The following is a 144,179-nucleotide window of genomic DNA, read 5'->3' on the forward strand; positions in this document are numbered from 1 at the left end:
TAGACTTTGAAAATTTTCCCATAGATGCTACAAAATGAACCAGTAAATTCTGAGCTGATGAATTATAAGCATCCTTCTATTCAAATGTAATCAACAGAAACCCAAAACTGTCAACTGCAACATTACAGTTTCATTGTAGCTGTAGTGCTGAATGCCAAACCTCAAATGGGGCCCACTTGAAGAAGTTCCCCAGCTGTCTTTCGTTTGCATAATACATTTGAAGTGTGATATTCTGCTCCATCCTAAGAAATTCCTCTCTTCAGGCTTCTGTAAACTAAAGGAGATCAACTTAAAGAACAGAACAGGTTAAAGAGCTTTATTGCATATATTGTTAGCCAGTTAAAAGTTCTATCCTTCAGATTTTTCCTTGGAAAACCTGTTAATAAAGACCTTCATCCAGTGGGCAAATGAGTCCCCAAGCTCAACGTTCAGGATTCCACAGAAGCCCTCCAGACTTTGTGATGTCTCAGGATCTTGCCACTATTCCTATTCCCAGCATGGCAAAGCAGACAAGTTTATAATCGCAAGGTGAGCATTAATTTACCCATAATGTCCAGAAGGTTTGAATGATAGGGTGCTGCAGACAGTGGCCATCTCAGCTGCTTCACACCCCCAGCCAGCCCCCTCCCATACTGCAGAAGCCAGTCCATACAGTAGGGGAAGGATATTGCACAGTGCTGCAGCTCTACTAGGTTTTGGCCGTTCTGTCTATATACACTGAGGTGGAACTGAGGATATGGCCTGGAAATACAGCAGTTATTTGTACACTGCAGTCTCTCAGACACATGTGGAGTAATTTAGTGACTGCCGACTTCTTCACCACTGCTGCCAACATGTAAGTGTGTGCTATGCAATATATTGTATTGGGAGAGAAATCGTCCAGGATTAGCATGGAATTACATTTGTGAGTTTTAAGAAAGATCAATTTATGGTCTTGAGCAGGTTACCTAAACCCATTCAATAATCAAACGGCTAACATCACAGGAAGAGAATAGTGCATTATTACTTTGAGTTACTTCATCCCTCCTCAGCCAGGGTGCACCGCTGTACCTCAGTTACCCCTCCTTCTTAGCCATGGTAATACTCACACACTGCACAATATATGATTAAATTAATAGTCCCCCGTATGGGGTCTAATTTATTAAACCGTGAAAGAGAACAAACAGTTGGCTTGGCCTACCCAAAGAACAGCCAGTTCCTTCCCTGGTTAGCAGGGCTTCGCAGATGAGTCCACATACCTTCCCAGTGCTCATCAGCCCCTCAGACTCTCACAGTTCTTTCTACTCACCTCCTTCCGCCCCAATGCTTTCCAGCAACTGACTTCCTACAGAGAGTGGGAGGGAGCCATCCCCTTCCTTTCAGCTGTCTCCACCCCCTCCTGAGTGCCTCTGCAATCAGTGCAGATTGCTGTGGCCCTTCCTGGAAAAGGTGGGTTAACAATTTCCCTGCTAGCCCAGAGACAGGGTCTACATGCTCTGTCACACATCTCCATCACAAAAAAGGACAAAGTAATATGAGGATCTCAATTCTGTGATTTAAACCACTTACAGTTAAACCCTGTTATCTCGACGGCCTAGGGGTTTGCCAAAAGCCATCGAGATAACCAATGATCGAGATAAACCCCTATCCACCCCCCCACCCCCTCCCTGCCCCCTTACCGCGCTGCCTGCACGTGGCTGGATCCGGCAAAGCGGAGCCGGGCGGACGGACGGACGGGCGGACGGGGAAGCGGAGCCGGCGGGCGGGCGGCAGGCGAAGCCGGGACCAGGTATGTGGGGCGGGGACGGGCAGGGACCAGGTATGCGGGCCGGGCGGGGGGGCGGGGACAGGCAGGGACCGGGTATGCGGGGCGGGGAAGCGGGGACCGGCGGGCGGGGAAGCGGAGCCGGCGGGCGGGCGGCAGGAGAAGCCGGGACCAGGTATGTGGGGCGGGGACGGGCGGGGACGGGCGGGGACCAGGTATGCGGGCCGGGCAGGCGGGGCGGGCGGGGACAGGCAGGGACCGGGTATGCGGGGGCGGGGAAGCGGGGACCGGCGGGCGGGGAAGCGGAGCCGGCGGGCGGGCGGCAGGAGAAGCCGGGACCAGGTATGTGGGGCGGGGACGGGCGGGGACCAGGTCTGCGGGCCGGGCGGGCGCGGGCGGGCGGGCCACAGGCAGGGACCGGGTATGCGGGGCGGGGAAGCGGGGACCGGCGGGCGGGAAGCGGAGCCGGCGGGCGGGCGGCAGGAGAAGCCGGGACCAGGTATGTGGGGCGGGGACGGGCGGGGACGGGCGGGGACCAGGTATGCGGGCCGGGCGGGCGGGCGGGGACAGGCAGGGACCGGGTATGCGGGGGCGGGGAAGCGGGGACCGGCGGGCGGGGAAGCGGAGCCGGCGGGCGGGCGGCAGGAGAAGCCGGGACCAGGTATGTGGGGCGGGGACGGGCGGGGACCAGGTATGCGGGCCGGGCGGGCGGGCGGGGACAGGCAGGGACCGGGTATGCGGGGGCGGGCGGGGAAGCGGAGCCGGGCGGGGAAGCGGAGCCGGGCGGACGGGCGGACGGCGAAGCGGGGAACCGCGGGGCTGGGGAGCCGGGGAGCCGGGGAGCGGGCGGCTGGGGACGCGGGAAGCGGGCGGCTGGGGAACCGCGCGGCTGGAGAGCTGGGGAGCCGGCGGCTGGGGACACGGTGGGTCGGGGACGGGCTCGAGATATTAGGGTTCGGCAAATCGACATAAGGGATGAGAAACTCATAAGCCAAAGAGGGAGTCTGGCGGTTCCACTTGTAAACCGTCGACTTAACAGGATTGGCAAGTTAACCGAGGTCGACATAAATGGGTTCGACTGTATATATAAGCTGTTATGCTGAGCCAGAATGCTGGGAAAAGAGATTCCTAATGTAATACAGAGCTGGGTTTCTTCCTTTCTTGTTAGCGCACAAGCAATATAACATTATGCAAAAGTTTAACAACAAATATCAGACGGGTAGCCGTGTTTGTTGCTTTTTACAGATCCAGACTAAGAGTCCTGTGGCACATTAAAGACTAACAGATGTATTGGAGCATAAGCTTTCGTGGGTGAATACATCTGACGTAGTGGGTATTCACCCACGAAAGCTTATGCTCCAATACATCTGTTAGTCCTTAAGGTGCCACAGGACTCTTTGTTGCTTTTAACAACAAATTCATTGATACAGTCGAACCCATTTATGTCGACCTCGGTTAACTTGCCAATCCTGTTAAGTCGACGGTTTACAAGTGGAACCGCCAGACTCCCTCTTTGGCTTATGAGTTTCTCATCCCTTATGTCGATTTGCCGAACCCTAATATCTCGAGCCCGTCCCCGACCCACCGTGTCCCCAGCCGCCGGCTCCCCGGCTCTCCAGCCGCGCGGTTCCCCAGCCGCCCGCTTCCCGCGTCCCCAGCCGCCCGCTCCCCGGCTCCCCGGCTCCCCAGCCCCGCGGTTCCCCGCTTCGCCGTCCGCCCGTCCGCCCGGCTCCGCTTCCCCGCCCGGCTCCGCTTCCCCGCCCGCCCCCGCATACCCGGTCCCTGCCTGTCCCCGCCCGCCCGCCCGGCCCGCATACCTGGTCCCCGCCCGTCCCCGCCCGTCCCCGCCCCACATACCTGGTCCCGGCTTCTCCTGCCGCCCGCCCGCCGGCTCCGCTTCCCCGCCCGCCGGTCCCCGCTTCCCCGCCCCCGCATACCCGGTCCCTGCCTGTCCCCGCCCGCCCGCCCGGCCCGCATACCTGGTCCCCGCCCGTCCCCGCCCGTCCCCGCCCCACATACCTGGTCCCGGCTTCTCCTGCCGCCCGCCCGCCGGCTCCGCTGCCCCGCCGGCCGTTCCCCGCTTCCGCGCCCCGCATACCCGGTCCCTGCCTGTCCCCGCCCGCCCGCCCGCCCGGCCCGCATACCTGGTCCCCGCCCGTCCCCGCCCGTCCCCGCCCCACATACCTGGTCCCGGCTTCTCCTGCCGCCCGCCCGCCGGCTCCGCTTCCCCGCCCGCCGGTCCCCGCTTCCCCGCCCCCGCATACCCGGTCCCTGCCTGTCCCCGCCCGCCCGCCCGGCCGGCCCGCATACCTGGTCCCCGCCCGTCCCCGCCCGTCCCCGCCCCACATACCTGGTCCCGGCTTCTCCTGCCGCCCGCCCGCCGGCTCCGCTTCCCCGCCCGCCGGTCCCCGCTTCCCCGCCCCGCATACCCGGTCCCTGCCTGTCCCCGCCCGCCCGCCCGGCCCGCATACCTGGTCCCTGCCCGTCCCCGCCCCACATACCTGGTCCCGGCTTCTCCTGCCGCCCGCCCGCCGGCTCCGCTTCCCCGCCCGCCGGTCCCCGCTTCCCCGCCCCCGCAGTACCGTTCCCGGCCCGTCCCCGCCCGCCCGCCCGGCCCGCATACCTGGTCCCCGCCCGTCCCCGCCCGTCCCCGCCCCACATACCTGGTCCCGGCTTCTCCTGCCGCCCGCCCGCCGGCTCCGCTTCCCCGCCCGCCGGTCCCCGCTTCCCCGCCCCGCATACCCGGTCCCTGCCTGTCCCCACCCGCCCGCCCGCCCGGCCCGCATACCTGGTCCCCGCCCGTCCCCGCCCCCCCCCGCCCCACATACCTGGTCCCGGCTTCTCCTGCCGCCCGCCCGCCGGCTCCGCTTCCCCGCCCGCCGGTCCCCGCTTCCCCGCCCCGCATACCCGGTCCCTGCCTGTCCCCGCCCGCCCGCCCGGCCGGCCCGCAGACCTGGTCCCCGCCCGTCCCCGCCCGTCCCCGCCCCACATACCTGGTCCCGGCTTCTCCTGCCGCCCGCCCGCCGGCTCCGCTTCCCCGCCCGCCGGTCCCCGCTTCCCCGCCCCGCATACCCGGTCCCTGCCTGTCCCGCCGCGCCCGCCCGGGCCCGCATACCTGGTCCCTGCCCGTCCCCGCCCCACATACCTGGTCCCGGCTTCGCCTGCCGCCCGCCCGCCGGCTCCGCTTCCCCGTCCGCCCGTCCGTCCGCCCGGCTCCGCTTTGCTGGATCCAGCCACGTGCAGGCAGCGCGGTAAGGGGGCAGGGAGGGGGTGGGGGGGTGGATAGGGGTTTATCTCGATCATTGGTTATCTCGATGGCTTTTGGCAAACCCCTAGGCCGTCGAGATAACAGGGTTTAACTGTATTTAGCAAACTACATTTAGTGCTTGAAAATGCCTTGGTTATTATCAAGCCACAGAGAGTATCGGCCAAGAAGTCAGGCAGCTGTGGTAGAGATATACCTTCCAAGACCTATCTGAACTATGAACGCCCCTCATTAATATTTTCTGAGCTACTAGTAATTCCTTTGATATTCAAAAAATACTCTAAAGGTGATATACTGTGATACTGAAACCAATGAGGCCATATGTTGATATTGATTAACTCTCCAGAATAAGTCAGAAACTGTAGATACATTTCTAAATCATCACTAAACCAACAGGCATTTCAGAACATTTGATAACTGGTGATGAACACACAGCAAAAACCTTTGATATATTCAGTGGAACAAGCTTTTAGAAGAATGTCCTCTCTGACCCAGCTTGGAAATGCAGCACACAGTGAAAAGTCAGTGAATTAACTAACCACTTTCTAGCTGTAGCTTTGCACAACTCAGTTGTCATTAGCACACACAAGCCTTGCACTTTACAGCTGTTTCACAAACCTTTTAACCTCTCTTGGAAGGTATGTCTTCACTGCAGAGTGAGCCCACGAGATTGGCACCTGGACCTGAGAATCTGGGTTAGCCTATCCCAGCTGTAAGTCCTATCTGATTTACTTTATCATTGTCACAAAGACTTCTGGGGGCAGATCCCATAGCTACAGTAAGCTGAGCCACTCCCCTTTGTATCTGTGTGGGAGAATTTGTCTGTCCTTCCGGCACATGGGGGAAACTGAGAAAGCACTGAAGGACAATCAGCACTGGCATGATTTAGCTTGCACCCTCCCTGCAAAGTTGGTGGGTGAAAATGAAAGTGGAACCCGGGCTCCAGCCTATACCCCAAGCAGGGCCAGCTAGCTAGGGTGACCAGATGTCCTGATTTTATAGGGACAGGCCCAATATTTGGGGCTTTTTCTTATATAGGCTCCTATTACCCCCCATCCCTGTCCCAATTTTTCACACTTGCTATCTGGTTGTCCTACAGCTAGCCCAGATTGAAAGCACCACTGAACTCAGGTGAGGGTATTTTGTGTGTGGACAGGACGGGGATTAGGGGCAATACCTAAGTAATAGCTGGGCTAACTCTGCAGCAAAGACATACCCTGAGATACCAGATGTTATAAGTGGAAATTCATCATGAGCAATCTCACTCAAAAAAAATGTATCTGTTAGAGCTGGGGTTTGCCATCTATTGCACCAAGCAATCTCTTATTAACAAAAATAACATCATTAAACACCTCCATCTTGTGTCCAGAGATCATTAGCCAATTCTGAAACATAAAGGTTATATGCCATATTTACCTGGTCTAACTGTACAATAATGCCGCACCTTGCTTGGGTACACATTGTTTAGTGTGTTTATAAAGCTTCTCTGAATGGAAGAATCTAGGACATTACCAGGGTCTGTCAACCTAGTTATGCTGGTCCCCACCTCAACACATTCAGGATTCTCTCGGTTAAATAAACATAACTGGCTCTTTCATCTGTTTTTAAAACACAAAGGACTATTAGAAGTATAGCACCATAGAAACACCTCTGTCAATTTTTAACTATTAGGAAAACACTATCATTGCTGGTCAAAAATTACTATCTCATAAAACTCCGTAAATTAGTGCAAAATAGTCTCATACAGAAGTATAGCACATACATTGTCACAATGCCACACTCAGATAACAGTTGTTTCCTATGAAGGTGATATATAAAATCTACTTGTCTCTCTCATCAACAGAAGTTGGTCCAATAACAGATATTACCTCATCTGCCCTGTCGATTCAAATCTATTTGACATTTTTTCAAAGCTCACATTTGAACAGCTGTATTCCTCTATAGACTTCAGATGCAGAACTCATTTGCAAAGGGAAAAAATAAAGTCTATTTCTTAGCTGCTTGCAGTCATATCACCCAGAATATTAATAAAAGTACAATATTCATGGCAAGACAATATATACATTATATGTACGTCTGTGGAGCAATATGGATTTTTTTTTTGGCAGACATAATCTGTTATACTCCAATGGACAGCGTCTGTCATTTGAGCTATGGAGACTAATTGGAAGAGTACTGAAGTGTCACTGCTTATATTTCTGACCTGATTTACCAGGATTCTTGCATTAAAATTTATCCTAAGATTTGAATATCTCATCTTACCAACTTACTTCAAATTGCCTAGGTATTTCTCTGCGTTTTGTGATATTTAGGTTCAATGTTATAGTGAAATTTAGGAAAATAATGAGACACTTGTCCTCTCATTAGTGCCACTGGAAGTTGATGGTGTAACTTAGTGTTGCAAATATGAAAAGAATCGATGGTCTGGCTTGGTAACTGTTGGAATGGGAAATGGTTTCAATTTGTTTTCCAAAGAATACATTAGCAGTATCAGATTGTGGATGTCCTATGCAGCTGTTTCCATAGAATCATGATACAGCTAATACACTGTCTATTAAATCTGTATAGGTAAAATGTTGGGAAACCAGTCAGATGAGACAAATCCCTGGGCACAGAAAATAGTAGTACCTCAGAGAGTAACACAGACTGAGCAGAGAAATCAAAAGCTTTATCTTCAGGTAGATACATGGAACTAAATAGTCTCTAGAACATATAGGCTTCGAAATAGTTCTCTGAGTGCTTCTGAAAAAGAGGAAAGTGATTCTAACAGTGAGACCTTAGAAATGGAGCAGTTTAACCAGGAACCCATGTCGGCAGAACTTGTAAATTTGTAATCAGTGATCACAGACATGTTTAGGCAGAAGTACCGTAATTTAATCTGTTTGCATTAGATACTCCAAACTGGTATATGGTCTGGTACTCAACTGATTTCAAAGCTGGAACCCGGGGAAAAAAAATGTAAACTACCATCAACAGCAGCAACAGTCTGGTCTGGTTTAAGATAGTTGGCATTCAAGATGCTAGCAACCCTCCCAAATGAGGACTCTGGCATCTGAACAGAGCCACCCTGACATTATACGCAGTTAATAAATATAGCTGGTTATAAAATTTAATTTTTTTTTAATGGATAACGGACACATTTTTCAGAATAATTTTCATCTTTTTTTTAATTTAACAACTTTAACAAAAACTAAGTATGGTTTTGATGGTCAATAAAGTTTTCTGTAGTAGCAGACAACAGAATCTGCAATAGCACTGACTAACAACAAAGTGCTGCTAGACAACCAACCCAAAGAATTATGCCAGGTTTTTCAGTAAATTGCATATGCCCGATTCAATCTTAGACCACGCTGAGATTAAAAAAGCACCTGGCCAGACTCAACACCTGTCTGATTGCTAGACTATATACATTCATTATAATAACAATGATCAAGAACCCTCAGAAAAATGTTCTGAAATATTTCAGTTGTCTAAAGGACACTTGTTTAAAAATATTTCCAACTTCATTTGCTGCAAATTCCTTACTGCTTTTGGAAAATGTCCATCATTTTGTTATAAAACATAAAAATATGGTAGGAACCAAGAAAAGTCCTACAGTGTGGACAAATCTAAAACAAAGAAGAAAACAGGAGTCAGGAAATAAACAGCAGGAAAACTATTAATTCTTCTGTGATTGTTTCATTTTCAGCGTTGGAATTTCTGGTATTCTGTCTTTTATTACAAACGCAAGTTTTTATGATCCACTCAAGACACATCAACATGAAATGGAGACTAAGGCACACAAATAACAATGAACTTATATGGTGAGATGGGCAATTCTTTAAGTATGGTCTATGGACCAACAGTGACCTATGGAAAGTTGGCAGGTCATATGTGGTGCTGGTACTCCTCATTTCCAGTTGCTAACGAATGTTGAATGAAGTTATACATCCATTATGGTGAAGGTTATAAATGCACACAGCCCCAGCATGCACCTAACTGATAATGAAGGGACTATTGTGAATGCTAGGAAAGAGTCGGATGCGATGCCGCAGCCTGGGAAGGAGTCATCGGGAAAAATGGAGTGGGAAAGTGTAACAGCAATGGTCTGTTACTGCTGGAAACTTGTGCAGCACATGACCTTCTGATCACCAATACGGTCTTCCGCCTCCCTACCCATAACAGGACTTCGTGGATGCATCCCCGTTCCAAGCACTGGCATCTGATCGACTATGTCATCATCAGGAGAAGGGACAGACAAGATGTCAGGGTTACAAAAGCTATGTGCGGCGCTGACTGCTGGACGGATCACAGGCTCATAGTATCTAAAATGAAGCTCCGTATCATGCCGAAGAGACGACCACAAGGCTGTAAGGCTCTCAAAAGGAACAACGTGTCGAAGCTGAAGAACAGCCGCATCACTGAAAATCTAGCAGAAGACCTAGAGAACGAGCTTGCTGATCTTCGTATTGAGAATGACGCTGAGAGAGACTGGGAGCGATTCCGCAACACTGTCCATACAGCTGCATCGAAGGTACTGGGGCCCTCCACACGCAGGCGGCAAGACTGGTTTGATGAAAATGATGCAGAAATCCAGGCCTTACTTGCTGAGAAGCACCGCCTGCATCGCGCATATCAGAACAATCCATCCTCAGTGGCAAAGAAGACTACCTTTATCAACGCTCGCAGAACAGTACAGAACCGACTGCGCAAAATGCGGGACTTGTGGCTGAGCGCCAAAGCAGATGAAATACAGGCATACACGGACAGGAACGACTATAAGCAGTTCTATGAAGCCCTCAACACGCTCTATGGTCCACAGGCTTCTGGGAGCTTTCCCCTCCTGAACTCTGATGGCACTGTGCTCCTTACAGAGAAGACGCAGATTCTCCAGAGATGGGCTGAACGTTTTGAAGCAGTTCTCAACTGCCCCTCAGTCATCAATGATGAGGCCATCGACAAGATGCCCCAGGTTGCAGTCAATGACTCCATGGATGCTTCACCAGAAGAGGACGAAGTGAAGAAAGCCATCAACCAGCTGTCAAGTGGCAAATCCCCAGGGTCAGATGCCATACCAGCAGAGGCGTACAAAGTCGGTGGACCAGTGCTGCTACGGAAACTCACTGAGCTGTTTCAGTCCTTCTGGAAGCAGGGATCCATTCCACAGGAATTTAGAGACGCGTCCATTGTGCACCTCTATAAGAGGAAGGGCAATCGTCAGGTATGCAACAATCACCGTGGAATCTCGCTGCTCTCTACAGCGGGGAAAGTTCTTGCATGGGTTTTGTTGAACCGACTGATCACTCACCTGGAGCAGGGCTTACTGCCAGAATCACAGTGCGGCTTCCGCAAGGGGTGTGGGACTATTGACATGATCTTCGCTGCGCATCAGCTACAGGAGAAATGTCAAGAGCAGAACCGTGAACTCTACACAACTTTTGTGGACCTCACGAAAGCGTTCGATTCTGTCAGTTGCCAGGGCCTGTGGCGGATCATGTCGAAATTCGGCTGTCCAGACCGATTCATACAAATGGTACGTCAATTTCATCACGGTATGATGGCTCGTGTCCTGGATAACGGTGAAACATCTGAGGCCTTCCCAGTCACCAACGGCGTCAAGCAAGGGTGTGTTTTAGCACCCACTTTGTTTAGCATGATATTCTCTGCCACTCTGACTGATGCCTTTCAACACTGCACTGAAGGAGTAGGCCTGAAGTACAGAACCGATGGGAAGCTATTCAATCTGAGGTGACTGCGTGCCATCACCAAGGTGAAGGAAACTGTACTTCGAGACTTTCTCTTTGCCGATGATTGTGCTCTGAATGCTAGTACAGAGCCAGAAATGCAAGCTAGTATGGACAAGTTTTCATCTGCATGCAACAGCTTCGGCCTCACCATTAACATCAAGAAGACTGAGGTCATGCACCAGCCAGCTCCCCACACTCTGTACTCAGAATCGTCCATCACTGTAAATGGACAAAGACTTCAGGCAGTGGACCACTTCACGTACCTGGGCAGTACCCTTTCTCGAGCAGTGTCAATTGATGAAGAAGTAAAGTGCAGAATTGCTAAAGCCAGCTCTGCATTTGGCCGATTGCGCTCCAACGTCTGGGAATGTCGAGGGATCAGCCTACCAACGAGGCTGAAGGTCTACTGAGCAGTGGTGCTTCCAACTCTGCTGTACGCCTGCGAGACATGGACTGTCTATCGGAGTCATGCACGAAGGCTCAATCACTTCCACACTTCCTGTCTGCGAAAGCTTCTAAAAATCAGATGGCAGGACAAAGTGCCCGATACTGAAGTCCTTATCAGAGCCAGTCTGCCGTCAGTTCACACACACCAGATGGGCTGGACATGTCGTGAGAATGTCAGACGAGCGCATTCTTAAACAGCTCTTCTACGGAGAACTCGCCCAGGGAAAGGGCTCCCATGGAGGACAAAAGAAGCGGTTCAAGGACACGCTGAAGACCTCTCTGAAGTCCTTTGAGATTAACACCGCCACATGGGAAACCCTCGCACTGAACCGACCAGCATGGCGCAGCCTCATTCACACAGGCAGTAATACCTCTGAGGCGAGGCGTACTGCTGAGGCTGAAAGAAAGCGTGAGCTGCGCAAGTCCAGAGCTGCCCGCACATCATCGACAGTGCCATCACATGTCTGCCCAACGTGTGACAGGACGTTCCATGCCCGAATCAGACTGATCAGTCATCTTCGGACGCACAGAGTCCGGTCATCGAAAGAATGAGTTGTTGAGGTCTTCATCGACAACGATGGACGAACATCATCATCACAAACGCAAGTTTTTATGATCCACTCAAGACACATCAACATGAAATGGAGACTAAGGCACACAAATAACAATGAACTTATACGGTGAGATGGGCAATTCTTTAAGTATGGTCTATGGATCAACAGTGACCTATGGAAAGTTGGCAGGTCATATGTGGTGCTGGTACTTCCTCATTTCCAGTTTCTAACAAATGTTGAATGAAGTTATACATCCATTATGGTGAAGGTTATAAATGCACACAGCCCCAGCATGCACCTAACTGATAATGAAGGGACTATTGTGAATGCTAGGAAACCAGAAGAACTTCAGCTGGAACCAACTGCTGTTCCTATAATGGTTTTCCTTTCAAAGGATCTCTCCTGGAGACATAAGGGGAAGAACCTCTGACTAGAACTTGCACCTGAGTTTGTACACCTGTTTGGAAATCCTTCATCTTGCCTAGGAGGCCACCTAGCTCATGTTGGGATAGACCTGAGAGACTGGCTAACGTAAGCTGGCCCAAAACTTGATAATTACTTTAACTTGGAGCTGAGCAAGCCCATTTGTAAGAGGTGCACTTGGTCTAGTAGAGCAATTGAAAAATGGCTCTTAAAGGGATAGTACCCATGAGGTATACAGCCACAACTGTGTACTTTCCTAACGTTACTTTTACAAGTAAGTAGCTGCTGCACTTTCCACATGGATATGTTATTCAACTACCATTGGGAAATGAGGTGGGTTCATGAGAAAATTTTCTTATTGACATGTGGTCCACAAAATAAAAAAGCGTGAGGACCTCTGGGCTAGAAAAATCCTATATGGGACCGGGTAATTAAGGTACTTAGATATTATTAAAAAATAAAATATAGCAGAGAATCATGCATGAAACAAGCATCCTAAACATATTGACTAAGTCTGCTACCACTGTGGTTTTAAAAACAGGTTCTGTTGCACAATAAAATCAGTATTCAACATATTCTCATCACAGGTAGCCACTGGTTTCAGAGCAGAATCCAAAGAATTTTAAACAAAATACAAGAAGCTCATGCAAACTAGCAAATAAAGCAATACAACAACTTTTTTTTATTTTGCCACCTGCTGGGACTTAGTGACACTACCTTCCACATTTTGCAAAAAAATAAAGAGTGTACAGCAAAGGAAAAATGTAATGCATTTTCCTTCCAATTTACCATCCTGGCTCACCCCCCATACCTGGTTAACGTAATGATTGCTTTCATATGGCAAAGCCATTTTCTGTAATAGCTTTGTTTGTAGCTATGGTTACAAGAAGTTTAACAACATTTTTGGAATATAAGTCTACCATGTTTCAGCAGTTCTTTATCCATCGAGGGCTGATCCCCCCGCTCATCACAGAGTAAGATTAATAGCAACATTAAATTTCTGGCTGATGTAAAGTGTGCTCCCACTTTTGCAGTTTGATTACATTCTGGAGTGCTTCAGTCCCAGTCTAGACATGCTATCAAAATTACTTGCTAGTGCTAGTGCACCATTATCTAGCCTTCAGGTTCGTCTTTCTTCTGCTGTTTGTCATATTGAGAGATAAAAGACCAAATGAGAAAGATTAATGTTTCTCTCATTTTGTCAATCAGAAAATAATTACATCAGGGGCGTTCTGTGAAAGACTCTGTTAAATCTTTGAGAAGGCAGGTTTTCTTTTGTTTGTGACATGCACCTCCTATATCCCTGATTTCCCTTCCCTCCTCTCCTCTACCCTCTCCTCCCCCCGCAACAAAAATCAGATGTAAAAGGAAAAGCTTACACCTGTACTTAGGGAGCAGAAAAATGGTCTCTCCAATTATTTTTTCCCACTAACCCTTTTTACCCCTGAATGATCATATTGGTCCTCTGCAAAACAATGGGGCCTTTCTTTAATACCTTTCATTAAAAATCAGTGATAAAAAACCCTCAGGCGCTATTCCACAATTGCAGTGCCACACACACAAGCACAGTTGCTGGCAATGGTAAAGCACATGCTTCAATACAATACCGAATGGATAGGTTTAAAATAACAAGTGAGTAACTTTTCCAGAAGCAAGTATAAGAAAAGAAATAAATGTACCATTAGAAAGTCTAAACGAGGCATCTGAAAGAGACACACTTTCTCCCATATAACTAGCTAGCTTGGCTGGCCACTTGAAAATCTCATATTACTACTAAGTAACCAACCATGTAATTCTAATTTGTTATCACAGAGCAGGTACTGTACATGCTTATTTAGGGCATCCACATGACAGGGTAATTTGTAGTTATGTAATTTCATGGTAATTATAGTTGGAATTACCATATACAAACTGGGCATTTCTGATGTAATTACCAACAACTGGCTACTACAGACTCGAACGCTATTGACACAATTAGAGGTACCCTTACAAAACAAAGTATCATATAAGGCTGTCTTTTTTTCCTTGCTCTCACTTCCCCTCCTTTTCAGCCAGGAAGCGGAAAATCTCAGGAAGCTGGAGGTTTAGGACAAAATTTTCAAATGTAGGTGGCTGACATTAAACGCCTAAATCTATACATAGGCACCTAAATTAAATGACTTCATTAGAGATGCTGACCTCCCCCCCAGCAGCCACTGCTATCGATGAGAACACAAGTTTGGAAAGGTTGGCCCTATGAGAGGATTTTGTTTAGTTTTGTTTTTACTTTAATTGATAGATTCCAGCAAAAGTTAAATGAGGAAGCTACAGTACCATCTTAGATTTTCCATTTAAATTCCACACACATTTACTTGGATAGTTAGGAACACCCTTAGAATCAGGCCCCATATTTAGTACAAATTAAAGAGATGCCAAAAGCAAAAGGCAGAGCACTTGACTGTTAGTTTCCACTGTTGAGGAAGATCATGATCAACATTTGAGAAGACCTAACTGCTGAGAAAACTTGCAACAGCCTGAGCACACCCCAGTCACACTGTTACATATGAAGTTGCAGCAAAATAAAGGCACAGGTGAAAGAAATATATAATTTTTATTTCTTTATTTGTTTTAGTTATTTTATTTTATTTTTTTTATTGCTTATTCAGGAAACCAGTGAACAGCAGGAGCTGGAGCAGAAATGTAGAGAGTTTACAATACTGAAGTTAATTGATATTTCTATTAGGAATAAAAAATATCTTTAGAAAGTTTTAAAAATAACTATTTAAATGAACTACCACATTTTCCTGATAAAAATTTAGATACTCTGGAAAGTAGAATAAAGAACAATAAGGTCTAAATGTATTTGCAATAGGCTTTTGGTTAGAAGTGATTACTTTTACTTTATACAGCGCAAATTTTGCTAGAAGATTGCTGAGAGCAACACCATAAAGCCAGAATATTTCCACCGTCTCCAAGCTGAGAGTTCTACCGTCTACTAACTCTTTTATTATCAGTTAATAGAAAATAAATGAGAGAGGGAAAATCAGAAAGGGGTCTAATTCTCCTTCTGATGTGGAGTCTGTCTCTCTCATTCATGTTACCAGGAGTTACAAAAATCCTCTGAGAGAAGTATACACTCCACAGTGAGTACAAAGTCTAACTGTAACTGGGGACAAGATGATGCAGGGCACCGATAATGGAATACAAACCCTTTCACCTCTGAGTGAGTCTATACAGATTCAGGTGTGCTTGAGTCCATAGTCACATCACGCCAAGGTTCAATCATGGCTCTGTACCCTGTGAGATTTTATGGCACCTAAAGATTACAGTAAATTGTTCCAAAAAACAGTGGTAATTGTACATTATTCACAGCTTCCCAAATAGCATCCCTTAAGACTAGTAAAAGAGACATGGTAACATTTGCTGATCCTAGTATAGGGTCATGAAACCCCCCATCCAATGCAATGGCATCCAAGGGACTGCACACCCACTACCTGGAGTGAAACTAAACACCAGGTCTTACATAGGCTGGCACAGAGGTGAGCGGGGAGTATAACAAGGATGTGAACTGTAGGCTCCTCCACTGGGGATGTGCACATCCTGCACCTGATATTGCAGCCCTAGGACTGGAACAGCTCCAGAACAGGCACAGCCACAGGACTGGATTTTCTTTCCATAACCCTGCACAAAACTGACTTGCTCAGGCTTTGATTAAGGGGAAGACAGACTTTATTATCCCTACTAAAGGGCAACAAACCGAAGCATCAAGAAGTCAAATGACTTGACAAAGGCCACAGAAGAAGTTACCAGCAAAGTCAGGAATAGAACTCAGGTCTCCTGACTCCCAGCCCCGTTACTCCATACCATGCTACTAACTAGACATTTCATTCTAATGTGATTTAAGAAACTACTGAATCCACAACTGCAATAAGTGAAAAGAAACCCGGACAGCATGTTTGTGCAGAGTACTGCAGGTGCGGGGCTATGAGAATATAGTGTGAGAAATTCTCATTCAGAGACTCTCGGATACCACCCCATCAACAGACTGACACAAATGGTGATCACAGCATCATGGGAAGAACTTACATTCTCCCAGTCAGATGACTGCTACTTCAGTATGCCTTTCTTGGATCCCCCATAGTTGCACAGAATCCTATGAGTCAACTAACATCCTTTCTTGGCGTATGCTTTGTTATAACATCACTGTTCAACGTCAGCTCAGCACCAAATTGGTAATGGACTCTATAATTCCTTCCCAGAGCCAGGACCTGCTGCCTGACCTTTCCTAAAGCCTCTCCCCTGTTATGGTTTCTATTCCTGCTTCCTGCAGGTACTGTCTGCATGGCTGGTGCAGAGATAAACTCAACCAGATTCTTCCCTTATCTTGCATCTCTCTTCTTGGTTTAGACTGGCTCCTTCTTAGAAGAAGTGCCACCTCTGCCTTGCTGTCACAAGATTCTTGGTCACCAGACCCAGCTGGCCACAGAATTCTGAATGGGGCTCTGGGACACACTCTTACACTCAGCATCTCTGAATTATGTATCTATATCCAGTGAGAGAATAGCCTTGTCTGTCTGTGAGGAAATGTCCAATTTCTTTTGCTCTGATGTCACAATTATAACTCTCCACCCATTCTGATGTCAAAATCCCATCTTCTGGCAACAAGGGTGTTGCTGGAGCAGCAGAAAGAGCAAAGGAGAATGACGGAAGATGAGAGGGAGATGAGCACTATATCCATCTAGGAGACAGGCCACACCTTTATTGACATGCCAATTTCACTGCTCAGTAACAAACAGGGCAATTCATAGGCACATGAGGAGTTCAAGTGGGAGAGGTGAGAAACATATACACTCATGGAACACTTCAGAAGTACACAGGAGAATCCCCGGGAGCCCTGGACTTGCTTGCCCCAGCTCTGGACTTTTGCTGTTGTCACACCCCTTTCATTTCTCTCTCTCTCTCTCTCTAACAGTTTCCAGAGTAGACACAAACCCGCATTTTCCTTCTTCTTCCCTCCCTCCCCCTTTTTTGTTCTTTGCTTTGAGCACCAACCCACTGGAAAAAGCATTGTACAGTGCCCCTGCTGCGCCTACAAGTCTCCTTTTCGGTTCAATTAATGAGCCATAAATAACCCGATGAAGGTGTCAACAAAGAGTGTAATTTATCATTACTTGTCAGAGGGGTGATTCTTGTGAGGAGAATGCTCATTCACAGCCTGGTGGAACATGTTAAGATTTATTCCTTGCTTGGTACCGCCTCTCTCCCCCCCGCTCGCCAAAATTTATCTTGTGCTGGAACCCTCACAGGTGTGCTGCTTTGACAAATATGCTGTGAAGTCTGGTATTCATCACAAGCAGGTCTTTGTTGGGAAGGAGGCAGCAAGAAATAAATTTGTTTTAGAAAGAAGGTACTTGTGATTCAGTGTGCTCAGGGGTATAGGGAAAGGCAGACAGGCTCATTATTTTTAACCTCCCTGTGTCTGCAAGAGGAGAAAATGAGGTAATGCAGTTGATGTGATATTACAGTCCCTGACTTCATTACTTACTGCATGGTTAAACAACCATCTAGGTAATTATTACTGATACACTCTTACTTAGCCCCCATTTTATGCACCTATTCTCACAGTTACATCCAAAGGGTTGGGCCAAATGAAGGCTACTACTGATTTTTATAGGAGGGATTCTTCTCTTGGACAAATCTCTTAATATAAATTAAATTCCAGCTGCTTTACAGAACAAACAAAATCTTAGTTTTTCATGACAAGGGCTTGTCTCCCTCTGTTCTGTCTGAAGTAGCTCAAGTTGTGGGCTGAGACACTGTCATTTGTGTCACCGCTTTGCAAATGATTCACATTTGTATGAGACAAGTGTCATGATAAAAGATTCTAAATGTTAGTGTCACAAAACCCCCAGTCATATTTTTACTGTTGATATCACAATAGCCTTTAAATTGGAAGAGTAACACAGAAGACGACAAAATAATACCATCTTCATCCCACAGGTTGCTAGAAATTGGCTTCAAACAAAAACTCGGGGTTCACAGCCATTCACCAGGTTGGCACTTTGTCACTGTGGCTGATATCCTGTGTTCCAGAATCTAAGCACTCTTATTTTAATAATAGTCTCTAGCCTTTATGGCTGCTGAGATAGTTTTCACTGAGTATATATTTTGAAAGTTAACACGATAATGTCATTCTGAGTCTGCAAAGAGCCTTAAACAATAGCACCAGTCATCTTAATGGAGAGCAGACAAAGTGTAAATACAATCTTGTTCTCTGCAGCTCAAAGCACACAAGGATGGAGAGTGATATCACAATGATCTGCACAGTCTTCTGTGATTGGTGTCTCAAGTGGCCAGGGCTTGGGAGACTTCCATTGCTTCCCCCATCCAAACTCAACCTCTTCCAAGACTAAGGTAAATAGAAAGGAGCATAAACACTGCAAAATTAAGAGTAAAAATGTAGTAAGAAAAGCCAAAAAGGAGTTTGAAGAATGGCTAGCCAAAAACTCTAAAGGTAATAACAAAATGTTTTTTAAGTACATCAGACGCAGGAAGCCTGCTAAACAACCAGTGGGGCCCCTGGATGATTGAGATACAAAAGGAGCGCTTAAAGACGATATAGTCATTGCGGAGAAACTAAATGGATTCTTTGCTTCAGTCTTCACAGCTGAGGATGTTAGGGAGATTCCCAAACCTGAGCCAGCTTTTGTAGGTGACAAATCTGAGGAACTGTCACAGACTGAAGTGTCACTAGAGGAGGTTTTGGAATTAATTGATAAACTTAACATTAACAAGTCACCTGGACCAGATGGCATTCACCCAAGAGTTCTGAAAGAACTCAAATGTGAAGTTGCGGAATTATTAACTCTGGTTTGTAACCTGTCCTTTAAATTGGCTTCTGTACCCAATGACTGGAAGATAGCTAATGTAACGCCAATATTTAAAAAGGGCTCTAGAGATGATCCCGGCAATTACAGACCGGTAAGTCTAACGTCAGTACTGGGCAAATTAGTTGAAACAACAGTAAAGGATAAAATTGTCAGACACATAGAACATAAATTGTTGGGCAAAAGTCAACATGGTTTCTGTAAAGGGAATTCATGTCTTACTAATCTATTAGAGTTCTTTGAAGGGGTCAACAAACATGTGGACAAGGGGTATCCAGTGGACATAGTGTACTTAGATTTCCAGAAAGCCTTTGACAAGGTCCCTCACCAAAGGCTCTTACGTAAATTAAGTTGTCATGGGATAAAAAGGAAGGTCCTTTCATGGACTGAGAACTGGTTAAAAGATGGAACAAAGGGTAGGAATAAATGGTAAATTCTCAGAATGGAGAGGTGCAACTAACTAGTGGTGTTCCCCAAGGGTCAGTCCTAGGACCAATCCTATTCAACTTATTCATAAATGATCTGGAGAAAGTGAGGTGGCAAAGTTTGCAGATGATACTAAACTGCTCAAGATAGTTAAGACCAAAGCAGACTGTGAAGAACTTCAAAAAGATCTCACAAAACTAAGTGATTGGGCAACAAAATGGCAAATGACATTTAATGTGGATAAATGTAAAGTAATGCACATTGGAAAAAATAACCCCAACTATACATACAATATGATGGGGGCTAATTTAGCTACAACAAATCGGGAAAAAGATCTTGGAGTCATCGTGGATAGTTCTCTGAAGACGTCCATGCAGTGTGCAGAGGCAGTCAAAAAAGCAAACAGGATGTTAGGAATCATTAAAAAGGAGATAGAGGATAAGACGGAGAATATATTATTGGCCTTATATAAATCGATGGTACGCCCACATATTGAATACTGCATACAGATGTGGTCTCCTCATCTCAAAAAAGATATACTGGCACTAAAAAAGTTTCAGAGAAAGGAAACTAAAATGATTAGGGGTTTGGAACGGGTCCCATATGAGGAGAGACTAAAGAGGCTAGGACTTTTCAGCTTGGAAAAGGGGAGACTAAGGGGGGGATATGATAGAGGAATATAAAACCATGAGTGACGTGGAGAAAGTAGATAAGACAAAGTTATTTACTTATTCCCATAATACAAGAACTAGGGGCCACCAAATGAAATTAATGGTCAGCAGGTTTAAAACAAATAAAAGGAAGTTCTTCTTCACACAGCACACAATCAACTTGTGGAACTCCTTGCCTGAGGAGGTTGTGAAGGCTAGGACTATAATACCATTTAAAAGGGAACTGGATAAATTCATAGCGGTTAGGTCCATTAATGGCTATTAGTCAGGATGGGTAAGGAATGGTGTCCCTAGCCTCTGTTTGTCAGAGGGTGGAGATGGATGGCAGGAGAGAGATCACTTGATCATTACCTGTTAGGTTCACTCCCTCTGGGGCACCTGGCATTGGCTGCTGTTGGTAGATGGACCTTTGGTCTGACCCAGTATGGCCGTTCTTATGTTCTTATAATTCATATTAGGCCACTGCAATTATCTTTGGACTCTTAAGGTAACACCATAAAATAATTAATCGAATAAAAGTTAGTTTTCATAAGCTAAACCATGCATACCATAAAACCCAGTCAGGGGGTCAAATTCTGCTTTTAGTTACACTGGTGTAAAAATGTGAAATGATTCCATTGCCAATAGTAGAATGACTCCAGAATTTCACCAGTGCAGTTGAGATTAAACCATGGTCCATTATCAATTCATATTTCCCCAAATAATAGGAAAATTATAACAGTATTTTAGAGAAAGGCCTGAACCAAAACCACACATCCAAACACCTGTAGATCTTTGTGTCAGTAAATGGGAGGGGAAGCCCATCCTTGACTTGGATTTGAATTTTGCGACTGGGTCTTCTGGCTATAAAGGACTGAACCAATAGCGAAGATTCAATACTTCCAAACACTATGAGGTTTGAAATTCAGATCTGGATCCAAATTTTAAGGCTTGGGCCAAGTTCTATTCATATAAGGACTGGCACAACGCTGCTGGTTTTAAAGTAAGTTGGAGACCAATTACTAGCAAATGGGCCAATCAAGTTCAGCTGAAATGCACTGATAGTTTCATGCGTATGATGCAAAAACCAAAGCAAAACTCTGATTCCTAGAACATTACAACAAAGGACTTGACTCTGACATGAAAGGATCATATGGTAAAAAAGGACAAAGATTTTTCTATCTATTCATTGCTTCAAAGATCTATTTTGAGCCACATGAGTTTTTGCTAAGGAGAGAGAAATCTATTAAGACATGCTCAACAGTATTCAGATTCCATGATGTTCTCCTATCAACATAGCTAAATATTTGATCTCTAGGGACTACATTGTTAAGGATGGAACAAAGAGGGTTAAATTCAGTTTTACTGAATAAATTACATTACTAGTTGTTAAAACGGAAAGGTAAGTAAATTAAAAATTATGGAATTTCTATGTGCACAGAATGCTGTCACTTCACAACTGGTGAACTGGGTGATTATTCTGCTAGGATTGTCTTACAGCAGTAAGACATAAGAAAGCTCTGACAAGATCAGCACAGCTCCTACTAACGTGGACAGATGTAAGCGGTTTTGGTTCTCCTGGGGGGGAACCCTCGTGCCAGTCTCCAGCGTGCATGGTGACTAAATGCTCCATGAGTTGGCAGACACAGAAATAGATGATGTTGAGCAGTATTACTCAAGGTTTTCAGGTTGGTGACCTTTTCTTTGAAGTCAAAAATTTTCACGACCCCCTTAAGTTCCTTTAAACTCAATGTAAGTTCATCTCTCAAGGCTCAGTGTAATAATGGTGAGAATCTGAAATTTTTAACTGTAACTTGAAGCTTTTGAAAGGGGGGTCAGAGTGAAACCTGTAGACTGAAATCCTCTATCCACAGAACAGGTATAGTTTCAGTAATGAACATCTGCTCTCTCAAGTTATGAGAATACACCAGTTTCCATGAACATTGGTCTCTTCTGAAACTACCAGGGCAGGGTTCCTATTGTGGTGGGGTTTTGTCATGTGGGTATATCGCTGGTGAGTCTTGCCCACATGCTCAGGGTTTAGCTGATCGCCACATTTGGGGTTGGGAAGGAATTTTCCTCCAGGGCAGATTGGCAGAAGCCCTAGGGGGTTTTCACCTTCCTCTGCAGCATGAGGCACGGGTCACTTGCTGGAAGGTTCTCTGCACCTTGAAGTCTTTAAACCCTGATTTGAGGACTTCAATGGCTCAGACACAGGTTTGATACAGGAGTGGGTGGGTGAGATTCTGTGGCCTGCATTGTGCAAGAGGTCAGACTAGATGATCATAATGGTCCCTTCTGACCTTGGAGTCTGTGATTCTATGATTTGCTAAAAAAGAAGACTAAAAAATTGAGATGTATAAGTATAAGATAAGTATAAGAAGGGTATGAAATTCATTTGCATGTGTTTCAAGAAGTTGACAGAATGGAACGGAATGAATGGAAAAGGTGTGTGGTGAGTGGGCAAGTGAGATTTTCTTCGCTTTGGATTGTAACAGTTTCAAAGCCTCACAAATCCCTGATTTGCCTGTTGTGACCCCTGTGAGGGCTGCAACCCACTCATTGAGAAACACCGAAACAGAGGATGCAAAAGTTAGAGCTGTTACTGGGCAGAAATAGTATTTGCAGTCTAATCTTTAGAAAGACAGTCTACTTTTGTGAGTCGTTAGCTAGTATCCCTTTATAGCCATGAATTTCTTTGGTATACATTTTTTTAAAACCCAGTTTACACCTATATGAATGGTGCTCTCCTAAGAAAAGCAAGGACTACTTATCCAATAGCATGCAGAGAGGAAGAGGGGCTCTTGGCATATATAAAACAATGAGTTCTAAGGCTCAGCTCTCAAAAATATCCATATGCTGCATATCTAAGAACCCATCCATCCCTGGAATAAAGGGACATCAGATGCACACCTCTCCTTACACACCAAATCAAAATCAGCAGATCTATCAACCTTGAAAATGTCCCTATAAGAAGATATAAGGTTAGGACTAGGACTAGATTAACCCACTCATAACTACAGGCTCTAAAATGAGCTCTTGCACTCTCTACCCCTCATAAGTCTTTATAGTCCTCTTTATTTATTTATCTAGTTTACAAAAACACACACGAAGAACCTCTCCTCATCAAAATTGTTGCTTTGCCCTAGACACCACAGACCTAATATTTAGTACGGTCTGAATAAGGACTTGTGTCTTTTAGGTCATTTACAGCTGAGCTGATGCCAGTGCAATGGTTTTCAGATAAAGTAAGAACAAGCACGCTCTGCGTGCTTCATGCAGACTATAAAAACACATACACAAAGAAAGTCACAGACAGCTTATGGTTTTACACTTTCAGGCAATGTTCATGTCACTTTTCTTCTGAAGTTAAGGAAGGCACATTTGAAACTTGCAACTGACAGCCTCCCTGCTAAAGAAATACCTAATTAGCATAACAGCAACACACTAAACACATTAACTGCTGTAGGTCATAATGGCCTCTCGTTGGCACAGATCCAATCAAAGATTTTTGTTTTGCTTTGTTCTAAAAGGCTGCATTGATCTGTTATAACAAGTCTCCGCTTGTTAACTAGCATCCTACAGGCAGCTACTGCAAAAGCTGCTCCATGCTGAAAATACCTTTCCTAACAGACGTCTACAATGTTTGGATGCAGCCTGTGAAACTTACATAATGGTGCCATTTAAGGATCAGCTAGTGGAGAAAGTTTCTAGAGAGAGATTGATCTGCTGTTACATAGCCAAGAGCTTGCCCTCTTCCAGTGGTTCGGTGAAGAAAAAGAACTCAGTGAGAGGGGAAAAGTGAGTGGACATAGACAGAGAATCTATGTAGTTAGCAGCAGTTTGTTATAACTGAATGAGGAATACTGGTATCTTGAATGATACAGAAACAAAATCATTTTATTTCTATATGGTAGTACAGCAAGTGAGAAAGGTAAGCAGATCATTCCCTGGATGTACAGAAATCCCATTAATACTAATGGCAACTACATACACATACACACACTGCGACAACAAAGAGCAGTAAATAACCCCACAAGAATTTCATTTTTCACAAATATTCCACTACAGGAACCTGATCCACTACAATAGAAGCAATTAATTATAAGTATTCTTTTATACCATCATTAACATAAGAATAAATCTTATTGAACATATATAGTTCATGTTAAAGGGATTATGTAAGATCTATATAGTATAAGAGTGATATTTACCATAGCTAGTAACACTGTTGTGTCCATCTAGTAATAAGGTTAACGATAAAGTCAACATACTCACTATATTTTAATATAACTTTAGTTGCAGTAATTATTTGATGGTTTCATATTATTGTTCATAGAGTTTCTAAGTATATCATGCTCAGTCCCTTCCATTGCATGTGAAATTCTGGCTAAACTGCTTCTTCTTCAACGCTTAGCCAAATAGTCAGCCATAGCGATCATTCACCATTTGGTCCAGTCCTGTGTGGCTGCAATGGCTTAATGGCTCAACATCGGAACAGGCTTGATGAACCCATGTAATAGAGGGTCTGCCTCTTGGCCACCTCCACCTCTCGGTTGGTGGAATTTTATCCCAGATGTTACAAGCTACCCGGAGAACAATGTTCACTGGAATGCCTTGTGGCATTCTCACGACATGTCTGAAAAGCATGATGCCTTCTGCAGACAATAGCCCCAGTAGTCTGCAGACGGGAGTGACTGTAAATATCTGGATTACAATTAAGTCATTCCACTGTATGCCCAATATACGATGCTGGCATTTTGTGTGGAAAGCCTCCAGCTTTGCCAAGTTTAAGTGACATAATGTCCCCGTTTCACAACTGTACAACAGAACAGAGAGGATACACCTCGAATAGATCCTGAAATTGGTTATCATGCTGAGATTATGTTAATTCCATATTCGCTGAAAACAAACCATGGCAGATGCTGCAATACCAGTCTGATGGAGACCCTCTGTGTGAGAGCTGGAGAAACTGGTGAGTATAGAACCCAAATAGCAAAAGCTGGAAACTGCTTCGACAGTTTCATTATTCAAAGAGATTGGAGTCACAGGTGGACTTGGTACTATGTTTTGCAGCTTTTTCTTTGACCACGAAACATGGAGGCCAACCTTAGCCAACTTCTCCTCCATTTTCTGGAGTGCCTCATGAAACTTGTTGGGGCTCAATACTAGAATAACAATGTCATCAGCATAATCAAGGTCTGAGAGTGAGAGAGAACTGATCTTAATGCCAATGGATCTGACGGAATGCTGCATTATGAAATCCATTGCCTGACAAAAGAGTGCAGGGGCCAAGACACAGTCTAACACTAAATACAGATTTAAAAGGTGCTGACATCCAAGTCCCCAGATATACATGGACAGTGGTTCCATTATGCAGCTCGCTAATCAAGTCCACCTGAGTGGCTGGAAAACCTACGCCCTGTAAGTTCTATAGCGCAACTCAAACAACTGAATCAAATGCAGCCTTGAGATCGACATACATCGTGTGCAGAGGCATCTTGAACTCATGGTGTATCTCCGACAACAAATGGAGGGCCAAAATGGCGTCTAATGTGAACCTGTAAAGCCTGACTGTTGGGGGCAACATTTCTAATGTAAAAGGGACTCCAAATGTGCTAGACACAGAACATGCACAAACACTTTCCCTGGCATGGACAACAAGCTCTTACATTCACTGTACGGTCCCTTATAAAGTGAGATCAGAATACCGTCCTTCAAGGCAACTGGCAAGGTTCCAGTTCTCCATACCAGACAAAAGATGGCCAGAAGTGATTCCACTACAGGGTCAACAGCACATTTTAGCAGTTCTGGGGGGATGTCATCAGTGCTGACCGTGCATTCATTTTTCAGTTTGCACTTCATCCAACATTAGTGCATCCATACAATGGATTTGAAACCACAGTGGCTGCCAAATCATCTAGCTCTGAAGAAGCAGCAGCTGAAGGGTGGTTCTACCCAGAGTGAGAGGATGTTGTCATTCAATTTACATGGACAGCCGTGGCCGTCATTCTGGATGCCATTCGTAATGACTATCTCTTGCCTGCTGAAGTTGTAGATCACATGGAATGCCAGTTTTAAGTCTCCCCGACTAAGCCAAATTCATCATCATCCACCATTTGGTTATAATATGCCTCAGGATTTCGAGTGCCAGGGTGTTGAACTTTTGTTTCAGCTGATTATGAGAGCACTTATCACCTTGCTGGCAGGCTGTGGCCTTCAATTTAATGGTCTGGAAGGCCTCCTCTGCTAGCCATGGTTGGCGTGCTGGGTGCCAATAGCCGATCATCTGCTCAGCAGATTGGTGAAGAGAGACTAGGCAACCTCATCATCAACTGGCAGGTCAGCTAGAGCCAAGAATCTATAGCTGACGTTGATATAAAACCTGCTGGCTAAACCCGGCACACAGAGAAGTGCATCAGTGTCAAACTTCTTCGTCATCGCAGAGGGCTTACTTATTCGTCAGAGTGTCAACGCCACCCCTAGGTGGTGATCTTTGTTCGTGGCACATTGTGCACCACAGTTTATAGGAGATGAAGAAACACCTGTCACATGTGATGATATGGTCCAACTCCTTTGGAGTGACACCGTCATGAGAGATCCATGACATCCGGTGTATGAGTTACCGCTTGAACCATGACCTGAGAATGGAAAGATTCTGAGATGGGAAGAATGTGAGCAACCAGCAAGAATTTTCGTTGGATATACCTGAATGTAACGGCCAATAAGCTGTTCAAGCCCAATTCACAGGGAGCCAGTAACTACATTTAGGTCACCCAGGAGCACGAGATCATCATGTGGAGGGGCGATGCTTACTAGAGATTCCAATTGATCGTAGAAATGATCTTTGACTGGATCAACAAATTCCTCTGCTGGCACATAGGCTACTATGACAGTGAGGTGACCAAGCCGATGTTTAAGATGTGCAATAAGTAATCAAGAAGACACGGGCATCCAGATTGTCAAGGAGGACTTGGCCCCGCCTCACAATAATAACACTACCCTATGTAAGTTGTTTGGGCCACTGGAATACAGAAGTAATGAATCTTCCACCTCATGGCATCAGTGATCTTCCACCTCATGGAGTCAGTCTTGCAACTGATATGCCAAGATAGTCCATCTCGCATGAGACAGCAACCTGATGACAATACCTGTGAAGAGTTGCAACATTCCAAGTTGCAATGTTGATGGATTGGTGGAGATCCCAGCTACGACTGTATACACTGTCATGGTTTACTGCAGACATGCCTGCAGACATCAGAGGACACATGGTGCCAGGGGGGCTTTTGCACAAGCCTATCACATTTGTGCCAAGGAAAGACGGCAACAGCAGGGCATCTACAGCTAAGAGTAGAGCAGGTGATTTAATCCTGGTGCTGAGTGTTAAGTTATTCGTGTTGATCAAAAGCAAGAGCGAACGATTGTCCCAAAGAATACCTCCGCCCACTGGGATGAGATGGAGGCGCAGTATCACAAACCTTTTCCTGGCCCACCCCATTGTGTCTTTCTCAGCTACTTCCTTCACCTCAGGTAGCTAGGTGCAGCTGCTGTACTGTATCTTTGCCTCCTGTGTTAGCCATCTTTTACAGAGTTCTCTTTGGACCTGTCCACCTCGCATAATGACCAAGACAATATTTTGGACCAGCCTTCATGCTGATGGCATAGCTCCAATAAGCAATCCCCTACTTCGGATGTTACACCCCTCCACCACGATGGGGTACAGGTCAGGGGGGCTAATCTTCTGCACACATTAAATATTATGAGTCAGGCTCATTTGTGCCAGAGCTCTGGTTGGCACGGAGTAGTGCATATCAGAGAGCTGGTTCCATCCACCTGACTCTGGGTTGAGCCTAGCCCTGGCAATACTTATAGATAGTTCCATGCTGTGGAAGATGTAGGGCAGATGGCACAGGACTTGGCAATGACAGTTACTGGAGCAGAGAGTTCCACTCCAATAAAGGAGCTACAGCACATTTTTTTGCTCCACATGAGCAGCACAAAGGGGCTATCACTCAACAGGGGTCTGTCTCTCTCTCTCTACACACACACCCCATGCATGTATTTATAGCATCACATGTATACAGTGCATACACTTCATATCTCATCAGTGTTCTAAGGGGTAAAATCTTGTACAGCTAGGACCTTTTCCCTCAAAACATGGTATCTCTCGTCTCAAGAAGAGTTAATGGGAGTGCATGCTTAACAGACCCAGGGCTCAGTTATCAAAGTGCTTTGCCCAGCTGTGGAACTGGGAGGTAAAAGTAGTTCTAAAACACTTCTTTTACCTCTCCTGTTCCTGGATCTGGCTGGAGACCAAATTAACCCTGGATAGAAGTCAGAGCCGCCAAAGGACTGCTCTAACATAAGTCTCCATGGAGGACTGCTGAAGTACAATGTACTCCCTATCCTCTACTCCCAGAATCATAGAAAGGCAGGGCTGGAAGGGGCCTCAAGAGGTCATCTATGCCATCTCCCCAAACTTGAGACAGGAGCAAGCAAACCTAGGTCATCCCTGACAGGTGTCTGTCTAATCTGTTCTTAAAAACCTTCACTGATGGGGATTTCACCACCACCGCCCTCCCCCCTAATCTAATCTAAATCTCTGTTACTGCAGATTAAGCTGATTACTTCGTGTTCTTATTTCAGTAGACATGGAGTAAAATTGATCATTGTCCTCTTTATAACAGCCCTTAACATATTTTAAGACTTACTGAGCTCTGCCTGCAGTCTTCTTTTCCCTCAAGACTAAACATACCCAATTTCTATAACCTTTCCTCAAAGGTCAGGTTTTCTAAACCTTTTATCATTTCTGTTGCTCTCTTCTGGATTCTCTCCAACTTTTCCACATCTTTCCTTAAGTGTGGTGCCCAGAACTGGACACAATACTCCATCTGAGGCCTCACCAGTGCTAAGTAGAGCAGAACATTTACCTTCTGTGTTTTACATACAACATTCCTGTTAATACACTCCAGAATTCTAATTAGTCTTTTTGACTTCTGCATAACATTGTTGGCTCATATTCAATTTGTGATCCACTATAGCCCAAAATCCTTTTCTGCAGTTAACCTAGCCAGTTATTCCCAGTTTCATACTTATGCATTTGAGTTTTCCTTCCTAAACGTGGTACTTTGTAGTTGTCTTTATTGAATTTCATCTTCTTGATTTCAGACCAATTCTGCAATTTGTCAAGGTCATTTTGAATTTTAATGCTGTTCTCCAAAGCACTTGTGATCCCTCCCAGTTTGGTGTCATCTGCAAATTTCCACTCCATTGTCCAAGTCATTAATAATTATGTTGAATAGCACTGAACTTAAAAGAGAACCCTGGGGGTTCTCACTAGGTATATTCTTCCAGTTTGACCCATTGATATATGTTCTTTGTGTGTGGTCTTTCAACCAGTTATGCAACCCCTGCATAATAATTTCATCTAGACCACATATCCCAAGTTTGCTTCTGAGAATATCACATAGGACTGTGTCAGTAGCGTACTAATATCAAGCTATATCACATCACTACCTCCCCTCTATCCACTAAACCAGTAACACTCTCAAACCCTGCCTCCCCTAAGTCCAACCCTCCTTTACATGGTGGAATGGTGGAAATGGGTCAAGTAGGGGATTGCCCTGTAGAGGGTGAAGTATGGTGGCAAGCTTTGCTCTCCAGGCTCCAACGGTATCCATGAAGGCCTAGAGAGATTCAGTCCAAAACACTCTGGCTAATGAGGCTCTGACTGTGTGCATCAGACTTGTTAGCCTGGGTATTTGGGCAACTGGTCTAAAAGATGGTTACTTTGAAAATAAATCAGCTGACAGCAAGTCCTTCAGTTGTCTCGATTCACTTGGCCACTGGAAATGGTCTTGTTGACCAAGACAACGTGTGAGCTGATGCACAACTGCTCATCCACTTTAAACAAAATTCTTGCACAGCTTTCAACATTCTAACAAGTCCTGAAGTGATGGGGGGATGGCAAAAGTGACAGGCGATGGACTTTTCTGGAAGTCTCAGTTGTGAACCTGCACGCTGACAGGTCAAGATTTTGGTTGCTCTGCATTGACCTGGGGTGCACTGTAGTCCAGCAGCATCTTGGTCAATGGAGTCACACAAAGTCCCACTTGTACAAACGATTGTCAAAGTTGTCCTCAAAATCGAGGCAACCAGCAATATCGCAACCCTGTCAAAGAAGGCAATTAGTGCCCCCACCCCAACCTGCCATGACTCCTGTACATGTAGGATGCTGGTGCAGAGCTAGCTAAGTCACTTTTATGCCAGCAGAGAACTTCTGCATTCCCATTTCAGGTGGTACAAAGGCTGGGCCTTTGCTGGGCCAAGGAGCTGTCCCTCAGGCTCCACAAATTCAGAATCTGGTTCTTAGTGGACTCCTCTAACATCTGTACATTGTCTATCTGTATTAGAAAGGCTAAATAGTATTTTCTATCAGCTGCCTTTTTGTCGACCACAGGCTGTCTCTTAGAACACATTTGCTTAACAAAATCTATTAACCTAGAATGACTTTAAATGCAGGAAAGATATCCTAGGCACAGATGAACATACACTTTAAGTTTCTGAAAGGAACTTCAAAACAAATTTGGTTAGCATAAGCAGATTTGGATCAGTTTTGTAATGGTTGCGTTGGACAAGAGAATTTCTGTTAGCAAGAGTTTGGAACAAGCAATCACATTTGGAAGAAAATGTGTGTATATAGCTAATTGTGCAAAGGCTAAGACTACCTCCTACACACATCACCATCATCTTCATTTTGAACTCACTGCATTTGAACTGATCTGCTGACACTAACACAGCAGGGACAAATGCATTTACTTGTAAAACAAAGCAGGGCCTGTTCGGAGGTGGATACAACAATCAATCCAGTTGCCGCAGAGGCAGTAAGTGTTCATTTACCATTAGGTGACCTGTAGCAATAATATATTATGTCTTTTGCCAGCAGGAGCCTAGCCAGCTGCAGTACACCGTGACTTTGTCAGCAATCAGTCACAAACGTCCTTTACAACCTTTTGTTCACTGCTCATTAAGGTGAATTATAACAGTGGGATGGAAGATTTTTCCAGTGAGCCTCCTTTAGCTCTAAGAGTTAACACACTCCATGTTGCTCCAAGTCAGCTGTTTCTGTTAAACTCAGAGATTGCCCCATGTATTTCACCTCCTGTACTTCCAGTCTCAATACAACTTAGTGCACACTTTTGTCTGAGCAGGAAGGAAACTCTCTCAGCTCTGTTTAAAATAAACATTAGTGCCTGCATTGTGTATAGCCCTGTCATCATGTCCACAAAGGCCTCTAGAGAATAATAGATGGTATTATAGTACACTGAGTGGGCCTGCACATTAGCTTTGTGAAAGCGCTTTGTACTTGTGTATTCTAGTTGCACTGAGAATAGGAGTCATTCTGGAAGTCACTAAATTGACACTGTGAGATGAGGTATTTTCAGCAAACTCACATTCTTCTTTACAGTTTTTGTGAGCCCAATTTCCTGTGCACTATGTTGACAGCACCACCTGATATTATTCATACATATTTATAATAAATAATCTAACAACTTCATCTCCATTTGGTTACCAATAGAATTACAATATTGGAATGTGCTACATGCTCTTATAGTCATGTTCACTTTTCACTGTAACAATAACCCTATCAATATCTGGCAACATGGAACTCTAAATAAATACATGCACAAAGCAGGCAGGAAACAATGGTTTGTTCTATGTCTCCTGACAACTCTTGCTAGAGAATTAAGCATGGGAATGAATGCAGTCTTCTAGTTCCTACCTATTATAAATTACAGCTATATACATGGACAGAGCTGTTGCTCCCTGCAACACAAACACTGTTCCTCCATGACAGCCAAGATCCAGAAAACATCAGGACAGCTGGAGCTTACACAAAGTTGATGTAACTAAGGGTATGTCTACACTGGCAAGTTTCTATGCCACAAGTTATACCACGTTTATTAAAACGCTGGACTTAAACCACTGTTGTGTGTCCACACAGTGCTCCTTGTAATGCTGGAGCACATCCACATTAGCTGCTCTTGCAATGGCAAAAAGAGCAGTGTGGTGTGGTAGCTATCCCACTGTGCAGCTGGCTACAGGGTGCTTTGGGAAGGATTTGCAATGCCTCATGGGGCAGGCACAGCATTACGTGATGCAGGTTTCCCAGTCCCATTGTTCCATGGGCATCCTACTACATTGCCAGCTGCTTTTCAACTGAAGTGGGGGAGAGAGACAGTTTGTTTTGGGGGACAGGGAGTGTGTCAGCACACTGTCTTGTAAGTTCAGTCAGCAGCAAGAAGCAACCAGTCCTGAGGCAGGGGGAAACCCCGACATCAGCACCGGCCTTCCACCCTGGGTGCTCGTGCGCTCTCTCTCTCTCTCTCTCTCTCTCTCTCACACACACACACACACCCCTCTGTGTTCAACAGCACGAGCATTCCACATTAATGGTTTGTTTTGTGTCCCAGGGTAGATCAGCACACCACATAAGGGCTGTCAGAAACTGCTTTGAAAGGGGAGGGGCGCATGCCTCCCGGGCAGCTGAGTTCAAAACAATGAGCAGAGCTGTCACTTGAGGCATTATGGGACCGCTCCGGAGGCCAATTACAGCGCAGAAAGCAATAGAGCGCTGGAGCCTCTGTGCAAATAGCCTTATGACTCGTCAAGGTGGTTTTTTTGCAGCGCTGCAATTGAGGAGTTTCTGCACACAATGTGGCCTGGCAGTGTGTACATGTCTCCAGTTCGAGCGCAAAAAGCTGCTTTACTGCGCAGAAACTTGCCAGTGTAGACAAGCCCTAAGATACCTAGAAAGCAATGACAAGCAGGCCCTGTAAAAACAAAATGATGATTATTCTAAAGACTCTCACAGAGCTCTGACAAAGTACTAAAATGGTGATGTTGAACTAAAAATAGTTTGAGCAATTTATAGCCAATTCTCACCATTACTCCATCTTTCACTGCATTTCAAAATAAATTAATAAAGATTTCACTCTTTGAAACTGATTTTAACATTTAAACTGATTTCCTTAAAAGCCCTGTCTACATAAGCAAATTTTACTCTATCTCACCCACACACTTTTGAAATGGATTAGATTGAAATCAACAGTGTCCCTTTAAGAACCATATACAGGTCTGTCGCATCTTAGGCACATTTAACATCCGCAATTTCAGCTTTACGCGGTCGGCAAAAACAAGAAAAAAAAACAAAAAAAGAGAGAAAAATAACAGTTTAAATACTGTTTCTGTATTTACACCCGCCATTACACTCAATGTAATTTTGACTATATGCGATTTTCACTTTACACGCTGACTGTGGAACGTAACCCCAGTGTAAGATGAGACAGACCTGTACCGTTACAGCACAATTTTACTATTACTATAGTGGAGACACCTTTAGAAATATGATTGAAATTCTTTAAAAGTTACTGCTTTTTCAGATCAGAAGTCTGAGTACATAAGTTACTTTAGTCCAAAGCAATCAAACCTCTTTACTCCAATGCCCCCATATTTCAATTTAAAAAAAAACAACAAGAGGACCAAAAATGTCACTATGACTAAAGAGCAGAGTAAAACAGGCTGTGAGAGGCAAAAAGGTATCTTTTAAAAATTGGAAGTGAAATCCTAGTGAGGAAATAGAGAAGAGCATAAAAGTAAAAGTATAATAAGGCAGTCCAAGAAAGAATTTGAAGAGCAACTAGCTAAGGACAGAAAAACTAACAGCAATTTTTTTCAAGTACATCAGAAGCAGGAAACCTGCCAAAGAAGTCAGTGGTGGCACTAGATGATCGAGGTGCTCAAGGAGCGCTCAAGGAAGACCAGATCAATGCAGAGAAACTAAGTGAATTCTTTGCATTGGTTTTCACAGCAGAGAATACGGGAAAGTTCCCCAGACCCAAGCCATTCTTTTCAGGTGATAAATCTGTCCCAGATTGAGGTGTCAACAGAGGTGGTTTTGGAATTAACAGTAATATGTCACCAGGACCCAGATGGTATTCACTGTCTGATGGCATTTGAGTTCTGAAAGGAGGTATAATCCCTTATTTAAGAGGAAACGTACATGAGTTACAAGCCAATCCTGCAAATACTTTCATAGGTGCTTAACTTTACATGTTGGAATAGTATCCAGTGGGACTACTCATATACGTGAAGCTAAGCACAAAGACACCTGCAGAATCAGGGCTACAGTTCCTAGCCAATCTGCATGGATTGTAAAGACAACGTGTCTCCAAGAAAGGAGACAGAGACGTTAGCATCATATACAGTGGTGGTTTTCTATTGGGTTTGGCTCAAGAAACACTCACTCACCTTACAATACCTCACATTAAAGTAAACAATGTATTGTGGTTGCCGCAGAAGACATTAGGAACAGGCTGGTTGTCCTCCCTCTAAGTCACTGCAGCCAGAGGCAATACTTAGTAGGAAAGAAACAGGCTTGGTAACTATTTCAGGGATCAAAACAAACAAACCTGTCAACCACAGACAATCCAAACTAAAACAAAGAGAGCTGCTGCTGTATTTTGGAAACAAATTAGTAATTAACATTATGGTCTTCCAACCATAATCAAGGCCAATTGTTAGCTAACTATATTTTCTCATCTTATTATAGAAAATATCTATTAGGGGGAGGGATAGCTCAGTGGTTTGAGCACTGGCCTGCTAAACCCAGGGTTGTAAGTTCAATCCTTGAGGAGGCCACTTAGGGATCTGGGGCAAAAATCAGTACTTGGTCCTGCTAGTGAAGGCAGGGGGCTGGACTTGATGACCTTTTGAGGTCCCTTCCAGTTCTAGGAGATAGGTATATCTCCAATTATTATTATTAATCTCAAGCTTCATCTGCTATAATGCTTAATCGTTAGCTGCTTCTTCCTTTCTCTATCTTGCAGTGTTGGTAGCTCTGCAAATTTCAACTCCAGTGGATCTCACCACAAAGACTAGCTTCCTACTAAAATAATTGTTAAAAGTAACAATAGCAAAAAAGTAATTTCCATACTTCTGCAAACCATGTAAATATACAGCAGACAGGACATCTCTCTAGGAGATATGAAATTTATTTTTCAGCTGAGAAGCATTACCACCACAAGTGGGTCATACAATTCACTTCTCTCAAGCAAGATAAATTCCATAGCCCATACTCCAGCTCATCATTTATTCTGTTATGATCATGGGCAAGTGGGGGTGGGGTAGGAAATGTATTTTTACTGCTTCAGTTTGAGGTCAGCTCCATTTAATAGCTGAATGCAGCACACTACTTTGCTGATGTCACAAAGCTCTCAGAAAGCTGATGTGCTACATGTTGAGAACCGCCGTGAGAAAGCGTCCCAGGATTTCATGACTATAAAGTAGCCTGTAATGATTGTTGTTTATACGCAGAATTCTACTCCGCTCCATCTGTGGTAAAAATAAACCAGAATTCAGCTAATTCTTAAAAGCATGGAGAACGGAAATGCAATACTGAGCACTGCTTTTATTATCTCCTCCCTCCACCAAATTAATTTATATTATGCATATAAGAATAGACTATACTGTGATTATGAGGGGGCTCTGAGTTCGGTGCCCTTTGGCTTAATGAAGTTTTAAGTTACCATCACATGCCTCATAATGACACAGAAGAAGATTGTAAATTAGCGGTGGATTTGTTACAATGTTTCCCTACTTCACAAGGGTGTTGCAAAGACTAAAGCTATGTCTACACTACTGTGGTAAGTCAACTTACATTACGCAACTCCAGCTACGTGAATAACGTAGCTAGAGTTGATGTACCTTAGGTTGAGTTACCGCAGGGTCTACACCACGGGGGTCGACAGGAGAGTTTCTCCCATCGACTTACCTTACTATTCTCGTCTGGGGTAGAGTACAGGGGTCAACTGGAGAGCGATCTGCAGTCGATTTGGTGGGTCTTCACTAGACCCGCTAAATCGACCGCTGGTGGATCGATCTCAGAGTGTTGATCCCAGCTGTAGTGTAGACATAGCCTAAGTATGGTGCTTGTGAGGTGCTTTACAGATGGAAAGTACAATAGCAGGTAACATTTTCAAAGGTTTGTCCCATTTAAGATCCTAAGTTACTCAGGAGCCTAAGGCCTGGTCTACATCTAAACACAGATCAACCTAGCTACATTGCTTAGGACTGTGAAAAATGTTGTGCCCTGTGCAATTTAGTTATGATGACCTAATCCCCAATGTAGATAAAAATAGGTAGACAGAAGAATGCTGTCAGCCTAGCTACTGCATCTCAGAGAAATGGATTATCTAAATCAACAGCAATACCTCAGCTGTGCTGCTGTACCCATTGTAGTGTAGACATATCCTAAGTCCCAGTGAAAAGCAGTGAAACTGAGGGCATATCTACCCAAAGTGAACTTAAACAAAAGTTGGGTAGGAGGATGCTGCCATCTTGAATAAATTATCATTAAAACAATAAACAGGTTTTAATTTATTATGACTTTAAAAACTAATCAAAATGATTGCACTGAAAAAAGGATTGACTATAACAGGTGGAAAAAGAGATCTGGGTGAAACTATTAAGTTGCTGTTAGATCTCCAAGATATTTCCAAGGATTCTTCAGCTTGGTCTAGTCCTTTTTATTTATTCCAGCAAAAACATAAGCTTTCAGACATTCTGTCCCAAATGTACAAAGATTCAGATTAAAACAGAAAGAGATCAGAACAAAGGTTGACAAAGCTTTTAAGGAAAGCAACTGAATTTTGAAAACGGAGATTTAATCAATAAGAACATGGTAATTACTGGCACTGCACAACAGTTTAGAAGCAAGATTTTTTTTGCCCCCATCTGACTTTTTTCTCCCCCTCTTAAAAGAAAATTATTTCACCCGCTGTAAGTGGGAAATAAAAGTAAACAACACATTTCACTCGCTGTTTATTTCCAGAATTAAAATATTCCCAAATGTAATTATTCCTACTATTGCTGTGACAAACTGTGGCCCAGAGATCCGCCTACAGAAGGGAGGGTTTTAGCCGTCTTCATAGCAACATCTCCCCCCTGCTAAGAGTTCCATAGGGCTCTCTGTAGGGCTGGCAGACAAAGGAAGGGAGGGCTGAATGGGCTGTGGGGGAAACTGTGCCCACAGCAAGTGACTGGATGCACACTGTGTCCCTCCTCGCGTGCTGTGGAAACTCCCTGGTAAGATAATACAGGGTGGCATTATCTTTTCCTGAGAGCCCCCTCGGTGATGGCAATTGTTAGCCAAGGGGATCCTGCTAGTGAGGCTCCGTTAGGGCTGCACTGTCAGGAAGGTGAAGAACCACCAGGGGCCAGAGCCAGCATGAAGGTACAGGGCCTGTGTGCAGAGGGCTCTGGCCACCAGGGGAACACAGTCCATCTGTAGGGTCTGGAGTAGGGCTCTCCATAACAACTCTCAGAGCCAAACCCCACCTCCTTGTCAGATTGACCAGCGATCAGATCTGAGATCTCATTGAGTTTGCCTCCCCTTCCTAAGGAGTTAGCCATTGAAGGGCATAATACAGTCTAACCTTTAGGTTTGGGGGCTTGTTTTGTTTTTTGAGAAGATAATGTTTTTTTAAAAACACAGAAGTGAATGAATTATCATGAATTATCATCATTATCTAAGAATTTTTATGGGGAAGTTCTATGTTATAAAGCAGGTCTCAGAATAGATGACACAATGGTCCCTTCTGGCCTTGGAATCTATGACTCTATCATATATCGCAGCAGACACTGCAGGCCATGTGCTCGAGATCTACACCCACAATTTGGAATAGCTGTAGAAGCCAAAGCTCACCTTCATGTCATTTTCCGCTAGTAAGTTAGGCAACTTAATGGAAATGGAAAAAATGAAAGGGAAAATCTGGCCATCTGCCTATCATCTTGAGTGAAAGCCAATTGCAAAATAAAAATGTCAGTGCAAACGGCATACTATAGTATCACATTTTTTGCACACCTATATTATGGCTTATCCGTACGCTGATGATTTACTGCTTTACTAACTCAGTATGAACACAGAACCAAATTAACATATCACTGTACACTGATTATTCTGTTGCATTAAACTCCAGGGATTATTCATTTTATAATTATTAGGGATGGGGGACATCATTTTGTCCAATATTAAAATCAAATACCCGAGGGGACCTTAAAACCCCACTCCAGGAGTATTGTTTGCATTGTACTTTGGAGAAAGTAGGAGGAGGAAAGAAAAATACATTGGGACACAAGATGAGAAATGGAATGTAGAAGAAGCAGAGAAGAAAGAATGAATAAAAGAAGATAAGATGGAGAGAGAAAACATTCTAATACAAATAAAATGCAAAATACATACTATGTAGGAGCTATTGAATTGTGCCAACCATTTTTTGGGGAGAAGGGGGAGAGAATTTGTGCGTGTCCTTGTTCATCTATTGCTAGCACAAGCTTCCCTAGCACAAGCTTCCCTTCAAGTAGAAAAGTGTGATAATGTTTTTAATTGAACTGTCCTTGGGTAAAGGAGCAACTTTTGGGCAACTCCACAAAGTTTGTCCATTCTCAAGTTTTTTTCTTCCCTAGTTGTTATATGCTGCCAGCAAAATCTCTCTTTTGCTTTCAGTACATTTATTAACGGTTACTTTCTAAACACTGTTGTTTAAAAAAAAGAGTTTCTAAATGAAAAGTTTCAGCCCTGAAACAAAATTTTCATGAGTCAATTATAAACCCCCTTTATAAATGAAGCACTGGCTATATCAGCAAGAATAGCACCACAAATAGGAAAGAGAATATTAACGAAGTAGACAGTATGTTATTTAAGGTCTGATTCAGTGCAGGACGGGAATGGTGAGAAATTATATCTTTTACTAGTGGGAAATGTCCTTGAAAATGTGCATAGGCTGAAGGAAAGTGAAAAGAAAAAGTATAACTCAAATATTTTAATCCTTCAGTATACTCTGCCTACGTGGCAAGGAGAGCTGTGCAGCTCACGCTAACGTAAGCAATTACTAATTTGAGGGCATAACAAACTATAAATTACATAAACAGCAGGAAAACTCAAGACACCTTTTATGCTTTTTGTCCGGAACATAAAATCATTAATTGATGCTTTTTCCATTCATACACGTACCTATAGGTCTGTTTATAAAGACAATCAATTATGTTCAGATATAAGTTGCTGCAGTTTTTACCACAACTGTGCTTGAAGTCTGTTACTTATAGGTTTTTTATATTTATTTATTTTGTAATAAAATCTGCCAGTGTCACTGTTCAAGTGATTAAAATCCCAGTACACCCACCACAAACGCAAAAGTCTGGCACTTCCTTCATTGGCTGGAGAAAGAGCTGGCAAAGCTAAAGCTTAAACCAACCTTTTAAGATTTTTCTGATTCCATCCGCTCATTTTTCTCTCTCTCTCTCTCTCTCTCTCTCTCTCTCTCTCTAAATCTTGGAGTAAAAGAAGATTAGTGCAGATGAATGAAAATATTCTTCCACTTCAGCATTTGCTGTCACTACGGAGCACTAAGCAGGTTCTCATATGGTTTCACTGGAAAGATGGAAAGTCCTGCACTTCTCTTAAATATAATCACCTTGCCACAAAGGGAGGGGAAAAAAACACCTCTGGCTGCTTATTTTGGCCTAGGGTCCTTATGATTTATCCAGCATGAGGAACTGTAAACACAGTAACCTCTCAAATTGATGCTTTGCCTTGTATTAAAGTTCAGCTGGCTTCTGCTGCAGCACACTACACCAATCAGTTTCTGGCTCATCGCACCTAGCAAGTAAATTGACCCAGACTGAGGAAAGCCAAAAATATGCAGACAAAGTAATCCGCCTAGCTGAGCACTCAGGCACACAGCTGGATTAATGGCCGGGAGTGGGTGACACTAGCAGCAGGGAAGCCAGGTATCAGTTTGTCCTCTTAGCTCTATCAGCAGATGTCACTATCTGTAAGAGTGGAACAATACTGGATGGGAAACAGAGAGGAGACAAAATAAAAACCAGAGTTAGCCATCTCTTTAAGGCCACCTTTAGGATCTGATTCACTATTTTGTTACTCCAGTTTCATGCCTATGTAACTCCAGAGAGTTATGGCAATATAGAACTGGAGTAATTCCATAGTGAATCAGGCCCTTTCGAACCCAGTTCTGCACAAATGTAACTCTCTGAAGTTAAACAGGACTTCACATATACCAGCACTGAATTTAGTCCATACAGTCCCAGTTTTGGATGTGGGTGCCTAAACTGAGCAAGGCATTGTGGTCTAATGGCTAGAGCACTGGACTAGGATTCAGGAGACCTGAATCCAATTCCTGGCTCTGCCACTAGATTGCAGGGTGGCCGCATCACCTCTCTGTGCCTCGGCTTTTCCATTTGGAAAACAGGGATAACAATACTGACCTCCTTTGCAAAGCACTTGGAGATCTGCTAATGAAAATTATTATTAAACATTACACACAAGTCCTATATTTAGGCACTCAAATTAGCATTTACATGGGTAAAAGCCTATTTAACATAGAATCATAGAATCTCAGGGTTGGAAGGGACCTCAGGAGGTCATCTAGTCCAACCCCCTGCTCAAAGCAGGACCAAACCCAACTAAATTATCCCAGCCAGGGCTTTGTCAAGCCTGACCTTAAAAACCTCTAAGGTAACCCATTCCAGTTCTTCACCACCCTACTAGTGAAAAAGTTTTTCCTAATGTCCAACCTAAACCTCCCCCTCTGCAACTTGAGACCATTATTCCTTGTTCTGTCATCTTCTACCACTGAGAACAGTCTAGATCCATCCTCTTTGGAACCCCCTTTCAGGTAGTTGAAAGCAGCTATCAAATCCCCCCTCATTCTTCTCTTCTGCAGACTAAACAATCCCAGTTCCCTCAGCCTCTCCTCATAAGTCATGTGCTCCAGCCCCCTAATCATTTTTGTTGCCCTCCGCTGGACTCTCTCCAATTTATCCACATCCTTCTTGTAGTGTGGGGCCCAAAACTGGACACAGTACTCCAAATGAGGCCTCACCAGTGCTGAGTAGAGGGGAATGATCACATCCCTTGATCTGCTGGAAATGCCCCTACTTATACAACCCAAAATGCCATTAGCCTTCTTGGCAACAAGGGCACACTGTTGACTCATATTCAGCTTTTCGTCCACCGTAACCCCTAGGTCCTTTTCTGCAGAACTGCTGCCCAGCCATTCAGTCCCTAGTCTGTAACAGTGCATGGGATTCTTCCGTCCTAAGTGCAGGACTCTGCACTTGTCCTTGTTGAACCTCATCATATTTCTTTTGGCCCAATCCTCTAATTTGTCTAGGTCCCTCTGTATCCTAGCCCTACCCTCCAGCGTATCAACCACTCCTCCCAGTTTAGTGTCATCTGCAAACTTGCTAAGGGTGCAGTCCACACCATCCTCCAGATTGTTAATGAAGATATTGAATAAAACCGGCCCCAGCACTGACCCTTGGCTAACTGCAAGTTGTGCAGGTCCTGTGCAGAGCAGAATTTAGTCCAGCACTTTTTCCATTACTGCAAAACAGCACAAGAGCAAATACATATGAAATGAGAGCTCATGCAAACATCACATTGAGCCTCACAGGGTTGACTTCAGAGAAGCCTCTATTGCAAGCTGCTTGTCAATGTGTTCGCTTTTCTAATAAATAGTCAAATTACAACAGGGCTCAGCCATAAGCGATCATGTATCATTATATAATATAATAAACAGAGAAGAACATGCATCTTAAGAACTGGATGTATCTGAGTTAAATGCCATAAAATCACCCTGCTTGTTTCCTGAAGGAAAAATAAAAATAACTAGCCAGGTTTTCATAGAGCACCAATCACTAGAGACTTTAGCAGCTGATCAGTCAAGCATGCCAAGCTGTATCCAGGCTATTTCCACTTTAAGGAGACTTCCTTTGAAAAATAACCATTTAGATTAAGAAATGTTTTCCTAATTTTTTAATAAGTTTTATATGTGCCATGTTTCATATCCCTCCACGTGGAAAGCCAAGACTTCCTTAATTCCCATGAGTCTAGCTGATTACGAAGTAGAATGAGAGGGAGAGAGAAATTGTAACAAACCCATTGTAGAAACCTCTAACTCTGATCTAAAATAGCTTTCCCATTCATAATCATGTCATTTTATTTCTAATATTCCAATATGCCCACCAATGTGACATTGTGCTGGATCCTTTGCCTCAACTGAATAGAGGCATTTAACACCCCTTTGGAGGCATTCAGCACACTGCAGAATTAGGCCTTCAATATGATAACAAAATAACCTGTAGAATCTCATGACTTTCCTTTATTGGCAACAGAGCTAGTTAAACCAGTGGCTTTTTCTGGCATCTGTCTCCTCCCCTGGCATCATGTCATGACGAGTCAGGTTTAGTTTTAGTTTAGACTACATGCGTCTGACGAAGTGGGTATTCACCCACAAAAGCTCATGCTCCAATACGTCTGTTAGTCTATAAGGTGCCACAGGACTCTGTCGCTTTTTACAGGTTGAGTTTTGTTAAACTGTATGGCTTTTACACATAGAACAAGAACCAAAACTTGTTCCAGGTTCCCCTGCCCTTTCTATTCACAGGACAAAGCTGCATCAGTAAAGTCATCCTGGACAGCAATCTGAAATAATATTAAACTGAAATGAACTTGAGGTTCTCAATTCAGCAGGAAACTGTGGTCAGACACCTCAAAAATCACCCTCAAGCTACAGAATGTCAGGAGATTGATCCGTTACTGTATAATACTATCTGTACTGACAGGTCAGGGCTGAAGTTCACCATCACTCCAAACTATAGAGAAGAGTCACATACCGCTATGAATAACACTATTCCAGGGGAAATTCTGCACCACTGTGGTGCAGCAGAAAAATGCCTCCCTCCCTCCACCTCCCTGCAGATTTTCTTTGCTTTCTTGCAGAAAATGGTTTCTGCGGGGAAGCAAAGAAGTTGCACCAGTGCTCACTCACTCCTCCCCAGCAGCTAGACCGGGGTGGCCAACCTGAGCCTGAGGAGGAGTCAGAATTTACCAATGTGCATTGCCAAAGAGCCATAGTAACACATCATCAGCCCCCTGTCCGCTCCCCACTGCCCCCAGTGTCTCCCACCCGCCAGCAGCATCGCCAATCAGCACCTAACCCTCCATCCCTGCACCACGCGCCTGCCGTGATCAGCTTTTTGTGGTGTGCAGGAGGCTCGGGGAGGGGCAAGGGTGCAGCAGACTCAGGGGAAGGGGTGGGGGCCTTGGGGGAAGGAGTGGAGTGGGGCCGGGGCCTAAGGCAGAGCCAGGGGTTGAGCATTGAGCACCCGCCAGCACACTGGAAAGTTGGCACGTATACAAGGAGCTGCATATTAACCTCTGAAGAGCTGCATGTGGCTCCAGAGCCACAGCTTGGCCACCCCTGAGGTAGACACATCTGTTCGGGCATCCCGGGAGAGGTAAATCACTGGGGAGAGGTGAGTCTGGGGGTGCCCGGGCCACCCAGGGACAGTGCAAGGAGGAGGAGGAGAATGGAGACGGAGTTCCCCCTTCTCCTCCCCTGCACAGAGCAGCCAGGGCTGGGTCAGATCAACCTCCAGAAACTTGCCTTGACTGCAGGAAGCTCTGCACCGAGGGGGGAGGGACTTGGCCGGGGGTGGGGGTGGGAGTTCTGGGTGCAGGGGGTTCTCGATGCACGAGGGTTGGGCAGACGGGGGGAAGCAACTGCCTGTACAGTGACCCTTCCCCCCACCTGTGCACCCGGCACTGCCACCCACTGAGCCTCCCCGCCATCAGGAGCCTCCCGCACCAAGAATCCACCAAACTCCCCGAACCTTCACAGCACCAAGCCTCACCCCCTGCATCAGGAGCTCCCCCACACCCAGAAAACCCCACTGAGCCCCCCCGCACCCAACCCCTCCTCCCCCAAGCCTCACCCCTTGCATCAGGAGCCCCCCAAACCCACACCCTGCTGAGCCTCACCCCTGTATCGAGAGCCCCCCACAGCCAGACCGCCATCCCACTGAGCTTCAACCAGCTGCACCCTGAACCCCCACCCCACCAAGCTCCACTCCCCCATGGAGCCTTAATCACCTTCACCTGGACTCCCCTGCAGAGTCCCATTCCCCCTGCATCCAGATTCCCCGTCACACACAGATCCCCCACAGAGTTGCCCACACCCAGATTGCACCACACAGAATCCTGGTACTCTTGAGGGAATTCTGCACCAAAAAATTTAAAAAATGTAAAATTCTGTAAAATTCTTCATATTTTGCCCAAATAACACAAACACAATAACAATATAATCATACCATTTTCAATTATTTTGGTAATTTATTTCAAAATATTTGTCAACAAATAATTTCCTCATGAGTAATAACACTGACGGGGAAAGTTTCAAAGCAGTGCTCGGGGAGGTGTGCAAAGATCCCTTTAACAAATAGCAGGGATTATCTATATAGCTTCCACAGTTCTCTTTGAAAAGGTGCTGAGTCTCTCAGCCTTCAGCCTTGAGGACTAGGCTCCATTGATACTTATCTCTCAACTTCTGCTAAAAATTTTCACTTAAAAACTTGTTTAAAAAATAAAGAATGAACTCTAACAGACTGGGAGGCATGGCCTCACTTTAACATTATTCTACTTACAATTGAGGCTCTTCCTGTGATCCCTGAAGCCAGAATAAGGAGGGAGTATATGTATATGGAATGGAATTTTATAAGAGTAGACTCTCTCTTCATTAACAGAAGGAAGGTATCCTTAATAGTTTGGATTCTGATATAAACTGCAAGCTCAGCTGTATTTGTTGGGATTGTTTGGATTTCTCCACATTCTACATAGACAATATCCACTAATTTTATCAATTAGGATCCAGCTATGGCAAATTAACTCTTCAATCACCAAATTACATATGCCAACAATCTCTCCCAAAACTGCTAACTCTAAAATAAACGTTTCTATGTGTTTCACAGCAGAGTCACTGGATCATTTTTGTTATAATTGTTTAGCTCCCGATGTCCATTTTTCTAACCCCTAACTTCAAAAATCCAGTAGTAGATTCAAAGAAGCAAACTGCTCAACAAATCTACTCCAGTTAGTTACATTCAAGTTTGAAAACTGACAGAGCATTTACCATTAGATGAGAGATATTAATCCACAAGGTGATAACATCTGTGTCAATTTTAGGAGGTCCTGTTGGATACATGTTCATCTCCAAACACTTTATACAGAACTCCAAATTACATCATGTGTCAAAAATTTTCCAGGCAATGATGAGAGATTAAAAAAAATCCCAAATTTTGTATTCAGAAGTCCCACAAAAACCTTTTGGTGCTGGCATTTATTCAGTTAGCAGATTGACTGCTGAATCATAAAAGCAACAGGGCTGAGACATATTGTACTTAAAGGGATTAATCAATCAGCATACAGAGACTTCTACCTTGTTTTTGTTACACCTCTGATTTTGGTCATTTGGACATGCCCCATCTGACTTAGGTGGACTGTGAAGCATAACTAGATTCAGTGAGCTGTGAAGGTTGTAGTTTGTGCTATAGCCGAGTCCTGTTGAAGCTCAGTTATAATCTCTCATGAGGATGTCATATCTTTCAACTATGATTTTCAGAGGCTTTTGAGAGACAAACGCCAGTACTTGGCATTTTTAAGGTCAGCATGGGTCATACCAAAAGGAGAGACTATATATTTCCTATGTTCATAAAGCAAAAAAGGTGCCAGTTTCTGGTATGAGACTGTAACTTATGAAATATATTTGGTAAATAGCCTGATTAAGCATTACAAAAATCTAGCTAAATGAGAGACCAGAAATGTCAATATTGACATTTGAGATTTTATCTATTTTGCAAAACTTTCCAAATATGCAAAATGCTAAACCAGAATTTCCAAAACTGATACTCTTATTATTTTTCTTTTAAATAAAATATTTTAAATTTTAAAATATTTCTTTTAAATATGTTCGTCTGATACTCTTAGACCAACATATTAAGATAGATTAATTACAATGCAATTTCTATGGCCGCATATCATATTCACCTTTAAAACGCATGAGTTCATCATGATGAATATCATTACAGTTACTAAGGACTTTTATACACTAATTAGACATTACAGAGCTAACATTTATATAAGTGTATATATATATATACTGTGCACATATGTATACATTATAGAAAAAAGAGAGTCCTAGATTATTAGCAGCAGGAAGTTTTACCTCTTGATGACTGCTTGCTTAGGGTTTTGGAAAAATAACACTGGCTGCACTAAGTTTATTAACTTAGTATTTTTCTAAATTCCCAAGAAATCCTAAACCATTGTTGCTGTCAGTTGTACAACTGCCATATTCTACCCAGATGTATTCTGCTACAGTGTAAGTGGTAGGTTAAGTGAGATTTGTTTTGTTCTTAAGAAATACAGATGAGCCCAACTTGCAAATTTTGGATCCAGATTTCAAACCTCTTAATTTCCAATGAATTGCGCCTCTGGGGTTTTTAGAATGAATAGTGATGATAGAAATGGAAAGTTTTTCTTTGTTTGAAGTTTTAAACATTTTTAGTGCATGGTGTCTCAGTTGACTAAAGAGTTGAAATCCTTTTTATTTATCTGTCTAAATGTGTAAATTAGAGTTAAGGCTAGACTTTTTTGGTTGGAAATTTCAAATATATTGCTTCCAAAAAGTTGTTATTTTTATGAAAGTGTGTCACTTACTGTATTATAAAATATTTCTCTGTCTTCAGTCTGCTTCTATTTTTGGAAGTAAAATCCACCTCTTTAAACCTGAAAGGTTGTCAGCTACATATCCAAACATTTCAAAAGATGTTTTTGGTTTGAAAGTGCGCAATAACCCTTCACTGCTTCCTAGGGTTAAAATAAACGGTTGGTAAATCAGTCACAGAAATGTATGTGGAGAGCAGAGCAGGGAAAATTCAAACACTCTTTCACAAAGACTTTCTGGCAAGCGCAGCTAAGCCATTAAAAGTTCCTTCTCAGCTATTATTCCAATTGAGATTCTGACCACAGAAAGGCGGGATTATATAGTCTGTTGTTGCATATTATTTGGCAGCACCTATTTCTGGAAATGACGGGAAAGACAGAAATATTCACTACTCTCACCCAATATCAGAAATATTTATTTCCCACATATTTCAGGAAGACAATCCATGAGCTAGAATGTTGACTTGAACCACTGAACTACAGTATGGCTCTACTCTGCAGATCCATTTTCAAAGTCAGCTGAAAGAGAGAAAGTTACCTGATAAATGTGACAGCCTCAAAGAGACTTCAAGATCACCCGTCTAATGCTACATTTACTGGCACATGGTTTCATACTGTTTTATGTATTTATACTTTTATTCAATAATACTAGTTCATAAACACATACTATTCATACTATTTAATAAAGATACTATAATAACAATACTATTAATCAATTTTAGTATTTATAGGACTTGACATCTTCAATGGCTCTGCAAATATAAATAAATCCTAACAAACACTCTCTGAGGTAAGTAAGGAGTTCTTATACATTCAACCATTTATTCATTCTATGAGGTAAACTTTATGTTTCCCATTGTCTATATTATACAGCAGCTTCCTTGGTTACCTTGGTATTGTAGAAGTCTCTATATTTTCATTGAGCTGTTGCTTTAAAACCATACAGCGTTCATCCTGTGTTATGACTGGCTAGTAAGTCAATCTTTAATAGCCAATAAATGAGCAATTTTCCACTCCTGCAGTGTGCTAGCAACAAGTTAGGAAAACAAAACGGAAAATACAACATAAACTAGACTGTCAAATATGTTTTTAAGAGCTAGAATCATTTCTTCAACACTAGATCACTACTGGGTAACAAATGGTGATTTAGAAAACTAACAGTGTTCAGTTACACCTTGGTTATTAACCAGAAAAATGGCTTATTTACAAATATTATTTTCTAGAGAAATTAACTGCTTCACTGCAAGAGGTCTGAATATTTTTTTTAAACTTCTGTGTTTTCATCACTGATCTTCTGTATGTTTGCAGTCAGTTCAAATTTTAGGTTTAAAAAAAATGCAGCAGGAACACCTCATTAACTGCTTAACCACTTGAAACCAAAATCATAAAAATTTCCCATTACTCAATAGCAAAACTTAATGGAAAATTGTTGACTAGCCACCAATGCTTCCAACAATACTGAGCTGTACTTCACAGCTCATAATTCTCTTGGGCTGAGACATCATTTTCCCAGCATTCTTTTTTTTCCCCTCCACTAACAATTTTACATCTGTAAGTCCCTTTAAAAAAAAAAGTGAAATATTCTGTTAAAATAACTGTCAAAGAAAATATTATGTGAATTGTGATTCCTCAGTAATCTACTGGCACAAGATATTTTTAATAGTTTTTCATACCTATTAACATTGATGGCACATGTTTTATTTGTGCTTCATAAAAGAAATCTGTATCACGTGTCTATTGCTTATTGGTAAAATGTCCAGAAAAAGCTCTATTTGCAGATACAATTGCTGTGACTAACTAAATAAAATAGCCATTAGGAGCCTAAATGAAAGGTGCGGGGGGGCTTTTTAGGTCATGAACGTGACATTTGCACCATAGCTATTTCTGCATGAGCAGGATAGGGTAAGATATGAATTGCGGTGATGGAGAGAATAAAGAAAACAAAAAACAGAACTCTCTACAATTGCTCTTGTTTATAGCTTGATTCCCTTACATTATCAATACATCTCCAAGTTGTTGGTACCAATATTTACAGTGCTTTCCACAGGAGGGAACTCTTATTATCAGCCCTTCTCATTGTAACACTATTTTTTAAAGATCATTCAGTGTGATGTTAAAATGAGGGCTTGATTGTAGATGAGAGTGACACTTGAGCTACATTACCAGCAACAAATAATATGTGCATGATAAAACCTGCTTTGCAAACACTCACAGGCCTATGAACTACTTTTCTTCTACAAATGATTAGTTGTCCTAGCAATTTTTACAACTGAAGAGTTGTTTATCTAGACAAACATGGTCGGCACTACCATTTTGTCTGTTGTACCACTAGATAACCAGTTAACAGTGGGTCAGGGGTTTCAGTGCTTTAAAGAAAAGGAGTTTCTTTTCAAAAGATTACCACATTAATCTGAGAACATGTTTAGAAAGTAGGTGGGATCCTACAAAGCCCTCTCCTTTACCCTCTAAGCCAAAAGGGGTACTTCTCCTTTCTGGAGTGGTTGATACAAGTTTGGAAAAACTTTAATAGCTTCTTTTCATATGATCAGAATTTGAACAGAACCTGTGTGGGTTTGGAATTTTCTTCCCTGGATACAAATATGTGAGTCACTGAATTTGTTCCTTGCAACGTCCATTAACTTTCCCCTGTCTTTTCATAAGAATGGCCATACTGGATCAGACCAAAGATCCATCTAGCTCAGTATCCTGTCTTCCGAGAGTGACCAATGCCAGGTGTCCCAGAGGGAATGAACGGAACAGGTAATCATCAAGTGATCCATTCCCTGTCACTCATTCCCACCTTCTGGCAAACAGAAGCTAGGGACACCTTCCCTGCCCATCCTGGCTAATAGCCATTGGGGGACCTATCCTCCATGAATTAATCTAGTTCTTTTTTGAACCCTGTTATAGTCTTGGCATTCACAACATCCTCTGGCAAAGAGTTCCACAGGTTGACTGTGCATTGTGTGAAGAAATACTTCCTTTTGTTTGTTTTAAACCTGCTGCCTATTCATTTCATTTGGTGACCCCTAGTTCTTGTGTTATGAAGTTCTTGGAAGAACACTTCCTTATTTACTTTCTCCACACCAGTCATGATTTTATAGACCTCTATCATATCCCCCCTTAGTCCTCTCTTTTCAAAGCTGCAAAGTCCCAGTCTTATTAATCTCTCCTCAGACAAAAGTTCCATATACCGCTAATAATTTTTGTTGCCCTTTTCTGAACCTTTTCCAATTCCAATATATCTTTTTTGAGATGGGGCAACCACGTCTGCATGCAGTATTCAAGATGTGGGCGTGCCATGCATTTATATAGAGGCAATATGATATTTTCTGTCTTATTATCTATTCCTTTCTTAATGACTCCCGACGTTCTGTTCACTTTTTTGACTGCGGCTGCATTGAGTAGATGTTTTTAGAGAACTATCCACAATGACGCCAACATCTCTTTCTTGAGTGGTAACAGCTAATTTAGACCCCATCGTTTTATATGTATAGTTGGGATTATGTTTTCCAATGTGCACTACTTTGCATTTATCAACATTGAACTTCATCTGCCATTTTGTTGCCCAGTCACCCAGTTTTGAGAGATCCTTTTGTAGTTCTTCACAGTCTGCTGGGCACTTAACTATCTTGAGTAGTTTTGTATCGTCTGCAAATTTTGACACCTCACTGTTCACCCCTTTTTCCAGGTCATTTATGAATATGTTAAATAGAACTGGTCCCAGTACAGACCCCTGGGGAACACCACTATTTACCTCGCTCCATTCTGAAAACTGACCATTTATTCCTACCCTTTGTTTCCTATCTTTTAACGAGTTACCAATCCATGAGAGGATATTCCCTCTTATCCCATGACAGCTTACTTTGCTTAAGAGCCTTTGGTGAGGGACCTTGTGAAAGGCTTTCTGAAAATCTAATTACACTATATCCATTGGATACCCCTTGTCCACACGCTTGTTGACCCTCTCAAAGAATTTTAGCAGATTGGTGAGGCATAATTTCCCTTTGCAAACACCATGTTGACTCTTCCCCAACAAATAATGTTCATCTATGTGTCTGACAATTTTGTTCTTTACTATAGTTTCAACAAGTTTGCCCAATATTGAAGTCAGGCTTACCAGCCTGTAATTGCTGGGATCTCCTCTAGAGCCCTTTTTAAAAATTGGTATCACTTTCATCCAACAAGAACATCTCCAGTAGCACATGGGTCCTTAACTCCTTGCTGGGACATTGACTCATTAGTGATTCAGAGGAAAGAATGCCATCTACTATAATAAGCAGCACCACTACTTGCTTCTTCCAGGTGATGTAAGATAGCAGAACAAGGTGGTACAGCTGGTATATATACAAAGGTATATATACAAAGGTTTTGTGAGATACATTTATTGATACTACAAATACAGATATACTCAAGAAGGCAGATTTTATTTTTATGATCTGCACTACCTTGCTTCAGAATTTGTGTGCTGAAGAAAAAAAAAATCTGCTCCCATGCTTAAAATATCCAAAACAGCATCAATGAAACCAACTTAAAACGTCAATGGATATTTCAACACCATCTGAGATTTGACCTTGTACCCATGGGTGAAAGCATTCAACAATCCAAGCAGAGGTGGGTTAGGTCACTATATTAGATAAATAAGCGATTAAGAATAACTCCTCTCCTAATTGTAGGAAGAGTGTAACACTTTACATCTTCAAATCACCGTATATGCAAACAAACTAATTAATCCTTACATTAACCAGAAAAATCGTTGCACTCCTCTGGCCAGCTGTAGATGAAAATAACTCTTCCTGGTTACTGCTGCTGTTAACACCAGCTGGAGAACCAAAAAATACCTGAGCATGCCAACTCTGAATTTGCAGGCACACACCTTTCAAAGGGGTAGATAAAATTCTCACCATATCTTCTCATTGCTTCCCTCAGTGTGTCAGCATAATCCCCATTTTAGCCACAGGTTTCTTTAGCCATCTAACCAATAGCTCTCATTTGTGCCCCAATCTGAACCAGACACTGGAAAAGGCATTAAGCAGCAGTAGATGGATTGGATAAAAGAGAGATATACAGCTGGGTGGTATCAATGTACTGAAAGCTTTGTGACCTGTAATGTCTCACCACTAGCAATCCCAACAGCCCACATTTACATTGGACGGGAGGGAAAACGAGACAGAGTTGTGTGGCATCACACACCACTCGAAGACACGCAGAGGCCGAGTGGCCCAGTAGATAGAGCACTGGACTGGGACTTAGGAGACCTGAATTCTATTCCCAGCTCTGCCACGGGCCTGCTGAGTAACCCAGGCAACTCACTTCCCCTCTATGTCTTCCCATCTCGAAAATGGAGGACAGTAATGCTGGCCTCCTTTGTCCAGTGCTTTGAGATCTACTGATGAAAAGTCATAGCTAGATATTTTATTAATTATTATTATTGCTCCAAATGATTTTCCAAGAAAGAATGTCAACCACTCAAGAGCATCGCCATGCACTCACACTAAAGCTCATGCATAAGTCAACTGCACCTGCCAACTACTAGCAATGTATAGATAAAAACACAGCACAGCTAGCAGCTGGTGCAGCTTCAGTATTCTTTGACTCACCACAAATTATCTCATTCCCACCTGGCTGTAGTTCCAGGTGATCCCAGCACTTGCTTCGCAGCTTTTCTGTTGCTGCAGTATTGTTATTCCTGGAACAACTTCTTCTGGTAGTGGCCTTTAGAGGAGCGATTTCAGGAGAAGGGGGAAGAATGGCACTCCAGAAAACTTTAGGTAATACAGACTTCAAAAAGTTCCCAACAGGCAGCAATGCACCAGCTATCTTGGGGTCTTTTCTGCCATATATGGGTATGGTATTGAAATCATGCAGTACCTTATAACACCATTGTGCTGGGTGTTTATCCCACAAAAGGCCTGAGTGGGTAAAAAGAGATCATCAATGCTGTGACAGGTTGCACCTGGAAGAGAGTCAGACCTGAAAAGCTGATTGATGATGAAACCCAGCGGGGCAGGGGCAGACTCAGGTGGCATACAACCAGGAAGTGGACCTCAGGAAGGAACTGTGCAGTCACTCCCTAAAGAAGAGAAGAGTTTGCAAGAGAGAAGGAGGTCGTCAAGGGAGAGAGTAAGCAGAGGAGGCTGCAGTGGTAATACAGAGGGGGGCCAGAGATAGGGAAGGGATATGAGAAGCAGGCCAGGGAAACAGCAATGGCATCTGGGATTGCGTAGTCCACTGTTGCTAGATATAAGGTCCCTGGGGTGGATGGAACCTGGAGTAATGGCCGGGCCCAGGGTCCTCTACCAGTCACTGAGGAAGTGGCACAGTCTGGGCAGTAGATCAGAAGACTGCCTGAGAAAATGAGTCCAAAGAGATACTGATACCCTAGAAGGGGAAAACTATAGTGACCTGGCCAAAGGGCCAAGCCACGAAGAGGGAACACCCTGAGTTATACTGAGGGAGTAACCTGATTCCACAGAGAAGGAGCAAGACCATGGGTAACTGACCGAAGTAGGGGTGTCAGACTGGTCGAGAACTAATCCCCCAACGTGGCCACGGGTCGATGAGTAGTAAACCCTATGACAACCACCTTGGCGGGGGGAGTGAAACCTTTTCAGTGCTGTAAAGGCATTATGGTATCAAGGTTGTGTTATCTGAGAGCAAAGGGCCAATGGCTTATCTTCACCAAGGGCTATAGTAAGAGACATACAATCAGGTTGGAGTATCTGTCTGCAAGGAAATATACTGAAAACATTCCCAGAGTTCCAAATAACAAAGGACAAGTTGATATAAACAAAGTTTAAAAAAAAAATCAAGAGGAGATGGGTGCAGAGAGGAGAAATGAATAAGAATAACAACTTGTAAAACTTCTTCTGGTTCTGTACTTCCCTCTTTGTAGAGGCACAGCTGAGCCAATGCAGCTGGCTCCTTGACAAATGTGAAAAAATAAGCCAATTTGAGCTGGTTGTTAGCAGTCAGAGCACAGTGTCTCAGATAAATGAGTGTCTGCCTCAGGTATGGCAGCAGATCTTCCTGAACCGTTCCTGAGAGAGTTGCCAGCACTGCAGCAACCCTCAGCCATCAAAAGCAGTATGAGAGCTCTCTTCGATCTCCCATCCCCAACTTTGGTAAAAAGTGACCTTGAAAGAGGCTTTTCTTCCCAAGATCCTCCCCTCTTTCTCCTATTCCATCCTTTCCCCTGCCTGATAGCTATACGTTTTCTAGTAACAATCAGATATTCCCTTCAGCACATTGCTCAAGGTGATCTGCGCGGGATATCACTCGTTTAACTACGTGAGCCTATCTATACCTCTGAGCAGTATTTTGACGCTGCTATGTACTCTTGCCAAGAGTCCCACTTTGGTTTTCAGGATCTCCATCTACTGGCCTGTCCTCAGCTGCTGCCTCTTTGCCATGGGAAGAGACTGAGCAGCATTTTCATGGCCGCTCTCCTACCCAGATGAATTTTTAATGCTCCACCTGCTGAGGTTGCTCCATTCCTTATGTTGTTTCCTCATATGTGACAGAAAGAGGTATCTGGAGACAGAAAGTGGCAACCATCAGAAACCTTACTCACTAGCCATAAACAGCTTCTTGAGGCTCTCATGGGTAAAGCAGGAGAGGAGGAGCATGGGGTGACCCTACTCAAAGGTAGAGGGAGACCCCATAAGGCGAAGGGAAAAGGGGTCCTAGGTTTAGAGGGGAATAAAAGTAGAAAACTTAGTAAACAGATGGGTCAAAGAAGAGAAAAGATGATATGACCCACAAAGGCTATAGGGAATGTGCAGACCTGCCACTTCCTCTCTAAAAGATACAGGAGAGGGATGTGGGTTTGCCAGTGACTTCTGTCATACCAGATGGGGGTATGTGGGAGGGTCACGGGGGCTGACAGGTGATCTCTACATATCAGTAAGCATCCATGCTTTAAGATCCTTCTTGAAACTGCTTCCCAGCACCAAACATTTAAAGGTTCTCCTGTGGCTTTATATAGAGAACTTTAATAATGTCTCATCATTGTAATAAATATCACATTTCGATGCAACATCACAGTATGCTTTATATGGCAAGAATGGAGGATTTGGTTGGGTTGTTGGCTGGTTTGAGGCTAGTGAAAAAGTAGAACTTTCAAGGCAACTTGAAAACCACATTAATTTCGAGTCCATAATTAAGATATTTATATAAGCAATAACTTAAAATTCACCAGCCTCTCTCTCTATATATAGCCTGCCAGTGACCCCCATACTGATTGCTTATTAAGAGAATTGTCCTAAAAAAACAGTTTCATTGATGTTAAGACCGACAGGCCCAATCTGTGCTGGGCTCTATCTAGATGAACATATAGGAAGAGTTCATCCAAGAGTCAAAAACTTGAACCAGTTCAACTGAAACGGTTTTAAAAACTGACTTAGTTGAACCAGTGCAAATGCCTGGGTGGACAGCTCTTATATCAGTTTAAAACTGGTTATATTGGTTTAGCTTGTGAATTTATTAATGCAAGTGCAACCAATATTAACCAAGTACAAGCCACTACAGGCTGCAGCCATCTAGAGACAGCCAAAGGCTTGAAAAGACCCCCAGTTTAAAATGAGATTTCTGAAGGTTTTTCTTTTCTAAATATACAGTTGCTGCTTTTCCATTTGCTGGTAGCTTCCAAGACAACTTCTGCAAATCTCCTGCTTCTGGGGCAGGATTTGGCTTGTGGCCATGGATTTCATACTTGGCTTCATGAGCAAAATCTAAACAGGTCTAGAATGCTAAGAAAGTTTGGAGCAGCTGAGTGCAGATGGACTTTTTTCTTTTTTGTAAGAAATAATAAAAAAAAAATCCTAACATTTTAAACCACTTAGAGGCTGGAAAAGCAACTTCCTGCAAAATGTTTAATGTTTCAAGCAGTTTACCAGCTGGAATAGCAAGCTTTCTGGTGTTAACGATTAACAGTTTGAGCCACTCAACAGATGGAAAATTACAGAATATATTTAACATGTTGAGGTTCTTCACTGGGTAGAAAAATAACTTATAAAATACATTAGTCATCTGGAACCATTCAGAGGTGGAAGGAAGATTTTTTTTTTAATAAGACCTAAAAAAATGGTATTGATATTATGAAACTAATGTGTAGCTAATGTTAAATAAATTCTCATCTAACAGACTAAGGGGAATATTAGAAGTTAGTCACTGAGCAGTTTCATTTCACAGGGGGTTGTGCCAGCATCTTTGGTTTTGATCCACATGGGGACATGCCCTGCAAGTTTCCCTTTGTCAAGCCCATATCTCAAAGTTAATTGTAGACTAAACCACAAGAGTTTTCAACCGGTCAAAGCGAGAAATTTAATGAGTTAGTTGGTGGTGAGACAGAATCAAAGCCCCAGAGCTAAATACTCACAAACTTCAGGGAAATCTACATCCACAAATGGCCTCTATCATTTTGAATTCACAACAAAACGCAAAACACAGTGAGTTTCAATTAGAACTCAAAGCCATACTTTCCCCAGTTCTGCACAAGACTAAAGGCTAAGAATCTCTGAAAGACATAAACAGGAATGCCATCATGTGACGGAACACACCCCTGGCACGTCTGGAGTGGAGGGGCAGGGCCCCAGGGTGTTTCTGGGTTGGGTTGCCAACTTTCTACTCACACAAAACTGAACACCCTTGCCCCGCCCCTCCTCTGAGGCCCTGTCCTCCGCTCACTCCATCCCCCACCCTCTGTCACTCACTCATTTTCACCGAGCTGGAGCAGGGGGTTGGGGTGCAGGAGAGGGTGAAGGCTCCAGCTGGGGGTGCAGCCTCTGGGGTCAGGCCAGAAATGAGAAGTGCAGGGTGTGGGAGGGGGCTCCGGGCTGAGGCTGGGTTGGGATGCAGGAGGTGGTGAGGGCTCCAACTGGGGGTGTGGGATTTGGGGTGGGGCCAGGGATGAGGGGTTTGAGGTGCAGGAGGGTGCTCCAGGATGTAGGGTGCAGCTGAGAGGTTTGGAGTATGAGTTGGGGTTCCAGGCTGAGGCAGGGGTTTGGAGTGTGGGAGGAGGTACGTGCTCTGGACTGGGGATGTGGGTTCCAGGGTGGGACCAGAAATTAGGAGTTCAGGCTGCAGGAGGGGGTTCTGGGCTGGGGCGAGGGGTTCAGAGTGTAGGAGGGGGCTCCAAGCTGGGGTAGGGGGTTGAGGTGTGGGAGGGGGTGAGGGCTCCGGCTGGGGGTGTTGGCTCTGGTGCGGGGCTGGGGATGAGGGATTTGGGGTAAAGGAGGGGGCTCCGGGCTGGGGCAGGGGGTTGGGGTGCAGAGGGCTGAGGGCTCCAACTGGGGGTTCAGACTCTGGGGTTGCACCAGGGATGAGGGGCTTGGGGATGCTCCCAGAAGTAGCGGCATGTTCCTCTTCTGGCTCCCATACAGAGGCATGGTCAGGCAGCTCTGCGCGCTGCTCCGTCCTCAAGTGCCACCTCTGTAGCTCCCATTGGCCATGGTTCCCAGCCAATGGGAGCTGTGGGGGAAGCACCTCTGGATGGGGCAGTGAACAGAGCCCCCTGTCTGTCCCTAGGTGATCTCCCACCTCTGTGCAGCCAGTGGCCTGTACTCCCCACTGCCACGCTGAAGCCTCCACATTTATTTATTGACAAATAAAACTTGCAGAATTTTAAAATATTGTATGCAGAATTTTTAATTTTTGGTGCAGAATTCCCTCAGGTGTATAAAATATGTGTGGCAACGTTGTATGTGAAATTATAAGATTCCCCTGTATGGTGTAATTAACACATGTTCCAAACCTCACAGCAACTGTCCAGGCAAAGTCAGGTGTGACCCAAACAAAGGAAGGAATATGTGCTTGCCTTAATTTGCATTTAAGCAGTACACAGAGTCATCAAGCAGGAAGGGAAAACAAAGGAAGTTCAAAAAGGTGGAAAAACCCAGCAGGGAATATCCTTCCATACAGACTCTGTCTCCTGGATCTCAACTGGAAATGTTTTTCAAGAGGGGGACTGAAACTATAAAAAGGAGGGATAAATACCCCAACGCACCCCCTCTCACCCTGCTGCCCATCACATTCACTGCAGCTGAAGAGACAAAGGAAGCAGCCATTGGACTCTGTGGGAGGGGTCCAGACCTAAGGAGTTTGGTCAGTAAGGCTGCTGAAAGCATGTGGTGAGAACACTTTGCTTTGAATCTTACATAGTTTAAGTTAGGCCCTAGGAAGCAGTTTATCTTTATTTTTCTTGTAACTAGTTCTGACTTTTATGCCTCATTACTAAGGCTAAGATTTTGTCAAGGATATTTTTAGTAAAAGTCAGGGCAATAAAGAAAAATTCACGGAAGTCCGTGACCTGTCCCTGACTTTTACTAAAAATAGCCATAATAAAATGAAGAGCCTGGACAGCTACGAGTGGGCTGGTAGCTCCAGGGTCCCCCTCCGCTGGCAGCTCCGAACTCCAAGGGTTCCTCCTGCCTCCATGGAGACCGGGAGCTCCAGGGGTCCCTGGGCTGCCCAGGATGGTGGGGAGTGACGGGTGTCCCCCCTGCTGCCCATGGTGGCCATGGGCCGCAGGAGGGGGGAACTTGCAGCTCCCAGCCAGGGCTGGCTGAAGTCATGGAGGTCTTTGGAAGTCACGAAATACGTGACCTCCGTGACTAAATCGCAGCCTTACTTATTACATGTACTCACTTAAAATCTCTCTCTTTGTAGTTAATAAACTTTTTTAATTGTTTTATCTAATTCAGAGTGTTCAAGTTGAAGTGTCTGGGTAACAAGCTGTGTGCATATTATTCCCTTAAAGGAATAACACTCAATATATTTGTGTTGTCCAGCAGAGGACTGGACAGTACAGAATATATGTTTCTGGGGGGGGGAATTGGGACTGGAAGGATGTTGGGGTCACCCTGTGGTAATCTTAAAGGCTCGTAAGAGCCAAGGTGCGGCTGGCTGGCTGCAGTGCACACACAGACAAAGTTGGAAGTGACTTTTAAATGCTGGTGGCTGTTTGTGAGCAGTCCAGGTTGGAACCTACAGCAGCAAGGCATGATAAAGGGCACTCTGTAGGGGTGACACAGCTACTCATTGGTCTGGACTGTACCCTGGTATGTCACCCATGAAAATACTCCAGAACATAATGGGCTAAAACACAGGAGGACATGAACTGAAGCCAAGGAAGAATCCAGCCTAACACATCTGTAGCGACATACATCTGATGCAAACAACATGGTCATCAATAGAGATTGATCCTACGATGATCAACACCAAAAACTCAGGGCTCTATCACTTTAACTCAAGGAAAATTCCTTTAATGTGAGAAAGTAGCAAGGTAGTCTTTGGGGTTAGCCACTTAAAGGAGACACGATCATACAAACTAGCCCACTGTTTTATTCGGGCAGTAAGGGAGGTTATGGATAATGAATGGGTGTTAAGGAGTCATAGAAGTAACACAAGGTGCAACTAGAAAAACATTCCAGAAAGCTTATGCTCCAATACATCTGTTAGCCTATAAGGTGCCACAGGACTCTGTCGCTTTTTACAGATCCAGACTAACATGGCTACCCCTCTGATTTTTAAAAAAGTTAGACAAGATTTTTTGGGGGTACGAAGGGAACTGGCAAAGGGGAGAGGGGGAGTTTACAGGATACATATGTTGAACAGATAGGTGTGGACATTGCTAGATAGGGCCATGGCCTAATCCCATCCCAAAACATTACTGTGTTTCCATGAACATTTTGACATTGCTAAATACGGCACATAGCCTAATCTCTTCCCAAAGCAGTTCTGTGTTAACATGAACAAATGGCAAATGAGTTCAATATGCAGACGACCTGAGCCACAACCACTTAGTCACCACACTCTTTGCAAAGCAGCAAGAGAGAAATCAATACACGTTACGCAAGCTACCGAATGCCTTGAGGATTTGCATGTGCGCGCACGCACAAAGCAAGAAATCCATATGGGAAGTAATTTCTTACTGATAAAACTGTTGGCTTTTGAGTCACAGCCACCTCACTTTATAACCATTTCTGTCTCCAAATGAAAATACTATGAAGCAAGTTACATATGTTAGACAGACACATAGTCTGAACCATTAAAGCCACAAACCAACAGTTAGGAGACAAGTTATAGGGGGAAATAATGCAATCTCAGTGGTATTGCAGCCACATGGCAAGCTTTATTTTGTTTAATTCAACAATCAACTCATTATATTATTAACTCAATTCAATAGAAACAGCAGGGGGAATCCTGCTAATTTACTCTTGAGCATTGTAGGGGTCTCTGAATGTGTGAAAACAATGAAATACAGGAGGAATTAGAGGGTTGGTATCATAAGGGGGAGGAAAGTTTCCATTTCCATATAATGCTTACCCTGAATTAACAATTGGTAAGCCTGCTGCTTATGTGAAATATGGGTAAGTCCTATATAGAAGTTGCCATTAGAAAGTCAACATTTGAAAACACTTATCACGTATAAGTATCTCTAACACCATGGTTTCTCCTGTTCTAAGGGTAGGAAGTAACTGCAGTCTTACATATCATTGTATAGTTAATAACGGCTCATGAATGCTGACTGTCCAACGGTGAGCACTGTATACTCCTTATTAGGTGGTAGAGGTTTTTATTAATGACAAAGTCTTCTGACTTCAACCCAGGAAGCTGATATGGTACCAGTAAGTCCTGTAGATACGCCAGCACCTGTGACTTCCCTAACTTTCAGACTGGAAGAGCACAATAGGCTGTTGGCTCTATTATTGAATACAGACATCTTCAACATAGGCAAAAAAATGTGAACGTGAATGGTCAAAACACCACAGAGAACATCTGTATACTTTAGTGCTAGTTTGAGCATTCAAATATCAGATGTTTATGTTCCACTTACGTAACAAATTTGATAACTGAACTTTGTTTTGCTTTCTAATGCTCATACTCTAGCTACATTTTGCATAAGAACATAGAAAAATCAAAGTGCATAAGAGAAAAATGTTCCCAACATTTGTAGGAGTTTTATTTATAATTCTAATAATAATTGAAAAAAACAGCTGGACAAAGATGACATAGATCCCCAAAGCAAGACCATGAAGATGCTTTTCAACTCTGGAAACTGCATTAAATCTGGAGTGCCTGGGAGAAACTCTGATAACTGGCATGCCTGCAACAAAATGGTCTGTCTCTCAAAATGAGAATGAACACAAAATCAGTTGACTGAACTCAAAGTGCCAGATTTCAAAATAAAAAAAATCAAGCAACAGTTGACATCAGTACACTGATCCACTCTAAGTTGCAGCTTTGTGCATGGTCCCAATTGTTTAACAGAGGAGAAAATTCAAGTTAGCTGTGGTAATAGCCATTAGCAAAGGGAAGAAACACAAAGCGCTCTAATTGTTGCATCTTGAGTTTACCATTAATCTTTTTATCAGTGTCGTAATTGCACTAGACATTTGTATGATAGCTGTGCATGTTCATCCTACACCATTAGACTGTGCTTCTCCACAGGCCTGTGGGGTTGGGAAAGAAGCTCAGCAAAACAAACCCTGACCATTCTCAGAAGGGATTAGTTTCCTTCTGTGCATCACTGTGCATAATCATTCCAATTAACTTCAAACAATATAAAATGGTGAACTTACATAGCAACCTTTATTCTTGTTGATCTTAAAGGCCTTGCAAACATCAACTAATTAAGCTTCAACACTAGCACAGGGAGAGGCAGGTATTACTCACACATTTTTACAAATGCAGAAACTGCAAGGTTGTGGCAAATTCAGGCCACTTAGCTACCTGGAGAGGGGTAACAATTAGCCCGGAAGGCTTAGCCAGCAAAATAAGGTTCAGCTGGGGCAGGGGTTAGGAAGAAACTAATCAGGTTCAGCTGGCCCCAGTTGCGAGAGACCTTTTTAAACCCTCCCTGACAAGGAAGCGGGGGGGGGGGGGGAAGGAGGATGAGAGAAGCAGGGCAGCTGCCAGCAAGGAGGGACAGCTGAACCCTGAGACTCGCTGCAGGACGAAGGGCACCCTCCCCAGGGGGCTGGCTGAGAAGGAATCAGCCCGGCCTTGTGAGATTGAGAAGGGTTTTTTTTCCTTGTGCCCTAGCCTGTGCCTCTGAGGCTGGGAAGGACTGAGCTAACAAACAGAGGGACAGGTGTTTTGCCACACGTGGTGTCAGGAGTGGGATCGCCTAGTGGGTGAGGCTCCATGGCAAGCTGTAACTGGGCAGGGTGAAGACCACAAAAAAAAAAATAAAAAAAAAATAAAAAAAAAAAAATTTTTTTCCCCCCCCTAAAATGGAGGATGTGCTGAAGGCACTGATACAGGCCACTGCGGCCCAACAAGAGGCTACCAGAGTGCAGGTGGCTGCCCAGCGGGAGTCCGTACGGGCACAACAGGAGACCAACCAGCTGTTGATGAGCCAGGCAGCCCAAGATCGAGCAAACCTGACCGAGGTAGTGAATCAGTTGAAGGCCCTGACCACAATGACGCAGGGGGCCCAGGGGACCCGACCGCTACGGGCAAGCAACTACTTGCAGAAGATGATACCAGAGGACGATGTAGAGGCATATCTCCTTGCGTTCGAGAGGACGGCCCGGCGGGAGGCCTGGCCACAGGACCAGTGGGCCGGTCTGCTGGCTCCATTTCTATGCGGGGAGGCCCAGAAAGCCTACTTTGACATGCCCGCGGAAGCAGCCATGGATTACTCTCGGCTGAAGGCGGAGATCCTGGCGAGGGCAGGCCTGACGCCTGCCATAAGGGCCCAGCGCTTCCACGAGTGGAAGTACCGGGAGGACAAACCCCCGAGGTCCCAGCTATTCGATCTGATACACCTTGCTCGGAAGTGGCTCCGCCCCGAGGCCCATGGGCCGGAGAAGGTATTAGAACTCCTGGTATTGGACAGATACATGAGAGGGTTGCCGCCGGACATACGGGGGTGGGTCTGCCAAAACGACCCCTCCTCTTATGATGATCTGGTTGCTCTCGTGGAGAGACACTTGGCAGCCCAAGAACTATCTCAGACCCCCGGGGGAGGGAGGCGCCAATATCAGAGGCCAGCAACTACGCCGAGGCCCCCGTTCGCCCTAGCCCCGGGCCGGAAAATGGAGGGGAGGCAGGAGGTGAAGGAACCACCGGCAGTCCCGGAAAGACTGGAGGACTGGGGAAGAAGGGCTCCGGGAATGCGTCCCAGCAGCCCGAAAAATAGGGGGCTGCCCAAGGGGGGGTACCGATGTTATGCCTGTGGTGAACTAGGGCACATTGCTGCCCAATGCCCTAACCTTGGGGAGCCTATGCAGTGCGAACTAGGGGAAATAGGGGGACCGTGCGGGCTAATCAGTCTGGTCGGGGACACGATGGTCCCTCATAGATACACTCAGCCCGTTAAGCTGAACGGGATAGGGACCACAGCATTAATAGACTCAGGCAGTGCGATTACGCTGGTCTCTGGGAAGCTGGTCAGGCCGGGCCAACTATCCCAGGCCAGGCGCTCGGGAATATCCTGTGTACATGGGGATGTCGGCTACTACCCGACCGTCCCTGTACGCATTGAGGTGCTCGGAAGCCCCACCGAGGTGACGGTAGGAGTCGTTCCGAAACTCCCTTACCCTGTCCTTATCGGACGAGACTTCCCGGGATTTGATGGCCTACTCCCCGGGAAAGAGGAGGAAGGGTGGGAGAACCCTGGGGCCCCAGGGGCGGCCCAGTTGGGGGACCCTCTCCCCGCTTTCCACGAGTTTGGCCAGGACGTGTTCTCCCCACCGGGGAAGCCCAGGAAACCTCGGAGGGAACGGAGGGCCGACAAAAGGAGGGGGACGAGGATCCTGACCCGGTACCTGACGCCTACATTGGCGGGGGAAAGAAGGGGCGCAGCTGACAGCGGGGCCAGGCCAGCCGACTCCAGCCCATTTGTTGGGCCGGGTTCCCCGAAGGCTATCTCTGAAGGGGAGGGGGAGGAGGACCCCCCCGAAATGGGGCCCATAAGGGCCGCACGTGGGACTTTTGGTCAGGATCAGGCCAATGATCCCCTATACCACAACATTTTTAAAGAAGTAGTCGAGGTGAATGGGGTCCCGGTGGAAGGAAGAGCTAAGGGACCAGGACCGTATTACATGATTAAAAAGGATTTGCTGTATAGAGTAGTCCGGGTCCAAGAGCGAGTCATCGAACAACTCTTGGTCCCCCGGAAGCATCAAAGGGAGGTAATGGACCTGGCCCACAGTCATCTGTTCGGGGCCCATCTAGGGATGGATAAGACCCTCGACCGGGTTCTACAGAGGTTTTTTTGGCCTGGCATTTATGCAGCCGTCCGGCAGTATTGTTCCTCCTGTCCGGAGTGCCAACTACATGGGCCCCGACCATACTTACGGGCCCCTCTGGTCCCTCTACCAATTATTGAGATCCCGTTCGAGCGTATAGCTATGGACATAGTGGGGCCGTTAGAAAAGTCAGCCCGGGGCCATCGGTACATCCTAGTAGTATTGGATTATGCCACCCGATACCCCGAGGCCATCCCCCTGCGGAATACCATGTCCAAGTCCATAGCCAAAGAATTAGTCCAGATATTCTCCAGAGTAGGGATACCTAGGGAGATCCTGACAGACCAAGGGACCCCCTTTGTTTCCAAGCTGATGAAGGACTTGTGTGACCTGCTCCACATACGGACCCTCCGAACGTCGGTCTACCACCCCCAGACCGATGGCCTCGTTGAACGCTTTAACAAGACGTTGAAAAACATGTTGCGGAAGGTGATCAGCTGCGATGGAAAAGACTGGGACACCCTGCTACCATACGTGCTGTTTGCCGTCCGGGAAGTTCCTCAGGCCTCCACGGGATTCTCCCCCTTCGAGCTGTTATATGGTCGGCACCCCAGGGGCATACTGGACCTGGCTAAAGAAGACTGGGAAGAGCAGCCAAACCCGGGGAGAAACATTGTGGAACATGTGCTACAAATGAGAGACCGAATCGCCAGGGTCACCCCCCTAGTACGCGAACACATGGAGAAGGCCCAAGGGGCACAACGGACCTACTACAACCGTCAAGCAAAGGCCCGGAAGTTCCAGGTGGGGGACCGGGTGATGGTGCTCATACCCACGGCAGAGAGCAAGCTCCTGGCCAGATGGCAGGGACCTTATGAGGTAATTGAGGCAGTAGGGGAAGTTAACTACAAGGTCCGGCAGCCAGGTCGCCGGAAGCTGGAGCAGATCTATCACATAAACCTGCTGAAACCCTGGCAGGATAGAGAAACCCTGGTAACGGTGTTGGGGGCGCCACCCCCTAAAGACGATCAGCCCAACCAGGTGGGAATATCCCTGGAGCTGACCCCAGAACAACGATCCGAGGCGGTCAGCCTGGTCAAACGCAACCAAGACGTGTTCTCGGAGAAGCCCGGTAGAACTACGGAAGTTCACCATCACATCTTCACAGAGCCCGGGGTGAAGGTGCACGTCAACAAGCCATACCGGATCCCGGAGGCCAAAAGAGAGGAAATTCGGAAAGAGGTCAGGAAGATGCTGGCCCTAGGGGTTATTGAAGAGTCTCATAGCCAGTGGTCCAGTCCCGTGGTTCTGGTGCCAAAGCCAGACGGCAGTATGAGGTTCTGCAACGACTTCCGCAAGCTGAACGAGGTATCCCGATTTGACGCCTACCCCTTACCCAGGATCGACGAACTGATCGACAGACTGGGAAAGGCCCGGTTCATGTCTACCCTGGACCTTACCAAGGGCTATTGGCAGATCCCCCTGGCGAAGACCGACAAGGAGAAGACGGCCTTTGCAACCCCGGAAGGACTATATCAATACACCGTTCTTCCCTTTGGATTACATGGGGCCCCCGCTACCTTCCAGCGGCTAATGGATAAGCTGTTACGGACCCATAGGGAGTACGCTGCTGCCTATCTTGATGATGTCATCATATATAGCCCCGACTGGGAGACGCATCTCGGAAAGGTAGAGGCAGTCCTAGATACCCTGAGAAAGGCCGGACTGACCACGAATCCCTCCAAGTGTTCGATCGGGTTAGCTGAAGCCAAATACCTGGGGTATGTAGTGGGGAGGGGCGTGGGGAGGCCCCAACTCAACAAGCTAGACGCCATACTGAAGTGGCCCCGGCCACTGCGGAAAAAGCAGGTCCGAGCATTCCTGGGACTCGTGGGGTACTATAGGCGGTTCATTCCCCACTTTCCCACCAGGGCATGCCCCTTAACGGACCTGACCAGGGCTCGGGGCCCGGACATAGTGAAATGGTCTGCTGCGGCCGAAGCCACTTTTGTGGATCTACGAACGGCCCTCTGCACAGACCCTGTCCTAGTAGCCCCAGACTGGGGGCAGGAGTTCGTCCTACAGACGGACGCCTCGGAAGTAGGCCTGGGGGCGGTGCTTTCCCAAATGGTCGGAGATGACGAACACCCCGTCCTCTACCTCAGTAGAAAGCTCCTGCCTAGAGAACGGAAGTACGCCATCGTGGAGAAGGAATGTCTGGCGGTAAAATGGGCCGTAGAAAGCCTCCGCTATTATTTACTGGGACGGAGATTTGCCCTAGTCACGGACCATGCCCGTTGCCATGGATGCACCAGAACAAAGACAAGAACGCGCGAGTGACGAGATGGTTCCTGTCGCTTCAGCCCTTCCACTTCACGGTTCGGCACCGGTCCGGGACTCAACATGGCAATGCGGATGGCCTGTCAAGGGTACATAGTTTTCCGACCCAAGTGGCCCAACCCCGTAGTGTTGAGCGGGGGGGGGGGGGATATGTGGCAAATTCAGGCCACTTAGCTACCTGGAGAGGGGTAACAATTAGCCCGGAAGGCTTAGCCAGCAAAATAAGGTTCAGCTGGGGCAGGGGTTAGGAAGAAACTAATCAGGTTCAGCTGGCCCCAGTTGCGAGAGACCTTTTTAAACCCTCCCTGACAAGGAAGCGGGGTTGGGGGGAGGGGAAGGAGGATGAGAGAAGCAGGGCAGCTGCCAGCAAGGAGGGACAGCTGAACCCTGAGACTCGCTGCAGGACGAAGGGCACCCTCCCCAGGGGGCTGGCTGAGAAGGAATCAGCCCGGCCTTGTGAGATTGAGAAGGGTTTTTTTTCCTTGTGCCCTAGCCTGTGCCTCTGAGGCTGGGAAGGACTGAGCTAACAAACAGAGGGACAGGTGTTTTGCCACAAAGGTATCAAATGCAGAGAGAGGTTCAGGACTTTCTCATGGTCACACAGCAAACCTGTGACAGAGCTGTTATTAAAAACCAGGAATCCTGACTCTAACTGCTAGATGGCACTCCCTTGGCAGCAAACAATGCCTATCTTGTCTTCTATTTGCTGGAAAAGACATTTCTTAAATAAATGCCTCCAAGGCAACAGTACAGAACTAAGGATATTTCTCAACATTAAGAAGACAGCCCTCATCTTCACAGGCAGCTGATGTATGAAGTCATTCCCTCAGACTGGCTGTACAAGAAGTGCTCCCATTGCTGGGCTTATGCCAAGAGAGCCAGGGAAAACATCAACCATTCTTTTGAAGAACCTGGCCCTAGCTCCCAAGGGTTGACTGAAAATTGCAGCAGCACATAATGGCGTCCAGCAGCCAGTCAGAGGTCTCTCCTTTATGGCCGGTAGTGGTGCTGTCTCTTCCTGATCAACGAAGGCTGCTCCTCAAACCTTAGTCTCCATAGTTTCTGCAGGCTGCTCCTTAGGCCTGGGCCCCAGTCTCCACCTTGGGAGAAGTGATTAGAGTGAAGTGGCGTTGCTACTTAGGTCTGGTCTATACTGGGGGGATCAATCTAAGTTATGCAACTTCAGCTACGTAAATAACGTAGCTGAAGTCGATGTACTTAGATCTACTCACCGCAGTGTCTTCATTGCGGTGAATCGACTGCTGACGTGCCCCCGTCGACTCCGCCTGTGCCTCTCACTCTGGTGGAGTACCAGAGTCGACAGGAGAACGTTCAGCGGTCGATTTATTGCATCTTCATTAGACGCGATAAATCGAACCCCGCTGGATCGATCGCTGCGCGTCAATCCTAAGGGTAATATAGACAAGCCCTCAGTGTGTGCACATGAGGTAGGGTGAGTGCATGTGTGCATAAGGGTGGCATGGAGCTTCAGGTGAGAAGTGAGAGCAGACCGATGGGGTAAGTGCTGGGGAGAGGGGAGGAATGGACAGACAAGATGATCCAATGGTTGGGGCACTAGTCTAGGACTTGAGAGAACTGACTTCAATTCCCTGCTGCACCACAGACTTCCAGTGTGACCCTGGGCAAATCACTTTGCCTCTCTGTGCCTTAGTTCCTCATCTGTAAAATGGGATAGTAGCTCTTCCCTATCTCACAGTGGTGTTGTGATGATAGCTACATGAAAGACTGAGGCACTCCAATATTATGGTGAGGGGGAGTCCTACAAGCCCCTTTGCTATATAGAAGGGTGGATTCAGAAGGGGCAAAGAAAAGGGGAAAAGGATAAGAAAGAAGGAATAAGCAAAGGGAAAATGATAACATAAAAACCATAAAGAAGGAGGCGACAAGGGTGTTCATAGGAAGAAACAAGGTAGCACATGGAAACAACAAGGAGTAAACATTGATGTGTTTTTGCACATTTTTTAATAGTGATAAAAATAGAACATGAGAAATATTATGTCCCTGTAAATTAATGGTATTCCCACACCTTGAACAGTGAGTTCAGTCCAGGCCTAAAAATACAGTCGAAAGAAAACAGATTCTAGGCAGGCAACTAACATGGTTATAGCCACAGGAATCCTTCCATATGATTGCAAAGACTGGGATTCTTTTGTTTATAGAGCAGATGAACAAGAGGGTACAAAACAGAGGTATATGAAACAATGAATGGTAAATCATGTGGTCCCGTTTTCCCCTCTCACAAAGGGAAAGAAAAAGGAACATTCGATGGGAGAGAAAGAGAACAGATTTAAAACTGGGGGAAGGAAATATATTTTTACATAACACATAATTAACATGTGGAACTCATTACCATAAGGTATCATTGAGGGCTAGAGCATTAAGAAGACTCACAAATAGGAGATATTGACATGGATAATAAGAACATCCTCTCTTACTTGAGACAGAATACAATGGATAAGGGGCATGTATAACCCCTCATGCTTAAGGGAATAAACCAGTCACTAAATGCCAGAGTTTGGCAAGTAACTTCCTATGGTCAATTATTCCATAATTATCAACTACAGGGTTTTGGGGTGTTTTTTTTGTTTTGTTTTGTTTGCATCTTTCTCTAAAGCATTTACTATTGGCTGCACCAGAGACTGATCACTGGACTAGATGGACTACTGGCCCAGTTTGGTGTGGTAATTTCTATGTTCCAATAATATAAAGAAGGGCACAATGGTTGGTTAACGAGAAAAATAGATGCATTTTCCTGCTTTTGACAAGAATGGGGTTACTGTGCGCCTTCTGGATGTTTATGTTTCTGCAACTTCTACTCCCACCCAATATTTTCACCAGATACCCTTGGCCTTATTTATTTCAGCTGTACTCCTGTTGGTTAAAGGTTAGTAGGAAGTCCTTTCTAAGAGAACCTAAAAGATATAAGATACAAGATATGAGATATCATATCTTCCTATGTTACAGAACTCCAGTAAAATACTTATCTTGCAGGACCTCTGCTCACAGGTATCACAAGGCATGGCGGAAGAGAGTTTTCTACTTTAAAAACCTTCTTGGTCAGGCACTTTGCAGCACAGAAGAATTCCATTTTTTCTATTTTTGACATTTTCTTCCATGATTTAAATTACTTGTTATGCTCCTGCTCTCTTATTGACAGTACTTCTTGACAGGAGAAAGATTAATTTACCTTTAAAATATGGAAGATATAAAAACACCCACTAACAATGAGAAATAATGTATCAAGAAGAATTTCCACTCTTTTGGGGCATACATGATTTTTTTTATTTTGTTTTTTTAGAGTAAGCCTGTGACCTTTTCTCTTCCTCAAGGACATTTATGCTTCAACCAGGTCTGGGGTCCCAACAAATGTGTTAATGACCATGACAGCTGGTAGTGAAAGGTGCAACATGCAAGTGAAAGGTGCAAGGATTCACCAGAGGCCTTAAAAGCCAACTCCCAAGTATGCTCTTCTATCAGCTATTGTTTAAGAATCCTGATGCCCCGAAAGCCCCCGCAAAAACAAAGTAAATTAGCTGTCTTGCCATAAACTTTGTGCCACTGAGCTTGGACAACATGACACAAAAATCCCTCACCTTCTAGAAAATGAGAAAAAGTAGATTAGATCCAGGATAATGGCTCTCATGGTTGAGTGAGGTTGAGGTCTTTACCTAATCTCAGTGAGACTAACAGAATGCAAAACTCATGAGCAGAAGTAGATATTTAAAATAACTCTGTCCTCTGTACACACCTTTGGCTTAGCTGCACTGATTTCTCTGGCCTTCTACAAGGGCCGAATTTGGCCCCTAACCATCCTCATTATATAGAAGAAAACCCATTGAAGAGAATCATTGTTCACTGTTTACCTGTTAATCAAGAAAAGCAAAATTCCTTTATAGCCATGTCCTTTCCCCCATGGTTTTCAGGTAGGGTGACCAAATGTCCTGATTTTAGAGGGACAGTCCCGATTTTTGAGTCTTTTTCTTATATAGGCTCCTATTACCCCCCACCCCCGTCCCGATTTTTCACATTTGTTGACTGGTCACCCTATTTTCAGGCAGACTATCAAAAGACAGCCAATAACCCTGTTGCCAGTTTGGGTTTCAGGTTTGCTTGGCTACACATGCTGAAAAACCTGGACAGCAAAGGCTAGATCAGGCTGTGATGAAAAGTCCACGTTTCCTAGTTGATACTTTGCATCCCCTGGAGAAAGTAACAGAAATAAAGCCATGCAGGTTAACAAACCGATTCACTGCAGGAAACTGCTAATTAGTCTCCAAATGAAATTTAACAGTTATCTCCATTTTAACTAACTAAAGTGTACAGCAAAATGCAAGGTATTTTGAGACTCTTCCTCAAAGATCAATAAATGTAATAAACCTACAGATCTATCTCATTTCCTAAATTCGGCTTTAGAAGTCATTTCCTCTTGCTGTTAAATTTTAGAACAATTCACTTTTCAAATTTAATTTTAAAAAACCCCTAAGGACATCACAATTTAGAGCACTAAGTGGCTAAAAAAACCTCAGTAAAACACATTTAATTGTCTTATAAAATACACTGCTTAACTTATAATGTACAGGCTGGAAAGTCAGGGCCGGCTCCATGGTTTTTGCTACCCCAAGCAGCAAAAAAAAAAATAAAAAAAAATATTGTGGATACTGGTCCACAACTGAGGACTTGTCTACGCTTACTGGGGGATCGACGAGCAGTTAGCGATGCATCGGCGGTCGATTTAGCGGATCTAGTGAAGACACGCTAAATTGACTGCAGATTGCTCTCCCGTCAACTCCTGTACTCCACTGAATCGAGAAGAGTAGGGGGAATCAACGAGAGAACGTCTTCTGTCGACATCATGTACTGTGGACCTCACGGTAAGTAGATCTAAGCTAAGTCACTTTGAGTTACGCTATTCACGTAACTCAAATTGCATAGTTTGGATCAAATTTCCCCTGTAGTGTAGACAAGGCCTAAGCTCCTAGGCGCTACTGCAGTATAAACAGTAAATAATAATAAGGAATTACAGGCCCATTATTGTAGCATTTGGGGACAGATGGAGAAGAGCTCTCTCCTTTCTCTCTTCCCCACTAACTGTCATGAGCAGCCGCACAATCCCTATTGCGGATCTGTTCCTTTTAAAGGGCTGTTTCTTCTGCATGTGCCAGAGCATTGAGGAATCAATTTCTTTGGCTTTCCAGGTCATACATGGTCAAGAAGGCTGCTGCAATTTTGAGCTGAAAGAGCTCCTAGTGAAAGACAGTGTGTGCATGAGTATGTATTTTATGTTATTTACAGAACAGGAGATGTAATTAGTCACCAAGGCCGTGATTCAGCAAAGTACCCATCCACATGCTTAACTCCATCCCTATTCAATCAAGTACTTAAATATGTTCTTAAAGTTAAGCTTGTGCTGAAGTACTTTCCTGAATCAGAACCCCAGAAGTAAACAGTGTGAGATTAAGAAAAGGTCACCAAGAACATATTTAATAAAGCATCAACATCAAAACAAATTCTAATCATCAATTACAAACAGCATTCTGAGGGCTGGTCTACACTGGGGGAGGGATTGATCTAAGATACGCAACTTCAGCTACGTGAATAGCGTAGCTGAAGTCAATGTATCTTAGATCGATTTACCTCTCATCCTCACGGCGTGGGATCAACATCCACGGCTCCCCCTGTAGACTCCACTACCGCCGTTCGCACTAGTGGAGTTCCGGAGTCAACAGGAGCGTGTTCGGGGATCAATATATCGCGTCTAGATGAGACGCGATATATTGATCCCCGAGAAATCGATCGCTACCCGCCAATACGGCAGGTAGTCTAGACGTACCCTGAGATGGATTCAGGGCTCTCTGTTGTTTTCCAATAACATCTATTTATTATAAGGGTTTTATTAATCTGAAAGATTCTCGTTAGTAAAACATTAATTTTTATGCTCCATTTTCTGCATTATTCTCAAGCTTTAGTTTCTTGGTACTTAAGACAAGTGCAGAATCCAGAAGCTACCATCCAGCTTGTTAAACCCCACGTAATAGGATATAAGCAGCAGAGTAATTACATCATCAAGAGAACTAGTGCATCTATCTGTAAATATTAAAGCAGAAATTTTACCTGGTCAAAGAAACTCTCCAAATTGGGGACACTTAAGAGTTCATGAATTTCAAAACTGAGCTTATACTTCAGCAAGTACAGAAATACACAACTCATTTCAGACATTATTTTTAAACAATTCACACAACTTAAAAATGCACTTGAACAGAAAGACAAAGTGGGTGAAGTAATATGTTATCTTGAAAGCGTGTCTCTCTCACCAACAGAAGCTAGACCAATAAAGTATATTACCTCACCCACCTTTCCTGTCTTCAACGGAAAAGTTGTTACGGTATAAAATGACTTCTGTCTAGCAAAAGACTCCTGGATTCAATGTCAATCTCTGTCGCATACTACTTGGACATGTGCACTCCTGACAACAGTCACTTAACTGCTGCGTTACTCAGTTTACGTAACTGCACAATGCATATAATAGCAATAGTCACCTACCACAGAGGGATCTTTGACAAAATTTATGTTTTGGAAAAAGCTTCTTGATATTCTTGGATGAAAAGTGGCTATATAAAAATATGTTTACTATTATGAACCAGGAAGCCAACTGCTTACCCACAATGAAGTGATTTTTACAACAGCAAAATCAAAGCTCTTTTCAATCAGACTGATCCCTTGGCAGAAAGGAAATATTCTGTATTGAAACAAACTCAGAACCTGAGTTCAACTGCACGGCTGTGTACTAGTTTAGCCTTCACAGGCTAAAATGTCAGTTGTAGAGTTCATGTAATTGTTCTATGGTCTTCAGAGAGGTAGAGTGGTCTAGAGGAAAGAGCATTAGAGTAGGAGTCAAGGTCCTGTGTTCTAATCCTCCCCCTACCATTGACTTGCCCTGAGCAACTCTCTAGGTCTCTGTATCTCTTCTCCATCTGTAAAGTGGGGATAATCTTTATTTACCTTCATATTTTTCATAGGACATTTAACATTAGTATTTCAATAACACTGACAATCCAATGTACTTTGAAAATACAAAGGTTATTATTATTAATTATAATAATAATAATAATTATTATTATTATTAAAGTCGCACCATTCTGTGCATATAAATCAGCCAAAGTCTTGTCTGCACTAGAAAGTTTTGCTACTTTCACTACAGAGAGGCAAACCCCACGCCCTACTAGGGTGATCACTGTTATAAAAATGCTTATAACAGTATAGTTTATTCCAATTCAGGACATGTAATACATGATACTGGTATAAGGCACCTTTATAGCAGTGTAACTACATCCACATTAAGGCTTATACCAGTATAACTATACCAGCAAAAAAAATTACAACCTCCAACTCTCAGTTTTACCTGTATCACTTTCAAGTATAGACCAGGCCTAAATGTGCTAATGGAACTACATTTGGCAGGTATTTTCTCCCACTACTGGAACTGTGTCCTCGTTGGAACTGTCTCCCACTAATGGATCAGGAACAGATGGCTGCTTTAGGCTTCAGTCCAACAAGGCACTTTAACATGTGCCTAACTTTAAATATATGAGTGGTCTTAATGATGTCATGGCACAGGCCTTAAATTATTAGGCATTTCAGGCTACCTTGTCACCCAGCTGGGACAAGGTGGGATTATCTGTTACCATCTTGAAGATGCATCTTCAAGAGCACCCTGCCTTATACGACTTGAACCTGCTCCCATTTAAGTGAATGGAATCAGTTCCGTTAACTTTAATGGCACAGGATGAAGTCCATATCCATCACACTGCAGACCTCCAAGTAAACCTCAGACCCTGTCTGTTTGTGACAGCTGTATATGGAACAAATATATAGAAAAAAGGAAATATCAAAGCAGGTAAATGGAGAACGGCTCTATTATCCATTAGCAGATCAGAGGGAAATTGTATACGTTTTATTCATTAGTCTTAATTTTTCCTATTACTTAACAGCAGAGACATAAATTAATATTTCACTCTATTGGTCTATGTAACTCATCTGGAGTATGAAAGTCACTTTCTAGTTCCAGTCAGTGATAGAATTAGATCTGAAGTCTGTCTAAAAAGAATCTGCCTCTGTGTGATCTTGACTAGCCTAATCACTAGCTGAGTCCAAGCTGTTTTCATGCCTTTTTTTATGAGAGTCTGAGAAAGTTGACATCATCCTAATCATAAAATAAAAAATGTTGATCCCTTAAGCAAAAAAGCAGACATGGTTTTGCTGGGTAAAATACGGGCACTTCTGCCCCAGTGCTATTTAAATAGACTATTCAAGATGTAAATCTTCATCTCTTGGATTGCAGGGCTTTGCATAAACCCAGAAATACAATGATTATTTGTCCTGTTAGGTAATTTGTTCTGTTTATTTTTCTGACTTCTTGATATTTGTACAATTTTCTCTTGATTTTAGGTAGATAAAAAACAGTACAACCAAAGATATATTCTGTACTTAAATTTTCCCATTTCTGTCAATTAGCAGCTCCATATTATGGAAAAAAGTACTGTAATAAAACTATGGTTTTTTTGTATGTACAAAAGATAAACAAAATCACACCCACAAAGAGCAAACACCATGCAAAACCCTCACACAGGCATGTTTCTTGTAGAAGTTTAGATCTTACAACCAAACCAAAATGCTGAACCAAAGCCTGAACAAAGAATTCCTCTGGAGTTTAAATCCAGATGGAATTTCGTGACTGACACCTATACCTGGAGCAGAATGAACACCTTCACATTTGGGGAAAGTTTTGATCTGGCTCCAAACTTTTTGGCTTGTGCCCATCTCCACTCAGTTTGGTGTGGAAGTATAAGCCTTTAAGCTGTTCTTACTGCTTTGTTAGATTAACAACAATGGTTGTCATGAAATATTCTAACGAATTTACAGCACTAAAACCCGCCAAATGTCTGAAGACAGAACACCACATGCATTGTGAGTGACATATATTTTCTATGCTTATTCACAATATTGGCTGTCAATGGTACTCAGTTAAAATGATTATTGCACACAGCATGGCTAACTTTTTAATGTAAATTGCATGCAAATATATGCAATGCTATCTTTAATGCAGAAAGTATTAAGATGTAGAGGGCCTAATTAGGTCCTACATCAAAAACTATATATAAAACTTGACTCCAAAGTCTCAGCAAAACAAATTAAAGCTAGAAATCCCAGTATACATTTTTAAGAAGAAAAAAAAATCTAATTCTTTCCCCTCTGATTTCTGCCAAACTGAGGAATGCATAGTACTAAAAATGAATACCTTATTTAATTATTTTTCCTGCAAAACATAGTACCTTCCTTTATATTAAGACCAGAATATGAATAACTGCAAAGCTGTTTTATTCTCTTCAGTCCCTTTAGGTTTTAAATGATGAGAGATTGCCACATCATAATATGTGGCAATATCTGAAAGCTGGAAATAGGGACAGATCATTTAACTTCAGTGAAATGTGCTGGACCAGGTGAGGTTTGGACTGGGTGGAAAAGTAGAGCAAGAAATATAAGGCTTGGCCTTTCTCAGTAAGGGCCTGGTGAGGTCACTGCGAGTTTGGCCACTGAGTTCAGAAAGCGGGGCTGGATTGTAAAAGAGACGGGGATCCTCACTTGTGAGGTGCTAAGCACCTCCTCCAAGGTGCTGAGTGCCGTCAATTCTCACTAATCTCAATGAGAAGTAAGGATGCTCAGCAGTTTGCGCAGGAGGGGCGGGGGGGGGAATAAGCACTTATCACAGCTGGGTTCTTTGTATGTGCTAAGTATACTTCAGCGGGAGCTTTACCAGAATCCATGCTGATTAGTAACAGGTTGTTATAACCAGACAGGGGCTGTTTACACATTAGTAGCATTAGTATATGTGTTTGCATCCCTGATCATATCCACAGTTCTTGTTCTCCTTCCTTCTCTTTTATTCAGAGGGTTCACAATTAGTGAGCACAATTAATTTGCTTGAAACCTTTATATTCATGGTAATTGGTGAGCCAAAGATTACGCAAATATTGAAGTGGGACGGATATTTCCTCTGGAGGAAAGAGGACTGAAGCGCCCAGTCCCCAGTGCTTTAGAGCCTGCAGGAGGAAAAATGAAGGCCCCACCAGTTATGCTCAAGGGAGGGGTATGAATCCACCCCATCTGCACCACATCTTTGGAGGAAAGTGAGATGGAGCTCATGGAATTGGTGCTCACACTCTTTGCCATCCCAGTGATGCCTGGATGATGCTGAGCCTTGGGCATTTCTAACTAAACGCTCCTCCCCATTCCCCCTCCCCACACACGTATCTGAAGCTGTCTTCTAGATGGGCTGGCCTGGAGGCCTTTCCCTTTCCGGACAGCAGCTGACTTCAAATACCACCTTTCCTACATTATGGCACACGTCTGGGATAATCTGGGTATTCAACTGGTATTTGTGCTCTTCTGAAAATTAACACTCAGTTCCCATTGTCTTTGGTGACTGCCCAATTTCTCTGACCACACTGTACAATTTAAAAATTATTTTAAATTTCTTGTTCCCTCTTCATTTTAGCCTATAGTTCCCATATATCTATTTTGCTACTACTATGAGAAAAAAAAATGGAGTCACCATATAAGCCCAGACCAAGCCAGTCCTAACATCCTGCATACGCTGTGCAGGATATTTAAAAAAATGCCTTTCATTTCTCTGGCTGGTTAGCAGCTCCACAGAGGCAAACACAGAGTTTACATCTCCAAGAAATGGTGGAAGAGACTTGCTCAGCATGAGTGAACATCCATCTTTCAAAAACAGAGTGCATGAAAAAAATTATTGACCACATTTCAGATGCTTCTTTTATCTTTAAAAACCTTAGAAATATATAATGGACAATGTGTTTCACTAGCTATCAGGTCAAAGGCGGCACATTCATCCATCATGTGTACCACTGCTCTGGACAAAAGAATGCCTGTGAAGTGGACCACTATAATGCCAAGGGACTGCTAGAGATGAAATTATAAAGCACTGATAACTTCCGTTTATTAGGCTGGAGAATTAATATAGGAAATACGTGAGTTCAGTACAGGCAGAAAAGAGATCTTCAGAAAACCAGCACCTTTCACTAAACACATCATAGAAACATTGGTTCTCAGTTGCCTTTGTGCACATAATTTGCCATTCCTGCATTCTTTAAGGCACCAAAGCAATGTTCATAGCCTTGTATTTGAGTTAACCAGGCCCAGAGGATAAAACTTTCAAATTAAACACATTCCTACAGGATTTTGGGCTCATTGTGTATGCACCAAGGAAACATAACATCCTAAAAATAATACATGTACAGAAAGAATCAAATTTTCCAGACACATTAAAGTGGAATATGAATTATGACAGAACTCATGGGAATAGACATCTGATTACATGCAAAATGGAGCTTTTGTAAATAACATCATTCTTTGTAAGCTACCACAATTATTATCAGCCATTTAATTTTTCTCCCCAGCAACACATCCATCATTGTTAAAATTGTCCAGTTTTGCTTCTCCCTCCTGAATCATGAGGCTCCAGATTTTATAAAGTTAAAGGAAGCGGCTACGTAAATTACAAATCCAACAGCTAGAGTTCAAAAGGTTTTAAGTCTCCAAATATATGCAGCCTTCTACGTTTGCTGTATCCTACCAGAAAACTGCAATAATTAGAATTTCAATAGTATTATATATTGTATTTTTTTAGACTTTATGCAAGATTTAATTGATGTCAACACTGAATGCTTGTATGTGAGGATCTGAAGAATGAAGAAATTAACTATCCCAAAAGATTCAATCTTCCTATCCTTACACAAAAAATAATATGGTATTATTCAGGAATAACTCAGAAAACTTCAGTAACTCTACCATAAGTTCTAATATTTAGGAATATTAAAGTAAAATCTCAAGTATTTTTTTTTGGGGGGGGGTTGCCTTTTAGATATAGCTGTATAAGGTCCCTAAACTTCAAATAGCTAACTATGACAGAATATTTAAGGGCTTTGTACATTAAGCCCAACCATAAATTCAAAATCCTTGACTGGCATTAGCTATTTAGCCCTAAGCTAATTAGATATGTTATTTCAGTAAAACCACAGTCTTTCAGTTGGCCCTCAGCTTAATTTTACTGATTAAAAAAAATTAATAGAAGTCATTTTGCTTTGCTACCGTTCCATTCCTACAAGCTAGCTGAACTGGTGAAGAGAAACTATGATCTGAACCAAATGAACTGTGCAGTTCAGAAAGGGCCATTCTCCCCTTCCCCCCCACACCTTTATTTATTATTTTAGCTTATCACTGAACTTCTGGGCTTGGGCCTGGAAAGGAGGTGGAATTTGGGATGATCTTGTGGTATACATACTGGACTCAAGGAGACAGGAATTCTGTTCCCTGCTCTGCTACAGATTCCTCTTTGAATTAGGGCAAGTTACTTATGCCAACATTTTTTTTTAATTTAGGTGTTTTAAAGTAAGTTTTAAGTGACAGAACAAGGAGTAATGGTCTCAAGTTGCAGTGGGGGAGGTTTAGGTTGGATATTAGGAAAAATGTTTTCACTAGGAGGGTGGTGAAGCACTGGAATGAGTTACCTAGGGAGGTGATGGAATCTCCTTTCTTAGAGGTTTTTAAGGTCAGGCTTGACCAAGCCCTGACTGGGATGATTTAGTTGGGGATTGGTACTGCTTTGAGCAGGGGGTTGGACTAGATGACCTCCTGAGGTCTCTTCCAACCGTGATATTCTATGATTCTAAGTTAGGCACCTAAATAAATGGTTTGATTTTCAGAGGGGTTGAGCATGCACCCTATATGTGAACACACAGTGAAGTCATCATGAGCGCTGGGTGCCCACACCACTGAAAATCAAGCCACCTAACTTGGCACCTAAATTTGAAAATATATCGTCAGTCTCCTTCTTAGTTTCCAACTAAAAGAATGGGAACAAATTATAATTTCCCACTTTACAGGCATGTTAAGAATATTCGATTCATGTATATGAAATGGTCATATACTAAAGTGAGATTATAAATAATGTTACAAAATACTGTGAGAAAGCCTGTTCAAATCAGATTTAGCTACCATTTTGCAGACCAAAGTGTTCCGGACAATTGTCGAAAGGTTTGGGAGGCTGTGTCTAAACCAAATTCAAGCTCAACCTTCCATAAAAAGGAAGGTTAGAAACAGAGTGAGAAAGGCCAAGATTATCAATCTCAAGAGCTGGTGCTTTGAACAGAGTCCTCATAACAGACCATGCTTACTGCATCGGAGACTCAGCTAAAACGATGTTCTATCAAGGCTGGAGTTGGTGTAATTGGGCCCAATCTTGCTCAAAATGAAATTATCAAGAGTTTTGCCAATGACTTCAATCCATGCAGCATCAAGCTCAGACTCTCATCCCATTGCTGACATTAGGAGCATGAGTGCCATTCTGCATTTCAATGTTATTAATTAGTTCACTGATGATCAAAAGCTCAAAGGAAAGAAGAGGGCATTATGAAGATTTTATGAAAGTACCTTTTTTTTTTATTCAAATGAATCCATGGGGATGGACCCCATAATCAAGAACACATGAAGACAGTTAAAAGAAATACTAGAATTTATGCTAAATCCTGCATAGTCTATGCCCACTATAGTTTTTCATGCGTGACAAAAGTCTCTAATTTCAATTAATGACCAACATTTTTGTATTTCTCCCAAGCACTATAAATATTCTTTCCAGCTGTTTTTAACTTTGGTATCAGATTTGATTTAGCTGTTTGTCAAGGTTTCCTCCCCACTCTGAACTTTAGAGCATAAATGTGGGGACCTGCATGGACCCTTCTAAGCTTAATTTCCAGCTTAGACCTGATAGCGCTGCCACCAACCAAAAATATAGTGTTTTGGTACACTTTCCATTCCCCCCAAACCTTCCCTGGGGAACCCAAGACCCAAATCCCTTAGATCTTAGCACAAGGAGAAATTAACCATTCCCCTCTCCTCTTCCCCCGACTTTCCCCTCCCTGGGTTGCCTTGAGAGGCTTTACACAGATCCAAACTCCTTGGATCTTAAAACAAAGGGGAATTAACCATCCCCGTTCCTTTTTCCCCCCACCAACTCCTGATGAGTCCAGACCCAACTCCTTGGATCTTAAAACAAAGAAAATCAATCAGGTTCTTAAAAAGAAAGCTTTTAATTAAAGAAAGAAAAAGTAAAATTTATCTTTGTAAAATCAGGATGGAAAAATGTATTACAGGGCACTTAAATTTATATAGCCAGAGGAAACTCCCTCTAGCCTCAGGTTCAAAGTTACAGCAAACAGAGGTAAAAATCCTTCCAGCAAAAGAAACATTTACAGGTTGAGAAAACAAACAGAAGACTAACACGCCTTCCTGACTAGGTACTTACAAATTTGAAACATGAGACTGATTCAGAAAGATTTGGAGAGCCTGGATGGACGTCTGGTCCCTCTCATGTCCCAAGAGCGAACAACCCCCAAACAAAGAACACAAACAAAGACTTCCCTCCAACAAGATTTGAAAGCATCTTGTCCCTTCATTGGTCCTCTGGTCAGGTGTCAGCCAGGTTTACTGAGCTTCTTAACCCTTTACAGGTAAAAGAGACATTAACCCTTAACTATCTGTTTATGACACTGTTGTAGAAAGAAGCATTTCTCCACAAACAGAGAGTTGCAGAAGGAAAATTATTTTCTAGCTGATCACATGGAAAGCCTTTACCTTAAGCAATGTCCTTTTTGTGCCGTGGGAAAAGGACACCACTTCAGGTAAGATACATGCTGTCAGGCTTAGCACACTCCATATCCAGGAAGAACAGTTTAGTTAATAGGGAGGTTAACAAAACAAACATTTGTAACAGTACAAAATTCAGAAGAGAATCCGTACAGTGCCTCGCACATCATCTATAACCAATTGTGCCAACTCTTTACAGATAATTAAACAAACTAGCCAAAAATGTCATAAAAAATCTAAAGCAAACACTGTGGCATCAGATGCCACACCCAAAGCTCCAAATACACAGAGGGAAGCTTCTAGCTTGGCAATTCTGACTGTGCAGAACAGGCTAATAAGAGCATTTAATATGCCTTGCACCTTGCAAACCTTGGAATAACAATAAATATTGCATTCCCCAAAGGACCCCATGCCCTTGAAGTCAAGACCATACACCATTTATAAAATCACTACCTAGTACAGCATTGTCTACAACAGGCACTCAGCCATGCCCTCCTGAACAAACGGAAGGAACATAAACCTCTATTACAGCTGTTGCCTAACATATTAAATCCTGTTCTACACACAGCTGCATTTGGGTGATTGTTATATAAATAGTCTTCCCATTTCCTTGACACCAGGATTTGGAGATAGGTTTTAATGAAAGAAAACAGTGGTAGGAGTCTCCTCGAGTCTTGTAGTAAACAAATAAATAATCTAAGAATAATACCTAGCTCTTATCTAGCTCTTTTCATTAGCAGATCTCAAAGTGCTTCAAAGAGGAGATAAGTGAATCATCTCCATTTTATAATTGGGAAAACTGAGGCACGGAGAAGCAAAATGACTTGCCCAGCAGGGGGCAGAAAAAAGCTCTCCTGAGTCCCATTCCATGGGGCTATCCACTAGAACACATTGCCTATTTCCCCATAAAAAAATCATTACTCAAACAAATATCCAAGTACAGTATTCATGAAGACTTCAACACATTAACCGAGCCTTGCAGTAAAGCCATTGAGACCTGAACTTAGTTAAAGCCTGAAATACAAGGCAGTGAACTCCTCCAATCCCCATTAAGGTCCTTATCTGGAGATACTCAGTGTTTTGCAGAACTGGGCCTTTAAATAGCTAGTCACACGTACAGCAAACTGATTGACTGATACACTCCAGAAGATGCGTGGAGCTGCCCACACTAGTACAAAGCCAGAAATAATTGTTAACTGATTTTTAAACCAGTTTTAATCTGGATTGTTATGTATAGATCATAATGTGTCTTTTCTATAGAAAAACCTTCTATAATACAATATATTGCAATACTGTACATTTAGAACACCAAGTGCTATATGTTTCATTTCCCCTTTAAATGCATTGCTTTGACTTTTTATGGGATCATGCATGGTTTTAAACACCATGTAGCGTTTCATCAGCAAAACCAGCATTAACAGCTTATACTTTTAGTCAAAAAGATTTAACAGAATATATATTCACTGTCTTCCTGGCTTTTAGTGGAAAACAATACTAGGGAGAGATGTGAAATGTGCACTCTAATAAGTAATATTGTTAATGGTCACTTTTTAAACCAGAGGGGCAACTGCTATCACACTCCAGTCAATACCTGTGATCTGCTTACACGTACATACTATAGATAGATAGGATAGAGATCGTATGTGTACCATAAGTTTGTATTTATACACATGCACATACACATAACCCACAGTGAAGGAAATGTTGAGTACATTCAATTTTTCTTAGTAAAACAGATTTTTAAAATTTCTCATGCCTTGGCTGAGTAACCGGATCATCAACAAAGTGGAACAGCTCGAAGTCCAACTTCAGATTACTGCAATGTAATTTAGGACAGAATTTAGCCCCATGTATACAGAAGTCTGCATATCCGCCCTGTAATCAGAACATAGAGTGGTTACTAAAGCTGTGCCAAAGAAACATAGTTCAGATCTAAATCCAAAATTCCCTAACCCCCAAGAGTGCTCAGATCTAGGGTTTGGTTTGGGTCCATCTCTGTTTTTTTAATCACATGGATTTGCAAATATTCTGTAATGAAGTCAACTGTTGATAAGAACTTCAGATGGCAGAGTGCCCTGTAAAGAATGGTGCTGAACAACAAGTTAGTAAGGAAAAAATAAAGTAGTTAAGCCATCGCTTATAAATTTGTTTCTGGAGATTTCACTTCCAGGCAAAGTATAAAAGATAAACCCAGAAAGTAATATCCAGATCTGAAGTCAGCTTGGGACAGTTGAAAATACTGTTTTCACAACAGCTAATTTTTCCCCACTTCCATCTGTCATAGAGAATGTGCATGCATACTTTACTGCATTTATTTCTCATTTAATGACCATTGTTCTGGTCTGTCAAAGTAGCTACAAGCTTCCAAATCTGTTGGCAAATATTCTGACAATGTCGTATGTCTCTTTTTTTGAGAGAGAGAAAGAATAAAAAGGATTTTCACTTTTCGAATACCTTCACTGGAGTTCTTAATTAAAATGCTACAAAGAACCAAATGGCAGATTGAATGTAAGTTTCCTGGCAAAATATAGCATGTTTCAGATAGCTTGCTAGCTGTTTATCCATTGCCAACACAGGTACTTACAGACATTATAAAGAATACAACATGCATACCAAATAGAAGCTGTTTTTAGACAGAGATATTGCTATATACAAGGAGCAGAGTGATACAAGCAAAATGTTGAGATGGGCTGTTAAATTTTTTTTTAATAAATTAGCTAGGCCCAAGCAACAAAATTAATTTTGCAGTTAAAACCTCTAACAACTGGTGGTGTTTGGAGCTGGGATTTTAGTTTGGCCCAGCAGGACAAGGAACTCCTATAAAATCTGAATCTGGGTTAAGATTCTAAACCCCAGCTCTAACTCCAAATTTCCAAACATTGAACCCCATTGTTTTGGATTGGGACCATCTCTTTAGGAGTAGAACTAAACAACCACCAAACCAAGTCTTCAGCTCCAGTGTGCAGCACCACTGACACCAACTGGGCTACACTGACTTCCACCACATAAGGATCTAGACTCCAGAAAGTCAATACAAAAAGCCAAGAGCACTAATTTAGTTGGGAAAGGAAGTTTCTGGACTCTCCCACTCAACATCTTATTTTATCTTTTAGTGACGGAAACGTGAATCATCAACTGAAATTTATGTGGCCTTTGGTGATAGAAATTATGGCCAAAAATGTTACAAGAACTTGATGACTCAGCAAGTTTTCATGGCTCACGTGCTCTGTTTCAACTGCTCTGTTGCTCCTTCACCAATTCACAACTTCATATCGTCCTGTGTATATCCCTTGCACTTGGGACTAACCTTTCAATAAATGTATCCTAACTCCTCTTTGAAAACACTCCTGAAGTCACACCTGTAGCATTCCAGCTGCAAGAGCCTACTTTGCACACACTGTTCTCTATTGCTTTATTCTGTACAGCACCTACTCACACCTTTAGATTGTAGGCTTCTAAGGCAGAGGCTACGTTTTTGCAACTTTACACAATGCCATGGCCATCCATAGAGAGCTGATATATAATGATATATATGGAAGATAGTGATAATTATCAGTACTTGCTGCAATAAATTCCTTGCAATTAAAAGCATTTAGCATTATATTTAAGTATATTTCCCCTTCTGATCTCCTACAAAGCAGGAAAGCACACAGGTTTTTAAACAGAAAAGTTAACCTTGCATTTTGATACTCAAATATAGCTTGGATCACATTCTGGACAAAGAACCAGGTCAGATCTTTCTTTATGTAGACTATTTGTCTATCTGTCATCAACGTACAACTTGTACTCCCACAACCTCTTTTATAACTGTCATAGGGTACAGAAATGCCTACTTAAAGGAAAGAAATATGCTAACACACTATCAGTTATATGGCTCCGAGATTTGAGCAAGCCAGATGCCTTTACAGAAAGACTAACTTTTTAAAGAAAAAATTTAAAGAAAAAACACTGAGATAATGTGATGTGTTCTGTCAAAAAGATGATCAGCTTCAGGAATGGATTTTAATTCCTTGGTCTCTGAGGCTGAACTTATTGATATAACACTAAGTCTGCAGGGACCATGGATGAGGTACTGGAGATTTAATAAAAAGCTATTTTTTTTAATTCAGATGACAACTGCTCAGAGGAAACATGCTCATCCCTTTTTATTTTCCTTTTTTATTTTAGGTGAGCAGAGTTAACTTGTGGGGAACAGGCACTCAAAGATCTTTACTGTATTGAAATTATATATCAAAATCTCTATTGGCTTGTAAATTAACTTATTGCTTTATTCCTTTTTCAGGGGAAAATGGCAGTTATTAATTGAAGTGAAGATTGCCTAGATACTAGAATACTGCATTTGTAGTGTGGGTGTCTTCTTATAAAAATGCACTCAAGAACTTTGGGCCTCATTTTAGTCTTCTGTGAGATGGGTATAATAATCTTCTGCACCTTACAGGAACTGTTGTGAGGAATAATCAACTAATAATTGTCAAGCACTTTGAAATCCTTGGTAGAAAGTTAAATAGATAAAGGTTCAAATATATTACCGTAACTTGATCATTTTATATTAACATACAAATATCCCTTAACGACAAATTAGACACGTTGACTTCTAGCCAGGTCACTTACACTCATGGAAAAGTCCAAGAGAATTAATTAAAAAATAATTAATAATAATATATGGAAATATACCTCTCTCATAGAACTGGAAGGGACCCTGAAAGGACATTGAGTCCAGCCCCCTGCCTTCACTAGCAGGTTCAAGTACTGATTTTGCCTGAGATCCCTAGGTGGTCCTCTCGAGGACTGAACTCACAACCCCCTGGGTTTAGCAGGCCAAAGCTCAAACCACTGAGCTATCCCCTGCCCCATTAAATTGATTAAAAATGATAATCTATATTGTTTTAAACATCCTATTGAACTTAACATATGACAGAACCATAGAAGATTAAAAACATATAGAAGATGAAATCCTTTGTATTAAACCCTATCGGCTTTTTGACTAAATATTAAGTTAGCTTATTAAATTTCCATATGCCCTCTTCATTTCAACACTATTAAATTCTACTCAAACTTTTTAGTCACGAATCAAACTTTGTGAAACTCTACATTTTAAATTAAATGCTTGGCACTAAAGAATAAAGCAGAATGAACTTAAAAATAATAAGTATCTTTTGTCTCACCTAACCAATTTTTAATAACATCTCCAGACCAGCACAGGAAGTAGGTATCGATCACAGTGCACAATCCAGCAACAGTCACCTGCTACAGCAGGTTGCCATCTCCATGGTAACGCTATGATAGAACCCATCTGAATTCAATTTCAAGAGTAACGAGAACAGATAATTTTGCACTCAATCAATCACTGTCAGCAGCTGTTATCAGCCAATCAGTCATTATGTCAGTCAGTCACACTTTCAACAAACTTATTCCATGGAATGGTCAGGTCAGAAGAGAATATTTTGACATCTAGAAACAAGATCTACTCGACTTCTCTTGCAGGTCTAAGATTTAAAGGTGCAGCATTCACATTGTCGGCAGTGTAAACGAGTGAAGATAAAGAATCTGGAGTGAGGAGCCACAACAGCAGTTATTAACACCTAAGAATGAATAGCACTCATAGTTCCTGACACTGCAACTTATTACAATCTAAAGACTTTAGAAACTATGCACATGCAGAAATATAACATATAATATCATAGCTTTTAAGGTTCAGGAAACCTTGCTAAATTCCACTAGCCCACTCTTAGGGAGAGTCATTTTTGGCCAGTGAGCAAAGAATTTTTGGGTTTTCTTTCCTCCCCATCCCCATTATAAAAGGGACAGGTGAATTGACTGTGGCAGCACATATGACTTCTTGTCTGCTCTCTGTTCCTTCTTACTTTCTTCCACCGATATGGTTGTTGCCAATCTCCTCCACGTTTGACACTTTTGCCCCTTGCTCCCACCACAAGGTCCACTCTGCCAACCCTCTGCCCTGTCTAACCCTGAAATCTGTTTCCTTCACTCATGCTCTGCCACTGTGGAACATTTTCAGCAGAAATCCCATGACCAGGCTGACTTCCTTCACTATAAATTTGTGTTCTCTTCTTTCAGGTCTGCCATCTTCCTAACTAGAGAACTCTACTTCTCTAACTTAACTGAATCCTGTGCCCATAATCCCTCCACCTTTTTGCCACCCTTGATTCCCTGAAACCCTCCCCTCCTTCTGCCTCCACTTCTCTTTCTGCACAGAAATTTGTTCATTTCTTCCAAGAGAAAATTGACAAAATATGAAATGACCTTCCCCTTGCCTCACCTTCTCTTCTCCCCCATCACAGACTACAGTTGTTTATTCTCTGTTCTTCTAACCCCTTAATTTGCCCTAGTGACTCCATCCCATCCCATCCCCTTTGTGCCAAATCTCATTCTTTCCCTTACTCTTCTCCTTACCATCCCATTCTCTCTTCTCGGCTCTTTCACCTCACTATACAAGCATGCTTTAGTCCTTCCCATTTTAAAAAACCACCTCTGCCTCTCAAACTACCACCCCTTTTCCCTTCTCCCTGACATTTCTATGGCCATTCAACACTGTTTAAACTCATACTCTGGAATTCCTCTCTTTCAATTTCCTCCTAGACCCCATCCACCCCTTGCACGCCACTGAAATCACTCTCACCAATGTCTCTAATAACCTCTTCCTGGCCAAAAGCTCAGAACCAGTAGTCCATCCTCATCCCCCTTGGCCAGTCAGCTGCCTACGACTCTGTCGACCATGTTCCTCCACTTGACATTTTGTCTTCCTCTGGCTTCCATGCCTCATCCACAAACACAAGTGCAACTACCATCTCTATGCTGATGACTCATATACCTACCTGTGTACTCCAAACCTGTCTCCTTCTGATCAAGGTAAAATTCCAGCTTCTGTCTCTGATATCTCCCAGTGGATGTCTAGCTGCCAGTTCCAGCTCAACATAGTTTTTCATCTTAGTCCCTCTCTGCTACCTTCTTTCTTGACCACTATGACCACCACTACCATCCCTGCTTGCCACTGAGACCTGTAACCTGGGTCTCATCTTCAACTCAGACCTCCCTCCAGGTCCTCACACATGTAGCCTATGTTTAAATCTTGCAGATTTTTTCTGCGTATCTTTTCTTAAGATATGTTCTTTCCTATCCATCTATACTGCTTGGCCTCTCTGGACTCAATATCGGAAGTTTAAAGTACATAACCTCAAATTGTATTTTCTAGGAAGGCGTTATCCTTAAATACCTTCTTATTCTTCCTCACTTGGCATGATACCCTTATTTTAACCTAAATTATCCTAATTCTATATTAATACATTCTTTCTGAGCTCAACCAGGAACCCAGATTCAAATGCCCCCAAACATTGGGAATGTTTAGATCTGGATCCAAATTCTGCAGCATGGGCTCATCTCTAAACAACAATCCTGATGAGCTAGCAGAGATTTATAAAGTATGTGGAGTCGTTTACTTTTTATGGTGAGTTTTTCTGGCTCTGTTTCACTCCCAGTGCTTGCAAGAAACCTACCTAAAAGCACAAACTTGAACGCTGTCTATCCAAAGGCACTGGTTAGTGTGAGCAGAGATTTAGCCATCAACAGAACGACTGAAGAAGTTCTTCAGTGTTAGAAAGTGTGATTTTCAAATATGCAAGATGTGAATGTTAGCTGTAGATTTGCAGCTTTAAGTGCCAACCCAAAACTGCACAAGTCTCAAAGCACATTACAAGGCTGGATAAAGCATTATTATCCTCATATTATAAACAAGGTAGCGGATACACAAAGCTAGTGGCTGAGCTGGAAACCAAACTCAGTCTCTGGACTCGCAGTCCTGTCTGTGTTCAATGCACTATGTAGGTATCTAGTCCCCAAATCTCCCAATCTGCATACACAAAGGTGTTTTGCAAACACAAATCCAGAATTATTCACATGAAATATGATGGACACAATTTTAGAAGCCAGGCTGAGGACCCTTTAGGTTGAAACAGAAATGCCAATATAAGAGCATCCCTATAATTGTTTTCCAATATCGAAGCCAGACAATCTGTGTTTCAACTGAAAATTTTAAAGATGCTTTTGAGAGGTTCTTTATTTTTAGGCTTCGGGGTAAGGCTGGTCATTTTCAGATGGGTTCTGACCAAATCAACAGAGATACAGATGCCAACAGCTAGCAAGTTTTGCTGCAGCGAGAGAAGGGAAAGGAAATGCTGCTAGCAGTCTTAAATAATTTATTTCTCAAAACTTGTTTTGTACAAAAGTATGTATGTAATTGGTCAGCCACAGGAAATTAATTTCTATCTCTCTCACTGTCTGGGAAGAGATGGTGATAGCTCAGTAATTGGGGATGGAGGCATATAACAGAGCCATTATTGTTTTTCTTCCCTTCTATTCTCCTGTCTCACGTAACCTTTTTATGACCTGTTTATTGAATTAGTTGTTAAATATTTTCTCCCCCACCCACTGCCTTGATAGATTATAAAAGGGATTCTGAATGAAGAGTTTCAAAGATACCCCATAGAAAGATTTCACTTAGTGAAGATCACACATGCTCAAAATATGATTTGGTTTTTAGTTGCACACTGAAGGTTTGATGGCTGGAAGACATTTTTCATAATTCTGGTTAACAAACTATGAGGGAAATAAAGTGAGCTCACTAGTACAAAGTAAACCTTCTAGGTGCCTCTCAGAGCTCACACACCAAAGTGATAGGCAACTGTTGTGAGCTAGAAAAGAAAAAATGGTGACATACCTTTTTCGTAACTGTTGTTCTTTGAGATGTGTTACTCATGTCCATTCCATTCCAGATTTTTGCATGCCCAGGTGCACAGTTGTTGGAGATTTTTGCCTTAGCGGTATCCGTAGGGTCGACTCTGGCGCCCCCTTGAGTGCCGCGCTCATGCATCAGTTTATCAGGTGCCACCGACCCTACGCCCTCTCAGCTCCCTCTTGCCGACAACTCTGACAGAGGGGCGGTGGCGGGGGTAAGGGAATGAACAAAATAGCAGCCAAATGGACTTTAATAGATGAAAGGGACAGGCCTTGGAGCTTGAGATGCAGAAGGTAGTCCAGGATCAACTGCAACAAGCCCTGCTCGGGCCGAATACCTTTATCCAAGGACCAACATGTGAATCCCTTCCCAGGTCTTCTAGAGGATGCCTTTCGCTACTGCTCTGCCTTCCTCCACTAAAGTGCTCCTGTGGAAGGGCCTCCTTTAACTTGCTAATGGTGTCCCACAGGTTGAAGATGTACCTGCCTAGACACCCGAAATTGCAAGCTGGCTGTTGAAATTTTTTTCGTACCAAACAAATCTAGCCTCTTGGCATCTTTATTTTTTGATGTGCCACCCGGCTTGCCCTGCCTGCCCTTCTCGTTGACAGCAGATATGACCAAGGACCCTGCTGGAGGGTGAGTATGTAGGTATTCAAATCCCTTTGCATGGACATAGTAGTACTTTTCCACCTTCTTGGAGCTAGGCAGAATGGAAGAGGGGGTCTGTCATACTGATTTAGCAATTTTAAGAATCCCTGGGTGGAAGGGCAGCACAACCTGGGCTGCAGTGGTGGAGGATATAACGTTAAAGAGGTCGTCAGACTCCTTTGCTAGCTCCTCGACCTCCAACCTCAGATTGGCAGCCACCCTTTTGAGGAGGGCCTGGTGCTCCTTGAAGTTGTTGGGGGTGTTGCTCATTTGGGATGGACACGCCACCACTTCGTCCAGAGATGACAACGATGACTGCACTGCAGGGGGAGGGACAGCTTCCCCTCCTTATCTAGGGATGGCTCTTTGGGTGTCGGAGCCTGCTGTGTTGCCCTGGTGTCAGATTCAGCACTGTGCTCCAGTTCCAATGCCGGTAGTGGCTTATCCAATGCGGCCAGGGAGGAATGGTGGGAGTACGGGACCAGCATAACAGGTACACCCCACGGGTTCCAGTACTGACACAAAGCAGGCAACTGTCTCTGCTGCCATGCCGCCACTGCAGAAGCCACACTTTTCCTTAGTGAGGGGCTGAACTCCCCCTCCAACTCAGACCATGGCCCTTCCGGTGACCAGGGCACAGCTGTAGAGGCCTGAGTCTGCCGACTGACCCTCGTTGGCAACCGGTAAGGAGAGGGCGAGGATCAGTGCCTGCCCGAAGAGCAGTACTAGGGAGTTGGAGAACAGTGCCATGACCAGGAATGATCCTGCACCCAAGTGGATCAATGCCAGGGAGACTGCCTAGGTGAAGGTGACCTGCGCCATGGCAATCTCTAGAGGGAGGCCGAATGGTACCATGAGTACGGGGATTGGTGCCTTAACGCAGGTGTCCTGTGCCTTGTAGGTGGGAATTGTGGCATGAGAAACACTACAAAAATAAAAACATCTTGTCTTCCCAGACAGCTCTGAGTTGCTTGACATCTAGGAGTAACTTTCAGGGTTAACAAAGAAAACTTTGGTAAATGACAGAATGTCAATGGATGTATGAAGAGATGGTGGTTGTGGACAGCTAATTGGCACCTGTAGCGGGGTGGACCCCTGCTCCTGCCCTGAAGGGTTAAAAACAGCCCTGGGAAGGGGCTGTGGCTGGAGAAAGCAGCTTTTAGGCTGGGCTGATTGGGGGAAGTGGCTGCAGCTGGGGCCATGCCCCAAACAGACTCAGCTGGCCCTATAAAGGCAGAGAAGCCAGGGGCAGACAGAGAGTCTCTCTCTAGCTGTAGAGGGAGATGGGCCTGGCTGCAGGGAGCTGGACACAGGGTACCTGAGTGAAGCAGGGCTGGGGAAAGGCAGAGGAGCCAGGGAGCTCCAGCCTGGAAAGCCCCAGGCTGCGGTCTACCATAAGGCCAACAGGTACTGGGGGTTGCAGAGGGCAGCCCAGGGGTAGGCCAAGGCAGCAGGTCCAAACGCCTTTGCCTATGATGAGTGGCTGATACTGCAGTCTGCCCCAGTGAACAGGGGCTAGATGGAGACTGGGCAGTAGCCAAAACTGAGGCAAAGTGGGGATAGTGGGTTGGGGGTTCCCCAGGGAGAGGAGACCCAGATTGGTTGGGTACTGTCAGGGGGCAGCACCCCAAGTAAAAAGGGCACCCCGTGGGGTCCAGGGGGGGACACGGGGGCCAGAGGACAGGCAGATCACCGGCCTGCAGAGGGCGCTCCGGAGCTGGAATGAGCTAATTCCCGGAAGTAACCAGCAGGAGGCACCGCAGGGGGGAGTCGGCTCCTCTACAGCACCCTTTCCTTTGAGTCACATTTAGCTGAACTTTAGCAAACCTCACAGGTTCATTATAAGTCAAAGCAAAACCAACTGGGCTCAGGACATGTGCTAATGCTGAATTTTTGTACTTGCTTGTGTGTAATTCTGCCTCTCAAATGCGAATCATCATGGGGAACACAGAACTGCTTTTGTATATTTTCATTCCAAGGATTCCTCCAGCTGGGTTTTGCGATGTGTTACATGGCATGGCCCACTAATTTTTAATGTAAGAAGTGGAACCAGATGGCTCACCTAAACCTGACCACTTCAGTGCAGAGAGGAAAGAAGAAAGGCTGCTTCATCTGGAATAACCTCCCTTTTTCCCTCACCCACTCAGGGATGCTGTAACAAAACGCAGGGGATGATTAGTTGCACTTGGAGTTGTCCTTTTACCAACTGCACTCTGGCAAGATTGAACTGACAATCCAAGTGCCTTTCTTGTCCAGCAGGATCATTTTTAAAGAGTGTTTAACACTTGGATTGTCTGGTGAGCACTGCAAAATGAATTCCTCTGTCTCTTTCTTAATTTTCCATGAGAGCGGGAGAGACAAGGTGGGTGAGGTGATGTCTTTTATTGAACCAACTTCTGTTGGTGAGAGAGACAACCTTTCGAGCCGAAACAGAGCTTTTCCTCAGGCCACTGTAATTTTTCATTCTCATTGTGGAAGGTACTAAGCTTCAATGTGGGAATCATGCTGCCAGAATTGCACCTCCTTAGAGACGACAACAAGACCTGTGGTTAGTACTGGAGACTGGAATTAGAAGTCCTGGTCTATATTTCTGAGCTCCCGCTGACTTGGTACATGGCCTTGGTAAGCTACTTTGCATGATCAGATAGGGAAAACTGGACAGAACACTGGTAAGATAGAGGCAGCTTTCAAGACATGTTAAAAAGGGATATACATGAGATAGCAAAAAGGACCACTAGGTGGTCAATATACCACCAGTGGAAGCACCAACACAAAAAAATCTATTATTGTAGACATATGCTTGAACATTCAACTACAGAGAGAGCAGGAAGACACCCAACAAAGTAAGAGGTTCTCCATACTGCATGGGGAAGAGCTGGTCTGAAGACCATTTTCCCTACGGATGTCTTTATTTTCACATATTGATTTCAGCAAACCTCTGCCTGCACAAACCTCCTGTGCATCACAGCCAAGGAACCCAACCTGCTTCTAATTAGAGTGCCTGACAGGAGGGAACTGCTGGCATGTGCAGTGCTCAGCATTTCATCAGTTCTGTACTATGGGTGGCTGTGATGTCAGTCCCAGCATGAGCCATAAAAATCCCCTTCAACAACTAAACCTTTTCTACATGGGAAGCCCACAGAAGCCCTAGAACCTATGATTAGTGTGGGGTCTGGTCTTCATATTCATGACTTAGAGATGGGTCAGAACCTCACAATCTGATTTGGAGCCAATGCTCACTGAATTCAGAAGTGCTCAGATTTGGGTTTCCACTTGGACAGTCTCTAGTTTAGTTAAGAAACAGCTCTCAGGACACAGAATATTAATGACTAGCTAGGAAGACCAGATGGCCTGAAACTTTGTTATAGACAGTCATAAATGCCACTCCCCCAATATAATTAATGCTATTTTAATTATTTTATAGAATTCATAAGTAATACATGTATGTGTAGAAAGTGTGCAGTTACATGAATTAAACTTCCAGTCCTTTACTAGTTGTGGATAGAAAGATCTCCAGTGTCTGAGCCATCAATATGAGACCTTTCATGGTCACTAGATTCACACATTTCCATTTATTTCTTAAGTGATTTACAAAATCTACATAAAATATACTTCTGTGCCAATGTACCTATGGAGGTAAATCTCACAAAGAAATAGAAACAAATATTGTACACAATATAACACAGAAATATTAATTGTAAGCTCAAATATTGATCTCAGATCATCTTAAATGTCTCCAACTGACCTCCAAGTTGATTAGTAATACATTCTAAGAACATTAATGTATTCAGATCGCTAATCTATTCTGACATCAAAGGTACACATTCTGTTTTCCAGCATCTCATTACAAATGTTCTCGCTACTGACAATGTTATTCCCATCCGTTTGCTTTTATGTCTCTTTAATGTAAGAACTTTGAAACTATTTTAAAAGCAGATATCTGGATTAAAGAGACCAAAACCATCCAGAAAACCTCGCATATGCTCTATATTTTGACAAAAACTTAGATATATTTCTTCATTCCTAATGACAGGCAAAGAACCTTTGTTGGATGCTTAGCACTCAGTTCTGAAGAAGAATTAGATAATAAAAGGCAATGAAGCTAACTAATTTCATTTGTTAGTGAGTTAGTTAGTTAACTTCTCTGGCTTTTATTTCAGAAAGTTTGTTGTAACTTTCATATTCCTTGTCAACATGAGGCTGCCATCACCGATCTTAGGTTCAATCATAACTATTACAATAGTGCAGAGGGTTTGACCAAGATCGGGGCTGCACTGTGCCCCAATCTTTGGACAGAATGTGCCAGTGGATTATAAAAAAAGTAAAGCGGTGACTGATGAAGCCCAAACTAATGATGGCTCCCAGAGCAGAGTACACTTGCCAAGACAGCTACACTATGAATACGCAGGTGTTAGCCACTCACACATGGAAAGCGCAAGCTATCTTCTTTCCAAAGACTGGTAAAAAGTCTCAGCAAATTAATGCCCCAATCCTGAAAACACACATATGTTTAACTTTACACACTAGTAATCCCATTAACTTCCATAAAGATAAGCACAAACAAATATTTCTATGATCGGGGCCTAAGTCTCAGCACAAGACTAGAATGCACAGTTCTTAATTCCATAGCCCATGCCTAGCTCATTAGGGTGCAATGCGTCCTTACTAAGTCCCTGAACTTCCCTGAGTGTTGGTTACATCACTCGGAAGACAAAAAAAGACTACTAATAATGACCTGCACATATCTACTGCTTTCTCATCTGTAGATCTGAAAGCACTAAACAAAGAACAGTGAGAATTAGGATATTACAATTGCGATTTGAACCAACTTTCACGTGCTGTATTGGCTAAGCTATGTATCTACTACATTGTATAGCAGGACTGTGTGTCCAGCTGTCAGATGATTCCTATGTAACCTCTGGCAAGTTTTCAGCTCTGTTCCTCTGCTACCCATCTAGAGAATGCCAAGCCAAAGGAGCACTTTGATGAAGCATGCTGAAAGGAAGAGTCATTTCATCTGATCCTGAAATTTTCTTTCACTTTTGAAAGGTAATTGAGATGGGCTCTGAACTCCATAATGAAATTATTCTCCCTCATCAATTTCCCCCCCTTTGTTATGACAGTTGACTGAGAATCATGTCTAGTTTTCAAATAATGGCACTCTCTTAAATATCTTACTATCAAAACCCTTGAAAACTGCCTCTTGCATCATCCAGTGTTGAAAGCTACCCATGGACTCAACCCACTCCAGCAAAGCACTTACGCACATGCTTACATTTAAGTATGTGATTGAAGTTCTATTTCCTCATGTGAATTGATTTTGTTTGGCTGATTGAGGAATACGAAGACATGTTAGACACTGCAAATATTTAAAAAAGGAGATCAAGAAGCATTTGCTCAAATTTAATGGAGACATTCAGAAAATGTTCCAGTTGTCTGTGAGCATTGAACACTACGTATTTGAAAGCATGAGGATTTCTTTCCCCTCTTTTCAGAGTTATAAGGGGGAATCAGTTCAGCCTTATAATGGGACTGTGGCTGCAACCTTAAATATGAAGAATTGGTTATTCTCTCTCCATCATGTACCTTCACACACGGGCTGAACTGAGCTTGCAATCCCGCCCCTTCACCTCCAACAATACAGGCTCCACCATTTCCTCATAATTAGCCAATCAGATTCTGGGAACAGCTTTATAAGTATTTCCCTTGATGGAAGGCACTGTGCACATAGAACCAGTTCATCAGTTCAAAGGGATATACTTTCAATTGCATGTAGGTCCTTAGCTTAGTTTCTTTCTTTCTTTTTTTTTTTAATATCAACAAAAGAGTTGCAAGTTTGTTTGTTATAGTTTCAAAGAAAGGGATATAAACATTCTCTACATTGTTGTAACCCAAACTCACAAGCACTGTAAGGAGCACAGAACCAAAATGTGAAAGTGATTGAAATGAAGCTGACCCACCCTATTGTTCCCCTCCAGGTAAAAAAAAGTTAACTTCAAAAGGTAAAAAGTAAGTTTTTATAATTCTTTCAGTTTCCATAATATCAGGTATTGAAAGGTTGATTTGTTTAAAATATTTCAGTTTTATCTTTTATGTGCCCCCCCTAACAAACAGATGTGTTAAATGCACGACTTGTGCAAGATTTCATTTTTGTCACCACTCACTTGAAAGTTTGCCACTCACTTGTGAACAAATACTGCAAAACCTTTATCGTAAACTCAAGGCCAAATCTGTGTTCTTATTCACGAATATGGGAGATGAGTGCACATATCTGAAAAGTGAACTTGGTTGCACTCTTTCAGACAATTAACTTCTTGCTATGGTGCAAAAATACTTGCAATATGGATCATGTTTCAGAGAAAATATTTAAACAGTAGAAATACCTCATTTTGTTCAAGTCTATATTTCTAAATAAAGTACTGTTTTAGGATTAAAAAATTACATTTAAATAAAAATCAAGTAAATGTAATCTAGATCCATACATATTTCACATACCATATATTATATACTGTATTTTTACCACTTTCCAGGTTTCAGAAAGGCGGATTTCCTGCCACAATCAATCTTCACATGAAGAAATTTTTCAATACTATTTTCATTATAAGTAAATTTTCACTAAGGCCCCAATCTAAGAAAACAATTCATAGCCAGCTCGAAATGTACAAGACTTTCCCTAATAATTTTAAAGAAAGAATAAACCTAACTTTTGGTAGAAAGACCTTTTCAAGAAATGGTTGGAGAATGCTTTTTCAAGTGTGCAAGAAAAGGAAAGAAAAATATTTATTCCTCAGCACTTTCTCTGCATTAGCTTGTGAGGTATTAACAGAAATATGTTGAGCTCAAAAAGCTAGAACTTTCGTATGACTGCATACACTAGCCTATTTGCTTTTTTCCATTGTAGAGTCAGTCCAGTGATTCTCTGTTAAGAGAGTTTTATAAAGGACCAGAATATACTATCTTTTGATCAGAAATTATTTCAGACTACAATCAAAGACACAAACAATTGTTACAAGTGCGGTTTAACACGGGTGGTACACCAGGGTGGTTATGCCACCTAGTGATATTTGTTATGTACTGTTCTCATCCCAAAATGAAAACTCATAAGACTGCAGTGCTGAACACGATGTTTAGCATACCTGACGCACATTTAGAATTTAGAAGTTCTCAGCCCTTGAGCAGTGGCAGCGTTTACTATTAACAGCAGGAATCATCCAGGCTGATCCTATGGGGAAATTATCTTGTGGAAGAAAAGTTTTTAGGAGACACTGGGAAATAAGCTTCTGGAAAAAAGAAAGATTGAAGCTCAAGAAAGGTGTCAGCAAAAGACAATTCTCAAAAGATTTTCTTTACATATTGTACAGCCACATGCATAATCTACTAAACAAACAGCACCAAGAATCTGCTACAACTCCCCAACAGGGGGGAATCTTCGCAGCAGTCAGAATAGCCTTTGAGCTTCAAATAAATCAAAGGCAGATATGGAGGGCAAATCACAGTCACACAAACAAACAAGGCGGTAGGATCAAGCTAACACCACTAGGGCAGTTGCTCTGCTTACTTCACAAAGGGGAATGTTTCCCCATAAGTAAGTCACCTATTTATGACTTGGTTTATTCTCTTTACACCCTGCAGAGATTCTGTCTCACACACAACACAATAGGTAGTCATTTTTTTCTCCGTGCGTATCAAAAATAGCCCCATTACAAAGGATCCTAATGAGCTTTACAAGGAGATACAGAGTAAAAACTATATTAGAGATGTATCCAAAATAAATATGCAGGATCTAAAAACATCCTGACTTTAGATATGGGTCTGAATTTTCAGGGCTGGGCTCTAAGTAACCAACTAAACCAAAATCCCACATATAAATACCCTGAACTATACAAAATCTGGATTCTAACTTTGTAACTGAGGCACATGTCTAAATTATTTCTGAAAAGGAATTACTTCAAACGGCACTGGGGTGGAACACAATAGCTGTTTAACAGTGCACAGAGCCATGACATGACAGTGTGAAGACAGGAAGGGAAGACTGACTTTTCCCACACTTGGACCTTAATGTGAGGTTTTCAGGCAAGCAGAAGGACACTACACAAGTTAGAATACCAGGATCAACAATCCAAACACTTGTGAGAAGTGCCATAGTTTTCGGGGGGTAAGTGGGAGGAGGTGAGGGTTAGTAGCCAGAACTGGTTAGGGCTTTGTTTTTAATTATTTAAAAGAAACCCATCCAGCACTACTGTGCCTCCAAGCAACGTATTGGAGCATTCATCACTGATTCACAAGAAGAGAACGCCACTTGTTGATTCATTAGCATTACACTTCCTGCAGCAACTTGGTATTCCCTGGAGGTCCTGCATCCAAATACTGACCCATCTGATGAGAGCTCAATATAAATGGTGGTATGATGGCAAGGAAAAGACAAAAATAAAAGTTGGCAGTACAGAACCTTTTCATGGGTGGTCTAAATAGAAGGTTTGTTGCTTTTCCAAATGCTCAGAATCTCTCCTACTCACTCTCTAAACACTCAGTGAGCCTCTTGCAGGACGGGCACAGGACCAATAGGACTTAATTTTCTCCTCAGCAGAAATTACAATAGCATTAGGCTATTGCTCTGCCAAGAGCTTCACTGAGCAATCTGCAAATAATTCAAAAGCAAGATGGCTAGTTAGGCATGATGTTGTCAGTTCTAAATTACAGAAGAGTACATGCAATAATATTACTGTTTGCACCGCTATCAACGAAGTTTATATCAGTGCAATTAACACTGTTCGTACTATGAGACTGAAAAGATCAGCCATTACTACATATGTCATAATAAATGTGACAGACTGGACCATTAATTTTCAGAATTAGAACTTGCAGGTATTTTATTAACTGTCAGACGAAGAGTAAAATAGCAAAGATATGCTACTGTACATATTTTTATATCTTCCCACAAAACCTACATAAGTTTTATTAGACAGAAGTGGTAAAAATGATTTTTAAATTGATGAGTTTCATCATCTATTGTGCACGACAACTGCTATCATTTGCACAATAAAATTCACTCTTTTGCACAATAAAATTTGCTCTTTTGCTGATTTATTTCAAATCCTTTTTTAGACTGGTTATTTTAAAATAGCATTAGAGAGTATTCACAGTACACCTACCTCCTGGGATGCCATTACATTTTCCAGATACATCTAGGCAAAACTCCCCATTTCAACAGCTGAATGGACCAAACAGAATAGACCCCTTTCTTCAACTGATTTCAGTGGAATGTAGTAGGCTAAGTTGGGAATGTAGGTGACCAACAGTGGAGGAGATCACACAGTGTATCGGATTAAGCCACAGGAAAACCCAGGAGCCAAATTTCCAAAAAGGTGTGTGACTTAGGCAATTAGGGTATGTCTACACTGTAGTGTAAACCCAGGGTTTGAACTCAGGCTCAAGCCTAACCCTCATTCCATTTACACACAAGTTGTACTAACCCAGGGCTCAGACCCAGGATCTCAGGACCCCATGAGGTTGGAGGGTCCAAGCATGAGTCAAGCTGGAATCCAGAGTTCAAGCCCTATTGCTTTGCAGCATAGATGCACCCCCACTGGATTTGTGCGCTGGAATCTGCCAAAAATATTCCATAATCCTACAGACCGACTTTCATTGTCCTCTGGACAGTCAAGTTTTCACACAGTGAATGATGAATAAAGGACCAAAGCGGCCACATTTTGGGAGGGTGCTAAGAAGTCTGGGATGTGGTTGGTTAGATTTGGGTCTGTGTATTTCACTGTGGACTTCAGAGCCCTGGGTTTCAGACCAGGTTAGAAAATTCTTAACCTATGGTTGACAATCAGTGCAGACACCCAAGCCCTGGGTTCTCTAACCCAGAATCCTCTGACTCGAGTTCCACTAACCCTACACTTACATTGTGGTATAGACATACCCTTAGAAGCCTAAATCCAAATGACCTGCAATGGAATTTAGGCTCTTAGGTTGCTTTTGAAAATGGGACTTATGCTACTAAGTCACTTATACGTCTGGGAATTTTGGCACAAAGCTTTTCTAATTCATCCCAGTAAAAATCTGTTTTTTTCCTCTTGTTCTGCCTGAAATGCAGCCTGATTTCAAGCTGACCAAAACCACCCAATTGTTCATTCTGTCCTCCAGCTTCATACCCCAATTAAATTACAAGTTGTCTCAACTATGTACCTTCTGTTTTCATATGCTTAGGGTTCACATGGGAAAACACAACAGCTTGGTGATTGAGACACTCAATATATTAAAGCTAAAGGAAACATGGTGGATTCATAAAAACACAGCTTGATGAATCAGGTAACCCTTGCCCCTGATGTGATATAACTGTGATGGCACTCATCGGAATCACTTGATTCTTTGCTGCTCTGTTACAGAATGGTTTTGTACAGAAAAGAGCAAGAGAACAAGAGATCAAGTTCACAAAGTATATACCCAGATTTGGGTTTTTTTTCTTTTTTGGGGGGAGGGGGATAGGAAGGACCCTGTCCATTTGTAAGCGCCTTAAACTGCACTTTTTATTTTAATATAGGATAATATATAAATACATTTATCCTTTTAGAAAGAGTTAAAATAAAACACGATGCAACTTCAAAGCATTACCTGCATCTTGCATGGGATATGCACATTATGCTTTAACCATTCATTCAGAGCACTCCTTTAAGTATACTATTATACTGTCTGATTGACAGAAAATGTATTTCTGCAACAAAAAGTGCTTTAAAATTAAATTTGCTTTTGTAATTTATGTTTTGCATTCCCAGTGCATGTATTTTTTGAAAAGGCATTGTTGCTCAGCAAAATCTATTGTATTCCACTTGCCCATGAAAACTATAGAATGGTTTGTGTATGAAGATGTAGCATTTCTTCACAAGTCTACTCAGATTCAGTATAATGGGAAGGAAACTGGAATAGCAGAAACGTTCACATTATTCCCCATATTTGTAATAACTTTGTACAAGTCAACACTTAAAAGCAGGATAGATCTTTAAAACTGTCTGTCTAGCCACATTCTCCTCTCCTATTAAATTTATCCTGCCTTTCTTTGACACTAGTGGATTTGTCGGGTTTTTTTGTTTTTTTTCTGATGACCACGATGGAACTTAACATGGCTTTATCTGTGCACCAGTATCTTCATAATGGGTTTCTTAGTACACCAATTCTCCAATCTAATCATTCCAAAGGTCACTCCTTTTAAAAATAATTATCTAACAGATAAAGTTTTTCTCCTACTCCCTCATAACCTGGCTGGTTCTCAAAGTGCTTCATGAAGAGCCACTAATGGTCCATAAACCATAAAAAAAAAAAAGTGTGGTGTCAGGGCCGGCTCCAGACCCCAGCGTGCCAAGCGCGCGCTTGGGGCGGCATTTTGCCGGGAGGGCGGCAGGCATGACTGCGGGAGGTCCACCAGAGCCGCGGGACCAGCGGACCCTCCACAGGCATGTCTGCAGGAGGTCCCCCAGAGCCGCGGGACCGGCGACCGCTAGAGCGCCCCCCCCCCCCCGCGGCATGCCACCGTGCTTGGGGCGGCGGAATTCCTAGAGCCGCCCCTGTGTGGTGTTAATATGTGCAATATCTGCTGGCTTTCACAGCAGAAAACAAAATACTTTTTTGTCTTGGTCCTATATAATGGTTAAAAAAGAAAACAAACTAAGTGATGAACAGTGCAGTAGGGATTTATAATATGTTTTTTTGTAATCCAGATATCATATTCAGTCAGTGAGTGAAATAGACAGGGGGGTTGTGGGCAAATCGAGGCCAAGCCAAACTCTGTAGCGAAAGGAGAGACCAAGCTGAAGCAGCAAAAGATGTACCAGGACACGTTACTGTAAGTGATTGTTTCAGTCCTATTGTAACAAAGTTCTGTTCAGCCTCACAAATGAGTGTTCCTGCAAATGCCCTCTGAGCCTCCCCTCAGTATAGAATGCAAGATATGGGGGTGAAGGGAGGGATGGCATGAGGTGGTGGTGACAAGGGTACGTGGTTCCATGCACTTAAAGAGTGCAGGTGTGCAGCAGTGACAAGCGAGAGTGTGATGGTGGGTGGCGTGCTCCTGAGTTCGGCTGTGGGAGCTTTGATGTCGCTATTGCAGGGCCGGCTTTGGGAAGTGCGGGGCCCAATTTGAACAGTTTCGATGGGGCCCCAGCTGGGATGACTAAAAAAAAACAAACAAAAAACCCCCCCACACATGTAAAAAAACACGTGGGGCTTGTACTCACCAGACGGTGCTCAGAGTCTTCGGCGGCACTTCGGCGGCAGGTCCTTCACTCGCTCCAGGTCTTCGGTGACACTGAAGGACCCGCCGCCGAAGTGCCACCGAAGACCCAGAGCAAGTGAAGGACCCGCTGCCGAAGTGCCGCCCAAGACCCGGAGCGAGCGAAGGACCCGCCGCCAAAGTGCTGCTGAAGACCCGAAGCACCGCCAGGTAGGTAAAAATTAAAAAGGCGCCTCTAGCCAGGAAAGGGATTCTCACTGGGCACGGGGCCCTCTTAGGCACGGGGCCCGATTCGGGGGAATTGGTGGAATAGACCTAAAGCTGGCCCTGTCGCTATGTGCATTCCTGGGGCGGTGGCACTGGTGGGGGTAGTATAGGGCTGTCAGCATGTTGATGAGGTAATGGCAATGGTTGTGAGTGTTCATGTGTTGATGGGGAATGTGGGGCAATAGGGTAGCATGCGCCATTGGTCAGTCATGCATGCTGGCCATACTGATGGGGGTGGTGTGGGGTGGTGTTTGTGAGTGCTCCTATTGGGTAGGACAGAATATGCACGTGTTGGTGGCCTGGGCTTTTGAGAGTATTGTGTGCATGCCTGGGGATTGTCGTGTGTCTGTTTATACGCAGTGGAAACTTACAACTAACCCCTCCTCTCTTTCTTCCAATAATTTTCTGGGTGCATCCTTGAAAAGGCATCAACTTTAATGGAATAAAACTCAACAGGAGTTGAAATTAACCTTTTAGTGACTCTTTCACATTTAATGTGAAATAACAGAGCAGGTTGTTATATGACATTTTTGGAGGTAAAAACATCAAAGGCAGCCCTGACATAGTCTGATCTACCTTTGAACACCCAAGGGTACCTGAAACTGCCAAGTCTCTGTAGACTAGACAGAGAGAGAGAGAAAAGAAAAAGAATGAGATCTAAGATATTCCACTATTTAAAGCAAAGTCATTCTAACTAGGATTTAATTTAATCTTTTACACTTTGTTACTGCTGGGGGGTGGGGGAGGGTTAATACACAAGTGAAAAGGGAAATTCTGGATAAAAGGCAAAGAATATTATTTCTCACTGTCAGGCCATAATACATTAAAATGTAACTGGTACCATTTAGTCTCTCTCTTTAGCTTCAAAGCCTTAGACATACCTTTAGTTAAAGTTATGCAATAAAAAAAATAAAAGTAAAAAATAAAGATACCCTCCTCTGAAGAGGAGGAGATTGCGGCGCAATAATGTGATTCAAAAGTCTCTCCCTGATAGCCTAACAATTTGGAATATTCTTGATCCATTCTCAGATATGACCATTTCTGTACCTTTATTTTGTTTCCTTAACTGTCACTGACTTAAGATGGAAGGTGCATTAATGCAAGAAAGCTTCAAATAAAGATAGGAATCTGGATACAAATCCAGCTTCCACAAAGTTCAGGGCAGATCCATTCCAATGTTCTGATTTAGGTTCATCTCTACTTTGGTTGCAAACATTTTGCATAGTTGCAGTTATGATGCTTGCACCATGCAAATCAGACACAGGACATTACTATCTCACTTGTAGTAAAAATTTCCAAACACAGTTAGGTAATTTTCATCTATGTATAATTTTTGTAAGTCAGTGGTCTCTTTATTGCACTGGATTGTCAATTACTAATTAATATTTTCCCCTGGATACCACATTTAATGCTAAATAGTACAATACAGTTGTAAAATCAAGTCTAGAACAGATGTTAGTTTTCTGTTCCTTTTTTCCTTCCACTGTCCCTTTGCTTTCCTATTATTCAGTCTATCTTCCTGATTTTTATTTCTTTAACTACATGACCTTTTTCAAAGGATGCCTTGCTTTGTAGGACCAGAATGGACCTAAGACAGATTTCCAGACTGATGGGAGTTTTCAAGCTAACCAATTGTTCTGCCTTTTACCAAATCAGAAACATCAAATCAAACTGGAAACTTAATTTAATTTAATTAAATTAAGCATGCAATTTCATAAAGGCATTAAAAAAGCTATGTTTTTCGTATGTGATGATTTAATGTTATCACACTTGGTAATTTCACAAGGACAATGTTGTCATTAAATATTACCGTGACAAAACACTGCCATGCAACATACAACAGAATCTGGCCAAACACAAGTAAAAACAAAAAGACTAACAAACCTACTTCAACTACATGTGCACAAGATCACTGCAGAAGGTCAAGCAAAATGGTTCAGACAGGTTTAATTACAGGGATCACTATAAATATATCAATATTCCCTTCCCTTCAATACTCTCAATGTCATCTTCTGAAATAATTACTACCCTCTTGCTGTACTGAAATCTCCACTGAAAGTTAGTAAACTCAGTTTCCAGTAGCAGCTTGACACTTAGTATAATAAATATGTCTGAGAAAATGAGAGAGATCAGTCTAGGGCCATCAACTCTGATTGTCTCTCAACAATCAAGTAACAACCCCCCACCCCAGCAATGAATTCTCTGCACAGGAACTGGAATTCCCCAGCTAGAGCACATGGCTGGAGATCTGCAATTTTTCCTGCTGGTTACCTGACCAAAGTGGTAAGAGACAATAAATAAGGAAGGCATGGGCAGCACATGAACCATTGCCTGCGGAAGGCTAGCCCCCAGCCCCGTCCCTTCCTCCCAAGGCCCTGCCCCTTCTGTGCCCCCCACGGGAGCCCAGAGGGCCCCAGGCTACTGGCCCCAGCCCCGGAGCACCCCCAGCCTTCCCCGCTCAGCCCCAGAGTGTCAGAAGGGCAGGTGGCGCAGCCCCAGCTTCCCAGCCCCGGAGCGCCAGGAGGGTGGGTGGCACAGGCATGGCCTGAGCTGGGGCCACGGAGACTAGTGGAGCCATGCCAAGCAGGATGCAGGGTGGGGCTGGGGTGGAGCGTGGGCAGGGCCATGCCTGGCTGTTTGGGGAGGCAGAGTCTCCCCCAGCCTATGATACCCGCTGCCCATGAAGGAAAGGGGTTCTCTGTGGAAATGGGACAAATTACCACCCTCATGCCAGAAGACTAGGCCCCCACGGAGGAAAGGAATGAAGGACCACCTATGGACACTGATCAAACCCAGGACTCTCAGGTGCGGTGAGATTAGACTCACAAGGGTGCATTCAGGACTGTTTGTTGTTTTCCAAACACTCTATAACTGTTTAAAAGTAAAATGTCTATGGGTAAGAAATTTCTTTGCTAAGCTGCTAATTCTTTGCTTGCCAGCCTGCCACATTGTCCCTGAAGGGGTTAATTGAGATGCTCTGTGTACCCACAGAAATGTGGGACTCTCAGGGAATGTATGTAAGCAACTGAGGGCTCAGGAGGGCTGAGGCATGTGTTCTGGGTTTTCCAGTGGCCAGACTGCAGAGCCCCACATTCCCAGAAAGAGGGGCAGACATGGGGTCAGGATCAGGGTGCATGCCTTTGAGACCCAGATTGTTAAGAACAGTTACCTGGCTCTGCCCCGACCCAGGTGGCTTAGGAGCAGGTGGGATCAGTGGTTCGGTCTGCCCACAATAGACTGTTGTCCTTCCAGAGGGGAACGGGGCCCAGCTGTGACACTAGGGTTTTACTACTGCTTTGTTTTCCCTGGCCAAATATACCAATCTAGCTTTCCTCAAGAGATACTGGTGTTTGTAACATATACAGACTAGTAATATTTACGATCTGCTACTAAATACATGGGGGGGAAAAACATGCTAGGGGAGGGGACACGTTACATTTGCTGCTACCTTCAAGTTATGCATAGCTTCCTTCACACAGAATAATCCAGGTTCCACCACATCTGAACTTCTTTCATGAAATAAAATCTTAAATAGCCTGCCAGCAATCTCCACAGGGGGCAACTTCTCACCTTCTCAAATCCAGAGCATGAGAAATTAAGTGAACCTCTTGAAAAAGGAAATAATTTTTAACTGGTCTCTCTTCTGAATTCGCTCAAATCTATTTGAACTTGGCTTAAAAAAAGATCCATGAGCTCTCACATTATGGGGAAAAATTATATATTTCTCAAGTTTCTTTTGCAGCCACTAACAATAGACACAGAGGAAGCAAGAGGGGGGCTCAGAAGCTAGCCAGAGATGCAAGTGCTTAGAGGAAGTAAGCTAATTCTTACCCCACTTCCTCCCACCAATAGTGATTCCCCTACCTTGAGCTTCATTTATCTGGATCAAAAAGCACCAACTTGTGTCAGCAGAGTAGTTATAGGGTGTGGTTTCATCTACCATACAAAAATATTTAAACCACTCTGCATAGGAAGAACATGATTGTTTGTACATTAAAAACCTCTGCATCAAACAGAACATCTCCTCTCAATTTTTGTTTTTCAGGGTTATAAGACAAGAGGAGGAAGGAAAATGTTAAACTCGATGGTGAGATCGTTAAAATGCAGACACAAAAAAGATAAATATTCTCCATCTTGTCATGTTAAAATCTTAGGCCATGTCTACACTACGGGGACTATACCAGCATAACTTGTCTCTGTAGCTATGCCGGCATAACCCCATAATGCACATGCGACCTATACCAATAAAATTACACTAGCTACATTGACCAAAGCATTCTTCCGTCAATACAGTTGTGTTCTACACTGGGGATTGGCTCAGCATAGGTGTGTTGTCATGGCTGTGGATTTTTCACATCCCTGACCAACACAGATGTGTCGACCTAACTTTTAAGTATAAATCAAGCCTTTGGATATGTCTACACTAGAAACGCTACACTGGCAGATCCGTGGCACTGCAGCTGCGCTACTGTAGTATGTAGTATAGACACTTACTACAGCAACAGAAAGCATTCTTTCAGCACTGTCCATATTTGTCACAGCCCTGAGCAATGTAGTAAGTCTGTATCTAACTCAGTAGTGTAGACAAGCCCTTAGTTTCCACATCAGCAGGAGAACCAAACCCTTTTGAAAAAAAGCAAGTGCTAATGGCTTGCACATTGCAGACCATTGATCTATAAGCACTGAGGGTGAAACTCAAACTCTCAACAGAAAGAGCTAAATATGCCATGCCGTAACCGTACACAGAGTCATTAAGGGGTGTTATGTGGTGGCTTAGCGTCCTTGCTGAACTTCCTTTGCATGGAAAAGCAGCTGCACAAAAGGAGGGTAGGTTCACCCTTCCAGGGCATGTGGCCTCTGTGAGCAGCCTTGGACTAGGAGTTTTCCAGGTGAAATGTGAAAGGGCTGAGGGAGGAAAATGTCACAGAGTTCGTTAGGCAGTCAGATTTATGTGAAGCCCGGGGGGGGGAGACAAAACAGCTGCTTCTGAAGACAGAGCAGTGGTGCCTGATCCTTGAAATCATGTACAGTTTATTACCACTGTGGTTCAAGGGAAGAAGTCTTGTGTACATTTTGTAAATAAAAAAACTACACTTAAAAAAAACATGTGACATCTCCAGTTTCTGTTCCAGATTGGATACTGACAGGCAAGGCCCTGCATTCTGCTATTGCTCAGAAAAGGTAACAGCCACCCCTGCTCACACCATCGCTTACTCTCCCCCACCCTCACTCACTTTCACTGGGCTGTGGGTTGGTGTGCTTGAGGGGGTGAGGGCTCTGCCTGGGGCTGTGGGCTCTGGGGTGGGGCTGGGGATGAGGGGTTTGGGGTGCAAGAGGTGTCTCAGGGCTGGGGCAGGGGGTTGGGATGCAGGAGGGGGTGCAGGCTCCGGGAGGGAGTTTGGTGGTGGGAGGGGGCTCAGGGCTGGGGCAGGGGGTTGGAGTGCGGGAGAGGGTGAGGTGCAAGCTCTGGGAGGGAGTTAGGCCATGGGAGGGGGTTGGGATGCGGGTTCTGTCCAGGCGGTGCTTACCTCAGGTGGCTTCCAAAGCGGCCGGCACGTCCAGCTCTTAGGTGAAGGGGCCAGGCGGCCCTGTGTGCTGTCCATGCCTGCAGGCGCCGCCTCCGCAGCTCCCACTGGCTGTGACGTGGAGCCGGACATGCCGGGCACCTCCAGGAGCTGCACAGAGGCAGGGAGCCTGCCTTAGTCCCGCTGCGCCGCCAACCAAACTTTTAGCAGCCCGGTCAGCAGTGCTGACCGGAGCTGCCAGGGTCCCTTTTCAAATGGCCCTTCTAGTTGAAAACCAGATGCCTGGCAATCCCACTTCCAACGTTGCTGAGGGTATTTGGAACTCTGCAAGATTAGGCTCTTCCTCTGACTATTTTAAGGTTTGCGAGTTCTTACTGCTGGTTTTGATTTCAAGTCACTTCACCCTTGCCTGGCTTCACTTAGGTGAGCATGCCACATCCCCTTGGACTATAGGGGAAGAGGGGCTTGCAGCAGGAGAAAATCTTGTGAAGATGTCCGCTACTGAGGATGCAGTAGAGGAAGTGACTATGTTGTCAGTCTCTGCTCCCATGGGCACCTGCATCACCTGTGGGAAACATCTGCCTCAAAACATATGGCTGCCCATGCCTCCTGTAAAGTAACCAGAGCAACTAGCTGTTCAGTGTCCCATTCATGACCCTTCAGTGCTGACCATGTTGAGCAAGAGCAACACCAAAGTGATGTGAGACTGCTGATTTGGGTCCCCACCTGCTCCCACTCATAGGGAAACTCCAGCACCCGCTGTCTTCCTTTGGCAAACTCTGGGCTAGAAAACCAGGGGAATTCAGTTCCATGTCTTGCCTGAAAGCTGCACTAACAAGGCAGAGCCCAATAGAACAGAATGGCACCAGGTCAGCACAGAGCCCAAATAGTGCTGGGAAACGGGAGCAGAAGACCTTGTGGCCTAGTAGTGAGAGCACTACCAACTCCCAGAATAACAGTCTGGTAAAGATAAATGCAGTGTGAGCTGCATAAGCAGTAACAGCATCATTAGGAACCCTTTCCTCTCTAAAACACCACTATTCCATGGTGTGCAGTTTAGTTGTACCTGTGTTGGTCCCCAATAGTAGAGACACAAGGTGGGTGAGGTAATATCTTTTAAGTTGGTCCAATAAAAGATATTACCTCACCCGCCTTGTTTATCTAATAATTCATCATGCACCCAAGGGGAGCTAATGACTTTTCTGATATTAGGGATAAAAAATTCCTGAGATGCCTAATAACGGTTTCTGGTATTTTTTTCTGTTTGTTTTTTTTAAACACTGATGCAGGGGGTGGAGGGGAAGACATAAAAAAGCCTTTCCTTACATATTAAAAGGTGCCACAATATTTAGTCTAAACATTGTAAATGAACGGATACTTACAACTCTTTCACACAATAATTTTTGAATCCACTTTAAAAAAATGCACTAATTTTTAAAAAGGTCAACTAATATCAAGCTGCTGCATTCACTAAGTTCTTTAATACGTGGGGTGAATAATGAAATGCCTCTTTACAAAAGAATTAGGATTGCTTCCTTCTAATGCTCTTTTTTTTTTTTACCATTACTGTTTTTAGATTGCTTTACAAACTGTACAGCCCCAGGCTAAGTTGTATTAGGTAACCCGAGATGGCTAAACCTCTTTATTTATGCAATGGGTAAGACGCTTGAACACATAACTTGGTATCATTTTCTTTGCAGTTAAAAGATTGTCATTTCATCACCTTCTAATCATTGAAATTATACCTCTACCACTTTCAAATGCAAGAGTCCTTAAAATGCACACGTATGATATTTGTATAGGGTGGTGTAGTAACACAACCTCAATAATCATGAGCCTGGTTACTGGTAACACACAAGTCAGTACAGGAACATTTTCCCTCACAACTAAACAGATGCAGATGTCATGCAAAAATTGTACGTGAATTTATGTATCTACATGCAAATCTTATGCAAATCCATGTCATCTACAAAGATACAGGTAGTATATGTTAGCTGTGACAGCTCATTGTAAACTATAGGGACATACTGCTTTACAAGAAGTGATATAAATGATTGAAGTGAGGTGCATGACAACACAAAACATCTTCCTTAATATGCAAAAGGTTCCATCTGGATTATTTTGAAATGTTAATATATTGTGATTAAAAATGCTTTCAAAATAAATAAATAAAGAAAAGTAAATCTATAGTATAGATTTACCATAAAAGTATGACAGTCCAACAGTCTTCACTCAGGCAAAACTCATGGAGAGACAGAAGGTAAGAGTAACATCTTAGGAACAGGGGTAAATGGTGCACAAATATGTGATTAGACAAACAATTTTCTATCTCCAAACACTATTCCAGATGCCTCCATACACTCTTATGTTTAAAATACCAAGAATTTTCACTAATCTGTATGCAGCCATTATAGCTGTTCTCATCCTATAATGGATAAAAATCTATTTAAAGTAAAAGATCAATTTTATTCTATTTAAACTAAATACACTTTTTTAAAAGAAATAAACTTATTTAAAATTAAATTTAAAACTGGCAACCTATGTTATGGCCTAAATTTACAATAATCTATCAAAATAATTTAAATTTGACAAAAAAATAATATTAAGCAGTACATGTGTGCTGCCAAGATCTAAATACAGTCAAACCACTGAACTGGTAGAAGTCACTGATTAAAGCATATGGAACCAGAGTTGTTGAAGTGCTAAACTAGCTTTTCACAGCAGTAGCCTCTTCTCAAGGTGCAAAGAGACTATTTTCTTCATTTCAGTTCATCTAGATAGTTCAGTTAAATGACTAGCTCGCTCAAAGTTAAGAAACCAATTGGGAGTTGAAAAGCAGGAAAGATTGTTCTACTCTTCCAATCTGTGAATAAAAACTAGATGTGCGAGGATAAGATCTACTGGTTCTAAAAGCTTCATGACCAGAAACAAATCAGACACAAAACAATTCACTAACTACAGATATGTCCTTTGTTTACAAAATCAGTTAGTTTTAAATGCAAAACATGTTTTGAGAAACATTTTTTTCTTTTGTATCCAGAACATTTAAGTTAGTTTTATTTAATAAACAAAATTAAAATGCTGGTTTGTACACTTTAATTGAATTTTCATCCTAATAGAGCCTGACACAAATCACAAGTAAAAAATTAAATGAACATTTAACTAGTAAAATGAGAAATGCACCATGCACCATTTTCAAACATAATAAAAATGTAACCTGCAAATCAACATGTTTTAATAGTCACCAATCAACGAAAATCAACATCTCTTTAGGAACGTAACCAAAGCACAAATGCAAAACACAATTTAAATTCATGGTTGAAATCAAGCTTTCCTTCTTGCTGATTTAAATCATGATTAAAACCAGTGATTTAAATGGCTTGGATTTAAATAACTCTACTCTGTCTCTGCCCATCTCCTCCTATTATTATTAGCACTGTGACGGTGCCCAAAGGCCCTTACTCAGAATCAAGGTGCCATTATATTAGATGATATAAAAATACATAGTAAGATGCAGTTGCAGCCCCAAAGAGTATACACTGCAAGGTCCTGCTCCGGCAGGTGATGTGAATGGAAAGATCTCTGGCTTTCATTTTCTTTAATGATTTTGGTTTCCACACTTTTGTCTGTCGAACTTGAGACACTTTGAATGGAGCCTGATTGTCAGAAAGCTCTGAGGACCTGCCCTCTGAAAATCAAATCCCTTTGAGGATGTGTCATGTTGGACAACGCAAACCACTAGCCTCTATTGAATATTTGGCCTACTATGCCTGCAAGGAGCCCCATTCGCTCCTATGAGGCTCCATCAGAGCAGGAGGGTCCTCTGACTTTGAGACTAGTGTCTAAACAGGGAAGACTGACCAAGAGGTCAGGAATACAACATACAAACAAAAGCATCACGTTTGTGGTTGGCAAATGTCTTGAGAGCTGGTTTTGGTTGTATTTGTTTGTTTGATGTATCAGACTTCTCAAAGCTTCAATGGCAGAGAGTTCTGGAGATGCCTAAGGCTATATTTGCAGAAAATACTACAGAATGCTGTGCATTATCATAAAAAATTTAAACTACGTATGTTAAAATAAATTAACCCAAGTATATGGTGATGCATTATTCTTGCCTTTGAATGATTGTTCATTGACTTAATTCCTAATTTGCCAGGTAACAGTAATTCACAACGGGTCGAATGCTCCAGGTGTAACTGATGGCTATATGTGGGGTCAGGAAGGAATTTTCCCCCAGGTCAGACTGGCAGTGACCTTTGGGGTTTTCAGCTTCCCCTGCAGCATGTGGGTACAGATTGCTTGACAGGATTATTGGGGTATATTTCAATCAATTCTCTGCCATTGCGGTGCATCTCGGTCCCTCCTATTTTCTGGCCATGGCACACAGACATAGTCTAGACTCCTTTGTGCTATAATATTTTGGTGTAATTTCAGTTGCTGGCATTAGTGTGTGGGTCTTGGTGGCCTGTGATATGCAGGAGGTCAGCCTAGACCATCTGGTGGTCCCTTCCCACCTTAAACTCTATGCCTCTGATTCACTGAGAAAAAACAAGGATCTGCTGTGTGAAGAGAATGAAAGCATATATTTCTTCATCTATTCAAAGGATTGAGTACTTTCAGCAAGTACTTTTACTGAGACCACTTTTCACTCAGCATGCCAGAGAATGCAATATGAGACCAAGTGTATGATAAACTTTACTTTCAGCTGTATTTAACTAGTAACATCAATATGGTCAAGCTAGACACTTGACAACATTGTATTATGCAGCACTCTACGGTGTGTGTGTGTGTGTGTGTGTGTGTGTGTGTGTGTGTGTGTGTAAATAGCCAGTAATTAAATTCACTGGGCTAAGAAAGAAAAACAGTAGGACATTTGTTAAAATACTATAAACAAAGATTATAAACCACTTAGCAAAGTGAGAAGATATTCATTTGGCCGCATTATAGAGTAGAATGGAACCTCCTGCCACTTAATGTTTGCCTGCATTCTATTTCTGCACCTCCAGAACTCCAATTCTATGGATGACTTGGTATGAAAGAGTGGTATACATAAGGCAGAACAGAAGGGGGATATGTTAAGAAACTACAAGAACCATTTATGGATCATCTAAATGAGGATGAAAAAGTATATACAGTGAAGAGCATGATGTATGTTCTTATTACATTTACTTTTGTTTAATCATAAGTAGTGTTACCAACTTTCCTTCCAGTTTAGCATAGGATTAATCTTCAACTCATCTTCCCTCCCAACTTTCTGCTGTTGGGGAAGCACAATGATGATACTGAATTGAATCCTGGTATGGCTGAGGGGTAGGAAAAGAAAGTGTATGTATAGGATTTGTCAATATATTTTGGAATATAGTTTGTGTAAAATCTATAAGTCCACAGGCTGAGTTGTTAGTATACTTATGTATTAAGTTATGTGCACAAATACTTGATATGCATTTATGTCTTCAACAATTGTCTATACCTAGGTATAAAAAAAACTCATTCTAAATATTAAAAAAAAAAAGGATAAATTTACAGGATTTTCACTGTAGCCTGTTGCAGACGTTTGATTGTGATGTTAACAAACCACCCTGTCTACAATATTAATAGTCATTTCACTTCCTGCTTAGTCAGCAAAGACTTTTAAAAACTGTTAGTAAGAGACTAAGATCCTTGGGACAGGAACTATTGATACAGTCCAGGCAGACAAAAGAGGAGGAGAAGGAAGGCATTATCAACCCATTTCACAGATGGGGAACTGAGGCACAGAGAGGCGGAGTGACTTGCTCAAAATCACCCAAGAAGCCTGTGGCTGGACCAGGAATTGAACCCAACCTCCTGAGTCCCAGTGTCTAATCCAAAGACCGTCCTTCCTCCTCAGCACTGGTGTTTTGTATAGAGAGGCATTCATACAGAATGTTCTTAAAGAATGCAGATGAAAATGAAAATGACGTAAGTCAATGTACAATTATGTACATTTCTTGGTTTGTGGTCCACAGATTTGCATATTTCTGTATACACTGTAAAAAAAATTCTAATGTGGTATTATTCTTATCACACGCATCATTCTGAGTCCCTAAAAATACCATTTATGTAGACCAGTGGTACTTAAGTTTTCCTCCTGGGATGCACAATAGATTGTATGTTCCCATAAATTAATATTTAAACACATATACACACACAAAGACATTTATACAAACTCAGTTTTCCTATTGTAATTTTTAAATATTGTTCATTTTCCACAGAAGGTTGTTCTTAGTAGCTGGCTAAAGGATCCTATTCTCAGGTAGAGTTTCATAAGGTTGGAGTAGGGATGCTAATTTATCAGTCATTACATTATTTACTGAGAAATGCTGTGCTATACTCAGCTTACCAAGTTTCAGTATTATATATGGAGGTGTTCTTTGCTACTTTAATAATGTAGCTGAGCTAAATCCTGTCAGAAGAAAATAGATTTTGGAAATTTTTTATTTAAGTTTTATATTAGAACGATCTGCTATTGGAAGCGGTATATAAACACATAGAGAGAGCACATGTCCTTTCTCTAGAGGTTTCTGACTTTGCCTCGGTGAAATAATGAAAGAAATCACCATCACTGCAGCCATTAATGAAACCATGAGCATATAAGAATAGTTATAGCTCCCGCCTCACCCTGCCACCCAAATCCCAGTTCTCCAGACTCCACCATACAAAGAAAGCTGCTGCCAGCCTTATTGCATACACAAAGCTGCAAAGCCATATCTACCCATCCTCAAAGACCACTAAATCCCCATTCATTTCAGGAACTAGTTAAAAAACTGCTGGAATTCCTTGTTTTAAAAATGTCTAGAGGCTTGTACTAACCTGCCTCGCACACCTTGCTCCCCTCTACTTTCTCACACAGCTTTCTGGCCCCACACAGGATATGGCCTCTGTTGGTGCAAGTGCCTTAACCCCTGCAGTTCTTGCAATATGACATAGCTTTTGTTTACTGCCCTGCTTCATCAACTCTCTAACTCACTTCCCATCTTAACTAAAGACTGGCTTGCTCCCTTGGAAAACCCAGGACTGGAAGAAGGGGTGGGATTGCACATCTAGGGTTAATATCACCTATGTGTGGCGTGGAGCAAGAAAGTGGGGTTAAAGTAAAGAGTCCTAAAAATGAAAACCACTAAAGCGATGTAAGACTCTCACCCTCAAAAGTGTATCAACCCCTAATACCCCAGAACACATGGTCTGTTCTTTCTACTAGTCACACAACTCTCAAGCAACAAGACTGACACCTGACAGAATCATGTCTGCTTCTGCTTCAGGGAATCAGACATTAGACTGGTTGGTAAAGAGGTAACAGCAAAGCCTTGAATGAAGCAATAAAATACCCTGTACAGTACGTTTCCTTCCATTTCTTTCATCATCCACCTTCAATTAAAAAAAAATTAGAAAAAGGTTATTCAGCCACTTTTGAAGTACAAAAATACCTGCCTCCAACACTCAGAGATCTAATTGTATTCCTTCCAACAAAGCAACCAGTTATAACTGCTGTAAAACAAAACAAAGATTAAAATGATAAAGGTGGATGTCAGAAAACATTCCCAGAATCATATATTTTTGAAAGCATGCTGGGAAAGGAGAAGGGAAACCAAAGCAGAGAAAAATGCCAGAAAAGAAGATGAATTTGTTTAGCAAAGTCACAATGAGAAAGGGGAGATGAGAGAGAGGAAAAAGGATGTAGCGTCCAGGGAGGGAAGAAGGGGCGAGTGGAAACAGCTGGAATTGTTCAGCTGTGTCAACATTCGCCTGTTTCACAGATTGACTAGCAAAGTGTCATCTGAAACCAATTACATTCCCAAAACCCCATGGACCCAGTTCATAACATTGATTAATCCACATTGTGAAAATGTCCCCAAGCAAAACTAGAACAGCTGTCAGCCCTTGGAGCTCAGAAACCGCATTTGACTTAAAAAGCAACTTTTATACCAATTTCTGTAATGTACAGGAGAAGACCTTCTTAAGTGTTAAAAGAACCCCCACAACAAAAACTGAACTGGTAGGAAAAATCTGTTCAACATTAGACCCAAGACAACACATATCCCCAAGGATTGAACACCTGCTTGAGAACCAATAATACCTTAAAGATTACCTTCCTTCCCCTAGGGACTGCAATTTAGTTTGTGAAGAAAAGAAACTTTTTTGTCCCCATTTCAGGTGCACTGAATACACCCTTCAGGCACATCAATGGTGTTATTCAGAAATGATCAATTGTTCTTACAAGGCAAAATAATTTACCTAATTGTAGAAACTTATTCATTTATGAGCAAAGTGTCGGGTCAGCCCAGTACTAAACCTAGATTCCTTTTGTGCATTTTTTGTGGTTCTTCTTGACTTTGAATGAGGTGAATTAACATTGAGGCAATGTCTGTTCTTTAGGAAACAAACACATTAGCAGTGTAACAAATTAATTTATCTTCAGAAGACACTATGTTTTGTACAATAATATAAATTCCAGTCTCAAATAACTGAGCCAGATAGTGAATTGTTTGTTTTTCACTGTAGGCTATCAGGTTGACTATCTTAACAGCCTGAGTCATGATGCTGACCTCCAATCTCTGTAGACATGGGGCAAATATTGCTGACATCTAAAAGCAGATTAAAAGCCACCTCTCTGCTACCACTGTAAGGGTCCTCAAATGTCCAGGGTGCCACCTTTTTGTGTGGGGGACAAGATGGGATGATGCACATATCAGCAGAACCATCACCCTCACCTCCACCGCTTGAATGCTGAGCTCTGCGCCATTCCCAAAGCACTTTGCAGAACATCAAACAAAAGCCTGCCTGTCCCCTTGCACAGCAGAAGCACACCATCTCTGCTGCTTAGGGCTCCTCCTCAGCCCCAAAGGCAGCATAAGAATTTGCACTTTATATTTTGAGAGAGAGAGATCAAAGTGGACACATTCTGATTAAAACTTTCTGGACTACAGAAACAAACTAGAACAAACAGGAATGCAATGTGGTGCCTGGGTGTAATTAAGGTGAGGATAAACGAAGAGAAAGTGGGAGGGACCATTGTTTCTGTCTTTTATAACTCTGCAAAGTACAAGACAGGTAAAGAAAAAGGAAAATCTATTTCATTACTGTATTAATCAAAGCACAAATTATAATTTAATTTTTATGTGGCGATATAGTCTATTTTTCACTCACAAATAAAAGCTGTTCTAAAATAGTTTTAATGAATATGAAAGCTCTTTCAGCTACTCCAGGGATCGGCAACCTTTGGCACGTGGCCTGCCAGGGTAAGCACCCTTGCGGGCCGGGCTGGTTTGTTTACCTGCTGCGTCCGCAGGTTCGGCTGATCGCAGCTCCCACTGGCCACGGTTTGCCGCTACAGGCCAATGGGGACTGCGGGAAGCGGTGCGGGACGAGGGATGTGCTGGCCGCGATCGGCCAAACCTGCGGATGCAGCAGGTAAACAAACCAGTCCGGCCAGCCGGGGTGCTTACCCTGGTGGGCCACGTGCCAAAGATTGCCGATACCTGAGCTACTCTCAGAGACCTTGGACTTCAGCTGCAATAGTCCTCCTGCAGTTCCATCAGCAGAAATTACTGAAGTATGTAACACCAGGAGAAATTTTGTGCCATGCTTTTATTTTTGTTACTAAATGTTGGAACTAGAAATAGTAAGAGTGACATATGAGCATCAGAACATAAGTCAACACGAGCAGCATAGTTCAATCACATTGCCATGCTCCGTACTGTTCCAAGATACTGTTGAAGTGACAATTCCCTATTCCCAATGAAACGTCTTGTATTTATGTAACTCACTTACTATGCATCTTTTGGACAACAAGATAGCTCATAGATTTAACAAGAGATGCACAAGAAGATCTTTGCTTTGCCGCACAGCTCTCTACTAGAACTTAAAGGAATATACTCAACATAACTTATCAGATTCCTTACCATAAAGAGACAGTTACCTATACAACGTGGAAGGGTTTGAGGGGTGGAAATCAAACATACCAGCATTCAAATCTATTTACCTTTCATTTGGTCCCCTCCCTCACTCCCCGTTTCTTTCCTTTTTGCTACTGGAGATGTTAATTATCATAATTTATTATTTTAAACATTGGCTCCCTAGCCCATTTTGAACATTAATATTTTATTGAATTTTCACAAATAGACCAAAAAATCCCTCCCCGCAAAAGAGGTTACTCACCCTGTGCAGTAACTGACGTTCTTCGAGATGAGTGTCCCTCTGGGTGCTCCACTCCAGGTGTTGGTGCGTACCTGCGCCTTCGCTCGGAGATTTTTACAGCAGTACTCGTACCGGTCGCGCACGTGCAGAGCCTGAGCCCCCACTCTGAGTGTACCTTAATAGCACGCGTGCGTGAACAGTCTCCTCAGTTCCTTCTCTACAATGGAGGCCGCCCAAACTCCGAAGTAGAGGGGATGAGGGTGCGTAGTGGAGCACCCACACGGACACTCATCTCGAAGAACGACAGTTACTGCACAGGCTGAGTAACTTCTTCTTCTTCTAGAGAGAGAGAGAGAGAGAGAGATGTCCCTGTGGGTGCTCCGCTCCAGGTGACTGAAAAGCAGTGTATCTCAAGGAGGTAGGGACTTCGGATTTGGTAGGAATGCAGTAGATAATACAGCTCTGCCTAATCGTGTTTCAGAGAGAGGGCCTTGAGTCAGCATAGTGCTTAACAAATGTGTGTTCAGAAGTCCAAGTGGCTGCTTTACAGATGTCAGCCAGAGGAACTTTGCGTAGAAAAGCCACGGGGGTAGCCACAGATCTAGTGGAGTGAGTTCTGATGCCTGCTGGAAGCGTAACTTTCTTTATCCGATAACACACTCAGAAATCCAGTTTGAAAGTCTCTGGGTAGAAATAAATGTCTCTTTGGAGCCCTCCGCAATGGAGACAAAGATCTAGAAGAGTTCCTAAAGGGCTTGGTTCTATCCAAATAGAAGGACAAAGCCCTGCGTACTTCTAACGTATGCATTGTGGAGTCAAAAGAGTTTGTATGTGGTTTAGGAAAGAAGGTTGGTAGGTGTATCGGCTTATTGATGTGGACTGACGAATGCACCTTTGGAAGAAATTTGGGTGTAGTTGGAGGATAATCTTGTCCTTTAAAAGTAGTGTATAAGGTGGGTCTGCCATGAGAGCTGCTATTTCTCCTGCACATCTGGCAGAGGTGATTGCCACTAAGAATGCTGTTTTCATAGAGAGGTTTAAGAGGCAGCAAGTGGCTAGGGGCTCGAATGGTTGTTGAGTTAAGCAGGATAATACTAAATGAAGGTCCCACGGAGGGGTAGGAGGTTTAATGTCCGGGTATAGGGATTGGAGTCTGAGAAAACATTTGGTGATTGGAGCTAAGACAGAGGTATCGTCGATCTTGTCATGAAAAGTTGTAATAGCAGCTAAGTGGACTTTTATGGAGCTGAAAGAAAGGCCTAATAAGTAGTCAAGTATGGGCGGAAGAGGTGCAGAAGTAGGAGGAAGATGTTTAGTTGAACACCATAGTGTGAATCACTTACACTTTTGGAAATATGTGGTGCGAGTAGATTGTGTTCTGCTATATAGGAGCACTCTTTGAACCTGTTCAGAGCATGCTAGTTCATTTTGGGAGAACCGTGTAGGAACCAAGCTTTGAGGTGAAGCATGGACAGGTTGGGGTTAAGAAATTGGCTGTGTTGCTGCGATGGGAGGTTCAGAGTGAGGGGCAACAAAATTGGTGGGCGAATTGACATTCTGAGGAGAGATGGAAACCACGGTTGTTTGGGCCACGACGAGGCAATCAGAATTACCGTGGCATGATCCGTTCATAATAGGTAATAATCTCCTAGAACTGGAAGGGACCTTGAAAGGTCATTGAGTCCAGCCCCCTGCCTTCACTAGCAGGACCAATTTTTGCCCCAGATCCCTAAGTGGCCCTCTCAAGAACTGAACTCACAACCCTGGGTTTAGCAAGCCAATGCTCAAACCACTGAGCTATCCCTCCCCCTCTTTATCAGAACTCTGTGGAGAACTGGAGAGGGACGGGGAGGGTGGGAGGCAGGGGAGAGGAAAGGGATGGAATAGCCAGCTGTGACGACCTTTAAAGCCCACTTGTCGGTGGTAATATTTCGCCATTGATGGGAGAATGGGCACAGGCGGTGACCAAAAATAGGGGCAGGTGGTGTAAGCGCTGAAGTGGGAATATTGTTTTCTATACCCTCGACCAAGGCTTCAGATTTGCTTATTGGTCAGAGGGGGTTGAGACGCTGCCGAAGAGTTGGGACTGCATTGGTATCTGGGGCCTGGTCTACACTACGGGGTTAGGTCGAATTTAGCTGCGTTAGGTCGATTTTAAAATGAATGCGTCCACACAACCAACTTCGTACCGTTGACTTAAAGGGGTCTTAAAGGGGACTTTTGTACTCCTCCCCTGATGAGGGGATTGGCGCTAAAATCGACCTTGCTGGGTCAATTTTGGGGTAGCATGGACACAAATCGATAGTACTGGCCTCCGGGAGCTATCCCAGAGTGCTCCAGTGTGACTGCTCTGGATAGCACTTTGAACTCCGATGCATTAGCCAGGTATACAGGAAAAGCTCCTGGAACTTTTGAATTTAATTTCCTGTTTGGTCAGCCTGGCGAACTCAGCAGCATTCAGCAGCACAGGTGACCATGCAGTCCCCCCAGAATCATAGAGCGTAGAATGTTTCTACACTCCCCGTATCATCTCCGTCCCTGAGGTTATCGCAGATTAGAAGGCGAAAAAAACGCACTTGCAATGACATGTTTTCTGAGCTCATGCAGTCCTCCCGCACTGATAGGGCACAGCTTAATGCATGGAAGCATTCAGTGGGAAAGGCAGGAAAGAATTATGTGAGCGCAAAGAGTGGAGGCAGAACGCGATGCTGAGGAAAGCACAGAGCCCCGCTGCATCCACTGTATAACCACCTACCCTCCTCCCCATGTTCCATAGCCTCCTCACCCAGACACCCAAGAACACAGTGGAGAGGCTCCGGGCACCCAGCTACTCCACTCCAGAGGATGGCCCAAGCAACAAAAGGCTGTCATTCAAACAGTTTGATTTTTAGTGTGGCTACAATAAGCAATGTGGCCATGTCCTTCCCTCCTCCCCCACCTCACCCGGGTTACCTGGTCCGTTATCTCATTTTATTTTAATTAATAAAGAAAGAATGCATGGTTTCAAAACAATAGTTACTTTATTTCGAAGGGGGGAGGGTGGTTGGCTTACAGGGAATTAAAATCAACAAAGGGGGTGAGTTTGCATCAAGGAGAAACACACACAACTGTCACACCGTAGCCTGGCCAGTCATGAAACTGGTTTTCAAAGCCACTCTGATGCACAGCGTGCCTTGCTGTGCTTTTCTAATTGCCCTGGTGTCTGGCTGCTCAAAATTGGATGCCAGGCGATCTGCCTCTACCTCCCCACCACACCATACACGTCTCCCCTTACTCCCCCAGAATTCGAACGGGCGGCGAAGACTGCGGGAACTGTGGGAGAGCTACCCACAGTGCACCACTCTGTAAGTTGATGCTAGCCACGGACATACACAATCGATTGTATATAATCAATTTCTAAAAATCGACTTCTATAAAATCGAGTTAATTTTGTAGTGTAGACATACCCTGGGTCTCTGGTGTTGCTCTTGTTGCTGTTGCTCGTGAGATCTATGGAATTGCTGGGTGTATGTGGGGCATGGTCGCTGGTGAGGTTGATCTCTATATTGTCGCCTTCTGGTCGTATGGGTTTGAATTCCTAGAGACTGGAGAGTTGCCCTGGAGTCCTTCATGGAGTGGAGTTTGTCATTTGTGGTAGAGGCAAACAGTTTGTCACCGACAAAGGGGAGATCCTCAATGGTACTCTGGACCTCCCGGGGAAAGAAAGAGGACAAGAGCCATGACCTTCGATGCATCACGACTGCTGTGGCAGTGGACTGTGCCGCAGTATTGGCCACATCAAGGGCAGCTTGAAGAGCAGTGTGGGAGATGACTTGTCCATTGGAAACTATGGCTGTAAATTGTTGTTTCTTTTCTTATGGAATGTGATCAATAAAGTCCATGAATTTATTTTAATTTTCGTGGGTGTACTTTTCTAGAACAGCTGTATAATTAGCAATGAGAAACTGCAACGTGGAAGAAGAGTATACCTTATATCTGAGCAGATCTAATTAGCAATGCAAAACTGCAACATGGAAGAAGTGTATATGTTACGTCTGAGCAGATCTAATCGCTTACGGTCCTTGTCAGAAGGGGTGGAGCGGGGAAACTGGTGTTTGTTCTTTTGGTTAACTGCATCTACTACCAGAGAGTTTGGCGCTGGGTGAGTAAACAGGAATTCTGAGCCCTTGGAAGGAATAAAGTACTTTTGGACCCCTCTCTAGCCCACAGCCAGGTCCTTCCCACTCCACCAGTGAAGTGAGTCTCCACCTACCTAGCTCCCAGACCTTTCATCAGGGCCAGCTGGCCCCTAATTGGGTGTGGCCACACCTGTGGCTGCCTATCGAATCAGCCTCCCTCAGCTGCTTTCAGTCCCAGCCCTCTCCAAGGACCGGCTTTTAACCCTTTCTGAGCCAGAGTGGGGTGACTGCCCCGCTGCACTCCCGTCCCCGACCCCCCCCACACACACATGAAAGTACTTCATACATAAGAATTTTGTGATATTTATATGCTGTTCTAGTTTCTTATAAATGTCAGAAATGAAAAATTGCCACTGGCCCAAATAATTAATATTCAGGAAAGAAAAAATATATCAAGAAAGACATTAAATACAACTCAAAAATCATAACAACCTAGGAATTGTTGTACTGGATCAGATCAATGGTCCACCAAGCTAAATGTTCTGCTTCTTGGAGTGGCCAGTACCTTCACAGAAAAGTGGATGAAAAGGCATAATGCACATAAGTTATTGTGAAATATTGAACATGGTGGCATTGAAACTTCCTTTCTGACCTCAGCAGCTATGATCTTATTTTTATAACGCCCTCACACAAGGCTATTCTTAACATTTCCTTTATTCATATCAAGTGAAAGTCAAAAATATTCAACTCTTATTAAAATCCAGTCACAGAATTTGAAGTCATTTCCCCATACATCTTACATAAATGCAGCCCTTCATCCTGTTAAGTGCTTAATAACTGAGAGCACAGCATATGTAATCTTAAATACACCATCATTCCAAAAATGCAAAGACTGCAAACGCAGTTGTATAGCATCTACCACTGTTACGCATTCATCAAGTCATAGACTTGACTATGCTTTGAGCAGGGGTCCTGCTTTGAGCAGGGGGTTGGACTAGATGACCTCCTGAGGTCCCTTCCAACCCTGAGATTCTATTATTCTATTCTATGAGTCTATGACTTTAAGGCCGGAAGAGACCATTAGATCACTGGTTCTCAAACTTTTTTTTTCGCGGACCACTTGAAAATTGCTGAGGGTCTCGATGGACCACTTAATGATGTTTCCAGATGTTGTTTGTACCATTAGCTAACTACTGTAAAGTGATTTGGATAAAAGTACTATATAAAAAGAACTTAATAATTAACTTTTTTTGTTCTACAAATAAAAGCACACAGCTCACATTTTAATATCAGTAGTCTTACCTTTCTAATGCAATGGATGTGCCATCTCCCCCGCCACGGCAGCCCCCGAGCTGGGGCTGGGAAGGAGGAGGGGTCTCCCCCGCTGCAGCAGTTCCCGAGCTGGGGCTGGGAAGGAGGGGGAGTCTCTCCCCGCCACAGCAGCCCCTGAGCTGAGGCTGGGAAGGAGTGGGGGTCTCTCCCTGCCACAGCAGCCCCTGAGCTGAGGCTGGGAAGGAGGGACATCTCTCTCCAGCAGCCGCAGCCCTGGAGCTGGGGAAAGTCACCTCTTTCTCTGGCCACTACAGCCCTGCACGTCCCAAATTCCCCTCACCCCCTCGTCTCATCCCACTGCCCCCTCCCACCTATCCCCTATTCCCCACAACGTCACCACCTCACCTTACATGTGTGCCTTCTCCAGTGCCCAGGCACCTAACTATTGGAGCCACACCTGTGTGGCTCCCCTAATTAGATGGGTGGCCCTTCATTTTTTTGTGTGCGGCCGCCCAGGCGTGCACTTTAGAGGGAACTATCCGTGGACCACCTGAATGGAGCTCACGGACCACTGGTGGCCCACGGACCATAGTTTGAGAACCTCTGCATTAGATCATGTAGTCTGACATCCTAGGTAACACAGTTCACCAATTTCAGATTTCAGAGTAGCAGCTGTGTTAGTCTGTAGCCGCAAAAAGAACAGGAGCACTTGTGGCACCTTAGAGACTAACACATTTATTTGAGCATAAGTTTTCATGGGCTACAGCCCACTTCATCGAGTGCATGCAGTGGAAAATACAGTAGGAAGATATATATATACACACACACACACACACACACACACACACACACAGAACATGAAACAATAAGTGTTACCATACATACTCTAACGAGAGTGATCAGTTAAAGTGAGCTATTACCAGCAGGAGCGAAAAAAACTTTTTGTAGTGGTAACCAATATGGTCCATTTGCAGCAGTTGACAATAAGTTGTGAGGAACAGTGTGTGGGGGGTGGGTGGGGGGGAATAAACATGGGGAAATAGTTTTACTTTGTGTAATGACCCATCCACTCCCAGTCTTTATTTAAGCCTAATTTAATGGTGTTCATTTTGCAAATTAATTGCAATTCAGCAGTCTCTCGGAGTCTGTTTTTGAAGTTTTTTTGTTGTAATATTGCGACTTTTAGGTCTGTAATCGAGTGACAGTTCACTTTCACCCAATTACCTTCTGTACGGAGCCCAGTAGCTTGTATTTGGCTAAGCATATCTTTCAAAAAGCCACCCAATCACAATTTGAAAACATCCAGAGATGACGAATCCACCACTTTCCTTCGTAGTTTGTTCCAGTGGTGCCTAATTCCTATGTGGCACTGACAGCTAGCTAGCTCAGGTCAAAACCTCAAAGAAGTGTTAAGCACACCAATTCACTTGTGTGTGGGTACCAAAGAGACGTTAAGTGGGCTAGTAGACCAGGGGCAGCTCTAGGCATTTTGCCGCCCCAAGCATGGCAGGCAGGCTGCCTTTGGCAGCTTGCCTGCAGAGGGTCCGCTGGTCCCGCGGCTTCGGCATGCCTGTGGGAGGTCCTCCGAAGCCGCGGGACCAGCGGACCCTCCGCAGGCACGCCGCCGAAGGCAACCTGCCTGCCGCCCTCGCGGCGACCGGCAGAGCGCCCCCCCGTGGCTTGCCGCCCCTGTAGTAGACATATGCCCATTCACTTGTGCTGATAGAAATCAAAAGAATGCCAAGAGACACTCTAATGGGATCAAGCCAATTCACTTGTCTGTTAGAATAGTACAAAGAAATGTTAGTGCTATTGTCTTCACATATCTGTAACCTGTTAATTTGCATTATATATGTATACTCTTTGCTTAAATAACCCTACATCTGAGGTTTCTGTTAGCATTATGATGAGAATTTGCTTGATGTGTAGACTTCCTGAAAACTAATGAATGTTATCTGTCATTTTTTTTACTTACCTATTCCTATTGTAATGAATGGCTGGCAATTCCATTATTTATATCACTGTAACTGGATTACTTGTGTATGCACAGGAAGTAGAATGTTAACTTTGAAGCAAGGGTCCATTCGTGTTCAAAAACAGACATTCACAGCCCAATCGGCAGCTGCTACTCATCAAAACCCACAAGGGCAACAAAAATGATTAGAGGTATAGAACGGCTTCCGTATGAGCAGGACCTACGGGGGGGGGGGGGGAAATTACTGGGGCCCGGCGGTCCAAAAGGGGGCCCGGGGCCCGGCTTCCCTGGCTTTGTCGGCCCTGTTTAGCCAGTCTGCCCGTGCTGGGGGGCCAGAAAAAATTTTTTCACCGGGGCCCGAACCCGCTCTCGGCAGCCCTGCATATGAGGAGAGATTAATAAGACTCTCCTCATTAATAATAAGACTGGGACTTTTCAGCTTGAAAAAGAGATGACTAAGGGGGGGATATGATAGAGGTCTATAAAATCGTGAGTGGTAGAGAGAAAGTAAATAAGGAAGTGTTATTTACTCCTTCTCATAATACAAGAACAAGGGGACACCAAATGAAATTAATAGGTACCAGGTTTAAAACAAACACAAGAAAGTGTTTTTTCATGCAACGCACTGTCAAACTCTGGAACTCCTTGCCAGAGGGTGTTGTGAAGGCCAGTATTATAACGGGGTTCAAAAGGGAGCTAGATAGATTAATGGACGATAGGTCCATCAATGGCTATTAGCCAGGATGGGCAGGAATGGTGTCACTAGCCTGTTTGCCAGAAGCTGGGATTGGGTGACAGGGCATGGATCATTTGATGATAACCGGTCTGTTCATTCCCCTTGGGGCATCTGCCATTGGTCACTGTCAGAGTACAGGATACTGGGCTTGATGGAACTTTGGTCTGACCCAGTATGGCCATTCTTGTGTTCTTATGAATATCTTTCATCTCTGGATGACTTCTGACAGGCTGGAGTTCTGAGCATACCGAGATCCTAGAGCCATTCTAGGTAACCCTGAGAAACCATTGGAAACCAGCAAATTACTACACCTCTGCTATCATATTGGACATACAAACTTTAATTCACCTGTATTTACCTGCTTTAACCTCTCAATAACTCTCATTTCTCTTTTTTAGCTAATAAATCTTTAGTTTAATTTACTAAAGACATTGGCGTCAGCGTTGTTTTTGGTGAGATCTGAAGTATACCTTGACCTGGGGTAAATGACTGGCCCTTTGGGACTGGGAGTAATCAGTGTGATGATTTTTGGTTTTAATAACTGTTTATCATTAAGTCCAGATTATCTGGGTGGTAATATAGGTGGGAGTGTCTACGGGTACTGGCTGTGACTCCATGGTAAATTAGTATAGTGATCCAGGTGCACACATTTGTTGCTGGTTTGGTTAAATCTAATTCTAGAGTATACCACCAGTTTGGAGTGTCTGCTGTGTTTTCTGAGAGTCTGACCTGAGACTGACACTTGCAGCTCTGACCCATTTGCAGACACCGTGACATCCAAATTTGAATTTGTCTGGCTTCAGCTTCTAGCCATTGGTTCGTGTTTTGCCTTTTTCTGCTAGATTAAAAAGCCCTTTAATATCCAGCATTTTCTTCCCCTGAAGGTATTTACACACAAATCAAGTCACCTCTCAATCTTTGTTTTGATAAGTGGAACCCAAGGGAAGAAAGAGAAAGCAAAAAAGGATAAGGAAGAACTGGCAGAAGACAGTGACAGAGGAGGCTGAATGCACTGGCATCACCTGGGAAGAATTACCACAACTCAAAAATAATCATAATCAGTGGCAGGACCCGACTCCCTGATGTGCCAGTGGCACAGGAGGAACTAAAGTCTAAGGCAAGATTACAGACAGTTTAAGCTCTTTAAGTCTCTCATTGTAAGGCATATTCTCCAGCCTTCTAATAATTTTGGTAGCTCTTTACTTCACTCTCTCCAATTTTTCAGCATTCCTTTTAAAATGTGGACTCCAGAACAGTAAGTAGTATCCAGCGTCAGTCTCATCCAGGCTGTATACAGAAATAAAATCACCTCCCTACTCATCACTGCTCCCGTTTATACGTACAAAAATCACATTAGCCTTTTTACCACAGCATCGCATTGGGAGCTCATGTTGAGCTGCTTGTCTTCTATGACCACTAGATCCTTTTCAGAGTTGCAGCTGTTGAGTTACAGTCTCCCATTCTGTAGGTGTGGCCTGCATTCTCTATTCCTAGATGTAACTTTGCATTTGTGTCAATGTATTTTGTTTGAATGGGCCCAGATTACCGAATGGTCCAAATTGTTCTACATCAGTGACCTGTCCCCCACCATTAGTTACCTCTCTCCCAAATGCTGTGTCAATATCAGCAATGGTTTCCGGTTTACTTCCAGATCGTTGCTCAAGATGTTGAATAGCGTCAAAGTCTAGTACTGATCCCTGTGGAACCCACTAGAAATATCCCCATTTCATGATGATTCCCTATTAACTATTTTTTGAGATCTATCAGTTAGCTAGTTCTTAATCCATTTAAAGTGTACTGATATTATATAATTTGATTTTTAATCAGATTTAATCTGATTTTTAACCAGAATGTCACGGGGTACAAGTCAAACACCTTACTAAAGTCCAAGTATCAGTTACCTTCATCAACCATAGGTTGAAAGCCACTGATATATAAGTAATTGTTAAGAGGATCCAGGAATTCATAAGAACGGCCATACTGGGTCAGACCAATGGTCTATCTAGCCCAGTATCCTGTCATCCAACAATGGCCAGTGCCAGATGCTTCGGTTGGAAGACAGGATACTGAGCTAGATGTACCATTGCTCTGTCCCATTATGGCTGTTCTTATAGCAATTCCTACTGCCGTGCATCAGTATCAGGTTTTGTGTGTGTGTGTGTGTGTGTGTGTGTGTGTGTGTGCCAACACCTTTGAAAAACATGTAACAGCACAACAGATTGAACTTTAAGGTTCAAATGCTAAAGAGGAGGTATGAAATGGGGAACAAAAATAAGCAATGAAGAATAACAGAAGGGATAGAAATGCTCCCTATATACAGCAATAACCATATATAGTATACTTTTCATAGCTGGTAAGTGTTTGATGGCTGTAGCACTTTCATCAGCTCTGTCATCAGAAAATATTTCTCACAAAAAGACTTGGTGCTGTACCAATCCCAGCAGTTATTTATTTGAACTACTATTGCATCACCACCCAATTTGTCCCTGAAGCGACTGAGATGTGAAAATGCAATAAATTAGCTACATCCCGTATTTACTGAAAAATGCTGCATGATATTTTACATAAACTGCATGGCGACCATGAGAAACCGTGGTAGTTATATGGTTACCTATATCACTGTCATGTTATCTCCAGATAAATGTTTTAACAACCTATACTCCTATTGTCACAAGTATCCAGCCAGAGGAAATGTCATGCTTCTCAGCTGAGGGCAATCTCATGCATCTGCTAGCAGATATTTCGGTGCAGTTAACCCAGTTTGCACATGTATGTATTTAGGTACAACAAATATGGGTGGTTGCCTATATGTACACTTTTCCTGCCTTTGAAAACATGACCCTAGATTCTATCAATCACTAATGCACTGAAAGGCATCTGCATTATAGCTATATGGTTGACAGTCACAATAATATGGAAAACCAAAGCTACAGTATGAAGCGACAGTTCTGTAGATGGCCTCAGTGACAATGAACTGTCAGACAAGGGTGATTTTATTCAGAAAAAAATAATGCTTAGATCCATTATAAAAAGGGAAAGACGTGTTTGGGTACAATGAAAGACTGTGGCGTATGTAGTAGGAAGAGGACCTGAAACATAAGCCCTTGTATTAGAGGCCTGGTATGAGGCATGAGGCCTGGGCTCTAGTAGCGGTCAAAGGTTTGCTAATATAAAGCAAAGTCAGGCTGTGAGCTAGGTAGGGCCTGCTCACAGAACCTGGCAAGAATAGGGCTGATATTGCAGAAACACACGTTCCTAAGAAGTGCTAGGTACAGGCCATGCATGCATACATATTCCAGAAGGATGGTACCAGAACATCTTGATACCAACACATTCTCCAAAGATAACAGGAACACGCTGATGGATAGAGATGTTTTGATTGAACCAACAGGTATAAGGTAAATGAGCAGTGATTAGCTATGTCTGAAGGGGCAGTAACTAACCACATCAGGGAGTGGCACCTAACTACATCAGAGGGGCAGTACATAACTTGTTTGTATTGGGGTATAAAGAGGCATCTCAGAAGGAGTGTCTTTGTCTGGCCTTGGGTGGTGGAGGAACAGACAGTCCCACCATTCACTGTGCTGGTCCACTGTAACAGGCATACATGTAGTAGTGATCCTGTAGAGTCTGTGGGATAATAGGACCGTGCCTCGCCAACAATAAACCTGGCCAGGCGCCTTTGTACCTTAATAGATCTTGTGGTCATTGTGCAGTTCGCTTGAGGTCTGCCATACCAGCTGTCTGCACAGAGCTGGGACAGCAAGCTGAAAGAACACACACATGCAGCCAAACATCTAACAGCATATACTGAAACACCCCAAGTCACTCAGTTTATAGGGCTTATCTTTTTCCGTCTAGAAAATCTCTCTTGATTTCTTTTTATTACACGCGGAGCTGTACAAGTATTACTTTCTCATTACATTTCAAGTAGCCATGGCATATAGATCTTTTATTCTAAATCATCCTTTGAAGACAAAACAAAGGCAGCAGGGGGCAACTACCACAAGACTTACACCAGGGAAACGACATGAGTAATTCGAAACAGTTGTCTCCAGACCGCTGATGTCTGTCCCCTTCTACCACACTTCAGCCACTAGCTTTCATCGAGCTCCAGGAATTTTCATACACGCCAAATTGCAAAGGAACAGCCAGTTTCAAACAGGCCTCATCAAGTGATTGCATTTATTTTATTTTATGCCCTCCCTTCCCCTACAGAGCAACAGAGAAGGAGTAAGCTTGAATGCAGGAAGCAACTGTTGGCCAAGCTTCTGCCCCGTTCCCCAAATCCATTTTAATTGATACCAAAATTTGAAATGGCTCACAACCAGCATACAGACTAGACCAATGTTTTTTAGACAGTAAGAAATGAACAGGCTGGCAATGGTCAAACAGAGGTGAGAGCTAAGGAGGAGGCATTAACACCATCGATTTGTTTTTTATTCTATTTGCTGTTTAGGAATAATTCCATGCCTTACTGCAAGGACTCAAATGCAGAAATTACTCATCAAGGATTTAGCAGAGTGAAAATTTTGCTGATGTTAAATTTTTTTTAATAGCAAAGCTACCTTTGTACTGAAGCAGGGAATGTGCTATCTCCAGCCTCAATATATATAAGTTCTACAGTTACCCTTTCAGAGCAGTGCCTGTGAATTTAGCCTTGCAACATCCATTGAAGGTCAGTGAGAGCCACACTTCGGTGCAAGGCTCAGTAACCATATGACTGATTTGGGGTTGGAGCTTTGGGGAAAGAACTCTCAGATCCAACATGCACCTTGGTGCAAATTGCATATGGCCGTGTCACATTTCTTCCAAGGACCACTGCTGGAAACTTTTTAGGCGCTGCTCATCCATTTTTAAATGGGATATTGCAGCCACCTTCCACCATGGCAACCATTGCCTTGCAGCCTTTCTGTTACTGAATGTCCTTTACCATGGTTTATGTGCTTCTATCACAGCTTTTTATTTACCCAGTGCGTGAAAGATCCTACTGATTGATTGATGAAACGTTGTGGATGGAGGAGCAAAGGGGGGAAACACACTGATCACTGTGTGTGCAGAATTCAAACTAAAACCATGATAGATATACACTCTAGGGGTTCTGGAATTCTGTAAGCCCCACAGCTCTGGCATCCTGCGTAATCAGTAAAATTTCCTGCAGCATCTTTTTGTCAATATGAAAGAAAATAATCTGAACACTTCCCAGAACCCTGGGAGACAGGCACCAAGGAAGATAGTAAAAGACATAAGCTATTTCATGTAATTCCTTTATTCATTCAGCACCAAGCTATACTATGCATATATTTCGCCACTCTGGCCTCTCTCTTGGTCTTAGCTGGATGGAACAAGCCATTTCACATGAAGAAGTAAGGAATTGCAGGAATCCTCAGGCAACCCTGAAGTACCAACATGAAACCACACTCCTAAGTAGAGCAAGATCTATTTGTTTGTTGAGCTTTCAAACCAGGCTGGCTTCCTAGTTTACATTTCAATACAAGCCAGCTTTGGTACATATATAGGTTTTCTAGAGCAAGTGTTATTAAACACAGAACTCACATGAGGACTCCAGATTTTGCAATGGTTGGAAAAATCTGTTCATCTCTTAACAGCACCAGAAAACAGCAATGCCATTCACCCACCCAATTTCTCCTCACCTTGGGCTCGTACAGATAGCTGTCATTTGTTAACCCATTAGTACCAGGACTTGGGATTTCTCAGTGTCAAAAGTTAATTTCCAGACATCCTTAACACAGAGAAATGCCAAACTTAAGGGCTCATTTGGACTCGTGTAACACTGAAATATACAGTCACATTTAACTACAGTTTTTGCCCCTTATGCTAAGCTGCTTTCAAGGGGGGAAATTTTCAAGGAAGTGAGAAAAAAAATGATCCTTGAAGAAGTTTCTAAAAGCTCTGAAGGTTAAAAAAAAAAACCTAGTCATATTGTTTGCTATAAAGTCAACACATAAACGCTGTTATTTTCAGCACTGATGGAAAAATGTACTTCTACCAACACTTCTAACCACTACACTTGTAATACAAAGATACTGCCCACAGTACACAGACCTTTTATTTTAATCTAATAAACTCATGAGTAAGTCCTGCAAGAGGAAGGAATCTATTAATGTCTACATGCCCATGTGAAATGCCTTCAAAACAGCAGAATTCACTTTGCACCCACTATCACCCTGCTGTAAAATATTCTCTTACTATTTTTCTTTTTTTTTTATGCTCATCCTTTCGCATCTCTCTCGAATCTCTCTCATCCTCATCTGACTGACTGGGGTCTTTTTTTTAAACCAAGTTTTAGTTATATAATATACATATTTGAAGTGAAATCCTGGCTCCATCCATGTCAAGGCTACAGCCTCATTGACTCCAGTTGAGCCAAAATTTCATTCTTGATATCTAATAAATAAATCAGCTTTGTGCCTTACTCTGTCACTGGGGTAGACATATGAGATCATTGTACAACTTGCACATTATTGATATATTCTTATGCCATATATATACCCATACACTATAACAGACCATGCCAGCACCAGATTTTACACTATCACACCACACCTTGCTATGCAGCCACTGCCAGCTGTTTCAGAGCACAAATCTCTCCCACTACACCACTATATCTGTGACTGCTTCCAAGCATGTTATTGCATGGAATGGGTTGATAAGAGTGATGAGTCATTGTACAAAAAAGCAATGTATACTGGATGCCTTTCTGGGGAAAGAGATTGAGACATTCGCCAATATTTGTTCACTAATCCCACATTATGTCACCAAGGCAGAGCAAATTTGAACTATGCCTTTCATTCTTGCTTAAATGGAGATAGCATTATATTGCCAACTTATCATACAACTAAAGGAAGGTTGACTGTATATATTATGTGCTGTAAACATTTTGTTCACCAGTGTGAGGAATGGAACTACTGGAAGAAGTGTGGACTGTTCTTGGGAACAGATGTTCATAGCAGAACAGTTATATTTCAATGAGTTTACAGCTTTGTGAAATATATTTTAGCAACTGACCTTTCTGAAACGTACACTACCTATTCAGTGGCTGGCAGCCTTGGGGTGTGGTTCTTGCTTGTGCTGGTAAGTACGAGTTCTGGGTTCAAATTCCAGGAAAGCCCTCCAGGTGGAAATAAAAATCTACAGGGTTGATGCAGGAATTACTGAGTGAAATTTTATGGCTGGCATTATGCATGAAGTCAGACTAGATAATCATAATGTTCCCTTCTGGCCTTAAAACCTAAAGTATATTAATCTATTCAGAGATTAAAGCACTTTCTCTTCCACAGACAACGTTCCTTTTTTGCATTGTTTGTCTTCTGCCAGTAGTTTTAACAATCTGTTTATGGGATTTTTTTCTTCTTCCTGGCTGGCTGAATTATCCCCAAGCCTCTCTAAATCCTCAGCAGCAATTCCCAGTGATTGCACTGACATGATGATAATGGTGGAACGGCGGCTCCCCAGCTGCTAAATTCAGACAGAGATCCTCTGGGGCACTACCTTTTTAAAAATGTATTTATTATTGAAGCCATTCCGCTATACAGGGAGGCCAGTCGGATTTTACAGCAGGCAAGGAAGGATTTTAAAAGACAAAGGTAGTAGGCAAAATGTTCCTTTCTCCCATTCTGCTTTGCCATCCCACCAGCGCTTAATTTGTAACGAAAGAGGTGCTGGGGCTCATGCAATTCTTTTACATTCATAACGGATGCAGCAAGTCCAGAGGTGCCAGGGCTATGAACTGCTAAGCCTAGAGATGCCAGGGCTCAGCCCTGGCAAGCCTTGGCACAAATTAAGCCCTGTATCCCACATACTTAATAGAAATTTGTTTCAGCAGCCCTGTGCACTGATGCCACCAATCACATCACTGAACAATCAGTGCCAGAAGCAAGAGTTTCTTGTTCATTCCTCAACAGGTACTGGTTCTGGGAAGTGCCAGTACAGCATTGGCTGGGACGAGCAAAGTAACTTTTAGTGTCATTTTTTCATTGTAATACATTATGCTAGATTTCCTTTTTTCAAAATTAAAGAATTTTACCTTATTATTTTTAATCTATGATCTTGATTCTCAACTCTTCTACACTGGACATACATAGATAAACTGTGACATCTAGTCGAGATACTTGCATACAAACTTGACAAAGCTGTGAAAAGCCAAATGATATAAATCAACAAATAAGCAACTGTTTAGAGATGCACAAGAGATCCCTTCTTTTGGCAGCAATCATTCCGCAGGTGGCAAAGTTCTCAAGGTAATTCAGGTCCATGTAATGTAAAAAGGAAGCAAATATTGCAGCATATGAATATTGCAGAAAGCATTGGTACATTAGCAATAATCTTAACTGAAGTACAAAAAAGTATTTCCTGCACCCCTTCATGGAACAGTTGAAAAAAGTCGCAAATTTTTTCATGTGCGTTTTTCATGAGCTATGTCTGCTGTTTTGCAATCCCTTTATTGAGCTGGTAAACAAAATTTAAAATGTAAATATATTCAGAAAAAGTTATCCAAATTTTAAAAACTAAGCCCAGTTCTAATAGTAATGTTATACCTACTTCAGTGATGCAGGGTGAGATTTTTCGAAGGTGGCTAAATGATTCACAATCACAAATCTCACTGACATTCAATGGGACTTGAGTTCCCAACATCATTATCTTTGAAAATGCTACTTGTAAATAGGTGGGGGTTTTAACTGAGAGTCTAACATAATATAGGGAAAAATCCTGAATCTTGTGACATTAACAAATAGAAGAGCATGTATGTCACAAAGAGATGTTACATACTGTAGCTAACTAATTTATTTAATATATTTTTCAGATTCAGTGTGAATGGGGTTGCAGAGCCCTTGCCAATAGCTGAGATTTAACTTATTTATATCACTGTTCAGTCGTATCCCCGTATTTAAGTCTGAAAATGTGAAGTCACTTTTTGGCACTGAAGAAATGCAAAAACAAAAACAAAAAACAGCGAACCAGAAACGTCAGAACATTTTTTTCCATCCTATAAAATGTCCAAATTCACATAAACTTTTTAACCAGGAACAAAACTAACAGCAACAGTAGGCTGGTGTTACTACAATACAACAGTTCAAACCATTCACTTTGTGATCACTGCTAAATACAACATATAGTAGAGGAGCAAAACATTATTCAACATAGACAAAAGAGCTTGTTCACCAGGTTTTACTCCTGGGGGAATTCTGCACCAAAATATTAAAAATTCTGCACCAAAAAATTAAAAAGTCTGTGCACAATATTTAAAAATTCTGCATATTTTATTTGTCAAAATAAAGCAATATAATTACACTGGTTTCAGTTATTTTGGTAATTTATTTAAACTACAATACAATGGATGGAGAATGGGAGTGGGGAGCATTGGAGGAAATCCCCAACCCCCCCTTTGTCTGATAAAGGTTTGACCCTTTACTTCTAGTTATTATTCAACAAATTTATGCAGCCATATGCTCAGTGTTACATCATAGGCAACTGAAGAGCAAGTGAGGGCTGGGGAATCAAATTCACAATTTATTTTGGCTACTGGCCATCTCCAGAAAGGTAACATACAGTTCATGGAGCACATTTTGATAGGAATTTTTTTCAGTCCAAAACTTTAGACCAGTTCTAATCACTAAAGCACCATAAGCATTTATAAGGCCATACTGTCCTTTACACCACTCTGGCCATGTAAAGGAGCCTATTTACACCTGTTTTATACTCCTAGGGGAATTCACAAAGACAATGGGAACAATTCACTAAGCAGGAAGGCTGCTACATTCTGCTCTGCTTGAGGGGACAGAGCCTGCCCCAAACCTACCTCCTCAGAAACACCCCAAAGCCCTGCCCCTCCACGCCAAATGTGCCATAATAGCAAGCAAGAGGGACAGAGTCTCTCTCTCTCTCTCTCACACACACACACACACACACACACACACACACACACAAACTGCCCAGCCCCTCCCTGTGGTGATTTGTGTCTCTACTGGCGGCTTCAAGCACCTGAACTGATGGGAGGAGCACATGACTGTTTTTGTGGCTTCCCTTTGCTTCCCCATCAAAAGTCATTTTTCTTCAGGGAAGCAAAGAAATTTGCGGGGGACATGAATTCTGCACATGCAGAGTGATGCAGAATTCCCCCAGGAGTAACCAGGTTTATAAATCAGCTGCCTGCTTGAAGACTAGGGGCCTGAATCTTACTACAGAATTAGCTTGGGTAATCAGCACCAGCCTAGCTCTGAGCACCAGCCTAGCTCAGATGTGAGCAGTCACACTGCAAAACCATAGTCAAGCTAGTGTGTTCTTATTGGTACTGCATTCCTCTGTGTGTGTCACTAGGACTTCAGAGGGCCTATCCCATGATTCTTTGTGCTGTCATAAGTTGCAATATTATGAATTCTTTCCAAGTGAATTGTGGGAGAACTTTTTTACTGGGGGAATTGTGGGAGGACACTGGAGGACTATCAGCACTCGAGAGATTTAGTCTGCATCTTCACTGGAAAGAGGGAGGGTCACCAGCCTAAATGAAAGCAGAACCAGAGCTCTAACCCAAAACCCTAAGTAGCCTGGGTTGAAAGCACCCATTTCAGGTAGGATGTTTGTGTGTGTGGACAGGAATGGGGTTAGAAGGAATACCCAGGTAAGAGCCCACACTCTCTCTGAAGTCAAGAAAGACCATCACACATAAGGCAACAGTATATTGCTCTATCCATGTGAAGGGACTTTAAATTAACTTTAATGTACTACCATTTTAAGGCTCATTTACACTGCTGCAGCAGTATAAAGGGACCTGAGTGTAAGTGAGAGTAGGGCCCAGACATTTATGACAAAACACCTGTATTGCTCATCAATGCTTTTCTGGTAACCCGGTAGCTATTTCACTTATTAGCTCTTTAATAATGCTTTTGGTAAACAAATCATGCCAAATACTCTCACCTTAGAATGATCACGGTTGCTTGTCACATGTGCAGTATGCTACTTGGCAAGGGGGAAAAAATGTTTCTCCAAGAGAACAGCTGTATGTCCGATTGCTACCATGGGGACAGGACAAAATAAAAGAACTTCAATGTGATTAGAGAATATATCTGGGGAGCCTCAGGCTGTGCCTCTGCCACTTCCTTACAGGAAGGACTAACCCAAACAACAAAACGTTAGATGCAGAAAGAAACTATGTTATCTGTCTGGACACACACACAGAGGCAATGCACAATTGTCACCTGACGGGGGCGTAACTTAGATAATGAAAAAATTAGGCATAAACTAGAATAATTGTCACAAGTAGGTCCAAGTAATTCAGTTTTTTGTTTATCTTGATCTATTTAAATAATGAGCATCTAAACAAAATTTACTCATATCCAGCAGTGCCAGTTGGGAGATGCCCACTTCACCAGTCAAGACATGCATCAAACAAGTTGCCTGAGAACCACTACTGTACCGGGAAAAAAAAATCACTTTGAAATTTTTTTTTTTAAGAGAAGTGTCTAACGGTTAAATGACGTAATGTCCTAATGCTCTTAGAGACTTGGACTTCAAGAGCCAACCCAACCCCAAAGCAGGTTCTGCTCAAATGAATAATGACACACTACGGTACACTACTGAGATTTTCTGTGGGACGCTTCTTCAATATGAGAGAGGGAAAGAATGCTTTCCTGCTATGGGAGGCTCCATTTAATATTACAATATTCTGTCACTAAGAGGAACGCCATTCTATTTGTAAGCTCATGTAATTTCTCTGGGTTGTGTAACCACCATCCTTTATTCTTCAGGGAGTTTCTCTCTGTGTCTGTACAACTGAATATAAAATCTCATTTTGTCTCAGACAAATGCATTTGTGTTTGGAGCCTTATTTGGGGCTGTACCTGGTTGGCACTCCAGAGTGAGCAAAGTAGCCTTGCCTCTAAAGGAAGGCAGTGAATAGAGTGCATACTAGGGCACAGACAAGAAGGCGGCTCCTGCCTTCTTCCCCAAACACTGCTACAGGAGGGGCTTGCAAGGACCACTATGGTCATTGTGAACACCAAGACTCCAGCCCTGTACACACTTAGGCACATGAGTAACATTACGCATGCAAGAAGTTCCATTGAGCTCAATGGAGCTATTCCCATGCAGGCTTGCAGGCTGGCAAACGGCCATGACACTATTGTAGTAATAATTATATGGCATTAGTAGCTGAGTGGTGGCTATGGAAACAGATAGCACAAGCTTTAAGCTCGAAGAGATAGCTACATAGGAAAGAAAGCAGGACAGAGGGCTGGAGATCAATAAAATGAAACAGCCGAGCTGGGCCAAAAGGTCTCTCTCTGTTCCTGAAGTGTCTTATGTTCTATTAATACTATCTCTTTGATACTGTTTCTCTTCCTTTGGTCCTTTATTCCTAATTGCTATGTTAGAGTCAGTGGATTTGTGTTGCAGTTGTAAGTGATAACCAACTGACTGCTACAAGTTTATTTATTAATGACCTAATAACAGCAACAACTAATGACTCCCCCTTCCTGTCAAAAGGTAGCTATAAATGTATCCCCATTGTTCTATACTTAAAAAAAAAAATTCTCTGGGGAGCTGAAAGAAATAAATTCTCTGGAGAGCTCAGACCAACAGAAATGCATTGTCTGGAATGTGAAAAAAATGCAGCTTAATAAATCATCATCTGAAGTTGCCATGGCAATGGTAAATGTATAGTCACCTATATTGTTTAGCTCCATACATCCATTCCTGCAGGACTAGGATAATGCTGACTCTCAACACTATTAAACCAAACTTGAAATTCCTATTTAACGTGAGGGCTAACAGCTCTACCCAAGTGTTAGGACAGAGTGTGCAGCTCATCATAATCAGACTCAGAACCTGCAGGGCTATTTGAGGTGAAGGAACATTTTCTTCATGCAAGTCAGCTATACGCCATCCACTCTGTGTGCTTTTTGCAGAATTTGCTTTCTGCTTCAGACACCTCTTTAAAGCAAACGGACAGAGAGCTGTGCTTGCTTTATAAAAGTGTAAACTGGACAATGGTCAAGTGAAGATTCCAATCCCACCTGCAATGCCATATAGTAAATTATTATAGCTATAGGTAAACATGCATACACACACACTACAAAGATATAACTACATGTATCGATATAGATTTCTTTTTGAGTCAGAGAAGAGAGAGAATATGAAGCAAAAGAAAGGATGGTGCTTGGTTCCATTACCCAACTGGTTTAGTAGATCTCCCACAATCTTCCTTGAGCAAGTTGCTTAATACTGTTGTATCTCAGTTTCCCCACCTGCAAAATGGGGATAACGCTTCCCTTGCTCACCAGAAAAAATTATTCCTTGGTGGTGGGGGGGGAGATTTGAGCTCCTAAGGCTGAGGGCACTATAAAAGAGAAGAATGTATTAGCTTTAAAAACTCACTAGTCCCAAGAGGAGTTTGAGAGTGTAGAGTTGATGGCAATCCCCAGCGCTAAAGAACACAATCAGTGTTTATAAAACAAAGACAAAGCATTTCCACTTTTCACAAGGAAAGAAATTGCCTAGTCATACTTCAAGTGCCATAAGAAGACAGATGTGTAAAAAGACAGTCAAGAGATAAACAAAACTGACAGCAGCACAAGGTGCAGTTACTTACTAGAGATGAACAGCTGAGATGCCAGGGGAATAGGAAAGGCCATTGGCTTTCCAGTGAAGGGGAAGAGCAGCGAAGCTGAAGAGAGATTTCAATATTCTGAAAATGAATCGTGTTTTCCAGACAGTGGCTAGAAATGTTAATTGTTCCATCTCCAAAATGATACCTGTCACTTATGCACACAGTGGGAAAATATGGCTTTTCCCAGGCATGATGCTAGGTACCTTAAACCTGTCTGATTTCCTAGTGGGGTAACATTTCTAAATGGGCTAGTTCTTCCAAAGGGAATTTTTAATCAATAATGATCAATGATATTTCTGCATTTGCCAAATACCCACACAACGGAATATTATGCACCATTATTTCTAAATATTTTCTATTTTAATTTCCTATTTCATTTTTTAAAACGCACAGTGCTCAGGAAAGGTGCCACAATGACAATGCTAGACAGTGAAGCCCACTTCTTATTCACCCAGGACATATAGCATGAGTAATGGCAGTGCAAGATTCCCTTTTACCTTCCCAATAACATGCTTCAACTCTGATTTAGAGGAACCACAATTAGGAATGGAAGGAGCAGTCCATTCTACATACCTTTGGATCGTCTGCTAGGACAACCAACTAGGGTACTGAGTATTCCCCAGTTATGGTGCTTGTAATGCCAACACCTGTCCGCTAAGAACTGGACAAAAATAAGGAGCTCATTTCACACAGGTTCTGAACAGCTATTCATGATTTATTAATTTTCATGCATAACCTAACTGGGAAAGATTCAACATTGCACCTTAGAGAGAGCAGACAATGTATCAAACTACCAAGCATCTGAACCATCCAGTTCCCCTATCACTTATCTTTTTATAATGAAAATTTGGAGGTAACTAGCCCATAATGGAAATACTTGCTTTCAGTATTTTTAAATGCCTAGTCAAAAAACCATGGTGACTGATTTGCATACACTGATTATGAAACCATAATTCCAAAGGTAAAGTAAAATCCCCGTGGAACATAATATGAAAACATACTGTACATATTTTTTGTGCAACAGCTCCAAAATGAGAATTAAGCATGATGCATACAATTCAGTTAGCCCTTCTAGTCTTTACTGTAGTCCCTCAAGGGTCTGAGACTCTATATGCTGTAAATTTATATTAAAACAATAAGATATAAAATTAGTCTTAACATATTTTTTTCCTTTGTAGCTCTTATATGAAATACCTAGTATCGCACTTAGAGTTCAGTAAGTATGAAGAGTTTTCAGCGGTAGATATTAGGCCCGCAGTATTTTGTTCTTATCATTGCTTACAAAAGGGGTTGCCACTAAAACCTTCAGTTTTGTCTTTGCACATGGACAGCACTACCATGCTATTCTGGATCTACCCGACAGTAATATTACTGTCTCGTAAAAGCAATTGGGATGATTTTAATAGTGGCCTACACAAATTAACTTTTAAATGTACAGGGAAAGCGTTGGTAGATGGGTGGTTCAGTGGTATTAAGACACACTGGCATGTGGGGAGCCCGTCCTACAATACTGAACAATGTTTCTCACTCTCATGCTGGAAGGGTCATTTACCTGAAGTTTATAAACAGCACCCATACCTTGGCAGGCACCTCAGTGGAGACTGCAACTCTAGCAGGTCGTTTCCCATTGCTACTGTGCCAATCCCCTCATCTCAGCGAAGTGACAGGATGCAGAATTCTAGAGAAAGTCTAATTCCTGCTGTCAACCACATTGTGACATCCCATGAACCTTTTCTCTCTGTACAGCTAGAGCTGTACCCTGTCAGAAGAGAGCAATCCTGGATAGAGAGTAAGAGCAGAGGGAGAGGAATGAAATATGGCATTTCACAAAGCCACAGGTAAAAGGTTCAAGCCACAGGGTGCTGAAACAATTTGTACAGTGGGGGCGCTGAGAACCACTGAACCAAACTGTAAACCCTGTAGATGCTAGAAACCACTTCAAGCCAGGGGGTGCGGCAGCACCCGTAGTTCCAGCACCTATGCCTAAAGCTCCCATTGGTCAGAAACTGGACTGTGTTTCCTAACAGGCTTTCCTCCTGCTTGAGTGGTAAAACCACAGGAGGAAGCCAGATGGCAATTGTGCAGCTAGAGGAGGTTTGGGTGCGAGCCTCTAAGATCAGAAATTTGCACAAGGTAATCAGAGACTAAACAAAATGTCAGATTTTCATTATTAACCTTTCAACTCTGGTTTCCCTCCTTTATGGCATATAATTCATATGCCTGAGGTATGCACCAGAGTTCAAAGCTCAACAGTAAACATTTAAAGCTTTGAACAATTACTTGCTGGGGACAGGTGGACATTAAACAGCATCAGGTAAGTCTTATGATTCAGTGGTCCATCAATTTATTTGATCAGATAACTAAAGGACTGTTGATGCTTGATGGAACCGACACTGAATACAGCCTTGGCAGCCTAACATTGCAAGTCTGAGCTCCAGATGGAAATATAAATTCATAATAGGTTTAGGGCAGACATCCAAAGTGCCGTCACACCAAGGTTGCATCACAGTGGAAGCAATTTGCAACCTCACTGGAAATACGGTGTAAGGAATCAAAGTGATCCTTTGAGGACAAAAGCAAGACCAATATTTTGTCATGTCTACACAAAGCAGTCCACAGCATAATATTAAATATGCAAAAAGGTTAAATTCAGGACAGTTGCCTTTGAAACCTCGTTTTGCTATCACTTCCTGAGCCCTTTTCTTTCTCTCTATAGAAACCAACATACCAAAAGACATTTAAATCTCCTTCCTGTGCACACATCGTTTTCCTTTAGAGTCAGTTTCTCAGCAAACCCCTAAATGTACCGGTCAAAAAAGAGCCTCTTGAATAAAGAATAAAATAAAACGTTAAGACTTCTCTTTGCCAATGAGTGAAATGTTGCAAAACATGGCCTTCTAAAAGTAGATTCCTAACTCTCTGCAAAGCAAACAGGTATGCACACAAAATAAGCACATTGAAATGCTGGGTTAAAACCAACTGAAAATTTAACCCAAAGTGTCGCTCTAGAATAGAGATTGTTCAGGAAAGCAGGACTCACGTATGTTAGTCACTGGAGCTTTCTAGATAATGGCAAAAAGAAACAGAGGTCGCTAAAAGTAACAGAGTTAAAGGATTACATTCTGAGAGGAATTTTTCTGTATTCCTGAACAAGAGTCTTTCCAAAATCTTTAAAGTAACATACAATAAATATTTTAATTGTCGTTCTATATATCTCAAACTAGATATATTCAAATCTTAACACTCTCTGGAACAGATTATATTCCCCAATGTGGACTTTTTTTTTGGTAGGTACAGGAGCATTTCCTTGTCAACAAGGTGGCTCTGATACCGAGTACTGTGTCTTCAGGAAGCAGTTACACTTTCCTATTATTCCTAGTCCCTTTCTTCACCAACCTACACCCAGATTCCCATGACCCTTTTGTATGTTCTCCACTATGTTGTGTTGCACAGATGCAGAACATTACAACTCAAAGGGCAGATACACAGTCATAACCTTGACTTGCTGACTGCATGGTTTATTACAAGACAGAGTACCGGTAAATTAAAAGGATATAAAAGGATTTTTTAAATTTTGAAGCATGTGTGTCTGGAGGGGAATCCCACATCATGTGCAAGACAGGGCCCTATACCATGTGAAATTACTGTGTCCTCCCCAACCAGGAAGCATTCAAATCTCACATGATAGCTCATAAGTAAGAAATCCTAACTCGGGTGAGTAGTTTTTCCTGGTGAAATGTCTTCCTAACCGACCAGTAATGTTATATTGGTGAAAAATAAAAACAAAACCCAACACCCTTCTGCATAGTTTTCTTTTTTTAAATTTAGAAAAATATATAAAACACAAAACTGGA

The sequence above is a fragment of the Mauremys mutica genome, chromosome 11 (genome assembly GCF_020497125.1).
Source record: "Mauremys mutica isolate MM-2020 ecotype Southern chromosome 11, ASM2049712v1, whole genome shotgun sequence".
NCBI classification, from domain to species: Eukaryota; Metazoa; Chordata; order Testudines; family Geoemydidae; genus Mauremys; species Mauremys mutica.